General features: G+C 55.7%; 3 protein-coding genes across 15 annotated transcripts; 1 reads left to right on the top strand and 2 right to left on the bottom strand.

Moving 5' to 3' along the window:
• Positions 1-4,808: 4,808 nt before the first annotated feature.
• Positions 4,809-78,512, bottom strand: CLIP2 (CAP-Gly domain containing linker protein 2). 10 transcript variants are annotated; one of them, XM_035722308.1, is made up of 19 exons: positions 74,866-75,091; positions 64,860-64,960; positions 56,203-56,393; positions 41,450-42,009; positions 32,231-32,355; positions 30,483-30,696; positions 29,535-29,732; positions 28,560-28,663; positions 26,995-27,082; positions 20,753-20,857; positions 18,201-19,136; positions 16,049-16,106; positions 13,542-13,625; positions 12,278-12,434; positions 11,029-11,188; positions 9,170-9,355; positions 8,774-8,836; positions 8,443-8,547; positions 7,822-8,322 (listed from the first exon to the last, which is right to left on the bottom strand). In XM_035722308.1, the coding sequence occupies exons 3-18, from the start codon at positions 56,324-56,326 to the stop codon at positions 8,482-8,484; spliced, it is 3,228 nt and encodes a 1,075-aa protein (XP_035578201.1). In that variant the 5' UTR covers positions 56,327-56,393; positions 64,860-64,960; positions 74,866-75,091; the 3' UTR covers positions 7,822-8,322; positions 8,443-8,481. The 10 variants fall into 10 exon arrangements, with proteins under 10 accessions (XP_027467482.1, XP_027467479.2, XP_027467477.2 ...); XM_035722307.1 differs by having other exon boundaries at positions 8,439-8,547; XM_027611681.2 differs by lacking the exons at positions 7,822-8,322; positions 8,443-8,547 and adding an exon at positions 4,809-6,782 and having other exon boundaries at positions 74,866-75,090.
• A 24,579-nt stretch (positions 78,513-103,091) lies between these two features.
• On the top strand, positions 103,092-122,570 carry RFC2 (replication factor C subunit 2). Of its 2 annotated transcripts, none has more exons than XM_027613938.1 (11): positions 103,092-103,249; positions 105,948-106,017; positions 108,545-108,586; positions 108,905-109,011; positions 112,157-112,258; positions 113,072-113,172; positions 116,173-116,330; positions 116,555-116,620; positions 118,395-118,475; positions 120,032-120,145; positions 122,137-122,570. In XM_027613938.1, exons 1-11 carry the CDS (start codon positions 103,095-103,097, stop codon positions 122,245-122,247), a joined length of 1,107 nt encoding a protein of 368 aa, XP_027469739.1. In that variant the 5' UTR covers positions 103,092-103,094; the 3' UTR covers positions 122,248-122,570. The 2 variants fall into 2 exon arrangements, with proteins under 2 accessions (XP_027469739.1, XP_027469740.1); XM_027613939.2 differs by lacking the exon at positions 103,092-103,249 and adding an exon at positions 103,306-103,676.
• A 484-nt stretch (positions 122,571-123,054) lies between these two features.
• Positions 123,055-138,378, bottom strand: LAT2 (linker for activation of T cells family member 2). Of its 3 annotated transcripts, none has more exons than XM_027613078.2 (13): positions 137,938-138,378; positions 133,823-133,945; positions 133,373-133,412; positions 130,947-130,990; positions 130,737-130,797; positions 130,461-130,498; positions 130,155-130,190; positions 130,031-130,073; positions 129,472-129,527; positions 128,330-128,398; positions 128,036-128,107; positions 127,500-127,621; positions 123,055-123,847 (listed from the first exon to the last, which is right to left on the bottom strand). In XM_027613078.2, the coding sequence occupies exons 2-12, from the start codon at positions 133,914-133,916 to the stop codon at positions 127,518-127,520; spliced, it is 657 nt and encodes a 218-aa protein (XP_027468879.1). In that variant the 5' UTR covers positions 133,917-133,945; positions 137,938-138,378; the 3' UTR covers positions 123,055-123,847; positions 127,500-127,517. The 3 variants fall into 3 exon arrangements, with proteins under 3 accessions (XP_027468879.1, XP_027468880.1, XP_027468881.1); XM_027613080.2 differs by having other exon boundaries at positions 123,066-124,529; positions 137,938-137,950; XM_027613079.2 differs by lacking the exon at positions 130,155-130,190 and having other exon boundaries at positions 123,065-124,529.
• Between the last annotated feature and the right edge of the window lie 494 nt (positions 138,379-138,872).

Here is a 138,872-nt window from a genome sequence, read left to right on the forward strand (position 1 = left end):
GGTCTGATCAATGTCTCCCCAGGCAGGCAGAGCAAAGAGGGGGGTGGGACCAGAGAAGCCCCCGTTCTTGAGACCACCCCCTACCAGGTGACAGACCCTGTGTTGGGAGGAGGGGATGTGGCATTTGATTGCCGTAACAACCCCATGCAATGTATTTCATTGTCCCGATCCTACTGGAGATGGGCAAGCGGGGGCTCAGGGAGTTTGGGGGCTCTGGCGAAGGTCATAACCAGGTAAGTGGCTGCACTAGAATTCAAACCCAGAAGGTCTCACTCTTAAGTGCACTCAGGTTCCTTTCATGTCTCAGGGGGTCTGTGCCGTGCGCATTTATTTTTTTTTGACAGAGAGAGACACAGCGAGAGAGGGAACACAAGCAGGGGGAGCGGGAGAGGGAGAAGCAGGCTTCCCGCGGAGCAGGGAGCCCTATGGGGGGCTCGATCCCAGGACCCTGGGATCATGACCTGAGCTGAAGGCAGATGCTTAGCGACTGAGCCACCCAGGTGCCCTGCAATTCTATTTTCTTTTGGAACTCAATTAGGCATGTTATCAGCCTTTCTTTTTATTCTTTTTGTCTCTTATTTATTTAGCAGGTATTTACTGAGCCCTACGCCAGGCATGATTTGGGGCATTTGGCATATGTAAGCTCCCCTGTGGGTCTTTTTTTTTTTTTAACTACTGATTTAAGTTTTTTAAATTTGTATATTTCATTTATACAAATTTTTTAATTTGTGTATTTTATTTATTTATTTATTTCTGTATTTAGAGACAGAGAAAGAGCGGGATGGGGAGGGTCAGGGGGAGAGAGAGAATCTTAAGCAGGCTCCACACTGAGCCCAATGCGGGACTTGAACTCACGACCCTGAGATCATGACCTGAGCCGAAGCCAAGACAACTGAGCCACCCAGGCGCCTGAAGTCCTTATATCTCAGGAGGTCATAGGTCTTTTGTTCTTGACTTTGGGCAGGTATCTTGGTTCCAGTTTTCCACCTTGCAAAGCCTTGTCCGCCGAGCCCCTGGTGGTCACGACATCCCGCGCCTTTGGGTTTCCAACCTTGGCAAACACCCCAGGGCAGCTGCAGCTTACAAGCCGCTTACCGCTCTCATTTCCAGATCTTTGCTCTTGGCCCTTGAGGATTTCCCATACTTTCCTGCAGGCTCAGCGATATGCTTAAAAGCATGTGCGTTGTATTTCATCCAGCACATTGCATCAGGAGAAATTACATCAAGAGGACTTTTTTTTAGGGCGCCTGGGTGCCTCAGTTGGTTAAGCGACTGCCTTCGGCTCAGGTCATGATCCCAGAGTCCCGGGATCGAGTCCCACATCCGGCTCCCGGCTCAGCGGGGAGCCTGCTTCTCCCTCTGACCCTTTCCCCTCTCATGCTGTTTCTCTCTCTCTCTCTCAAATAAATAAATAAAAATCTTTAAAAAAAAAGACTTTTTTTTACAAATGACATTTAGTCTGCTATAGGGCCAGTAATGGATCTCCCCTCGTGTGCAATCCTTCTGGATTTCTGGGGCAGATTGTCTTCAGAGGTTTGCTCTTTTGCTCAGACTCTCCCAACAGCTGCTCGGCGGTAGGTTCTATGCTGGTGAGTCGTTCTCTTTCTCTTTCCTGGGTCTCTGGTCTGGGAAGTGCAGACAGACGGAAGGAGGGCTCTCTTTGCACCCTGGTGAGATCCCGTCTGAGATTCCCAGCTGGAGAGTGTGGGTGGGAGCCTTGTCCTCAGTGAGACCCTCGGCGTGGGCCTCCGAGCAGCCTCCTATGGGGCTGGTGTTGTGCCGCCCCCTGCCTCCCAGCCCCCGTGCAGCTTCCTGAGGCCTCAATTAATGGTGACAGACCTCCCGGACCCTGGCGTCAGGTTGTCTGTCCATCCCCTTTTATTAGTAATGCTATTACCAACATTCCTCTCTTCTCGTGTCTTCATGGGTAGAGTATACATTTCTCAACCCACTTGTGCACCCAAAGAAGAGGGGATAAAGACAAATGCTGTATGATTTCACTTATATGTGGAATAAAATTTTTTTAAAACCCTCATAGACACAGAGAATGGATGGGTGGTTGCCAGAGGCGGGGGACTGGGGGAGTGGTTGGGGAGGGTCGGTGAAATGCGTGAAGAGGGTCAAAAGGCACAAACTTCCAGTTACAAGATAAATAAGGGGCGCCTGGGTGGCTCAGTCGGTTAAGTGTCTGCCTTCGGTTCAGGTCATGATCTCAGGGTCCTGGGATCGAGCCCCGCGTCGGCCTCTACACTTTGTGGAGGGAGCCTGCTTCTCCCTCTCCCTCTGTTCCACCCCTTGCTCGTGCTCTCTCTCAAATAAATAAATAAAATCCTTGAAAAGAAAGATAAATAAGTCCTGGGGATGTCATGTACAGCATGGGGGTTACAGCTGGTATCACTGTACCCTATATTTGAAAGTTGCTAAGAGAGTATAGATCTTGAAAGTTCTCATCAGGAGAAAAAACATTGGTAACTGTGTGGTAACCCATGTTAACTAAATTTATCCTGGAGCTCCTTTCCCAATACATACAAATAAATCATGATGTCGGACTCCTGAAATGAATACAATGTTATATGTCCATTGTATCTCAATTGAAAAAATAATAATAATCAATAAGCATATATAAAAAAAAAAGAGCAGAGTGGGTGAGTACATTGTGATACTTTCATGCAACGGCATATTTACCTGGCAATAAGAACAGGATATTGTAAAAAAACAAAAACCCAAAAAACAGGATATTGCAACGCACAAAAAAAGGAATGAAACTCACAAGTGTTAATATGAGCCAAAAACACCCCTCCAGAGCGCAAAAAGTAAATAAGCAAAGTTCATCAGTGATGACAAAGGTAGAAACACGGGTTGTTTCTTGGGTGTGGTGGGTGAGTATGGGCTGGGAAGGGGTACCGGGGAGCCTGCTTGCATTTGGGAATGTCCTATATTTATTTATTTGAGAGAGAGAGAAAGAGACAGAGAGCACAAGAGGGAAGAGGGTCAGAGGGAGAAGCAGACTCCCCGCAGAGCGGGGAGCCCGACGCGGGACTCGATCCCGGGACTCGATCCCGGGACTCCAGGACCATGACCTGAGCCGAAGGCAGTCGCTTAACCAACTGAGCCACCCAGGCGCCCCGAGGGATTGTATTTTTAAAGAGCACTTTAAAAATAACACCGCCAATTCAATGACACCCTTTGAAGTCTTTGGTGTAGACCATGCCTCTCCCGTTCCATCCCACCCCAGGTGAGCTCCAACCTGCAATCGTGCTGAGCTCACAGGGCGGAGGCCTGGGCAGACAAGGACCTAGGACGCTCCTTCCGTGAGATTCAGGCCCTTCGCCTGGATCTGGCCTTGTGTCCCCCACACCCACAGCGCCTTGTGCTCCAGCCTGGCCCCCAGGCCTCTGCCTGAGACGCCAGGCCCCCCACTCTCCCCGTGACAGTGTCTGCCTGCTCCCCTCTTCCTTCCACCCTGCACCCAACACCCTCCTCTTCCCAGCGGCTAACGTGGGGCCACACCGACTGCTGGCTTGCTGGGGTGGGGTCGGGGGGGGGTTCGCTCTTTTCTGACCACAGTGTACAGTTCCCACTGAAGGCTACACGGGTCAAAGAAACGCTTTCCCCCGGGGTCAGGGTGATGCATTTTGCACCCTCGGTCTCCACCTTATAAGAAGGGGACTGGGCCTCGGGGACAATGAAAAGAAACCAGAAATCACAGTGCTGTTTGATAAGTCCGGAGAGGAAAGAATCTTGTTTGCAGAAGCTCTTTGAATTTCAAAATGCTGGGCTGGTAAGGTCGGTTCTGGAAAGGACAGAGGCCATGAACATTCAAGGCAGCTGAAGCCCGGAGACCAGGGTGCTGTTGAGCTCTATCTCAGAACCGTCTTGTGGTGGATACTGCTGATTGCTTGCCATTTGTCCCCACCCCCAGCCCCATTCTGCAGTCCGTCCATCTGGGCTGGGTGTGCCCAGGGGCTGGCCTCGAACCTGCAACAGCCTGGGCTCCAGGTTGGGTTCAGCCTCGGGGAGGGGCAGCCGGAGGAGGGCAGGAGAGAGCCGGGAGCATCATCTTCCAGCTCCTTCCCGCTTGGGGTGGGGTCCTCTGGACAGCTCCAGTTCCAGACACAGCTCCTTTGCTTTGCCCCTTTGGGGGGTCCCTGGTTCCCACAGAGTCCCCCGTGGCGTCTCTTAGCTCTGGCCACACCCGTGCACACGGCCCCTTCCTTAAACTCTTCACCCATGGACGGTCCCCACTGCCTCCTTCTCTGCTGACGCAGTGCCTGGGAGCCAGCACGAAGCTTCCAGACGCGTTCAGCTGTTAACCTCGAGAGCCTCGTTCGGTCTCCCAGGGCAGCAACGTCAAGTGCATAAGTCTGTAAAATGACCGCAGAGCTCGCAAACCCTTACTGTTCATTTGATCTCTAGAAAGCTGGCTGCAGGAGATAGAATTCTAAGTGTTCTCGCCGAACTCACTGAACTTGTTAGTTATCCTGCACATCAGGGAGATTTTTCATTTTCTTCTTGTGGGGCCCCTCCTCCTTCTAACAGAGTCAAGTCCAAACCCCCAGCCCTCTCTGGTGGTCTTACCCGGCCTGCCCCCTGCTGCCCTGTCTCTGGTCCTTGGCCGGTCCCTGCTGGGTTCCTGCTCCTCGGACAAGGCAAGGTCCCGGTCTCCTGGGTCTCTTAAGGCCAGGCCCTCTGAGGCCCTCATCAGCCATTCACAACTGAGTAGGAATTAGCTGGCAGCGAACAGGACTGAGCCCCACTCCCGGCACGCCCCGGGGGGCTCGCAGAGAAACGCAGACAACAAGGGTCCTGGACGTCAGTCACAAGCTTTATTGTCTCGAGCACGGACTCGCCACACTTCAACAATTCCACTTTGGGGAGGACAAGGGGGCGGGAGGGCTTGGGGACGGGGCACGGCTGAGCCCACACTGGGCAGGCGGAGCCGCTCACAGGCAGATGGCTTCTTACCACCTGCCAGCAACCCTGGGGGCTCAGCCCCTCCTGGTGTGGGCCTTTGGCTGTTAGTAGACTAATCAGTGCCTCCTGTAGGTGGGGCGAGCTGCCGGATTTTGCTGGAAAGAGTAGTATTTAACTCTGGGTTAGGCCACTAAAGCATTGCTTCTAGACTGTTGTTAATAAAACCGCATGCGAGAGCTACCAGAAGCCAATGGGGAAGTGGGGGGGGCCGATGGGACGAACTGGCTTCCCCCCACGGGCTGCCTTTGGGCAAGGATGGAGGCCCCCCGGGGTTGCTCCCAGGGTGCAGACTGCATACCCGTCCTGGTGTGCTTCGGGAATGCCTCGATGGGGCATCCGGTTTCTTCCTTGACCTCCTGCGAGGGGAGGGCCCCAGAGTGAAACTCTCCCTGACACAGGGGAGGTGGAGGCAGGCCCTCTGTGGGGACACTGAGGCACAAGGCAGTAACCTATGGGCCCTCCAGCCGTAGAGATTTATCTCCCGGCTTTTCCCACCACCCACAGGCCTGGAGTAACACCGCGGGGCTCTCGGAACAGAGGGGAGAGGTGGTTAGATCTTTTCTCCAACGTCCCTTGGGCTCTTTTCTTGGCTGCAGGGGACAGGGCTTCCAGGGCTCTGGGCAGGTGCCTGGTAAGCAAGGGGGCTGTTGGTACAAGTGCCTTCTGATGAATGTGCCTGGCACGCATGTCCTTGAACACTTAGCCACGCGTACCTGGGCGTATATGTGCACAGCTGGGCTGCAGGAACGCGTGCAGTGAGTGTGTGAGGGCACGGCACCGCCAGGCCGGGGGCTCGGTCCCAAGACCCGAGCTTGGGCGTCTTCTGGCTGCCAATGCCCCGCCCACATGGCCGCGCATGCGTGCAGGACCCCTCTGTGCGCACGCCAAAGCCGGAGCGTGTCTAGGACAGAGCCTGCCTGGGTGTGTCTGCAGGTGAGAGGCCCAGTTTGGGAACAGCTAGTCCGCCCCGGGCACACCACCTGACTGACCAGTCAGAACATGCCTAGAGCCCTGGGTCTGGGCTCCCCAGCAGCCCCCCTGCCCGAGCTCCAAGCCAGGTGTGGTGGGGAGGGCATGAGGGGAGGGGCTTCCAAACTTTCCTAATACTGGGGCTCCTGGCCTTGGTGGCAACCCTCTGGCCAGCAGCTTGGAGCTCCGTGTATGAGTTGGGTGTTGGGGGGTGGGAGAGAGAAGGACCTTGTCCCCCCCCAAAACACCCTGAACCTGGGCCTCGCTGGGCAGAGGGGCTGAGGGAGGCTTGTACTACTGTCTGTGTGAACAAGAAGCCTGGGGGCTGCAGAAAAGGGGGTCCCCACCTGGCTCCCGAGGACTGGGCTGGCCTCCTCTGACCCTTCCCCGGGACAATGGCTCTCTGGGGTCTCGGGGGGAACCCGGGAGAAGGAGGAGAAGAAAGGGAGGGCAGAGACATGCCCGGGGTGCCAAAATGGTCCTCAGGGCAGCTCCTTCTGGGGAGGGGGGGCCTGGCCAGATCACCTCGGCCTCCCCAAAACAAGCTCCAGAAACTGCCGGGGGGTCCAGGGTGTCCAGGCCGAAGGTCCCGGGGGCCAGGCCAGGACTGTACCGTTCTCTGTGGAAGGCCGTGCTTGAGGAAGCCTCCTGGTCCGGCGGGGGGGGTCGGGGGTAGGGGATTGTCCGAGGCAGTGGGCACGTTATTCTTTCAAACACTGTTCTTGTCTCCAAAGTGACAGTCCTGGCCCCTGCCTGGAGGGGGCGCCGCCGGGGCAGGCTGCAGGGGTTCCGGTGTGGACCGGGCCGCTCCGCGGTGTTCCTCGGGGTCAGTGCTTCTCCTGGAGAGAGCAAGGGCTTGATCAGCAGGTGTCTCCAGGAGGGGTGGGGGGGGGGTCAGATAGGAAAGGGAGTGGGGTGGGCTGTGCACCTGGGCCAGGTAGCAGGGACAGCATAGGCAAAGGTCCTGGGGCAGAAGAGCCTCTCTTCTGTGTTTGGGGCTTGAGGAGACAGGAGGCGGGATGGGCGCAGTTGAGGGGGAAGAGGCGAGAGTAGATGGGTTTTACAAAGAGCGGTGGGCGCTGTGTGGAGGCACTGAAAATGAGCTGAGACTCCGGGCCTCAGTTTTCATGTCTGTAAACTGGGACAGCCCCATGTGCCTTGCGGGACTGTTGGAGGGACAAGGCCACATGAAGGATGGACATGACCCATCTCCCCTGTTGGCAGGCCCGGTGCAGGGTCCCCCCCGCCCCACCCCTCCCGGCCCCATCGTTCTCTCTGCCCCTCCCCCACAGGCCTGACCCCTGGCAGATTCTGTGGCCAAGGTTCTCCCGTCTCTGGGTGAGCACAGTGGCTGGGGGGCGGGGCTCCATGGTCCAAGATGGAAGGAGGAAAGTTCCTTCCCCTGCTCTAGCCTCGCACCTGCAAGGTCCCACAGCCAGCCAGGGACAGAGCCGTGCTAGGCTTCTCCCTCCTCATCACCCGGCACCTGGGACTCAAGCGGGTGTCTGTCACACTTCGGGGAATGCCTGCAGTTAACTGTGCAGTGGGGCACGTTAAAACATAAGAGCCAAGGGGAGCCTGGGTGGTGCAGTCAGTTAAGCCTCTGACTTGATTTTGGCTCAGGTCATGATCTCAGGGTCGTGAGATCGAGTCCCACATCGTGCTCCATGCTGGGCATAGAGAGACACAGCGACAGAGGGAACACAAGCAGGGGGAGGGGGAGAGGGAGAAGCAGCCTTCCCGCGGAGCAGGGAGCCCGATGCGGGGCTCAATCCCAGGACCCTGGGATCACAACCCGAGCCGAAGGCAGACGCTCAACGACTGAGCCACCCAGGCGCCCCTGCAAACCCCCACGTCTAAACAAACAAACAAACAAAAAACAACCAAAACCTCCCACACACATAACAGTCAAGCAAAGACATGACAATCATGGGAGTCATGAGTGCCCCTCAGGCCTGTGAGGTTCTAGGAAACCAGTTCTACACTCTCAATTTTATAAATTATAGAATTTTCAGAGACCATTTAAGGACAAGAAAAGATGTTTATTTTTAAAAATATTCAGAGAAGGGGCGCCTGGGTGGCTCAGTCAGTTGAGCATCTGACTCTTCATCTCAGCTCAGGTCTTGATCTCAGGGTCCTGGGATCGAGTCCCTCCCCCATACCCAACCTGGGGCTCGAACTCACAACCGCGAGATCACGAGTTATGCGCTTTTCCGACTGAGCCAGCTGGGCGCCCCACGGGGTTGTTTTAAACACCGAGATCACCAAGAAAAAGCACGAAAATGGGACAAACACGGCACCAAAAAGACAGTGGAAAGGATGCTTATTGACTAAGAGCTGGAACCAGGTGGGTGACTCGAATTTTTCTCCACTCGGCACCTGTCCGTGAATGACATAAAAGGGCCGTGAGTATTGACTTTGGGGTCACAAGTTTTATCAAGCAGGTAGGTTTGCAAATAAGGAATCTGCGAATAATGAGAATTCTGTACACGTACTCACACACACAGGAAAGTTCAAGAAGGGTATCACTTAAAAGTGTCAACGCAGGTCATCTCTAAGAGTATCTTCTATTTTGGTTTTTTTTTTTTTTCTCCCAAAAGTTTCCTAGTAGGCATGTAGAGCTTTTATTATGAAAGTTTTTGGGAAAGAGAAACAAGGTGACAAGAGCCGATGAGGGCTGAATGGAGGGTGACCACCCCGACTGGAGGGCCTCTGGCACAAGGCACCTTTGTAATTTGGGTGGCTTTTCGGGGTTTCTTTTTCTCCTGAGAAGTGTGGGAGGGCCGTGGGTGTGGCAGGGAGGTCCCCCGGGGGCCAGAGCGTCCCTTACCTCTTGTTTGTGGCCCTTGTCTTGCTGATGGATGCCGTTTGCAGAACTGGAATTGCTGATGGCCTGTTAAAGAGTCCCGGGGAAGGGGCTGAGTGAGGGTCACCAGGAGGCAGTTCCTGGCGCGACCACTAGAGGCCGCCAGAGGCTCTTCAAAAGCGGGGTTGGCGGCGGGGAGCGTGGTCCCAGGACCGCAGGAGATGGAGGCTGTCAGGGCAAGGCTGCATCCCCAGCTTAGTCTGAGCTCCGGAGGATCAAGCCACGTGCCCCCTTGGGCTGGGACTCCCAGGCGCCAGGGCTGAATCTCTCACCCGTTCCGACCAAGGATCCCAGGACTGGGCCATGCTTCCCGAGGACAGCGAGTGTCCCCGGTCAGCCCAGCGCTGGTCCACAGCTCACCTGGGACTTGTCGGGGCAGCTCCTCATGGCCTCCATGAGCTTCTCCACCTGCTGAGCCTGGTCCAGCGCGTCCCGTAGCGCGTCTTCTGTGCTCATCAGCTGGTGCTGCAGCCGCTGGAGCTCGGGCGCCGAGGACGGGTCAATGAGGGAGTAGCGCCTCTGGTCCGACAGGGACTTCTCTTTGTCCTGGACGCAGCAGGGGAGAGGAAGAGCATACGCGTGAGCGTGTCTGCACGCGTATGTACGCGTGTGCGCGTGTGCGCTGGCGGAGGGCGGTCTCTGCTCCCGGCCCGCCTCGTCCCTGGGTCAGGCCGTCCTCCCCGACTCCGGGGTCCCCACGGAAGTATCTGGGAAGATCCCCTGCCCTGAATTCCGAGGCTGACAGACGCTCCGCATTCTCCCAAGTCCTGAGATCCAGAACCCCCTCCCTTCTTTCCTTCTTGTGGCCCTCACTCCCCCTCCAGTCTTTATGTGGGTCCCTTCTCTTCACCCCCAGACCCACAGCTCCATCACCTCTTACCCTGCAGCCCATCTGAATTCCTCCTCGGAACCCTCCTCCCCTCCCCAATAAGACATGTGTCACTTTCAGCTTCCAAGCCTTCCGCAGCTGTCCCCTGCCCCGACCGTGGCACCTGGAGATGCACCTGCCAGCCTCCTTGCTCCCGCACAAACCTACTCTGCACCACCCCTGGGCCGGGGGCTTCCAGATCCTTCTGCTCTGCTCTCATCCTCCACCCAAACCTCTCTCCCTGCCGGGACTTTCTAACCACCAAGCCCTTCCCTAGCTCTCCTGTGGCTCTGGGGACAGCGCAGGGGGCCACGGGAGAGGCTACCCTGGGCAAATTTCCCAAACAAACTCAACCAGCCTGTGCCCCGTGAAGATGAGCCAGAACAGGACTGCCCCCCCTCCACGAGGCTCCGGGAAAGCCTCAGAGAATCAAAACTTTGAAGTCCCCACAGGCCCCAAGGTCTTGTCTTCTCCCGAGTTATGCTCAGACCCAGAGCCATGAGGACAGCAAAGGGCCCTGGAATCCGGCCTGCTGGCTGGGCCTGCCAGGACTGGAAGGGTGTGCAGCAAGTGACCCCCCTGGCCCCTTGACCTCGCCGGCCCCCCAGCTGCGGGCGGGTCCTGTCCCCCTCCCTCCTGCCCATGAGGCCTCCCTTCCATCTCCTCCAGTGGCTGAACCCACACAGCCGAGTGGGAGGGCAGTGAGGGGCTTCGGAGCAGCTTCCCATGGCAACAGGCCTGTCTTCCCAGAACCTGTCTTGTCCAAACCCTGGGACTGAGTGGGCCCCATAGCTGGCCAACAGGCTTGTCCTGAATGCTGACCATAGGGGGACGGGTGGGGACAATTCTGTCTTGTGTTCCCAGCATGGCCTGGCTACTCCAACCCCCGTATCTGGGGTCTCAGCTCAGGCAGGCTCCTGTTCCTAATGGGGGAGTCTCAGCTCCCAGAAGCTCGGGGTTAGAAAGAACTCTGATAGGTCCCATCTCCTTCCTGAGACGGATATGTGAATCCCCGCTGCAAAACCCTAAGGAAGGAGCTGGTTTCTGGATGACTACCTCCCTGGATGGGGAGCTCACCACCCTGCAGGACCCCATCCCTCTGGACAGCTCAGGGTCTTTGGAAGTCTTTCTTTGCACTCTGTCACCCAGACTGCCACACGGCCAGCCAAGATGTCTACAAAGGGGTCGCCCATGGCCCCTCCACCAGCTATGTCACTGACCCTGCCCACGATTCTAGGGCCTCTTGAACCCTCCCTGTGACTTGGCTGTCTCTGGGGTGGCTCCAGGAGGTCGCCAGCCTCCGCCCACCCTGGCATTCCCCCCATCCCCAGGCTACCCCTTGCCCACGCACCAGCCCGGTCAGCTTTTCTCGAAGGCCCCGGATATCATCTTTGAGTTTCTGCTCCTTGATCCGCCACTCAGCCTTGTGGACCTCGCGGCTCAGGTCCCTCTCAGGCCCCGGTGAGTGGCGATTGGCCTCCAGCAGCAACACTCGAAGTTCGTTCAGGCTCCTGGCAGGGGGTTGGTGGGGGCAGAGAAAAGCTAGTCAGCCCTGGCCCTCTCCCACATTCCAGAGATTTGCCAGACGTGTACGGGCCTAAGGGGGGCACTGGCTATGAAGACAGCACCCGTGCCAGGAGGGGCCGCAGTGGAAACGTGGGGCATGAAACCATTCGGTGACAGCCCTAGAGGGGCCAGGATTTGGGGAATGATCAAGAGGACTGGGCCTTTTCTAGAATGTTCTTTAAGTTTTAAAAAAGAACAGAACATCTGTTTAATGAAAAATTAAATAAAACAAAACATTCATCCAAGAGAGCTCCTGTGGCAAGACATCCTATTTTTTAAAGACTTTTATTTTTAAGTAACCTCCACACCCAATGCGGGGCTTGAATCTACGACCCTGAGATCAAGAGTCGCAAGCTCTCCCGACTGAGCCAGCCAGGCGCCACTACAGGGCATATTAATAATAGTCTGGAAAGGATATTAAAATACTCCTCTCTTTTCCAACTACGTATCTACATAAGGCCAGATTTTCGTAATATACTTCAAAACAACACCTGCGAAGACTGAATGCAGAGAAGATGCGAGCATCCTGCTGTCTTCTATTAAGCCCGAGGTTCAAGAAATTTGCAAAAATGTAATACAATGCCACTCTTTTCATGCAACAGTTTTTGTTCTGGAAAATGGTTACTTTTTATCAAAAGCGTGTTATTTATGTGAGATGCAACTGGCTTGTTACAATTTTTAAGTGGATTAAGAAAGATTTTTACATTTCTGTTTTAATTGATAATACGGTAAATATGGAATAAATAAACAAAAGTTCTCTGGGAATCCTCCATCACTGTTGAGAGTTTAAAGGGATCCCTGAGACCAAGAAGTTTGAGAACCACTAGTCTTGCCTATAAGCTCTGCTTGGAGATCTGTGTTGAGAAGGGTTCTGAGGCTCCATCTGAGCGGAGTGTGGTGATCTTGGTGATGCCAGGCACTTGTCTCACCCGCCCCACCCCTGCCTTGCCTCCAGGGCGGACTGGCTAATGTCAGGTGGAGCAGGGTCAGGGTCAGGGCCAGGCGGGTCGGCCACACTGCCCGATCTGACTCACCGCTCCTTCCGGAGCAGCTCCTGGCTAATGAGGACCAGCTGGCCTGAGGCGTCATGGGTCTTTCGGGACACGGCTTCCAGCTCTGCCTCCAAGCGCCGCTTCTCCTTCTGGAGGGCGTCCACCTTCTTCTCTCCCGTCTTGCACTTTGTCTCCAGTGCTGAGGGTCAGCCGGCAGGGAAAGCAGAGAGAGAGGATCAGGCTCTCCGTGGGAATCTGTCCCCGCTAGGGGGTAGCCAAGGCCCGGGCAGGGAGCCGGTTTTCTCGGGGGACCATGGTGACACACCCCACTGACCGGGTCTCTCTCGTCCTGCAGAGCCAGGCAGCAAGGGGCCAAGGGAGCAGCTACACAGAGCAGGCCGCAACCCCAAGCACATCAACACAGGCCCTTTGGTGTGGGGGGGAAGCAGGCCACCCTTCCCAAGATGGGCCCCGGGCGTCGACACTGTGTCCTGGGCAAGGGAAAGCTAAATCTGCACCTTAGCTTTGGAGAGGTTTGAGGTCAACTGCCTTTTGCGGGGACCAATGAGGCCACGTGAACATGATGGGAACCAGACAGAAGTGGGGGCAGACAAGAGGCAGGACCAGTTCCCAGGATCACCAACTCCAGACCCGTGCCTCCCCCCAGGCTCCCCCTCTGTGCTGTGTCCCTTGTGTCTTGCTCCCTGCTGTGGCCAGTGTCCTCCCTGCCCCCCAAGTCTGAAAGCCTGGTATTTCATCTAGAAAGGAGCCGGGGGCACACGCACTCTATCTGTGTGACCTATGAAAAAGTTAAGGCGAGAGATGGGGCGCCTGGGTGGCTCAGCCGGTTAGGTGTCTGCCTTCGGCTCAGGTCGTGATCCCGGGGTCCTGGGATCGAGTCCTGCATTGGGCTCCCTGCTCCACGGGGAGCCTGCTTTTCCTTCTCCCTCTGCGGCTCCCCCCTGCTTGTGCTCTCTCTCTCTCAAATAAATAAATAAAAATATTTAAAAAGAAGTCAAGATGAGAGAGAAAGATGATGGAACTTCAGAACACAGAGAACATGTCATTGGCTCTGGGGGAAGAAGGCAGCTGGGGTCGTCGATCATCTTACGGAAGATGTGCGGGCCACACTCTCCCACTCTCCGATGCTGAGGTGGAAGTCCGTGCAGGTGGACTGGCCCACGTCACCTTCTCGAGGTAGAGTGGGAGAGAGCACCCGGACCCAGGAGCCAACCCAGTCCATGCCCCACTGGCTCGAGGCCCCCGTGAAAGCCCCCCGCATCTGCCCTGCGGGAGGGAGACTTACCACTTACTTGGGCCCTGAGCATCTCGGTCTGGGACATTAAGGCTGTCACTTCTTTGTCCCTCTTGTTCAGCTTGTCCTGCAGGCCTAGGGGAAAATGGAGAAACAAGGGGCCATAATGTTCCAGGAGCAGTGGGTGAGGGCATGGCCCTCCTGCAGGAACCCCAAAACGAGGCCACACTGGCCTCCAGGGTCCAAATCCTGCCCCACACCACTGGGTGACCCACTCTGAAGAAGAGACTCCAACACCACGTGGTCTCGGGCCATTTAACTCTTGGAGTCTCAGTTTCCCTAAGTGAAAAATGGGGATGGTAATGGTGCCCGTGTCACATAGCTGTGTGTGTTCGAGAGCCTCAGAACAGTCCTAAAAAGGATAATCTACGGAAAGTGCTAGAAGCACATTCAGTTTCCGTAAGTTACCTCGTAAACGTACACGATACCCATAAAAATACCAACAAGATTTTCGCTCTTACGGAACTACCTTAGCTGATTCTAAAATCACTTGGAAAATAAGCAAGACTAGCCAAGAGAGTCTGGCAAATTCTTCTTCAGTGAGTTAAACACAGAATATACGGGCACACCCCCGAGAACTGCAACAGGGACTCGAAATGTGCCTCCTCGTGCATGTTTATAGGAACACCACTCACAGTAGCCAAAAGGTGGAAACAGAGCAGATATCCATCAACAGGTGAAGAAAGAATAAAATGCGGGCATGTGATGGACTACTACTTGGCCGTAAACAGGAACAGAGGAGTGACACACGCTATGTGAGCAAACCTTGCATATAGTATGCTAAGTAAAAGAGGCCAGACGTGAAAGGCCACCTATGGTATGATGCCATTTGACTTGAGTGGCCCAAATGGGCAAATCCATAGACAGAATGCAGACCAGTGCTTGTCAGCGGCTGTGGGGGAGGGGAGCCGGCCGGGGGAGGGACTGACAATGGGCATGGGGTTTCCTTCTGGGGAGATGAACATGTTCTGGAACTACATAGAGGTCGTGGTGGCAGAACACGGTGAACATACTAAATGCCCCCCCCAATTATTCACTTTATAACAGTTGATTTTATGTTAATGTTGCATCAATTAAAAAAAAAAGAAGAGTCAAAAGAATTTTGAAAACGCAGAGCAGGAAGAACTAGTCCTGCAGTGATTAAAATATAAATAAAGCTTAGGGGCACCTGGTGGCTCAGTCGGTTAAGCGTCTGCCTTCGGCTCAGGTCATGATCCTGGGGTCCTGGGATCGAGCCCCGCATGGGGCTCCCTGCTCAGCCCCTCTGCCCTTCCCCCTCCTTGTGCTCTCTTTCTCTCTCTCAATGAGTAAAAAAAAATTTTTTTAAGATTTTATTTATTTATTTGACAGAGAGAAAGCGAGAGCACAAGCAAGGGGAGTGGTAGGCAGAGGGGGAAGCAGACGTCCCAGCGAGCAGGGAGAGCCTGATGGGGGACTCGATCCCAGGACCCTGGGATCATGACCTGAGCGGAAGGCAGACGCTCAACCTACTGAGCCACCCAGGAGCCCCTCAGTGAATAAAATCTTTTTTAAAAAATAAAAATCTACATGGCAGGGGTGCCTGGGTAGCTCAGTCGGTTAAGTGTCTGACTTGATTTTCAGCTCAGGTCATGATCTCCGGGTCGTGAGACTGAGCCCTGCGTCAGGCTCCCTGCTGAGCGCAGAGTCTGCTTGTCCCTTTCCCTTCCCCTCTGCCCTTCCACTCGCTCTCGTTCTCTCTAAAATAAATAAATAAAATCTTTAAAAGAAATCTGCATGGCACACACAACCATAAGAAAACTCAAAAGACAAACCACAAATGGGGAAGACAATGTCTGAAATGTCCTATATAAAGAGTTTCTAAAAATCAACAAAAAGATCAACAACCTACTAGGAAAAAAATGAGCAAAAGATGCAAGTAGAACACTGGACATGAAGAAAGAGAGAGGCAAGTTAAAGTTACACCACATAACACCTTTCACTGCTGAGATTGGCAAAGATCACAAAGTGTGATGAAATATTTTGCTGGTGAGGCTTGTGGGGAAACATACTTTCAACCACAGCTGGTGGGAGTTAAAGTTGTTTGAGCCCCAAAAAGGAGAAGGTAATTTACTGAGGCAGTGTTTGTAACAGACAAAGGCTGGAAACAACCCACAATCCATTGGTAGGAAACTGGCTAAACACACGACAGGAGCTCCACATAAAGGATTATTCTGCATGTGGAAGAGAATGTACTGATAAGGAACAGACTGGAACAGTCTCCAAGAGGCGTGGCTGTGCTACCCAGGTGTTTGTGCATAAACATCTCTGGAAAGGAACCCTAAGTCGGCCAACACGGTGCCTTTAGGGAGGGAATGCAGGCAACAGGGCACCCTTTGCCAGACGCTGCCCTTTGACCCACTGGAAGTTTATACCTACTTAAAAAATAAAGCCAAACAAGTGACAAGGGGCTTAGCCCAATGTCCAGCACCTCATAAACCCGAAAGCCCAGGGTCCCGCCCGGCCCCGCGGCCACTCACCCTCTATAGTCTCCTTCATCCTGACCTTCTCCCCTGAAATGTCGTTGGACTCAATCATCTGAAAGAAGAGCGGTAAGGGGGACGCTCGGCCCCTGCCCCTGCCCCCCGCCCCCCGCCCCAGCCTGCCAAGCCAGCACCCCTCACCCCCATATAGGCTGGCTCTCAGGGACTCGATACGGGGGCAAGGAGCACAGATGTTCTCCATCCTGCCCCCCTGACAACAGAGGACCCCCCCCTCCCCGCTTCCTGCTCCCAGTGTCTCTGAAGGCTGTTTGGGCAGCTACCCCAAGAACGCCTCCCACCACTTCCTTTGTTGAAAACGTCTATTATATTAAACAGATGTCTCTTGCCCTGGGACGCCCACAGAGATTAGTCCTGGAAATCTGTTTCCATCATCATCCAGAGGCAAAATCTCCACCTTGGTTTCTCATCCATAAAACAAGCAACGGCTGCCATAGGGCAGCTCCCGGAGCGACTTCAAGAAATGCTACTTCCTCTCCCTCCAAGACTTCTTTTTAATAATAAACCCAGAAGCCAAAGAAAAAAAGATCAATTAAGAAAAAAAAACTCTGGATGGCAAACATCAGTAGGCTCCCCACGGCTCCTTGGAAAGTGTCCAGCCTCCTGCCCAAGCTGGCTGTCCTCTGGGCCTGCAGTTCGCCAGTCTAACACTGTGGGGCAGCACAGAGCTGGACAGGTAGTCACCTCCATCAACCCACCCCTCATACTTCTGTTCATACATCCCAAGCCCCCTTTTTAAGTCTCAGCCAGTTGCCCCTGCACTTAAACCTCTGCATCCGGGAGTCATATGGGTCCAGACCGAGGCTCCATGTGTGTGGAAATTGAGAGACGGGCCTTCCTGAGGTCACTGCCCACTCCTTGGCCTAAGGTCTGTGATTGAGGGGAAGGGGGGCATCCTATGGAACCAGAGCAGTCCAAAGCCTCCTCTGCTAAGGGACTCCCCATGCTCTGAGCAGCCAAGCAGCCTGCGTGCACGCAAGCGACTCTGGGGGCTGTTCCTTTCCCCTCTGCCCAGGATCCCGGGAAAGCCCTTGCTAAAAACGGTCCCTCCCTCGGAGAAGGGGGCAGAAAAGCTGCCACAGTGGGATGGAAGGGGGGGACACCGGCAGAGCTCCTTCTACAAAAAAGGCACCTGTCCTTGAAACTCCTGAACACTGACTGCTAGAAGTTATTCTAGTATAAATGCTCAAGGGGAATTGGGACGCCCAGGAAGGCCCAGGGCCTGTATAAAGGCAATGATCATGCTGCTTGCTGTCCTTCTTCTAGAATTTGACTCATGTCATCCTGGGCGCCCTCAGTCGGCCCTCCAGCAGTGGAGCTGGGCTGGACCTCTCCCGCTGGTGGGCAGGAAACCCTGGGAGAGTTTCTGCCTCAGTCTTGCTTTGCTCATCTGTGAGACAGAGCCAACACTGACCTTGCAAGGGTTAAGGTAAGAAAAGGCAACGTAGGCCCCGGCACAAGGGTGTGGTGGTCAGAGCTACTCCAAAGGCCCTTCCTGGCTGGCGTGGACACAGCCCACACCACCCGGGGCCTGGGCCTCCCCAGTGTGCTGAGCTGAAGAAAGCCGAGCTAGATGTTTGGAGGACTTCTAGATTTGGACCAGAACTGATGCTGTAGCAGCAGACGCTCTAGAACTATGCCCCTCCAGCCTCCCAGCGCCCACTCGGGGGACCCCCCAACTCTGGCCGTTGGGCTGTTGCTCAGTCTCAGCAGGACTGGCAAAAGGGGGCTGCCCTCAGGTCACCTAGGTTGGTGCTTGTGTTGGAGATGTGGAACGCCCCCCTGCCCCCGGCCCCGGGGACAGGCAGGCCTTGCAGCTCCTGGTGCTGGCGCCCTGGGGAGGTCCAGGAGCCTGCACAGTGGGACACGTCTGGGAGAAGCAGGGGCCTGGGGATTGGGCGGAAGCCTGTGCCCTGTGCTGAGGGACGCATCTCTCCAGGCCTGGGCTGTGGGGGCCCAGCTAGGTCAGCTCTGACCACCTTGGGTCCCCACGGCCACCCTGCCCTACCGATGGAGGGATGAGGGGGGCCCTCTGTTCTTGCATGGGCCTGGCTGGAAAGAAGGGGTCAGCCGACACTGGGGAGCCCGTCCCCACCCCACCCCACCCCCGGCAGGAGAGGTGGCCGCCTACGTTGCCGTGCTGGGACAAACACAGGGACTCAACGGCCTGCAGTCTGTTTTCGGCCACCAGAAGCCTCTCCCGCAGCCTCTCGGCCTCCTGCTTGCTCTGGGCTTCCGACCGCTGCAGCAGCTCGTGGTCCAGCATCTTCTTCTCAGCCAGGGAGATCTGCTCCTTGAGGAACTCGATGGCCTGTGCTTGGCCCCGATACTCCACGTCCAGCTTCTCCAGCTCGTGCACCCGCAGCTCGGCGTCGCGGCGCTGGTCCTGGGCCTCCTGCAGCTGTAGCCGGAGCTGGCCAGCCTGCACCTCTAGCTGGGCTCGCCAGTGCTGCCGCAGCCCCGCCAGCTCCTCCTGGGCTTCCTGCAGCTTCTGCCGCAGCCCCTCCTTCTCCTTGACGTGCATGGCGGTCTCGATGTCGTGCTTGGCCCGCAGGTTGCCCAGCTCCAGCTGGTGCTCCATCTTGATGCCCTCCATCACGGCCTTCAGCTCCCCAATCTCCTTCTGCTGGGCACCCGGGCCCGAGTTCAGGGTGGCCTTGAGGTCCTCCAGGGACTTCTGGTGGTCCGAGGCCAGCGAGTCCAGCTTGGACTTCCAGTTGTCCATGAGCCCCATGTTCTCGCTGGTGGCCTGCTGGACCTTGGCCTTGAGGTCTACCACCTCCTGCGCGTACTTCTCGTTGGCCGCCCGGAGCTTCTCCACCTCCGCCTGGTAGGCCCGCAGCGCCTTCTCGTACTTGTCCCGCAGCGCGCCGCTCTCCCTCTGGCGCTCCTTGCTGGCCGTCAGCAGCCGCTCCCGCAGCCGCAGGGTCTCGGCGGCCTCGGGGTGCTCGGCGGGCGGGGGGCCCGAGTGCAGCAGGCACTGCTGCAACTCCTCGATCTCGCCCCGCCGAAGGTGCAGTTCCTCCTCCAGCTGCAGCACACGCGACTTCTCGGCCACCGTGGTCAGCTACCGGGGAGAGAGGGCGACGCGGGTCAGCGGGCCGGTGTGACGGCAGGGGGCCGCGGCTGGGGGTGCAGGGGGGGCGGTTCGCGGAAGGGAAGGGCGCCCACCCCACCCGGGTGCCTCCTGTCCTCGGCCGCCCCGCCCGCCACAGCCTCCCGAGACGCTCCCCTGGCTTGTAGCCCAGTGACGCAGGGACTCGACGGTCCCTGTGGCCCTGTGTGGCTTGGGACAAATCGGTGGTTAAAAGAAACCACCTGTTTGAGGGCCTGGCTTTCTTTAGGAGGGGAATTTTGCATTATCTGGCTCGGGGAGGGGCCCCAGCCGCAATGGGTCGATTCACTAGAAGGGCTGTCTGGAGAAAGGTCTGGTTTAATGCCGAAGGCAGAACAAAATTAATGCTCCCAGACCCGCCTCCTGATGGATAACTGAGATCAGAGGCTCCATCCTCTGAAAACCCACCTGGATCACGACAATCACGGCTGTATTTGGAAACAATACAAGTTTTAAATCTTTTCCTAACTTAAAAAAAAAAAAAAAATTTGTTTCTGAAGGTGACCTTAGTTCCCTAAGTCTGTTTTTGTCTTTATAATCAGGTTGAACCCCAGATCAAGGTGCCTCACAGCGGAGGGCTCCCGCCTGTCACCCCTGACCGGGTCGGTTTCTGCAAGCAGCATCCGTGCACACGCGTGCATCCCGCACGAGCACACACAGTTCACCCAACAACGGCCAGTGTGTGCAGAGGGACCCCTGTGGGTCTCCAGACACGCACACACATGCACACGCTCGCTCGTGTGCTGAGGCCGACCTGCAGAAACGGACCGTGGCTCGCCCCAGCCCCCACCTTGCTCAGATGGTATGAACCAAGCACCGCGAGCCCGCTGTTGAGCTCCATGGTCAGAACTGCAGCTGGGCTGGGCGGGCCAGGTGCGGGGATGTGTGCACCTGCACGGGGGGGCCGGCCCCGGGGCAGGCGTGGGGGGCACGGAGGGGCCAGCCGGGCCCAGAACCGGGCCCTGGGACTTGGTGGGACTTCATCCCCAGCAGAGCTTTCTCTGATCTATTGTAGCTCGACAGCCCCACCCCTGGGTCTGACACAGAGTCTCATGCCCTAGGGACACCCCCATAGCCCCCAAAGGCCCAGGTCCTCAGGCTAGCCCCTCCCGCCACCAGAATGAAGACCCCCTAGGCTAGAGAAGCCTGGATCTGCGGTACCCCCGACCTCCTGCCTTCCTCAGCCTCCCCAGCCTGGGGAGAAGGGAGGCGTGGATGGGTTGTCACCGCACCTGCCCATATATATAAGGGGCAGACCGTTCCCAAGAGGCCCCCCATTTCTGAACGTGACAAAGCCTTGTGTTGGCAGTGCATGGGGAGGGAGGGAGGGGAGGGCCTCGCAGGACCTTCCCAGCCAGTGGGACCATGAGCTGGGGTGCACAGTCCCGAAGACCCCCTCCTCGCCAACAAGCGTCACGTGGCAGTGGAGTGGAAGCGTCCCTAAACCTCGACTTCCCTCCTAGAAGGGGCGCAAAAAAGGCGAAACACAACGAGGATAGCAGCCAAAGACAGAGAAAATAATAAAACAGAGAAGCCGAAGGAGGCGCCGGCAGCCGAGGCGGCGTTACCCTGTTGTCCGCTAATTCTCGGAGCAGCCGCTCGGCCTGCGCCTTCTCCAGTAGCAGGCTCTGCTCCAGCTCCCCGATGCGTGCGTGCTCCAGCTGCGTCTGGGTCTGGTCCACCCGGGGCGGGTGGGGAGGCAGGCCAGGGGAGAGGAGTGCGGGGAAGAGGAAGCCAGAGGGAGAGACAGAGAGAGAGACAGAGAGAGAGAGACAGAGAGAGAGAGAGACGGCGTCAACTTCCGTAACAAGACAGGAGAGCAGGTCAAGGACAGGAGGTGGCTCGGGGACAGAGGAGGTCTGGGGAGGTGGGCTGGGCTGGGCCCTCCAGCGGCCCCCCCCACCGGGTCCCCATCTGGATTTGTTTAAAGGCAGAGGAGGGGGTGCAGCAATCCTGCCCCCCAAGCCACCCCACCCTGGAGAGGGTGGTAACAGGGCACCGGGCTCCCTCCTGTCACCCCTTGCGGCTCTGGGGAGGGGCCCCCGCCTACTCCTGCTTCCCATTGGGCTGTTGCTCATTTTCAGCACAGGATCCTGCATACTGCAGGCCCCGGGACGGACGGCTCAGTAAAGGAACCCGGGACTCCCAGGCCCCCAGGCCTGAGCTGAAGGTGCAGGAACCAACTGAATGGGAAGGTTTAAAAGATATCTCTACCCCATCGTGATTCTGCCGGGCTGGCCTCCCGGTGGAGGCCAGGCTCGGCCTCCCACTGCCCTGCCCTGAGCCCGGCGTGTCGGTGCCCATCGCTCAGGGCCCCCGCAGAGGATGCCTGGTCTCCCCAAAGCACAAGAACACTTTTGTTCTAGCTTCCCACGCTAACAAAGCCCGACGTTCTTGGGGCATCCAGCCTGGCATTTGGGTTTCTCGTAACAGATCTGCAAGGGTGGCAGGGGCCAAGGCTGCTGGCTCCAGGACACCCGGGGCAATCTGGACACCAAGTTCATCGTGGGGAGAAGCCAGGGGGTCCTCCTCAGCCTTCAGCCTCTAGGAGAAGCAAGTTCCTGAAGGAACAACTAAAAACGTTCTCTGTCTCGCTCTCTCAAGAGGGCAGCACGCCACAGTGCTAACAAGCAACCAGGCTCAGGCTCTTCCAGGAAATTACAGGCTGACAATGGTGTCTCGATGTCAGCCCCTGGTTGGCGGGGGCAGGGGGGGAGCTCGGCCCAGGACCCACGCTAGGTGGAGCATGATTATAAATGATTACTGGTGGCTCCACGGATAAGAAAAAGCCCCCAGCCTCACAATTCCAAGTTTCATTTGGTATTCCCAAAAGGACTCCCCCTGTCACCACCCCGTATCAGCCCCTTTCCAAACTTTTAGCCTCCTGGTCTGTAGGTTGCGGTCTCCGTGGGGGCATGGGGGAATCCAGCAGACTTGCTTCAAGTGCTTGCTTAATTAAGATAAATTCAACCACAGGAACGTGGGGGGATGGAAAACAGCCTCTAAGGCGACATTTTAGGTGGGGTGGATGATCAGACCTTCCATCCGCTCCAGGGACACTGGAGTGTGCAGGATCCTGTGCCGAAATGAGCAACAGCCCGATGGGGATGTGAGGAGTGGGGCCACCACGTTCCTGCTTCTCGCTCTCAAGATCCCCGGAGTTGACGTTCATCAACCCACGCCCACGGTCAAGGTGCTGTAGGCAGTGTAAGGGTGGATGCAACTTTTGTCTCGTGCGCTAACTTTACAACCCAACCCCCGCATAGAGTGTCTCGGCAGTCTCCCCATCTCCATGAGGGGGGCAGCCACAGACTTCCAGCAGCAACATGGATCATCGAAGGAGGCTCCCAAAGCGGGGGACCCCCACTTCCCTGCCGCAGCTCAAATCCGGGAGCTCGGCCAAGCCTTGCCTACGCCCCGCGCCTTGCTGCTCAGCCTCTCCCCGCAGACACTGTGTCCACATCCCGGGGAAGAGCAGAGCCACTGCCTTGGGATACCCCTTGGGTAACTGAGGGCTGGAATTGCTATGTGGGGGAGGAGATTCCCCACCTGCACTAGGGGCTCCTGGACGTCAGACGCGCGCGTCACTGCTCTTGGCCTCTCTTTAGTCCTCACAGCACACAGACCAACAGAGAGCTGATTCTGAGGTCACCCCCTGTGACCACGGGTGCTCCCATGCAAGTGATCAAGTGACCCAACGGGTGCTATTTAATTAACAAAATCGTAACACGTAAGCCCTGGATGATTGATTAATCAACAACAACCAAATCCCAATAAGGTCGAGCCCCCACTCGGATGGGAGAGGCACACACATTTTCACGGTGCAACGTGACAAACGTTCGTTCGAGAACCAGAAAACCTGTCTCCAGCCTGTGACCTGGGATTCCCACTCCGGGAGAAGTACCTTCCCCGTGCTCCTGCCCTGTTTCTGGCAGTGGGGACATAAAGGTGGATGAGGCAGACAGGGTCCCCGCCCCCCAGGGGTGTACATTGCGGGGAGGGATGCAAACAACAGAGGATTTCAGGTTGTGGTTGGAGCTGGGAACAGGGCTCAGGTGAAGGGCTCAGGAGATGGATGTAATATCAAAGAGGCAGAGGTGGCCTCTCTGAGAAAGACTGCGGAACGTGAGGCCCAAAGGAGAAGCAGGACTCAGCACACGGAGAAGTTCAGAGGCAGACAGAGCTTGGGGCGTCCAGGAACGTGGGTGCACAGGGCCGGGTCCCCAGGGGCTCCTCTGGAAGAGCGTACCTTTACCTGGGGCCATGGTGCCAGATGTGTGAGCAGGGAAGTGGCAGGGGCTGGTTTGCCTTTTTAAGAGATTTGGTCGGCGGTTTGCTTTACAGTAACACGGAGAGGGGGCTGTGGGGTGGGGGAGAGGTCGGAACAAGATCGGCTATGAGCTGATAATCCCTAAAGCCCGCTGATGGGCCAATGATGCGGGTTCATCATACCTTCTTCTCTACTTATGTGTAGGCTCAAAATTCCCCAGTGTTAAAAATCCCAAAGCTGTATTTTTAAGGGTTATCTGGCTTCAGTGTGGAGAATGGGTAGCGGAAGAATGCGGGAGGTGCCAAGTAGGGGCCGGCGTGGTTGTCCGAGGCAAGGTGCTGGGGCCTGGCCCAGGAAGGTGGCTATGGGGAGGAAAAGAATTTTGGAGGCAAGGTCAAGGTCAGGAGAATTTCTGATGGAGGGATGAGGGACAGATTCAAGATGAGTCAGCTAAGCAACCATCTGTGGGGTTGTGGGGCCAACTGCTGAGATGGGGGGGTCGGGAACAAATGGAGAGATCTGTTTTGCCCATGTTCCATTTAGGAGGCTGTACTGGGTAAACGGTGTCCCCCAAAACGTCACCTTCACCTGGAGCCTCCGAACGGGACTTTGTTTTGGAAGAGGGATCTCTGCACATGTGATTAGTTAAGATGAAGTCACACTGGATTAAGGTGGACCCCAACCCCAATGACTGGTGTCCTTATTCGAAGGCCAAGTCAGGGACACTGGAACATGCAGAGACAAAGGCCATGTGGCGACAGAGCCGGTGACTCAGTTACAAGCCGGGGGATGCCAAGGGTTGCCAGGAGCCTTACCGGAGCTGGGAGGGAGGCATGGAACAGGTTCTCCCTCAAGCCTCCAAAGGAAGCAAGCATGCCCATCCCTTGATTTCAGATGTCTGGCTTCCAGAACACCGAGAGAATAAGTTTGCATTGTTTTAAACCACCGAATCGTGGTGATTTGTTACGGTAGCCCCTGGAAACTGCTACAGACCCCCGTCACTCCCTCTCCCTGGGGGAGATGTCCAGTAGGCACGCCAGTGTGGCTCTCGGGGGGCGGGGGGGAGACCAAGGGAATCATGAGCTCACAGAGGACACTGAATGACACAGACTGGAAGCTCTCGACAGCGTAGATCGAGGGGCAAAGGGGCCCTGAGACAGGCCGACATTTAGAGATCAGGAAAGAGGCTACGAGGCTGGAACCGGGCAGTGAGTCCAGGAGGAAGACAAGCAGAGAGATGGGGTGACAGCTGGCGGGAGACCAGGAGCTCACAAGAATGCTGTGGGTTTTATTTTTGACTCTCGAGACAGGTGGGTGTGAGCGGAACTTTGGGACCATTTGTGTTCTGGTCGTCATGAATATGGTCACAGGAAAAACAGCAGCAAGAGAACCCCAGCGCCCCTTGACTGACTGTCACTGTCTGTCACAGTCTCTCGCAGCCTCTCCCAGCTGGGGCTGAAGGAGCCGGGATGGACACCTGATCCAAAACCAGCCAGCTCCTTGGCTCGCCTGGGACCAATCAGATTCTCTCCAGAGGACAGAGGCTCGGGCTGAGGGGAGGTGGGTGCCGGAGCCTAGGCCCCCGAGGCCAGGAGGCTGGTGGGTGGGCGGGGCCGGAGGTGGGCGGGCAGGGCCAGGAGAGGGGTGGGGGGCCGGTGGTGGTTGGGGGGCCAGGAGAAGGGAGCAAATGTGCCAAGAGCCCAGGAGACACAATGAGAGAGAGAAAGAGAAAGTCAGACAGACGTGCAGACTGACCATGAGTCAAGAGCAGAGGGAAGCCCCTGAGCAGAGAATGAATGGGGGTGGATTCTGTGGCTATTTCTTGCCTTGGGTCCTTCAACTGCCAGTGACAGTTCCCTATAGACTTTCAATAAACCCCGTTGAGTGAAGTGCGCAGGAGGGGTCTCTGTCCCTTGCAAGCACAGGTGCTTTTTCCAGAAGCCCACCCCAACTCCTGCAAGAGGGCAGCCGCCCAGCAGGAAAGCCAGCCACAGGCAACCACATGACCTGTCCCTTTGGCTAAGAGGGAAACGTACAAGAGAACGTCCTAATAATGCTGGGCTGGGGCTCCTGCACTGGGGTTGTACCCCGACATCCATCCTTAAAGCTCAGGTGAAAAAATCTCCCAGATGGCACACGTCCCTCCCCTAGCCGGGGTCATCCAGAGACAGAACAACCCCAGGCACACTTCTGCTGGGCAACGAAGACATGGGCTCTTGAGGCAGCTCCTTCACAAAATCAGAAACCAGAATATCAAATTTGAGCTCAGAAATGATCTAGTGCAGGGGCGCCTGGCTTGCTCACAGTCAGTGGAGCATGAGACTCTTGATCTCGGGGTTGTGAGTTTGAGCTCCGTGCTAGGCACAGAGATTCCTTAAAAATAAAATCTTAAAAAAAAAAAAAAAAAAATCTAGTGCAGTAATCCCCAAAGTATGGTCCCTAGACCGGCATCCACCTGGGAACGTGCTAGAAATGCAAATTCTCAGGTCCCACCCAGACCTACCGAACAGCCACTCTGAGACTGGCCCGAGCACCGTGTCTGAACACGCCCTCTAGGTGATGAATTCTCAAGTCTGAGAATACCGGCCTAGTTCAACCTCCTCGTTTTGCAGATTGAGCAAAGAGGCCTGCGGAAGGAAGGGACTGCCCAGGGCCAGTTGGGCCCAGGCCAGCGTGTAGAGGACTGAACGCACTGTTCCCTGCCCCATCTGATAGCTCCAGGAGTCCTCATCCCTTGTCACCTCCCAGGGAGCTCGGAGGACCACGGCAGCGAGGCATTCCTGCCCACCCAACGGTGGCCTCATGAGCCCTGAGGTCTCTGCATGATATGGTGAGGAAGGCTGGGGGTGGCAGGGGGCCTTCACTAACTGATGGGAGCACCCCCCGTCCGTCAGCTCAGGGAGGGTGGGGGTGGAGCGGAGAGTGGAAGGTTCACCTCTGCCCAGACCACCTGTCCAGGTGTTGTAACTCGGAGGCGCCCTAAGTAGTCCTCCTCATGGGCTGAGCTCAGGAGCCAGAAGTCCTGGGTCCTGGTCCCAGGGGCTGCTGCCTCGCTCCATGACTGGGTGAGTCCCTTTGACTTTCTGAGGCTGTTTTGCCATCTACAAGCTCTGAGACTCAATGGCAAGCTACTTCCAGCCAAAATGTTACCTGGAATCCAAGACAAATGAAGGACCCAGGGGACACCTTCAGTGCTATTGTCCACCAAAGAAGGGACAGGGGAGTCCAGCCACTATGTCCTAGGGCTACCCTTGGTCCACCCCACCTGGCTGCCAAACAAAAGGAAGCATGGCCCCCCTGGGGCTCCCGGAGCTGAGCCATCCCCCCTCCCACTTTGACGCCCTCTGAGTCTCTCATGACCTGCCCCTCCCCATTCTCCCAGAGGCCTCTTCCGGATTTCTCCCTTGAAATGTCCCCAACCCCCTCCCAGGGAGGCCAGAGATGCTGCCTGGTCCTCAGGACCATGTGCCCTGCAAGGTCTGGGTGCAGGGATAGGGGCCGGGCGGGGAGCGGGGGGAGGGGGGGTCCTCCGACCATTACCTCCAGGTCTCCCTTGGTGATGGACTCCTCCTCCACTCGGAACTGCAAGTCCTCCACCTTCCTGCAGGGGGAGAGGGGGCTGAGCCGCCTGGGCTCAGAGCCGTGGGCCTCACCCCAGGCTCAGACCTCGCAGAAGGCACCAATGGTCCCAGAGTCCTGGCTGATGCGGGCAGAGCCTCCTGGAAACCTCTAGCCCTCCCAACTGCCGGCCCCGTGCTCTACTCTGAGACCACCGGCTTCTCTAAAACGGGGGCGTGTCAGGCAACATCCTTCCTCCCTAGGGTGGCTGTGGGACGGGGCAGCAGGACGGACTGTCCTGCTTCTGCATGAACAGTCCGCAAGGAGGGAGGGAGGGAGGGAGCATGGGCTTCTTCCCCTGCTGACCTCACTCTTGTCCCCTCCCCGCAAAATCGGGGCACTAGAGTCCTGGGGCTGCTGCCCGATGAGGGTCCCCACTGCCCTGCTGTAGGCGTCGGAAGCTACCCTCGGGGAGACAGTCACCCACCCACATGCCAAGACAGCACAGGGGAGGCACGGGCACATAACTGCTCACGGAGCTGCCCTTCCCGGGGCCTCCTGCCAGCTCCCGGCATGCAGATGGGGAGACGGGGGCCCCGGGAAGGGCAACAGACCTGCCCAAGGCCACCCAGCAAGCCCAGGGGCCCGCACCCAGGCCCCTCATGAACACAACCCCCAAGACATCTTCAAGTTTTTTGTTGACTGTCACCATGGGAACCAGATGTGTGGGCCCCGAAAACTGTCTCAGGCAGATATAAATAAGCCCTTTCTCCTCAAGTCAGACGGTAACAACAGCCTGTGGTTCACAGGCCTCAGCTGAAAGCCCCGAAACAGCCCCGATGCAGGGGCTGAGGATTGGGGGGCTGCCTGAGGCATGGGGGAGGGGAGGGAGCCCCAGAAATCTGGGTGTCAGCCAGGGGACAGGGAGAGGCCCTGGGGCAAGAGAAGCCCTGTCCCCTGTCGGCTTGTCCCGCTAGGTGACCCCAGGACCAAGTCAGGCCAGAGGCCCCACACAGAGGGAACCACAGTCCCCACTGGCGCTGTGGCAGGACAGAAAGAACCGGTGTCATCACCAACAGCCTGGCGGCCTCAGGCAAATCCCCGCCCACTCTGAGCCTCCGTTTCTTCATCTGTGACATGGGGGCAATAACCGCCTCCCGAGCTCATGGTAAGATTGAGAGAGACAACGCAGGGAAGCCCTTAGCCTGGGGCTGACTCCTAGAAGCAAGGTTCTAGGAGCTGCTTCGGAGCTGCTTCTCTGAGCCTCGAGGTCCTGACCCAGCCAAGCTGGGAGCTCTGTGGAGGTAGCCGGCATGAGAGGGGGGGCCCCCACCCTGTGTGTTCCCCTCAGGATGCGCTGCACGGGCCGGTAGGGCAGGTGCAGCAAGCCCACCCCCCCCCCACCATTCAGGAAGGAGAACAGTGGACAGTTGTGGTGACGCCTCAAGCCTGCAGGGATGGGGATCATCACCCCACTTTGCAGGTGAGGGGCAGGCCCGCAGAGCTCAGATGTCCCCCAGGCCCAGGGCAGGGGTGGTGGCCCATACCTCCTCTCCTCCTCCAGCTGGTTGGACAGGTCTACCTTCTCCTTCCGCACGCTCTCCACCAGCAGCCGGGCCCGCTGCAGCTTCTCCTCAGCTTCTGTAACATACTGGGCCCCGAGCAAGGGCCAGCGCAGCGTCAGCCTCCTCCTGGGCCCAGGGTCCAGGTGGGGGAGGGCTGCGAGAGAGGCAGAGGGGTGCAAGGAGCTGGGCCTGCCACTCGGGCCACCCCCACTGGTGGGGCACAGACCATGGGCCTCGCGGTGAGGGAGGAGGGCCCGGCCGAGCGCCAGGAATGGCAGAGGCCAGCCTCACCCAGTGGGAACCCCAGGTCCACCTGTCCCCAGTACCCAGCACCCCGGTGCCTGCCATGTCCCTCAACCCCTAAGAACCTAAGACCCGCTGTCCTGGGAAGGCCTCTGTCCCAGCACACACGGGAGCCTGGCTTAATCATCCCAGCACTTGAGGGCAGGCTGAGCCAGGCTCCCAGTGGGGATGGGGACCCAGGAAGGATCTGTCACGTAGGAGACAGACATCTCCAGCAGAGAAGAGAAGGCAAGTGATAGGAGCAGACCCAAGTTGACGGGTGAGGGCTCCCTGCCCCGAAACCCAACACACAGATCTACTTGAAAGCACAATCTGAAACGTGGACGGGTGTAGACCAAAAAATGTGTACATGAGTATATTTAGACAACATGAGTAATTGGAAATAACTTGAACCACCACAGGGGACTGGCCACGTCGGTAAGGACACAGCCCATGATAGATGGCCACGCAGCCTCGGAAACAGGGAAGAATTTTCCATGACCTAGAAAATGCTCCCACTCTAGTTAAGTAGGAAAAAGCACAAGATAGCCAGGCTCCAGATCCACTAGGAGGAGGGCGGGGGTGGGGGGCGGTTAGGATTCTCTGTGTGAGGGTGGCCTACAAGGCTGACCCTCTGGGCACCCTCCCCGCCCCCTGCCCCGCCGGCCCAGCCACCTGCTCGTGCTGCGCCTTGAGCAGGGCGATTTCCTTCTCCACTTCACAGATGTGGCTTGTGGCCTTGGCCACCTCGGCCCGCTCCAGGTCCCGCTCAGCCAGTAGCTGCTCAATGTGCTGCTGCTTTTCCTTTAACGCCTCTTGCAAGGCAGTCGTCCCTGATATCTTGCGGGCGTAGCGCGAGGAGGTCTCCGTGAGCTGCAGGAAGGCGCGGGTGTGAGCGGGACTCAGGGATCTGGAGCACCATCCAGACAGCAGCTCGAGCGCCTCACCTCCCAGGGCCCTGCTCCTCCTGGCCAGTGCCCTAGACACTCTACGTAAGGGGGATGTTCGAGATCCATGGAACTCCCGGCCCCCGACAGTCACAGCACCCGGGCTCTGCCTCATGGTGGACTCCCCTCACCTGGGCCGCTTTCTCTGCACACATCCTACATTCTCAACCTAGCCTCAGCTTGCACAGAAGGCCCTGTGCCCAGAAGGGCAGCCTTGCCTTCTCCCTTCACCCAGGGTGCCTCTGGCAACCTTGAACCCCCTGCCCTGCACCTGCCCCCCACCCATATTACCTGTCCTGTATCTGCATGACCCTCCTTAACTCCCAGGAAAGCGGTTAGGGTTAGGGCTACTGACAAATCGGTAACATAAAAATAATAAATGTAAATGGATCAATCTTTCCTATTAAAAGATATCAACTTTCTCTTTTTTTTTTTCTTTTTTAAATAAGCTCTATGCTCAGTGTGGGGCTTGAACTCACGACCCTGAGATCAAGAGTCGCATACTCCACTGACTGAGCCAGCTAGGGGTCCCTAAGCTTTCACCTTTGTTCAAAAACCCCATGGAGAGATACCTGGAACCAGAGCAAGTCAGGGGAGACTGGGACACCTGGATCCTTCCGTCCCTAGCCCCCCCACACCCACACACCAGGGTACCCCTCCCCGGCTCCACCCTCACCAGTCCGCTGCGGCTGGGCCGGCCCCCCACGGAGGAGGCCACGGAGCTGACGGAGCTGATAGAGGAACTGCTGGGGCTGTGGGTCAGTGCCGAGACACCCATGGCCATGCGCTTGGTCTTCTTGGCCTTGGCCGGGCTGGTGGACGGGAAGCCGATGCGGATTACCTTGTGGATGGGCGCGAAGAGACCAAACTTGGGTGGGCACTGGAAGTACCTGGGGGAGGCAGGAGAGACCCACACTGCCGTCACGGTCCATGGCCCAGAGCCGCCTCTAGCCTCCCCTAGCCTCCCCCCAGCAGAGAGGCTTGTCCTTGGGGGTCCCAAAACCCTAACCCCACGACCAATAGTTGGGACTCCCAGAAAGAGAAGACAGGGGAATAGGGCCTGAGATTCTCTGCAGCCATAAGTAGCCATTGGACATATTTAGGAGGGGTCAGGGGTTATAACACTTACCCAGTACCCACTCTGCACCGGTCCCTTTATGTGAGTGCTCATTTCTATCCCCCAGCCACTCTACTCTTATCCACATTTCACAGATGAGATTTAGGCTCAGAGAGGTTAAGGAAGTTGCCTGAAGTCACACAGGAGGCTAAATGGCAATGCCAGGACTGGACCCCCCAGTCTGCTGGGCTTCGCTCCCACACACCATTCAGAGCCCCCCCCCCAGCACTATCTGCAGCCTCCACTCTCACGACTGCCCCTGGGCCACCCCAGACCCAAGGAACCCCACTGACCCCTGCCCATGGAGCTCCCAGCATGGAGCAACCAAAGCCTGAAGGAGACGCCTTGGAGGTGGGGGCTACTGCCCCACCTGCCCCCAAATTCTGAAGGCAAGAGTGAGTCGAGAGAAACACCCATCTTGCGAACAGGAAGGCACAGCGTTGTCACGGGAACTCGGGCCTATCTTCTCTCAAAACCTCTTGGGACACAGATTCCACATGGGACCGGGGAGCTGGTCCCGTCCAGTTCCCCCTCGCCTTAAAAGTGCCTCCCCAGCCCGCCTCTTCCTGCAGGCAGGTCTTTGCCAGGACCGTCCCCCCTGCGTAGGAGACCTTCCTTAAGCCTGCAGAAGCAAAAAGCCTAATTTCCTGCAAGAGCTGGGTGAAGTATGGCTCCTCCCCTGGTGGCTTGGCCTGAACCACAGTCACCAGTCCTTTCCAGATCCGTCACAGCCCAGCCTAGGGACAGCCAGCGTGGGCAGTGGGGCCCCACGGCCCTGGCAGACGCTGCTCACCCAGAACCTCACACCCCTGGCCCCAGCCTTCCACCCTCCCAACCCAGCCTTCCCGGCAGCCAGTTCCTTCTCATCAGAGAGGGCATGAGACCTGGAGCCCAGCTGTGACCCTACCTGGGGCTGTAGGGCACTGGACAGTGTTGGATTATTTCCTGTGTCACCCAGGGGGTCTCCCAGGAGGCCAGGACCACTCCCTCTCATTTCCACAGCTCCCACCCCACATAGCCTCGTGTGGCATGCAAGAGGGAACACAGAACCGACGACTCTCCTAGCACTTGCCCGTGACTCTGCCTGACCTTGACCAATAACCTCTCTGGCCTCTGTTCTCTCGTCTGTAAAATGGGGATGCTATTCCTCAGACAGAAGGAAGGTGGCAGCACCTCTACTGTGGTGCCTGACTCAGCTACCCAGAGCCTCAACACCGGCTTCCTCAGATGCCCCAGCCCCAGCCTCCACCCCCATCCCAGGTGAAGAGGAGCCCCCTCCCAGGCGCCCTGGGGGAAGTCCACCATACCTGGTGCCCGCCACCGCCCCATCATTCTTCCCAAGGGGCTCGTCCAGCTCCACGCCGCACCACTCGCCCTTGGCGAAGTCTGTCTCCCCCACATACCGCACCACGCCAGTCTTGGTCCCGCCAACCTGTTGGCACACAGACTCAGGTCCAGAGGATGCAGTGGGCCCAGACAGAGACAGCCCAGGTGCCCAGGCTCATCCCATCTCTTGCTTCCAGTGTATAGGGGACAGGGAAGGTGGGGTTGAGGAGGAGAGAGGCCCAAGGGCAGTGGGGAGGGGTACAGGTTAACACCAGGGCTTCCCAGGGCTGTCCCATGCAAGAGCTTTGGAGACAGACAGACAGACTTGCATGGAAACTCTGACACGTACAAGCTGTGTGAGCTTGGGCAAGTTACCTGACCTCTTTGAGCCTCCGTGTCTTCATCTATAAAAAGCATTTGATTTATTTTCCCCGCCGAGGATTAAGTACTTAGGTGCAGTGCCTGCCCCATACTAGAGTGTCAATAAACATTACCCTTAAAAATGGTTAAATGGTGGTCACCAGGGGCTGGGGGACGGGGAAATGGGGAGTTGTTTAATGGGAATCAAGTTTCGGTTTTGCAAGACGAAGACAACCTGTAGATCGGGTGCACAGCAATGTGAGTGCACTTAGCACTACTGAACGGTACATTTAAGGATGGTTAGGAAGGCTGATCTGAGGGACGCCTGGGTAGCTCAGTTGGTTAAGCGTCTGCCTTTGGCCCAGGTCATGATCCCGGGGTCCTGGGATCGAGCCCTATGTCGGGCTCCCTGCTCAGTGGGGAGTCTGCTTCTCCCTTTGTCCCTCCCCCCAGGCTTGTGTGCACTCTCTCTCGCAAAAATAAATTAAAAAAATCTAAAAATAAAAAGATAAAAAGCCCTAGAAGTTTCTCTGCCTCACTCCAGAAGCAAACATTGCAACTCTCTAAGTTGAATTTTTTTGGTACCTCCCAATTTCTAAATGACACACTTACAGTGTCATTTCTTGATTTCTCAATTTTGGGTTACCCCCCTCAACTTTCCAACCAGGAAGGGGAGACATCAGCTCCCCTTCATCACTGCCTCATACGCGTGTCCATACACACATCCTGACTCTACCCCCTTTCCAAGCAGCGAGGTCTCGATTTTGATCATATTCCAGGTTTACCGTTCCAGAGACTAAGTAAACGCTTAGGGAGGCTGCAGGTGCTTTTTCCTTGCCGGCACAAATTTTTCCCCTAATTGTCTTTTACGATCGTTTGTTTGCCTAGCCTTTACAGACTTAACACTAAATCCACCCCAGGGGCGCCTGGGTGGCTCAGTCTTTGGGCGTCTGCCTTCAGCTCATGTCATGATCCCAGGGTCCTGGGATCGAGTCCCACATCGGGCTCCCTGCTCGGCGGGAAGCCTGCTTCTCCCTCTCCCACTCCCCCTGCTTGTGTTCCCTCTCTCGCTGTGTCTCTCTCTGTCAAATAAATAAATAAATAAAATCTTAAAAAAAAAAAAACTAATTCCACCCCAAATTTTCTCATTTGGGAAAGGCCTGGGGAATTCCATCAAGTTCTTTCTGAAGAAGACCCTCCTGCAGCCACGTGACCCACCATGAGGCCACCAGCCTCGCGTCTTCCTGCACCATTGCCCTGAGGAGTCCCTTCGCCTCTCCTGGGCTGGACCCCGTTTCCTAGATCCTAGGTCTTCCATTTTTCTTGGTTTACTTCCTTATTTTTGGTCAAACACATCCCCCCCCCCCAGGGCTTTTTAAGAAAAGGTGCATGAGGAAATAAACTCTTCGAACCTTTGCAATTTGGGACACTTATTTTTTACTCTAGCCTCCCTTTTGCTTCATCAAGGTAAAAATTCAGGTTACATCAAATTCACCATTTTAACCAGTATAAAGCATACAATTCAGTGGCTTTTAGTTTGCAACCATCACTGCTATCTGATCCCGGGACATTTTCATCACCCCCAAAAGGAAACCCCGTGCCCAGGAGCAGACCCCCACCCCCAGCTCCTGGCAACCACTCATGTACTTTCTGTCTCCGTGGACTGCCTTATTCTGGGCATTTCCTCTCAATGGAATCACCAGTATGTGACCGTTTGTGTCTAGTCTTCTTTCATTTGGCTTAACGTTTGCCAGGTGCCCCCATGCTTAGCAGCAGCAGTATCATTTATCAGCATCATTCCTTTTTGTGGCTAAATAAAATTCCAGCGTATGGATTACATCACATTTTGTTTGTCGGCTCATCCTCTCTCAGACATTTGGGAGGTTTCCACTTTTTTGGTCAGTGTGAATAACATCCCTGTACAAGTCATTGTGTGAACATTCACATCCCTCACCTCTCGCGTGAGTTTGGCTGCGTCCCTTCCTTCAGGATTTCAAAGGCGCCCGTCTTCCAGGGCTGTTGATGAGATGTTCCAAGCCCATCTGAGTCCCGATCCTGCAGGTGAGCCTGTCTGCCCGCTCCGGAAAACTAGAGGACTCGCTATCTGTCCCAGGGTTGTGCAGAAACACAGTGTGGTGCGTTGGTGGGAGCCTCTTCCCAACCCCTTTCCTCCGCTCCCATGGACCCTTTCAACCAAGAAACCCTTGTCCATCTTGGGGAATTTCCCCGCATTCCTTACTTGACTTCCAGCCTTCTTTTCCTGTTTTCTCTTTCTAGAACTGCTGCATTTGGAAGTTGGATCCGCTGGACAGGTCCTCTGAGTCTTATTTTCTCTCCTGTTTCCATCTGTCTTCTGGTTCTACTTTCTGGGCGATTTCCTTAAATTCATCTTCTAAGACTTCTGTGTGGTTTCTTGTATGTGCAATCAGATTTTTTCATTTCCCAGGGCTTTTTTGTGCACTGTCTTATATCCAGTGGTGTTCTGTTCAGATTTAATGCCTGTGTGACCTTCTCTAATTTCCCAGAGGACCGGCCACCGTCCCCAGCAAAGCTTCTTGTGTTCACCACTGAGGAGGGCATGGGCTTGGCGACCAGAGTTCTAGAAGCAGCCAGCTGGGAAAGGGACTCAGGCGTCAGGAACCAAATGTTCACTGAATCCCCCTTCTTAAATCCAACCTGCCTGGGATTCCCCCATCCCAAGACTCTCTCCGACCCGCTCGGGAGATGAAGCATCCGTCTGAGGGAGGGACGGTCACCAGGCAGAGTAGGGCAGAGATGGGGCGTCCGAAGAGTTTTCAGCCAATTCTCCCGTTTCTGGCCCCGACATCAGCCCCATTTCCAGAGGCCACCATGCAGCCTACTCCCGAGCCTCGGCTTTCTGAGGGAGACATCGATTGCTTCTCTGCTTTTCTGACTGCTGACCGTGGACTTGGCCACCCTGGGTCTCTGGTGTCATTGTTGCTGTCCCCTCTCTTGTCCTCTTTGTCCTTGAGGCTTTAAAAAAAAAAAAAAAAAAAAAAAAACCCTTCCCTGCCGTTCTAGGGCAGGTTCAGGAAAAAGCGAACGTGCATGTTGATCCACGGCTTTTGTCTGAACTTCAAAGGTACCTCCTCTGACACCCCCACAGTAGGCCTCCCGTGGACCAGCTCGCCAATCAAAACTCCCTCTGCTCCCACACGGACTGTGTGCTGGGCATATTGAAGACATGAGTCCTAAACCTCCCAACTCTGTGGGGGGGGGCGGGGGGGCAGCTTTACCGCACTCCTAGATGAAGAGACTGAAGTTCAGAGTGGTCTGTGAGTGGTGGAGCCCGGTGGGCTTCCCTCTCCTGCTTCTTCAATCCTGGCTGGGCATAACGACCAGGCCCCACTGTCCCAGATCCCCACTACCCCAGGTGGCGGCTCTGTGGCTGAGAGTCCACTCCCAACCCCTGGTGGGCCCAAGGAGGCTTTGCTTCACCCTCGGTCCGCAGCGGCCTCCGGGCCCCGATCCTCCCCTCGTTCCTCCCTCCTATAGCACAACGGAGCCAGGCAGGTATCCGCACAGAGGTGAGAGCAAGGCAAGAAACAGTGGAAAGGCTTCCAGGAGGGATGGGTGTGGTGCTGACCCTCCAGCCAGGTCAGCACAACCTCGGGACCCTTGTCTCCCTGCGGGCCCCGAGATGCTGCAGTGATCACTCACCAGGACTCCACCTGGGTATGGCAGGCCTCACCCCTCCAGACTAAGAATCTGCCTCTTCTCGTTTATTTCTTATATTTTAATCTTTTCTTACTTTGTTTATTTAGCATTCAATTTACTAGAAAATTAATGGATTTTTGGGGACGATTTTAGGTTTATAGAAAATGTGACCAGAAAATACAGAGCGTTCCCATAATATCCACCCGCCTCCTTCCCCTCCGCCGTCCCCACTTATTAGCCCTTTGCGTTAGTGTGGTGCGTCTGTTACAGTGAGGAACCAGTATTGACATGTGATCAAGAACTAAAGTTCAGGGGCGCCTGGGTGGCTCAGTCGTTAAGCATCTGCCTTCGGCTCCGGTCATGATCCCAGGGTCCTGGGATCGAGCCCCGCATCGGGCTCCCTGCTCTGCAGGGAGCCTGCTTCTCCCTCTCCCACTCCCCCTGCTTGTGCTCCCTCTCTCGCTGTGTCTCTCTCGGTCAAATAAATAACTAAAATCTTTAAAAAAAGAAAAAAAGAACTAAAGTTCACAGTTGACATCAGGGTTGACTCATGGTGGTAGACGTTCTGGGGGTTTTGACAAATGTATAATGACAAGTATCCACCGATATAGGATCATACAGGGTAGTTTCACTGCCCTAAAACTCCTCTGTGCTGCACCTGTTCAACCTGTCCTTCCCCCAGCCCACAGCAACCGCTCATCTTTTTACCGTCCCAAAGTTGGGCTTTTCTAGAATGTCAATAGTTGGGATCAAAGCACCGTATGGAGCCTTTTCAGACGGGCTTCTGACCCCGAGCAATCTGCATTTAAGGTTCCCGCGTGTCTTTTCATGGCTTGATAGCGCTTTTTTTTTTTTTTTTGGAAGATTTTATTCATTTGAGAAAGAGCACGAGCAGGGTGGGGGGCAGAGAGAGAGACAGAAGCAGGCGCCCCGCTGAGCAGGGAGCCCGACGTGGGGCCTGATCCCAGGACCCTGGGATCATGACCTGAGCCAAAGGTAGACGCTTCACTGACTCAGCCACCCACGCATCCCCTAATAGCTCCTATCTTGATGGCCTCGAAGAACATTTCCTCGTCTGGATGGAGCAGTTTATTTATCCACTCACCTACCGCAGGAGAGCTCCTGATGCTCGCTAAGAGAACTCCTCCCTTGCATCCACCCGCAACGTGCCCCGAGCCCCAGCCTCCCGAGGGAGGAGTCCCAGGCCTCCCCTTCTCTACCTCCTGTGGGTTTTCAGGGCCCAGAGTCCTTGCCGGCCTGGGCCAAGCACCAGCTAGGGTCCGGGGTCTCACAGAGCAATGGTGGGGGGGGGGCAGACTGAGTTCATCCGTTTCTCGGGGACTTTCCTCTGAGGAAGTCAAACTGGTGACTCACTTAAAACGCTCGCCTCTGCAGCCAATCAGGGTGAGAGGACAGGGCCCCAGAGCTGTCCAGCTCTGCCATCAGAATGCGGGGGACAAGCCGGCCCCCCTTACAGGGCTGCTGATGGTACAGCGAGGGGCTCGTGGGAGCGGCTCCTGCCGGGGTGCTGGGGTGGAAGTGTGCAGAAGCAGGGATGGGGGTGTGCTGGCAGGAAGAAGGCTGGCTGGGGAGATGGGTCGCTCTTGGGGAGTGGAGGGGACAGAGGTGGGCAACCCTCGGGGGTCCTCTGCAGAACTCAACAGCAACCAGTGAGGGGAAGCTGGGGCTCAACTAGCCTGTGGAACCCCGACATGGCGCTCCTGGTGCCCCTCTGGCTCGGGACCACCCAGGGGGGCCCTGAGTCGTTCATGCAGCAGGTACGTTCCAGCGCCTTCCTGGCTCCAGTAGGCACTGGGGGCACAGCCATGTGGGGCTCCCGGCCGTGGCAGGAAACAGGCAGTGGAGGAGGAAGGGAATAGATGCTCTTAATCCAGGTGGTTGGCAGGGGCTAGGCAGAGTGACATCAGAGGCCTCTACCTCCAAGAGCCCATGAAGCAGAGCCTAGTGGAAGTGGGACAGCGAGCTGTGGGAAGCCCTGGGGGACAGTGTCCCCGGCGCAGGAACTGGCCTGGGACACTGGAGGAAAGGAGAGTGGGCCAGTGCAGCTGGGCCCGGCCAGGACGGAGGGAAGGCAAGCCGGGTCATCTGATGGTGGGCAGGTGGGTCACAAGGGCCCAGGGGCTGTGGGAAGGCAGGTGCGTTTTATCCCAGGTGAGATGGGGGCCTCTGGGGGTGCTGGGACCTGGGTGGGGAGTGCAGCGAGACCAAGGAGGTCTTAACTAGTACATGGACCTCAGGAGGTAGCATTGAGGCCCCAGTGAAACCAGGATCCATAGGTATCTTTGAAGAACAGTGCAACTTAATGAACATAAACACTGCTCAAGCCTTTGACCCCGTTCAGAAACTGGTGTTGTATAGTTGGTGAAGCTAAGAGCTTCTACACCAGCCGTTTCCAAGTCCCTGGGAAGGGCCCTGATTATGCATGTACAGGATCACAGGATTTTAGAAAATGCGCAAAGCAATATTTTTTGGGGGTATTGTTTTTCCTAGAGTCCCTGTCCTCAAACGAGTTCTGGCCTCTCCAGTCCTGCATCCAGCCTATATTTTTCTAAAGGGCAGGGTAGGGACAGGAAGGTGATGTGGCAGGTGTCTACAGCAGGCGTGGGGGGGGAGCAGCAAGTTGGGGGGTCGGTCAGGCCAGCTGGATCCTGGCAGTGAGCAGCGGACCGGGCTACAGGACTGACCCTAGAGAAGCTGCAGACTCGGGTGGGATGGGGGGCCGTGTGGGGCTCCATCCGCCCGGCAGAAACAAACCCCATGTTCAAGTTCTTCTCCCCCACCCAGAATCCAAGGATATCCTGCTTCTAGGGCAGCCACAGTTGATGAGTATAAATAGAGGAATGAACGGTCTATCGCCTCCCGGCTGCGTGACCCTGGGCAGGCTGTGTGATCCAGGGCTGAGCTCAGTTTTCTCATCTGTAAAATGGGAGGGTAATTCCCACCTTCTAAAGCAGCGGGCAGGACCCAAAAGGACTAGGTATAGAAAGTGCTGGGCACAGTGCCCGGGGTGAGCAACCCCCCCAAGAAAGCAGTGGGACGTCAGCAGGGCCTGTCTGCTCTGGCTGCTGCCAGCCCTGCTGATGGGGTAGGGCCTGGCAGACCTTTCTAGAGCAATGCCCACATCATGCAGGCTTGTATGCCCCCTGCCCTGCATGTCCAGTTCCCACCCCCTGAAGGGGGAGCAGGAGCAAGGGGAGTTCCAGACAGGATCAAACTGGGGTTCAACCTCCCTGCTCCCCCAGCCTGGGGACCAACCAGAGCTGGCCAATAACCACCCCCGCAGCCTCCACTTCCTCCCTCAAAGAGGTTGCAGACCACCCCCAGGGCACTTACGTGACACTAACCAGACCCTGAGAGTCCAGCCTCCCCTGTCCCACAGCAGCCCCCGGACATTCCCCTGCTCCACTCCTGGCCCCTCCCATCCTGTCCCCGCAAAGCAGCAAGCCAGATGAGCTTAAAGCATGGATCTGCTCATGCTGCTGCATAGAGCCTCCCATAGCTCCCTCTGCAAACAGAGCAAACCCCCTCCACCCCGGCCCCAGACCTGCAGGGTCAGTGCACGCCAGCCTCGTGGGCACTGTTCTGCCCCAGCTCGCTTGCTCCTGGCTCAGCCCCGCTACTCTTCTATTTCTCTAGTTCATTCCCTGCATCTCAGTCCTAACACCGGGCCTTGGAGATGCCTACCACCAGGTCAAGCCTCCGTGATGGGCTCTCAGAGCATTGTGTTTCTTCATGGCACTTATCCAGACTCACAAGGAAACGCTGATGTCTGCAATCACATGGATCACAGTCTCTATCACCTCATGGACTATAAGCCACTAGAGGAGGGGGACCAGGCCTGGCCACGTCCACCACCAGATCACCGCAGCGGGTGGTTCTGTCCACAGGGAAGCAGGCTGGCAAACCGGCCCAGGGCGGGGGGGTGGGAGGGTAGACCCCAGACAGATCACCAGGGTAGAGAGACTTAGGAAGGCAGGCTTCGGGGGCTGGTTTGCATCTTGGCAAGTTACTACACAAGTTCCTAAACTTCTCTGAGCCTCAGTGTCTCCGTCCACAACGTGGGGATAAAAATTATATCACAGTGTGGGCTTGAGGATCCAACAAGGCAACGGCCGTAAACATTTCCTCGAGTCCCCCTGCCCCAGCCCAAATGCTCTTCCCAGGAGCCTCCAGGGGGAACCTCGGCCTTAAGTGAGGTCCTCGGGGTAGGGAGGGAGAATCCCAGGCAGCGATAACCTCCTGCGGTCCCCACAATGGGCCCTTCCCCACTCAGCCTTGGCGCTCCCGGCATATGGTCGCCACTGTCCCCCAGGAAGATTCTCTGATAAACATAGGGACCTCTCCCCCCACCTGACTACCTCACAGTGGTTCCTCACACCCGAGCCCACCAGACCCCCTTCTGGGACTGTCCCATGTGTTATTCTCTCCTTCCCAACACTGTGGTTCTGGGGGGGGCCACCCCAGCTCTGGACTTGGCAAAGCAGGACAAGACCCCGTCCGATCATCACTTTGCCACCCCCAGCCCAGGCCTGGCCACAGCAGGTGACAGGGAAGCACCGCCTCGTTCCGACTCGGGAAGTATGGATCCAGACTCAGAAGGATTTGGGGACCACTGCCCCCTTGCAACCTGGCCCCAATACCAGGGACCACCAGAGAAGAGGGGTCCTTCGCAGGAAGACTCAGCTGGTGGTCCCCCTGGCTCCAGTGACCCAATTGTCTCCCCCACAGCAACAGCGATCCCTGCGTCACAGCAGATTAGGTGTGACAGGGCCGAGGATCTTGAGCGCTCCCGTCCTCAGCCTTTTCCAGTACAGGCCTGGTGCATCCACGCTGGTGGGCTGGATCATTGGGGGATATCAGCAAGCGTTAACAGGCACGTATTCTCGCATCTCAACCCATTTTATCGGTGGGACGACTGAGGCTCACAGAGGTTAAGACACTTGCCCAGGATCACACAGCAACAGTCTCCAGAGCTCACTTTACTTGCGTCCCTGGTCACTCCGTGCTTCTGATGAGGCCTGAGTGCCCCAGCCTGGACCCCGCCCGAGCCCCCCAACTCCCCATCCGGCCTCCCCTCCGGGGTCCAGCCTGCAGGGAAGGCGGGGGGGTGGTGGGGGGCGGGTGGAGGGGAAGGAACTCACCAGCACGCGGTCTCCCAGGCGCAGGTCCTTGTCACCGCGCTTCACGGAACCGCTGTCCGAGAGGTTGGAGCCGGACTCGTTCCCAGTCTTGACAGAGCTGTTGAGGACGCTCTCCCGCAGCGGAATGACCCGGCTGCTGAGCGGCGGTGTGGCCGTGCCCGAGTGCAGCGACAGGTTCTGGGCGGTGAGCGACTCCACCGAGTGCGCGTCGCTGCCCGAGCCCTCGGCCGTGGGCTGCCGGGTGAGCTTGGAGGGCCGCGTGAAGATGCCCTGCAGGGCCGGGCACTCGAAGTAGCGCACGCCGCCCACTGCGCCGTCGTTCTTGCCCACCGGCTCATCCAGCACCACGCCGGCCCACTGGCCCGGCGCGAACTGCGTCTCGCCCAGGTACTGCACCACGCCGGGCTTCACGCCGTTCACCCACACCCGCTCGCCCACCGCGAAGTCCCCCAGGAAGTCATCGCCCACCTCGGCCGCCTTGGGGCCCGGCTTCTCGGCGGGGGCGGGGGCGGCGGCGGTGGCAGTGACCGGGCCAGAGACCTGCTTGTGCAGGGGGGAGCCTGTCGGGGGTGGGGGTGGGGGAGAGAGAGGAAACGGTCAGGGCCTGAGTGGGCACAGGTGGGTGTCTGCGCTGGCTCATGGGTGGGGAAACTGAGGCAGGCGTGGCTGGCCGTGGCGCCTTGGGTGACCCGAGGTCTCTCCCTTTCTATCTCCCAACCCCTCCTGGCAGGTTCCAAGGATTCAAAAGCTCAGCAAAGTGCCTCCTCGGGAGCAACACCTTTCACTGCTCAGGGTCACTCAAAATCGAGGGCCGTGAATGAACTCCTTCTCGAGGGTTCCAAGTTGCCACTCCCCATCCCGGTGGGCCCCAGCCCCTGGCTGTTAACCTGACACCAGCCACGACCCCAGGTGGGCCTTAGATCTTATGAGTGGTCTCTGTGTCTCCCCCACCCCTCTGCCCCAGTCAGCTCGGGGCCCCACAAAAGGCTCTCAGACTGTTCCTGGACAGCTGGTGACAACCACAGACACCTCGGGCCAAGGAAGGGGCCAGAAAACCATCTTGCTCCACTCCAGAGTCTCCCCTCCCTGAGCTGCAGCTGCAGAGAGCAGGAAAAGTGGGGGGCAGAGGTGTGTGGGAGGCAAGCCCGTCTCTGCCAACACTCCCGGGGCTAAACTCTAGGCTTTCTGGGCTGAGGGGTGCGCTGGCCCAGGCCCTCATTAGAGGAAGCATGACCCTGAGGCTCCGAGAGGTAACAGCCTTGCTCAAGGCCACATAGCAGAATCGGGACTCAAACCCAGGGAAGGAGCCTGCCTCCCGGGCCTGGGCTCTGACAGGCTACAGATGAGGAAGTGGGAGGGAAGGGAAGCCACTAGCTCAAGGTCACTCATAAAAGACAAAGCAGGGCTTGAGCGCTCGCGCTTTGTACTTCATGTGTTATCTGGCTCTTGGGCCCCACGGGGGACCTCCTGCGCAATGGGGCTCAGGAAGCCCGCCCATTCACACCGGGAGGTCTGGAGGCTGCCCTGCCCCCGCTTCCCGCCAGAAGCAGCATCAGACAGAGAAGGCCCCATCCTTCTAGACTCCAGAGGCTGAAGCGTGTATGAAACAGAGATGGGGGACGGGAGACCAGCAGATACTACCACACCCCTAACAGAGTTGCCTGTTTCTAGTCCCTCCCAGGGCCACAGGTCCGTGGCCCCCACCAGCATCCTCCTCTCAGCCAAGGCCAAGAAGCCCAGGCCTGGCAGAATGGTGTATCAACACTGGAAGCCAGACCCTCTGGGGGCTGGGGAAGCCAAACAACTCCAGGGACAAGCTGGACATAGGAGACCAAGCACCGGGGTTCTCTCTCCGGGACCCTGGGACCCTGGCAGCGCTAACAGGCAAGCACGTGGCACCCAGGGCCTTGGCCACCGGGATGGGGGTCCTGACCTAGGGGATCGCTCAGCTGTGAGCTGGGAGATCAACAGGCTTTGCTGCCGAACTTGACTGACAACCACAGTGATCACAGCCATTCACTGATGCTCTGCGCTAAGAGGCAGACCTACAGGAGCTCATCCAACCCTCCCGGTTAAGCCTATGAAATAATTTTGTTATGTCTGATTGAGAGAGGAAGAAACAGGCTTGGAGAGATCGGGTACTTCACCGAGGCTCCCAGGCAAGAGGCACCAGAGCCCACCGGCCACAGGCCTCCAGCTCTTGGTGTAGGGCACAAAGTCAAACCAAACAACGGGCACTAAGCACCTGCCATGCGAAGCCTCAAGCTATAATCACCCCCAATCCCTTGGGCTCCCTTGAATGGACCCGCTTTCCAGAATCTGGCCAAACCCTGCAGTTCCTTACAAGTAGGGAACAATCTCATCTTTCACTCCATCCTATGTAGGGATGTCCCCCCTTCCATGTCCCATCTAGAGAAGACCCCTGGGTGGGGGGGCCCCCGAGGCTCTCTGCCACCCCCAAGATCCCACCAGGCAGAGGCCATGCTGGCTGAGGGAGCAGGCCCCAGAGCCCCAGAGGCCAGCAGCTCCTAGCCCCACCTGGGGCTCCTCCTCACCTGCACCCTGGTTCTGGGCTGTTCTCAGTGCCTGGCCCATACAAGCGCACAGTGAGCCCTGCCTGGTGTTCTTTCAATGAGAATGATTTACACAAAGACTCAACAATTAAAAAAAAAAATTAAAAACCACAAAGAGTCCTAGGAGGCAGAAGAAAGTCTTCCAGGCAGGTTCCGATGACCTCAGGAAAGGGGCTCTACCCCTAGGTAAAAGCGAGGCGGGTGGCTGAGCCCTCTGCAAGTGGCATAAACCACAGAAAATAATCACCAGCTCACAGACTTTGTCCTGCTGGTCCCCTGTGCCTGGGCTGAACTCCTGGGGGCCCTCAGTCCTGATCTAGGACAATCCTATACTATAAGGAGCCTCTGCAGGGATCTGGGAACCCTGTCCACCCCCCGCAGATGAGGCGGGTACCTTCTTTAGGAAGAGCTGCTCTGAAAAGCAGTCCTAGGTGGAGAAAACCACAAATGAAAAGATGGCGCAGCCCACCCGTAACGCCGCCCAAGGAGCCGCGGGGTCCATCAACAGGGGGCCAATGCTGTGGTTATTAAGATTGCAGCTACCATCTATGAGGTACCAGCGCCCCAGCCCTCGATGGACTGGACACTTTCTCTACATTATATTTTTATTGTCCAGATTAGGAAGCAGGGGTCATGACTCTTGTGCAAAGGTACCCAGGCAGGTGTCAGGCCCACCTGGTCTGGCTCAGAGCCCTCCCCCTTGTCAGCTCCCCCCATGCTCGCGTCATGCACGTGCCCTTCCCAACTTCGTTTCTAGAACACTTCCCTGTGCCCCAGGGCTCTGTGATGTCTGCGAACTGACCTGGGCAGCTCTGGCGCAGGTAAGCACCTGTGCCTACTTGGTCTCTCTGCTTGGAGCTCAGAGGAGGGTCCCAGGTCGAGGGGGACCCAGCGTGGCTATTCTTGGCGAGAAGCTGCCCGCCCAGCTGTCCCCCTCCCCAGCTGTCCCGGGCCAGGCAGACCCTCAGGTAATCTTTCTGCCCCGCCCCTTCCAGGGTCACAGGCCCAGAGACCAGTTGTTCCAACAGCTGCTCAAATCCAGGTCGCAAGCCCGCGGCGACTGCACTTGAGGGGCTTTGCTTCATTTTTCCTCTTCGGTGCCCTCAGCTGCCCCAGCCTCACAGGAACAAACCCTCGTCAAATGCCCGACTTGTGCTGGGAAGCCTCTGGAGGCCTGGGCTCGGGAAGGTAAGGAAAAGCGGGACAGAGCCCCGTGCCCTCCAGGGAGCCATTAGTAACAGTGGGGCTAGGCCTGGCCAAGCCCCTTCCCCTATCCGGGCCTGTTTCCCCGCAGGTCGACAAAGGGCTGAGACAGAAACAGCTGGGACCTGATGGTCTCCCGTCCTACCTGTTCTCTCAGAGCCACCAGACCTGGGCGGCTCCCCCGTCACACCCCCGGGGCCCCGAAGCCCCGAGGGCAGGGCCTGGGCCTCCCCCCCACGCCTGGCATGGAGCAGCCTGGCCCAGTGAGCCCCCAAGAAAGCAAAGAGCAAGAAACTTAACCCTCTCTTGAGCGCTTGGTCCATTCCCCAGACTTCAGGCACCGGAGAATTTACTGCCGGTTTCAAGTTCAAAGCAGGACTTTGAAGAATAAGGCCGAGGGGCCTAGCGTGGGGTGGCGGCAGCTGGTGGCCTGCTGCAGTGGGGGGGGGGGGGGTGCAGCAGGGGGCTGGGGGAGAATGCACCCACCCCTCCTCCCCCTGCAGGGGATTGGGTCCCACCCTGCCCGGGGAAGCGGGGACGGGCCGAATCTCAGCTGCCAGGGACGCTGTTCTCCGAGCATCCAGGGTCAGACACTGGGGACCACAGGCACGGCCAAACGGGGGCCCGGCAAGGAAGTGGGGTGCAGATAACAACTCAGAGGGCCACCTCCCTGATGGGGAGGAACCTAGATCCATGGGGGCCTGGGGCTGGGGAGAGAAGGCTCCCTGTGAACGGGGGTGCGAGTGCCTTCCAGAACCTCTGCCCTGACAATCACACAGCTCATTCCTCACCTCCTCAGAGAAGCCTTCCCTGATTGCTTCTCTTAAAAGCCACTCCACCTGCATCGCCCTCCACGCCCTCCACCATCCTTCCAGAGATTTATCCCGTATTTCACCATGTACGCCTGCCCCCACCCCCCGTACTTGAACAGACGCTCAGGAGGGCCCTGTTTCCACTCTAGCACCCAGGCTGGCAGGCCCTCAATGCAAGCTGCCTGCTCAGAGCTGGTCCCGCTCCCAGAAGGAGGGGCCACCATGGCTCTGCGCTGGTGCACGGATTTTTCACAACCCCGAGCAGCAGGGAATCGGGCCCATTCCTTCCGTCTAGGGCAGAGGCTCCCTCCATGCAGCTCCTGGTTCACCTCGTCCACCCCCACCTAACCTTTGTACCTCCCTGAGCCCACTGTTTGCCCCATGTTTCTACAGGAGAGCTAAGTTCTTCTCCTTTTGGAAGCAAACCTCTATCCCCCTTTGGTCTCCCCAGGGACCCGCCTCCCCACTACCTCTCGCCTGTCCCCCCTCTGGCTGTCCATGCGTGCCACAAACACCCCCAGCTCTCAAAATAACAGCTTCCCCCACTGACACCCCTCCTGCGGCCATCCACTGTCCTTCCCAGCCAACTAGCTCTTCTCCTATTCAAATGTTTAGACTACACAGATCATCCATGTCCACTGCAGAAAAATCAGAAAGCAGAGTTACTGATTTAAAAAAAAAAAAAAAAATGAAAGCACCTATAGCTCCACCATACAAACACAATTACAGTTAATATCTTGGAGTACGTTTCTCCAGACTTTATCCGGTGGGTAGACGTTGCATACACAGACTGCGTACTTAAAAAAAAAAAAAAAAACAAACTCAAGTGGGACTGTATTTAGACATTACTTGGTCCTTTGCTCTTCTGGCCCTGGGTATTTTTCCATCCAGCTGTGTCTAGAAGGAAGCGGCTTCCTCCACCAGCAACAAGACTCTGCTTCCCAGTTCCTCTGACCACTTACCAATGTGGACACTGCCCTGGGAGGTCCCCATGGCCTCCTTACTGCATTGCATTGGGCTCCTTCGGGCCTCGAGGGTCCCCCTGCCCCCCAGCTCTGCTGCCCACCCTCCTCTCAAGGCCCCCCGCGCCCCCGTGACAGGACTCCTCTCTGCCTCCTCCACCCCTGCCCACCCTGGTGGTCCTGTGTTCCAGCCGGTGGGCTGCTGGTAAAGGTTTACCAATTAGCTCTCCAGGAGAAAAATAATAACCCTGATTTGTAGCGTTTGCCCATTTCCAAAAATTGTCCCACCGTGGTCAATTTCAAGCTACCAGCGTGGTGTCACACTGAACACGGAGTTAGAAAGAGATTATATAGTGTTTCCACCATAGAGCAATAGCCTCAAAAACACAGATACTATAAAATCTGACTACTGGTAAAACAGCACTATTTTAGTGGTATAAATACTACTGTAAGTACGACTAGAAGTTATGAGTTTTGAGTATTTACTACCTATGTTTTTAATAGAATTTATTAAATTGCAAGTTGGTAAGATCTAGTTTTTTAAGTCAAGGCCGTGTTTAACATCTGGCTTGTAAAATTCCTGACAATTTCAGCGCTGGTTCTCGGGAGCAGGCAGCACACAGCTAGTCCCAGTCCAGCCCAAACCCTGCACAGGTGGCCAGTCTAAAACCCATCAGAATTCTCGACAGACCCCCTAAATGACAGAGAGGAGAGAAGACAGAGAAGCACCAAGTCTCTGACCCACCTCTAATGCGGGGGGCGCGGGGGGAGAGGCAGGAGGGATGTCCTCGTCCCGTGGTCAGTACCTGGGGTGCCCTGATCTACACTGTGCGCCCCCCACAATCCAACCCACTCTTGCACCTTGAGCTGTTGCTTATATGCTGCCACGTCCCTGCTGTTTTAAAGACACTAATGCATTCCCCTTGTAAAAGATCCAAGTGACAGAGAAAGATGGAGAAGTTGGGCCCCCATTGCTCACTCCAGTCCTGATCCCGTCCCTGGCCGCCAGACCCACCCTTCCCGCTGCTGCCTCCTCCTGGATGTCCCCTAAGACCTCACACTTGATGTTCTAGACCACAGTGATCCCCCCTCCAAGAGCTCCTCCTCTGTACTCCCCAGTTAGGGGTGCAGTCCCCCAACATCCATTTACTCAGACCACAAATCCTCATTGCTCCTTCTCCTCACCGTGGCCCCCAATCCAGTTATTCATCAGATCTAGCAATTGCACAGGAGAAATAACTGTGAAATGCACACCTCCCTCTAGGGTCCCCGAGGTCCCTCCGGATAGCAGGCCGGTGAGATTTCACACCACCTGCCACAGCAGCCTACAGAAGAGTCTCTCCCAGCCTCCAGCACCCCCTGCCCTGCTTCACCCCCCTCCAGAGACATCCAGGAGACCCCCTAAACACGACCCCACTCACATCCTCACTCCCCACCTGGGTCATTTCAACTCTAGACAGGGAAAACTTTCTAGGTTAACCTTAGACTCTTAGAAGAAGCCTGTGTTCCTTTGTTAAAAAAAGGTCATAAAAATGAAATACAATAGGGGCGCCTGGGTGGCTCAGTTGCTTGAGTGTCTGTCTGCAGCTCAGGTCATGATCCCGGGGTCCCCGCATCGCATGGGGCTCCCTGCTCAGCGGGGAGCCTGCTTTTCCCTCTCCCTCTGCCTGCCCCTACCTCTGTTTGTGCTCTCCCATGCTCTCCCTCTCCAATAAATGAATAAAATCTTAAAAAAAAAATACAATATTTTTAATAGGAGAAAATAGGGAATGGAATCTTTGGTCCATTTCCCAAAGAAATAATTTAGACAGAAAAAAACGGACTCACTGTCTTAATCATTCACAAAACAAACAACAAAAAAAACCCTGGGGGTGCCTGGCTGGCTCAGTCAGTAGAGAGTGCAACTCTTGATCTCAGGGCTGTGAGTTCAAGCCCCACATTGGGTGTAAAGATTACTTAAAATAAAAAAAAAACTAAAAAAAAAAACCTGAACCTAAGTGCCCCCAAAGAGGGAAGCATTATATAAATTATGGTCAAGCCTTTCAGATTCATAGGCAACTTTTTTTTTAAAGATTTTATTTATTTATTTGAGAGAGAATGAGAGATAGAGAGCACGAGGGGGAAGAGGGTCAGAGGGAGAAGCAGACTCCCCGCTGAGCAGGGAGCCTGATGCGGGACTCGATCCCGGGACTCCAGGATCATGACCTGAGCCGAAGGCAGTCGCTTAACCAACTGAGCCACCCAGGCGCCCTAGGCAACTTTTTTTTTAAGGTTTTATTTTTTTTAATAATTTCTACACCCAACATGGGGCTCGAACTCACAACCCTGAGATCAAGAGTCACACACACTACCAACTGAGCCAGCCAAGCACCCCTTAAGCAACTTTTAAAAAAATAATTCTTCCAGGTTACACGGAAAGGTGTTTCTGATGTGATACTTGGTCAGAAAGCAGAGCTGAAGAGTGTCCCGACTCGGACACATGGACACAGATGCCTGGATGCAGGGAACACGATAAAAAGGTATCAATTTTACAAAACACAAGAGGGGCCTTGCAGGGGCTCACAGTGACGATATGCTCTGAACTGAAGTGTGTAATGAAGTTGGCCCTCTGTCCTTGAAGGCCGGAGGGGGAAAAAAAGCGTGCGTATGCTAAGACCCAGCCCCTCAAGGAAGCAAGTCCTTCCTTAAATGTTCCACAAAACATTAATTCCACAGGGGATTAATAGGTATTATGAAAACAAATAATCTCCAAATTCCAACAAGCTTGAGAAATAGCAGCTTAAACAAAGTTAGGGTTATTTTTGCTGCAGGACTTGTCAGAGGCTTTAATGTGCTGATGAGCACCCCGACCTCGTAGGAGGGGCTATAAAGAAGGTGACCACATGATTCGTCATCCCAAACCAGACACCTTGAAGAGAAGGGAGGTGCTATTAATACGGTGTCATGCCAAAACCACAGACATAAACAAAGGCTGTCCCAGATAGAATGGTCACCCTGGCATCTCCCTCTCTGTGTCACCCAAGGAAACCCCGCCTGTCCTTCAGAATAGCTCCAACACCCCTCACTGGCACAGCCACTCCGCAGGACTCCGATTTCCCTTGGTTCGCACAGCCCGCCTCCCAGGCTGCTGGGGTACCCATCCGAGTCCCACTCAGAATGCAAGCCCTGGGAAGGGGAGCCCACACCGACTCCCCTCTCCATCCTTGGAGCCCACGACCAGGCTGAAATGCAGACTGGGCACGACCCTGACCTCCCCTCCTCGGGGGCCCCAGAGCAACATACATAAATGCACCACGAACCCCAAAGCAGCCTTCTGCTCTAAGCCCCCTCCTGTCCCTAGCAGGTGCTGAAGGCAGAGGTCATGAAGGAAGGGACCGGGTCCCCATAGCATTCCTCAAGGGAGCTGGCTTTCCTACAGTGCATCCCCCAGCCTGGTCCACTCTCCAGTCAGTCCTCCTGATCAGCAACTGAATCCACCCCGGGGCCCACCAGACCACGGCAGGGCCCACCCCCTGAGGCCACAACAGGCCCGGCGTCCCCCTGCTCTGCTGTCTCCAGCCCACCACCCCTGAAGAAGGAACCTTCTGTCAGTCCACTCCGGGGTGGGCCCCGTCCCAAGGACAGCTCGGCATCCTTCCAGAGCCAAATGGGACTCAGAAGTCCCCTTCCATTTCCCCCTACTCCCAAACCAGGAGGACAGAGCCCCCAGCCAGCACACTCAGGCTGGGACCGAGGAGGAGAAAGAGTGTGAGGCTTACCCTGGAAAGAGCAGAGCCAGCTCCCCATGGAGAAGCCCTGCTCCAGCCACACCACGGCTGGCAGGCAGGCACTGGCAGATGGGCCCCTGCCCCCCAGATCAATACCAGGCGACGTCAGGAACATTAGGAGGCTGCCCTGCCCCCCACCTGCTCTGCAGTCCAGCCACAGAAATGCTCAGCTTGGCTTTCCCCCTCCTGATGCCATTAAAAAGTTTAGGATGTGGTTAGGGGAGGAGGGCCGGAGAAGTTGACCTTGAAGGGGGTGGGGTGCTGCCTGGGGCTCGTGCAGGCTCTTCAGGGGCAATGGCTGGAAGTCTGTCCTGGTTCTGCCCACGTCTGCACGGCAGCTGGGCCAAGTCACTGGAAATGGGGGTGATGCCACCTGCCCTCCCAGGCAGCGGGGTACCAAGGTGAAAGACACCACCCTCCAGGGGGTGGGGTAGGATAGGGCCCGTGTCTAACGCTAGAGGCCAGCTCCAGCTGTATGGGTCCCAGGTGGGGCACATCGAGCTGGTTCCCGGGTCTGGAGCGCCCACCGGGCACGGGGGGCATCTGGGCCCCAGTTCCGTAAGCCAGAACGGCAAAGCACTGGGACCAGCCCTGTGTAGGCCCCTTGGGGGATCGTGACACAGGCGGTGGGCCCTGCCCCGAGTGGCCTACTCCCTGCCTGAAGGGGCATCTCCCGTGCACACTCATCCTTGACCTCCATGCCCTGGGTCCCCAGCATGAGGAAAGGCCATAGGCAATTTGGGGGACAGTTGTGCCCAGCCTAATGAGAACCAATCACTCTTCCCACCTGCCACCTGCCCAGGACAGGACTGAACCAGGGGTCCCAGCCTCCCCACCAACTGAGAGGGGTCCCAGCCACCCCACCCCTGCACAGGGCAGTAGGTGCCAGTGGCCTGAGCCAGCTTCACACCCAGGCCACCTGAGCCTCCACCCCAGGCCCGCCACTCTCTGGCCCTACTGTTCTGGGCAACTCAGCTGACAGCTTGAGCCTCAGATTTGTCAGCTTGAAAATGGAAAGAACCGTTCTCTCCCTGGGTGGTTCAAGAGAAGCAGCATGGTAAGACACCTTGGTGAAGCAGAGAGGGTCAAACACCGTCCCTCGTAAATGGGACACCTCTGGGGCCGGACCACAGCGCCGGGGGGAGGGGAGGGGCCCCTCGAGGACCTGCCTGCCCTGGGGGAGGGGCAGAGGGAGCACGGCAGTGGCCTGTGTCTGTCCCTTGGCCCGGCAGCCCTGAGTCCTCCCCATGTCACCCATTCTCGTTGGGGCCAGGAGGGACCCCCACTACCTGGCCTGGCCTGCCTCCACCTGAGGCCCCAGAAGCAGACCCCGGGGGAGGGCTGAGGGCTCCTGTTCACAGCCTGCTGCCGTCCCCTCTTGCCCACCATCGCGGGGCAGTGGTGGACCCTGCACTGGCCTGGAAGCCTGGACCCCCTTCTCCTCCCTCAGGCCCAGGATGGATTCCAAAGCCCTGGCGGCCCCCGGTGCCAGCTCCCAGCTCCCCACTGGGGCCCCGGCGCCTGCCCCAGGCCTGTTCCCGACACTCCCTGCTTGCCCACTCGAGCCATGCTCTGACCCGCAGACACCTCAAGACTCGGGGCCTTTGCAGCCACTAGTCCCTCTGCCTGGATGCTCTTCCCAGCTCGGCTGGGCTGCTTGCTGCTTGTCACTCAGATCTTTGTACCAGTGTCACCTCCTGAGCAAGAGCCTCCGTGACGGCCTGACCTGAAGCAGCCTCCAGGGGGGCTCCAACCTGCCCAGCGGGGCTGCCCCCGACCTCACAAGCCTCTGCGCACTGGTGGGTCCCAGACGGCCCTCCTGCGCACCTGCCACTCTGACCACCTCTGGGCCACCTTCCAGTACGACAGTTCCCCTCCAACAGCCCCTTGTTCCTGCCGCTTCCTGTATGTCCCAGCTCTGGGGACTGACGCAGCCCCCCTCCGTCCCCACAGGGTGGGGGGCAGGGGCACTGGGCCAGGCCCGGCCCTGGGCCAGACCCTCTGCCCGGAGGCTGAGCTCACACTTTGGGAGACAGCCACTGCCCCGATTCCCAGAGCAGAGTCTGCTTCTTGCTGCTGCCGCGCCGCCCCCCCCCCCATCACTCCCAGGCTCCAGTCTCCACCAGACCCACCTCTGGGGCCCCAGTGCCCCTCACGCAGGGTCCCGGCCTCCTACAGGGGTGGGCACGTCCTGCACCTCGGACAGCAGATGGCCAGAGCCATGGGGTGGGTGAGGGAGCCCGAGGAGCCGGCGGGGGGCGGGGGGGGGGGTGACCCTGTCCTCCTCTGGTCTTTCCACCTGCCCCTCCTCCTCTCCAGAGACTCTGGTTCTGAGACCCGGAGCAGAGCAGGGACAAAAGCCGCCGCTGTGGGCCTCAGAAATCTTCCTTCCTCCTCTCGCCAGGCCAATTGCTCTGGGCTCTCTGTTCCCTCCCCGCCGCCTGGAAGTCTTGCTGGGACCTGCCAGAGGCGGAGGGAGGGGGACCCAAAGCCCAGATGCCGCAGCGGGCACGGGGGTGTGGCTCTGTCATCAATCGGGCATTCACGGCGTGGCACCTCCTCTCTCTGGAACAGTCCTGCAGGGTGGGGGGGATGTGGGGGGCCCCAGGCAGAGTCAGACCCCACAGCCCCCACCCTGAGGGGAAGCAAGCATCAGGTCACACAGAGGACGGCGAAGACACTGCAGCAGTTCAGGTCAGGGGGACACTTCCCACGGAAGGCAGTAAGACGCGCCACGGTGAGACACAGACCTGGGCATGGCCCACGACTGAACCGCTGCCAACGGTCATGTGCCATAGGAGAAAAGACCGGAAGGAGCTCTAGCACAGTGGTGGCTGTGATTAGGTTAAGCAGAAGGGTGGTGGCTGCTGCTTTTATCACTCGCAAAACTTTCTGTAATGGCACTATGGAGGGACGGGGAAAGGAAAAGAAAGGAGTCCTCCGTGAGTTTTGGACCTGCAGGCACTTGGCGCTCATTAACTCTCCGGATCCCATTTGTGGCTCAGAGAGGTTAAGTCCCTCTTCCAGGGTCCCACAGCAGGGGCAGTGAGAAGGGGCATTAAGGGCGGGATCAGAGCCAGAATTCAGGCCCCTCTTGATCGGGGAGGGAGCAATGAGGACAAAACCCAGAAGGTGCGACGGAGCTCTCTCCAGGACACAGGAGGGTCGGGTCGGGCTGGTGACCTTCTCCCGGGGAGTGGCCACACGACCCCCACTGGACCCAGCTCAGCCTCCCTTTGTGCCCTTGCCCATGCACTTCCTCCACTGCCAGCAGGCCCTCCCCCTCTCCACACTCACATTCCTTCCATCCTGAGGCCGAGCTCATCCCCGCTTCCTCTGAGAAGGCTTCCCTGATGGCCCACTCTTGGTGGTCGGCCTTCTGACCTCCCCTAGCCCAGGCAGCGAGTGCAGGCCTCCCGACCTGGGGGGCCACATGCCTCCTCACTGGGCTCCTCACCCCACAACCCGTTCTCCACACAGTGAGCTGAGGGACGTGAGCATCCAACCATTCCTCTGCTAACACCCTCCAACAGCGCCGGTCACCCCGAAAACCAACCCGAACCCCTGCCCTTCATGATCTGCCTCCGCCACCCTCCCCAACCTCATTTCACACTCCTCTCCACCCAGACTTGTCTTCCTTCCTTCTCTCACAAACCAGGTCCATTCCTGCCTCAGGGCCTTTGCACCACTCATTCTGTCCACACAGAACATCCTTTCCCCTGTGTTTTCTCTCTCTGGCCTCTTCCCATTGCTCAGTAATGTCATGAGTAAAGGAGGATTTGCCACAACGGAAAGGAAGTCTGGGCCTCTAATGGGACTGTTCTGGACAAGCCTGCCTGCAAAAGTCTGCCCAGGGGCCACACCACACAGCTTCCTTACCCTCCCAGCCTTATTGTCTGACTCTGCCAAGGCCCTGGTTCTGCCAGCTGTCTATACCTTTGGCTCAGACTTTCCTTGACTCCACCCAGGGCCCCGATTGCCTCATCTGGCCCCTGGCTATTTTTCTGTCTCTCCAAACTTCTGTACCAATCAGATGAGATGGACGGTGTGTCTTACCCTGCTGCTGGCTGGAGGGTAATCAAAGCCAGGATTTGTGCCCAAAGACATTCATCACAGCGTCATTTATCAAAGTGGAAAAATAGGAAACAGTCATCCCCAACTGCAGAGAATGAGTTAAGAACACATTTCCAATTCTTTTTTATCATATTCTTTTTGATTTAAAACTCTCCGATGGCTTCCCAGTGTTATTACAACGGAAGCAAAATGCCCTGGACAGCCCCCAAGCTGTCCCCACCGTCGCCCACCCTCTCTCACCAGCACACTTGTCACTGGCCACATGCCAGCCACACTCTCTTTCTTGCCCTCCCCAATATATGCCATGTGCTCTTCTGCCACTGGGCCTTTGCACATGCTGTTTCCTCTGCCTGGAACACCCTCCCTTCTTCAACTAACAGACTATCACCCTCTGGACCTCGACTCACCTGTCCCCTCCTCGGGGCTGAACTCCCAGACCTGATCAGGCCCCAGTTCTAGGATCTCATGACACTCCACGTCCCCCGCCAGACCAGCAGCCCCAAGGGAGGGCTAGGCCCACTTCTGGTTTTGCTCAGAACGAGTGCTCTGGTGGTGAAGACTGTGTCAACAAAGCAGGCCTTTGATTTATAGTTGTTGGATGGACTGGATACCTTACAGCCATTAAAAATGATGAGGAAAAATCCACTTGATCGTATTAGAAGGAAAAAAAACAGATTTTCAAGTTGTATATGCAGCATGATTGCAAGCAGGTAGGAAAAAAAAAAGTAGAAGGATAGAAACCAAAATAACGGTTGCCTCTAAGGGTTAAGAGACAGGCAATGTTACCTCTGCAGCAAACTTCCTGAATATTCCACTGTGGGCTCCCTTACCCTCAACTTCAGAAGAGCATGTAGCTAAGAGCTGTCCCTCACGCCCAGCCCGGCACCCAGCCCCCACCTCTGCCCACCAGCAGGACGACGAGGGGTCAGGGGCGGAAAGGCCAAAGGACATGGTTCTGGGTGGCAGACAAGAAGGCTGGTGAGAAGATGGGGCTGGCTCGCTAGGACAATCCCAGACCCTGGAAGGGAACACGGCAGGGCGGGGAGGCCGGTGGAGGCTGGAGGTTGAATCCTGGCTGAGTGACCTTGGGCCCAGTGCCATGCCCACCGGATCCCCACTTTCTCACCCCTAAGCGGAGCCCGCAGTAGGACCTGCCTCCCAAGCAGGGGGAGCGGGAAAAGGAACGGCATGCATAAAGCGTGCATCGGTGCTCGGTGCTAGTTAATCCGGAAAGGGATTACAGCCAGACAGAAGGAAGAACTTCCGTGTGCTGCTAGCCCCCAGGCCGGTCTCTGAGGCGCTCTTCTGGAAGAACCGCTCCCCACACCCGGCCCCTCACCCACCGCCTTCAGCCCCGCGCACCTTCCTTGGAGCTGGTGGCCGCTGCCGCCACGGACACGGAAGCCGACCCAGTGGACGTCCGGCCCACGGGGCTCGAGTGCTTCCCCCCACGGCCGGGGGGCTTCAGGCCGCTGGGCTTCTGCATGGTGGTGCCACTCGGTGTGTGGAGAAGGGTCCGTGCGGGTCACGCCCTCTCTGCCATCACCCCTCACCTGTGGGCAGACGAGAGCAATCACCTCATCATGTCACCCCGGGCCAGGGCCCCCACCAGTGGTGACACAGCAGGATTCCCGCACCCCCCCGACCCAGTGGGGCGGGGGCCACCATCCCCCTCTTTCCTAGGGAGGGAAACTGAGGCACAGAGCAGTGGCAGCAAGCATGGGCCCGGTGTGGCAATGATGTGGCCTGGCCCGTGTCCTGGTCTGCCGGACTCCGAGGTCGGCCGTGCGGTCTCTGCCCGCATCCTGGACCCGGGAGGCGAGAATCAGGAGCAGGCAGGTTTGGGGGTCTGCAGGAAGAGCTGTCGTAGCCCCAGCAGCCCTCCATGGGGACCCCGCAGGTTCAGCTGAGTGGGACTCCCCCCCGAACACAGGCTGCTACGGATTGACACGCGTGGGTAGCCTGGGGCAGACAAGACAGGCCCGCCGTCCCCGGGCCCTCTCCTCCACTGCCCTATGCACACACCCTCTCTTGCAGCAGACGTTCACGGAGGGCTCGCCAGCGGCCAGACCCGGGCCTGCCCCGGAGCTGCAGGCCTTATCTGGCGAGCACACTGTCCAGTGGGGAAAGGGAATACAGAGCCCCACCGGATGAGCAGAGGATTCTGGGCAAAGGCATCACCCCCAGGGACCTCGGGAACAGGAAATTCCGTGCTCTCCGGGTGCTCGGCTCTGAGGCCGCTTCTGCCAGTCCAGCCCTACCCGTACCCATCCGTGGTCATGGAATGCTATTCTCTTTCAGAGAACCCTTTCCTCCACTCTTGATCCGTAAGACTTACATGGGCTGACCCCACCACACACAAGGGGAGTCGGCACATGACCCAGGCCTGGCCAGAGCCCCCAGGGTTAGTGAAGGAAAAATCGTATGACCCAAGGAGCACCAGGGCCTGGACTCTGGCTGGTACCTTTAGGAAGGGTGATTTTCTTTCTCTGGGGCTGCCTGGGTGTGGGTTGGATGCCAGGGACTACAGGGCCATCCCAGTTACCGCATGGAGGAGCCTGCCAGGGAGTGAGGCCAATGTGGAGAAAGCAGAGCTGAGCTGCTGGATTTGGATGGAGGGCCTGGATCCAGCTGAGCCTGAAGCTGGTCCCTTGAGCGCCTTACTTACACCAGTCAACAAATCCTCACACCTGTGCATCGTTTTCTCTTTTTGCCTAAACCTATTTGAGGGGCACCGTCTCTTGCAACCGAAAGAGTTCGGACTGATATAGAAGCCAATCCACAAGGCTCACGGCAGGAGTCTGCAAAGTGCCCTCCAAATGGCTGTCAGGTCAGCAAGTTGAGCCAGCGACACGATGACCTGTCTTAGCACAGCCATGGGATGAACTTCATGCAGGGCTGCCAGCCCTAAGAGCAGAGACAAATAATCCCCCCGGCGCACATTAGTGACACCTACAGGCCCAAGTTAGCCAACAGGAATACTGTCCATGGCTGTCAGCCTTAGCCTGGTCCTAGAGCCTTCCAAACCCAACATTCCAATCCTCCGATGGACAACTCCGACACCCCAGGAATCCTGGGGCCCGGGAGTCGCTCGATCAGCTGCTCCCTCATTCCCCAGAACCTGGCCCTCCAGCAAGCTCATTCCCCAGGGAAGGGACTGTGGGTTGCAGACATTGTTCTCTGGTTAGGTTAGGACTTGCTGGCATCCCTCCAAGCCCGAACGACTGAGCCAGCAGGGGCATGCTTTCTGGTGACAGCGAATATCCCTCCCTGTGGGTGGCTAACTGGCTTCCTGCTCCAGCGGCTTGGCGGGGGGGCCCTCTGACCTAGGAAATCCTGATGCGGGGCCCCATGTGTGAGGCAGAGGAAGGCCTCTAGTGAGACTGGAACAAGACGCAAGGTGCCCCCTCCCCATGCCTTTTGGGCCCCCTCTCTGCCTGAAACACCCCCCCCACAGAGGAAAATATTACAAATCATACATTAAAAGACTTCTATTCAGAACACTTAAAGAACTCTAATCACCAGGCGCCTGGGTGGCTCAGTCGGTTAAGTGTCTGCCTTTGGCACAGGTCACAATCTCAGGGTCCTGGCATTGAGTCCCGCATGGGGCGGGGGCGGGGGGAGTCCCTGCTCAGCGGGGAGTCTGCTTCTCCCTCTGCCCCTCCTCCCACTTGTTCTCTCAATCTCTCTCTCTCAAATAAATAAAATCTTTTAAAAAAACTAAGTTACATATATATCTACCATATGACCCAACCGCCCAAGAAAAATAAAAACACATTCATACAAAGGCCTGTAAAAAAATGTTCATAGCAACTTTCTTCATAATAGCCCAACAATGGAAAACAACCAAATACCCATCACCTGGTGAGTGATAAGCAGGGTATTTACACAATAGAACACTCCTTGGCAATAATGAGTGAGTGTGACATGTGCAACGATACTGACCACCCTCAACAACGTTACACTAACCGGCAAGACACCCAACACAAAAGACTACATACTGCACGATTCTTATTTATAGGGAATCTCAAAACTATAGACACGGAAAGCAAATCGGGGGTTGCCTGGGGGTGGAAGCTGGGACTGACCAGAAACAGGCATGAGAAAACTTTCCAGAAGCCAGAAGTGTAATGGATTGTGATTGGCCGCACAACTTGTATTTATACTAAATATCAAAGTAGTCACAAAGCCATATTTAAAATGGGTGAATTTTGGGACACCTGGGTGGCTCAGTCGTTAAGCACCTGCCTTCGGCTCAGGTCATGATCCCATCCAGCCCCACATCGGGCTCCCTGCTCCGCGGGAAGCCTGCTTCTCCCTCTCCCACTCCCCCTGCTTGTGTTCCCTCTCTGGGTGTGTCTCTCTCTGTCAAATAAATAAAATCTTTAAAAAAAAAAAAAAAGGATGAATCTTATGGTCTGCAAGCTAAATCTTACCTTCTAAAAACTATATATAAAAATAAAATCCTTGGGGCGCCTGGGTGGCTCAGTCGGTTGAGCGACTGCCTTTGGCTCAGGTCATGATCCTGGAGTCCCGGGATCGAGTCCCGCATCGGGCTCCCTGCTCGGCAGAGAGTCTGCTTCTCCCTCGGACCCTCCCCCCCTCTCGTGCTCTCTCTATCTCATTCTCTCTCTCAAATAAATAAATAAAATCTTAAAAAAAAAATAAAAATAAAATAAAATAAAATCCTTGACGGCTCTCCAGAGAAGTTAGTGCGGCGGCCTTCAAAGCCCTCCTCATCTCTTACCTCCAGCACTATGGCCCTCCCTTGCCCACTTCACTCCAGCCAAGCCGGCCTCCGGCCACACCTGGATCACAATAAGCACTCTCCAGCCTCAGGGCCTTTGCACATGCTATTCCCGAGGCCTCAAATATCCAGGTTCATTGCTCATCTCCTTCAAGTATCTGCTCCAACGTCTCCTTCTAAGATTACAACCCCTACCTAGTCCTCCCCATCTCCAACCTGCTTTGTTTTTCACTGCTGCTCAAGGAAAGGGACTAAGGTCTGTTTTGTTTACTGTGGTCTCCTTCATCCTGACAAGAGGCCTAAGAGCCCCAGACCCCCCAGCCCCGCCGGTGGTCCGATGCCATGGCTTTTCATGTAGGCAGTCTGACCTTCCCGCTAGCCAGCATGTCCTATGAGGCAGGGACCAGGCATTACAACAGCATTCCTGGCATCGGAGTCCCCAACCAGCACTGCCACAGATGACCCTGCATTCCCTCCTTACTCACCTGACAAGTCCCCACCTCCCAGACCCCACTTCTGCCTTGTCTCCCACCTGCTTCATTGTTCCAACCACCTATGCAATACCTAGCCCAACGCTTCCTCCTCCACGAAGTTTCCCCGAACCTCTGGCCCACGGAGACCTCAGAATGGCATGCTGAGCCAAGGAGAGATAATACTGTTCTCATTTATCTTCATCTTGCCTCCCGGGAGCCCGCGGGCAACCCCAGGCAGGGCCCTAGCTTCTCTGAGAACCCGGCCCCAACAAAGCACCTGGCCCAGAGCCCATGGTCCGGAAACCCCGTGTGAGGGCACACCTGCCACTGCCCAGAGGACAAAGGCCTCCAAAGCCACAAACCTCCAGGACACTCCTCCCAGGGGAGGTTTCCGGAGGCTCCCAGCTTTGCCCCCCTCCCTCCTGGACCCTGAAGATCCCAGCAGCCTCTAGTGTAAAGAAACGGGTATGCCAGGCCTTGCAGGAATGGGGCCTCGTTCGTCCTCCCGAGCCCTGATGAGCCAGAAGCCGACTCACAGGAAGAGCATGGGAAGCTCTGAGAAGTTCAGAGACTCAGAAAAGTTCAGAGACTCACCCAACGTCACACGCTGCTCAGAGGCTGTGCTGGACCCAGCCCCGGGGCTGGCCCTCCCCCTGCTTCCCTAGGCTGGCCAGCCTGGGCCTGGACTAACATTTGTGAGACCCCTCGCCTCTGGGAAGAGCGCCCGCATGCCTCGCCGACAAAGGAGACCAGAGGAGCCGGCTGCACGGCTGCACTCACTCATTCCCTCGGCCCACCGCCACTGCCGGGGCGTGGGGAGGGCTGGGCAGGAGAGGCCGGTGGCCGCCCCCCCCCCCCCAGGGTCTCCAAAGCTGGGGAAGCCGAGCGAAGGGGAGAGGGGAGGAGAGAAGAAATGGTGAACAGGAAGAGGGGGAGGAGACCTGGGGCCAATCACCCCTTTGTGACTCAGCCCTGCTCGTGGGATAGAGGAAGGAAGGGCTTTCTTGGGAAAAGCCAGGATGGTGATAGATTGGCCACTGGCCACGACCTGGGGGGCGGGGCAGGCCTGGGAGACAGGGAGGGAGCAGAGGGCAGGCAATGTGGGTCCAGACCCCGAGCCACCACGAGCAGCTGTGGGTCCGTGGCCGGTGGGTGCCTGTTGCATCACCACCCCAGCGGGGCTGGGGGGTCTGGGGCTCTTAGGCCTCTTGTCAGGACGAAGGAGACCACAGTGAATGAGAGGGAGCGGGAGCGGGACATGAGGAGGGTAAGATGGGGTGGAAGTATGGCTGCCCCGTGGGGAGCGTGGATGGGCGAGTCAGGACACACACCCCACAGGCGGCCCTCGGCGCCTGGCCCATGGAAGCCCCCGGGGAAGGGCAACTGCCACGCCGACGGGTCTCTATTATGATCTCGGAAGGCCCGGGGTGCACACGCCGCCTCCCCCAGGGACTCGGGGCCCGGGCGAGGCGGGCAGGGGAGGGGCGGGGGAGGGCAGGCAGCATTCAGACCAACAGGCCCCCTTTGTGCTGCCCTCAATTGCCATTTACCAAAGACAAACCCGGGCTGCATTTCAGGGTTTCCATTTCAGCTGCCCGGGGGTGGCGGGCCCCAGGCTCAGCGGGGAACGAGGCCCAGGAAGTCTCTGCCAATCGGAGGCCCAGGGTGTGGCCCTGATGGAATAGGGGGTAGGTGCCAAATAGGACAGTGGAAAGCCCATGTCCAGGGTGCTGCCATAGCCAGGGGTTGCGGGAGGCGGGCACCAGGAACCCCTCCGGCCGGAGGGAAGCACTTTGGCAAGACACTGTTGCTGGATGAAGCCCAGTCTTCAAGCCCAGGCTTGCCACCCCCAACCTCAGGGCTCCCCCGGGTTATTCTTCCTACCCCTGCCTCCAGGATCAGCAGCCAGGGTGTCCATGCTCCCTCCTCCTCTCCCAACCCTGTGGTCCGAGTGCTGGGCAGCAGGGCCCAGGGATGAACTCCATGCGGCCCCTGAGCCCTCACCACCAGCCCTAAGGCTCAGGCCACGTCAGCACCGTGGGGGCTGGGGGGCGGGGGAGTGCTCTGTAATAGGGAGCATGGGGCGCTGGGGGCCGGGCAGGGGAACTTCCAGGCAGAGGCCAGGTTCTGCCACGTCAACCAAAGAGTTGAGGATTTAGTTGCTAAAATGTGTGTGGTGGGGGGTTCACGCAGAGATGGGGAGGAAGAGCAGGGTGGGGGTGGGGGGTCTCCCAGTCCCACACACAGGCCATCAGCCTGAGTGGATGTGGGGCTGCAGAGGGTGTCAAGCAAGGGGTGTGCCTATTGGCAAAATCACTCAGGAGCTGATGAAGGCGCTGGGGCAAATGAGGGCAGGGAGGCCACAGTCCCAGGGGCCGCTGTGACAGACAAGGGTCACGACAATGCGGCCTGAACCACCACGGGGGGGGGGCTGGAGGGGACAGAGAGCGGAGACGTGCTGAGCGGCATTCGGTGGCCAACGGTGTGGGTATGGAGGGAGCACCCGGGGTCCCAGCAGGAGGGGGCATCTCTCCACATGGAGAGGGACCTCGGAGAAGGTGGGGGCTGGAGGGGGGAGCCCGGTTTGGGACATGCTGGGTGTGAGGTCCCCGAGAGACGCTTGGGGAGGGACAGGAGGCTGAGTGATGGGGTCCTTGGGAGAGTCACTGGGGACAGCAAAGGCCAGGGAGAATCACAGGCTGGGAGCACCCCCCGGTATGTGACATGAGGAAGGAAGATTTGAGGGCACCCCAGATAGACAGGTTAAGAACAAGACCGGTAAGAACGGGCAGCTTTCGGGCGCCTGGGTGGCTCAGCCGTTGGGCGTCTTGCCTTCGGCTCGGGTCGTGATCCCAGGGTCCTGGGATCGAGTCCCGCCTCGGGCTCCCTGCTCCGCGGGAAGCCCTGCTTCTCCCTCTCCCACTCCCCCTGCTTGTGTTCCTGCTCTCGCTGTGTCTCTCTCTGTCATATAAATAAATAAAATCTTAAAAAAAAAAAAAAAGAACAGGCAGCTTTCGAGGCGAGGGTGCCACCAGACAGCCGCCGGGCCTCCCAGTCAGCAGGGAAATGCAAATCCAAGCCACAAGGAAGGAGATCCCGTTTCCCACCCAATCAGATGGGCAAAAAGTCAGAAAGCCAGGTGACACCAGGAGCTGGCAAGGCCGGGCAGCAGGGGCTGGTGGCCGCGGAGCCCGAGCCTGGACCACATAGCCCGGGAGGCCCTCCACGGTGCTGAACGCAGAGTCCACGCAACATCCGGGGATGTGAGTTCGGGGTGGGAACAGGGCTGGGGTGCGGTAACTGGGGGCTCTGTTCCTATTTCTAAGATTTGTTTCTTAAGTCCTGCAGGATGTACATGGGTGTTGATCATATTCTGTCTAGTCCTTTTTCTGAGTGCCTAAAATATTCATAATCATTTAAAAAAATGTATAACTCTACCTCTGAAACTAATCTGTTAATTAAATTTAAATAAAATAATTTTTTTTTTAAGATTTTATTTCTCTATTTGACAGAGACACAGCGAGAGAGGGAACACAAGCAGGGGGAGAGCGAGAGGGAGAAGCAGGCTTCCCGTGGAGCAGGGAGCCCGATGCGGGGCTCGATCCCAGGACCCTGTGATTATGACCTGAGCTGAAGGCAGATGCTTAATGATTGAGCCACCCAGACACCCTAAACTAAAATTTCTAAAAGATGTAAAGGCAGACATAGGAGAGGGGGGAAGCAAAGGGTGGCTTCCCTCCCTGTACACACCCACCCAGAGGAATGGGGGGGCAGGCCCCAAACAGAGTAGACCCCCCCCACAGGTGCTAACTGCCAGGCCAAGGCTCCCCTTGATGTCTGTGTGGTGTGGGCTCCCCCAGCCCTGCCCCACCAGGCACCCCAACACTCCCTCCTGCACCAGAAACCCAGTACCCCCCCAACCCCTGAATCTAGCAGGCGGGTGTGACCACTGTCCAGAGGACAAAGGCCTACTCCCAGCTGCCACTCTCTGCTTATCCCACCCTGCTCGGAAGGGAGCCTCATTTGTCTGCATCTGACCGAGGTCGGGGACTTCCGCCTGGTGGTGAAGCTGGAGTCCCCACGTGGGGGCACAGAGCAGGGCGGGGCTGAGACAGGCTCCCTCCCTGCGAGTCCTGCCAGCTTGAGGGGAGGGCCAAAGCCGGGGGCCTCACGGGACGGCCGGGGAGACGGCGCCGGCCTGCCTGTGCCCCCGTCCCCACACCCAGTCTTCGCTCTCACCCGGCCAGCGAGGCCCCACAGAGCCAGCCCAGGCTGTGCAATCCTACCACTCACAGGGCTGTGGGCCTGCCATTGCAGGAGACGGTGGCCCCAAGAAGGACAGGGAGGTAGCGGGCCTTGCCTGGGAGTACCAAGGGGCCTGGCAGCCATCCAGAACCAGCCTGGGGAAGGGGCCGGCCCGAGCCTCACAGCAGAGCTGGGTTGGAACCCAAGCTGGAACCCAGGCTCCACCAGCCGATGTGGCTTCAAGAAGAGGCAGGCTGAGGCAGGGAAGATGGGGTGCTGGGCTGGCAACATGGACACAGAGGGTGGGGCACGCAGGGGCTGAGTTAGAGGACAACCCGAGGGCCCCAGTGGACCCCAGCTTCTCTGGCACCTGAGGCTGGGGGCAAGCGGGGCCAAGTCCAGAAGACTGGGGTCCAGTTCCACGTGCTCACCATTCTCACAGCCTCTAGGCTCAGGGCTGGAGACCCCAATTTGTAAAGTCAGCGTTTCCCCCCCCCTGCCCACAGCTGGGGGTGACGGAAGAGCCCTGGGGATGACTGGGCTGTCTATCTTACCTGAGCTGGACACCCTGGAGCGGGGCCATCTTTTCTCAGGCCGGGAGGTAGTTCAGATCCTGTCTCTCAACACAGCAAAGGGGATCGGGGCTGTGTCGGGTCTGGGAAGGGGAAGGAAAGTCAAGGTCAGTATACTTCCTTGCCTTACACACACACACACACACACACACACACAGAGTTGGCACACTCAGAACCAGGGGCAGCCATGGCTCCAGAGCCCGCTCCAGGCTGCGTGGCCACACCCCCAGAGACTGGACAGCTGGGGCCCTCCTGCCACGGGCCCAGGATGCAGGCAGGCACTGGCTGACTCAAGTTGTCCTCCGACCCACCTTTATTCCCATTTCACAGAATGTGAAACTGGGGCCCAGGCTGCCGGTCACAGAGCAAGGGACCAGGACAGTGAGATTCAAGCGACAGAAACGTGCTGGGCAAGGGGGTCCCTGTGACCAGATGAAGTCAGAGGGCGAGGGAAGGAAGGGGCCTGCTGAGGTCACCTGCTGATCCAGGCAGAAGAGGAAGGAAAGGGCTCCCGTGTCCTGTCTCCCAGGCCAGGACACTGAGCTACTCCCCTTTTACTAGTGTAGTGCTGTCCCACACATTCAGGCCAGGGAGCTGAGGGAAAGCACCCCATCACCTGGGGTCCCCTCCCCAACCCAGCCAGCCAGGCCTCCTCTCTAGGGCCAGGATTTGCAGAAGAAACTGAAAAATACTCCTGAGTGCCGGTTAAGCATCTGCCTTCGGCTCAAGGCATGATCCCTGAGGGGTCCTGGGATCGAGCCCCACATCAGGCTCCCTGCTCAGTGGGAAGTCTGCTTTTCCCTCTCCCTCTGCCCCTTTCCTCCACTTGTGCGCGCACTCGCACACTCTCCCCGCCTCTCTCAAAGAAATAAATAAAATCTTAAAAAAAAAAAATACCCCCGAGCAAAGGATGGTCTTTACAATAAGTGATGCTGGGTCAACTGGACAACCACATGGGGGAAAAAAAAATCATGATCCCGCCTATAGTGGGTAGAAATGATGACTTTCCTTCCCCTCCCCAGACCTGACACAGCCAGGATGTTCATGTCTCCATCCCCGGAAACTGTTAACATGTTAGCTTCCACATGGCAAAGGGGAATTAAGGTTGTAGATGGAATCAAGGATGCTAGTCAGCTGACCTTCAGATGGGAAGATTATTCTGGATTATCCAGACAGGCCCAAAGGGATCACAAGTGTCCTTCGAAGTGCAAGAGGGAGGCAGGAGGGACAGAATCAGGGAGATGACAGACAGCGTGCCAACAACTCGGTGCAACAGTGCTGGTTTTGAAGACAGAGGAGGGGGCCACCAGCCAAAGAATGTGGGCAGCCTCTAGAAGCTGGAAAAGGTCAAGAAACAGACCCTTCCCCGAGCTTCTAGAAGGAACACGGCCCTGCCAGCATCCTGATCTTAGCCTGGAGTGACCCATTGCAGACTCCCGGCCTCCAGGATTGTCAGATGACAATACATTTGTGTTGTTTGGGGGCCAGTACGTTTGGGGTCACTTGTCAGAGCAGCAAAAGGAAAGGAATACGTTGACTTCACCTCGTACACAAAAATCAATTCCAGATGGACAGCAGATCTAACTGTGGAAGGCAAACCAATACAGCTTTTAGCAGAAGACGTGAGAAAAAAATCTTCAGAACACTAGGGTAGGCCAAGATTTCTTAAGCAGGACACAGAAGTGCTGGAAAGCAGGGAAAGGATGGATAAATTGGGCAAGATTAAGATTAAGAGCTTCTGCGCATCAAATGACACCATGGAGAGACAGAGTGTGTGTCAAGAGTTAGCCACAGAGGGGCGCCTGGGTGGCTCAGTCGCTAAGCGTCTGCCTTCGGCTCAGGTCATGGTCCCGGGGTCCTGGGATCGAGCCCCGCATCGGGCTCCCTGCTCCGCGGGAAGCCTGCTTCTCCCTCTCCCACGCCCCCTGCTTGTGTTCCCGCTCTCGCTGTGTCTCTCTGTCAAATAAATAAAACCTTTAAAAAATAAATAAATAAAATGAAGTTCTAACAAACAGAGTCACGAATGCAGAGAATCAGACTGGTGGATACCAGCGGGGCAGGGGGTGGGAAGTAGGTGAAGGGAACGTACAGTGATATCGTCAGAAGTTCGCGTGGTGACAGACGGGACACAGTGAGGAGCACCGAACAATGTACAGACTTGTCCAGTCACTATGTCATATGCCCCAACCTAATAATATTGTGTGTCAACTACACAATTAAAAATAAAAATACAAGGGCACCGGGGTGGCTCAGTCGGTTAAGTCGGTTAAGTCGGTTAAGTCCGACTCCTGATCTCAGCTCAGATCTTGATCTCAGGGCCATGAGTTCAAAGCCCCACGCTGAGCATGGAGCCTGCTTAAATATAAACAAATAAATAAATAACATAAATATAAATAAGCAAACAAATAAATAAAAATGAAGTTGCCAGACCACCTTTATTGATGGCATCAGAAATAAGGGAAGGGTCCCCCTTGGGTCAGGGGTACTGACTGGAAGGACAAGCAAGAGGGGCACTGGGGACCCAGCAGGATCTCAGACCTGATCTGGGTTCTGTTACACAGTCATTTCGGTCGGAGAAAAGTCAACAAGCAAGTACACATGTGCCATGCACACTTTTCTGCATGGATGTTGTATTTCCATAAAAAGGTTTTAAAAAATATACATATATATACATATACATTTTTTTTAAATTACCTGGGCTGGGGGTGGGCAGCAGCACAAGTGGAAGAAGCAGGGGTGGTCCCTGCCTCTCTGGGGCCTTCCCACCCATCAGAGAGCCCCAGGCGGTGGTGCTGAACCACGGCGACCCACTGGAGCACCTGTCTCCCCCCGGGGGTCCCGCAAGCTCCCTGCGGGCAGGCCCAAACCCCATGGAGTTCAAGCACCAGGGCCTGACACGCAGCAGTGCTGTGCTAACTGGACAACCTTCCAGCACGCCAACCTTTTTCCCTAAACGAGGCATGCAAGTCAGCGCCCCAGCATCCTCTCCTGAGCCTTCCCCTGCAGGCGAGGGGCAGGGAGGAGGCTGAGCCCACTGAGACCTGTACTTGTCCCCTCACGGCAGGACAGAATGCAAACTTGGCCCATGTGGGAGCCTGGAGAAGGAATGAACCAGCCAGGGGGCCAATGGGCACCATCTATGCCTCTGAAGGGCAACCCAGGGCTGCTGGAGGGGGGGTTGGGGAGGGATGGGTGGAGGAGGGGCAGAACCTGGTGGCCGCAGGGGTGAGGTCAGTCCCTAGCAAGCCCTCATAATCAGTGTTTTCTTTTAGTGCTTCCAGAAAGGCAATCGCCACCCCCAGCCACCAAATGCTGCCTGAATGCCGCAGACGCCCACCCACACCCATACACATTCTGTCACATCCCCGGGCCCTCGCACACGCTGTTCCCTCTGCCTAGAATGCCCTTCCTCGCCTCAGCTGGCAAACTCCCTCACCTCTCACTGAAAGCAGCTTTAAGAGGGCAGGCTCTCTGCCTCTCTTGTTCATTGTGGGGCTCTCGGTACCTAGGACAGCGCCCAGCACACACGGTGGCTCAGAACGCTTCGCGAACTCAGGCAGGAAGGAAAGAATCGTTGAGTGAATGGAAATGCCCTGCTCCGCCATCCTTGTTCCGCCCATGTCTAGCTGGAGGCCCAAGACAGCTTGTCCACACGCCATCGCTGTGCTTGCTGGCCAACTTGGAGCATCTCTGGGAAGGGCTGAACGTTCCAAAACAACGAGCATCCGGCACAGAGTAGATGCTAACCCCATGTGGGTCCGGTGAACAAAGAGGCTGGCAGTGAGCCCCCCATCACTGGAGGGGATCAAGCAGAGTCAGGCCTGTTCTCAGAGCACGTTTCTGCTCCAGTTGGCACAGCTGCCCTGAGAGGCTCTCCCGAACTCACACAGCTACTGTTACCCTCAGTAAGAGCATTAACCATTAAGGGTGTTGAGCACCCCCGTGCCGCCAGGGCTGGCCCACCGCAGGGGGAAGGGTGACCCCATGGCCACACCACCCACCATCACAGAGACAGCTTGCTTCTTCACTGTGCTGGACTCAGAACCTGTGTGGGTGCACCGGGTGTGGGAGGCTCAGGTGGGATGAGCCCCCATCTTCCGCTGAGCTCCTCCAGCCTCTGGAGACACAGACCTGCAAGATCTGTTCTGCTCCAGACACCAGTCCAAGTGCGTTATAAATACCAACACATTTAACCTTTGCCCTGTTATGAGCTCCATCCATTTTCTTAGTGGGGAAACCGAGGCCTGGGGTGCTCAATCCTTTGCCCAGGGTGATATGACTGAACGACAGCAGGCGTGAAATTTGAACTCAGGCCCTCTGGCCACGGAGCCTGAACTCTTAACCACTTTCTTGACTTTCTCAGAACCAAGACCGACTCTCCTCAAGGCACCCGGGTTGGGGAGCCAAGGGCAGAGGTTTAGGCAAGAGGTCAGGAGGGCAGCCCACGGCCCTGGGAGCCAAGGCCACAGTCTGAAGCATCTCTGCCCACCAGCCCAGGTACTGCCTGTCTCTGGTCTCATTTCCTGGGGCCCCGACCCACCAGCAGCCTCTCTTCCACCTTCCTTGAACTTCTCGTTGCTCCAAAAGACACCTCACCCCATCACTCGTCCTGCACCCCTCTTCTATCCCTCAGCCAACTCCTGGGGCCAACCGGGAGCACAACCTGCGCGCCCCGTGTCCTGGCCCCCGTGCCTCGTGAGACAGGGATTCTTGGGCAGAGACCGGTGTGGCTCCTGGTTCACCAGCTCTCACCCATGCCTGGGACCAGTCAGACCCCAGGGGAGGGGGCACTGGCTGTGTGCATGAGCCCCAGGTGGGGGCAGGGACCCTCCAGGAGGAGCTCCGAAGAATCAGGAGGCAGGTGCTGCCCCCCTCTGCATTCTGGACCAGGGGCCGCACCCAGGAGCACACTGGCCCTCCCTTAGGCTTTAGCGGGACACACAGCAGGGCTCACCAAGGCAAGGCGACAGTGCAGCCACTCCAAACCCCTGCTCTTTCCTCGGATCTGGCTGCGAGAAAGCTCGGAGTCAAATTACCTCCAGGAGAAGGTACAGCAGGCCCCCTCCAGCTTCATTGGATTCTTTATTTTCTTCTTGCTCAACCTTTGCATGCCTTTTTCATCTGGTTATACCGCATTTACCTTTGCAAATCACCTCCAGTCCTTTCGGGAGTCAGACAAAGAGCACGTAAGACCCTCGTGAAGGTCTTCCCTCCTCTGCCCTGAGCATCTTGTGACCCAGCTCAACCCCTGGTCTGAAAGAAGCTGAAGTGTGAGCTGCGTCAATGAACCAACGAATTCATGCAAGGAACAGCCTACAGCAGAAAGGGAACAGCCTGAGCAGAATCACAATATGAGCGGCAAGACCTCCACAGACACCAAACCTCCAGAGACACCCTCCTTCCCTCGTGGCCCTGTCCAGCTTCACGCTGCACCTGGAAGAATGGTGGGCTGTAGGCTGAGCCCCCAGCTAGAAAAACAGGGACCCCGTGTGAGCCTGAAATTCCACCCTCTCACAGCAAAGAGGCCATGAGGGCCAAGAAGGACATAAACACGGAGCAGGTATTTTCCTGGGCAGACAGAGCCAAAGACAGATTGCAGGGATGCACCAACGAGAGCTGCCCAGGGAAGACAGAAGTGCTAACTGGACAAAGCCCCGAATGTAGGCCTTGTTAATAAAAACCACCTGACACGCTCTCCTTTCTATTCGGAAGGGAAACGTTTCATTATCATTTTGAATCATTTCTTCTGAACACGAGTTTTGTATTACTGTTTCTGTACATCCTCCCCACCGCGGGCAGCCCTACAAGAGAGTGGTGGGGGGACAGGGTGGGCAGTGGGGTGGCCCAGGTCCCAGGCTGGCAACCGGGCCTCCAGTCTCCAGGTCCTGAAGGGAGGAGCCTCACTGGCTTCTGAGCCGGGGCTGGGGGAGGCGCGGGGCGGGGCGGGGGGGGGGGGGGCGCTGTGGTTCGCACTCCCCTCCCTCCCTCCCTCCCTCCCTCCCTCCCTCCCTCCCTCCCTCCCTCCCCACCCAGGCCGGACAGGCCAGATTGGTGCACACCAGCTACTCCCAAGAAATCACACAGTTAACTGGCCCTGGGTCTGCCTCTCTCATCAGACCCTGAGTATCCAAGGGCAGCAATGCCCCGCTCACCAGCCCTCCCCCTGCACACACCGAACATCATTACAGCAGGCAACCCCATGGCGGGATCCCCAGCCCCCAGCCCCAGAGCCCATGTGGCCTGCCCCCCACCAGCTGAGTGACTGGGTGGGCCCCTTCACCCAAGCTGGGTCAGTCAGTCACTCTAGCACCCCGAGACCAAGGGGGGAGCCCACAGGAGGTCCTGTGGCCTCAAGCTAAAGCCACCACTCAGGGCAGCCACGCTGACAACCCAGACAGAGCCAGCCTACAGGGAGAGGAGAAGGGACAGATGCAGCGGGAGAGGCAGAGAAAAATGAAACCACGGTCCAGAAAGCCCAGAAAGCAGCAGGCTGGAGGAGGGGCTGCCCGCTAGCGCCCCAGGGCCTGGGGGAGCCAGGCCGCCTGCAACTGTGCCAGCTCCCTCTCTCTCCTAACCCCCTCTCGCTTAACCTAATTGGAGGAGCTTTCCTGTGCCCTGCAAGCAAAGAATCCCGAAGACATGGGTCAGGGCCCTCCCCGCCTTCCTGCTCACCGAGCCCCGCCAGGCCCACCACTCACAGCTTATCAAAGCTCAGGCTCGGGCGCCTGGGTGGCTCAGTTGGTTGAGCGACTGCCTTCGGCTCAGGTCATGATCCTGGAGTCCTGGGATGGAGTCCCACATGGGGCTCCCTGCTCAGCGGGGAGTCTGCTTCTCCCTCTGACCCTCCCCCCTCTCATGTGCTCTCTCTCTCATTCTCCCTCTCAAATAAATAAATAAATAAATCTTTAAGAAATATTGGGGGGGAAAAAAAAAAAAGCTCAGGCTCGTCGGGGTGAGGGCAGCATGGGTGGGTGGGGAGAGCCGAGCTGGGAAGGCGAGGCACAGCCTGGCTGGGCCCCGGGGAGCCAGACAGCGTGCGGACTTTGGCTTTGGGCAAACGGGGTGGTGTCCGAGGAAGGCATGGCCCAAACCAAGCCCTGGTGATAATGCACGTGGTAACCTGCCTCCCCGGCACACACAGTAGGTGCTTAAGGGATGCACGAAAGGCAAACAGAGAAACCTCGCTAGGCCCTGATTCCCTCATCTGTCAAATGTAGGCGTCGTGACGATAGCCACAAATGAATACATGCATTTAGAGAGCTCGAAACAGCTCCTGGCACAGAGCAAGGGCTTTGGGTACACAAAAGCTGCCGTTCTCTCTAAGACCCACTAGGCAGGTGCTATGGTCTAAATGTTCGTGTCCCGCCCGCCCCAGATTCATAGGTTGAAACCTAATCCCCAATGCGAAGGTATTGAGTGGGGGGAAGCTTTGGGAGGTGATAGGGTCACCAGGGAGGAGCCCTCCTGAACGGGATTAGTGCCCTCATAAAAGGGACCCCAGACAGCTCCCAAGTCCCTTCTGCCACGCGGGACTCTAAGAAGTCTGCAACCCGGAAGAGGCCCCCCCCTTCTGAGCTGGCACCCTGATCTTGGACTTCCAGCCTCTAGAACCGTGAGAAATCAATTTCTGTTGGGCGTAAGCCACCCAGTCTGTGCTACTTTGTTCCAGCAGCTCAGACGAGGACAGGAGGAGCCCAGTGGTGTCAGGAATGCCACCCCCCCCCGGGGCATGGAAGTAGAGGTGCGAGACATGGCATCAAGAGGACCAGGGTCAATCTTCAGGGTGGGAGGGCTGGGGAGGCGAGTGTCCCCCACATCACAGACGGGAGCAGCCCGGGGAGGAGACCGCAGTGAGCGGTGGGATAACAGGCAGGACTGCCCCACGGTGGACAGACAGCTGCGGGGGACGGGGATGAGCCACGCGGGTGTGGATGGAGGCTCGACCCAGGGCACCAGCAAAACCAACACTGGGCACTCTCCCTGTCACCGTGCACGCACTTCACACACATCCATCCATTCGACTCCCGCAGCGACCCTAGAAGGCAGATACCATAAGCACCCTCATTTTTAATAGAAAGGGAAACTAAGGCAGAGAGGTGCAGTGACTCGTCTGAGGTCATACAGCTAGTAAGTAACAAAGCTGGAACGCAGGCTGTCAGGGGCCAGCATCCAAACTGCCAAAGCAAGCAGCAGATACTGGAAAGGGACTGGTGCCTCTGTGGGTGGATCCCCTACTTGGGATTTCAAGCTCGGGGGCAGAATTCCAGACACCACCTTCGCAGCCTGCGGGTTGCACCTAGAAGCTCGCTGGTGCACACTCGTGTGAGCTGAGCACCGCCCCCCCCACCAGCCTCCCTCTGCCAGGTCCTCTGCCTTTGAAGTTCTGCTCCATCTCTCCCTCCTCCACCGGACCCGGAGCCCGTACCCCAACATCTCTCCCGGGCCAGGCACTGCAGATGCCAATGCAGCCTGGGCTCATGGCTCACGGAGGAGGGTGCCGGGGGGAGGGGGGACCCATTTGCAAAAGTACAAGGGACAGAACAATACCTTCCCTCAACAGAAGTTCCCCTGCCTTAAACCCCATACCCCAGTCACCTAAATCCTGTGCTGCTCCTCCAACCCAACAGCCACCAGGCCTCCTTTCTGGACTCCGAGCACTTGCCCATGCGACTTCGCCCAGTCAAAGCCCCCTTTGGCATCCTGGCAGCAAACTGATGCACGGGGTTCTATCAAGCTTCCCGCTCCTCCCCATCTTCCAGGGGTCCCTCCTCTGTTTTCCCAGCTCCCAAAGCACTCATCAAGCGAGCCATCAGGTGCTGCTGGGCTGTGCTCCTCCGGAGCAGCCAGGCCCCCCCGATCTGTGGACCTGCCCGCCCCTGGCAGTGCTGGGCCAGGTAACAGCAGCTGGATGAACGAAGGGCTCATTGTTTACATTACAACTAGTGGGGTGTCTTGCCCCACGTGGCAGTCCCTGAACTCTCCTCCTCCTCTGCCTGCAGCCCGAGGTCAGTGCTACCCCCACTAACTCCCTTGGGTGTCTTACACACCTAAGGACATCCCCCCCCCATTGGACTCCTACTTCTCCCCCACAAGGAAGCGGCGGGGTATCAAAGGTTGGGGATGCACTGCTGGGTGTGTGATTCTCCCCAAGATGCCCTGTCTGTCCATCCTTCCCAGGGTGGGGCTGGGGCCTGCGTGGCAGTGCCCAGTGGGCACCCCGCCCCGCCCAGGCCCCGCCTGAAGGGCCCAAACGGGCGCGCCCTGGAGGCCCGGCGAAGCATCTCGGCGGCGAAGGCCCCTCCCTATGGGGAGGGCAGAAAATCTGCTGCCTCACCAGCTACCAGCGCCAGCCTGGGGGGGCACCCCTGCGGAAGCCGCCCTGCCCCAGTCTCCCCCTCACCCCCTCCACCATGCACTTCAACCAAGTTTTGCAAAAGCAATCGGCCGGGCGACCGCAGCCGGCGGGGCGGAGGCTCCGTGTTCTCCCAGAGCCCGGGTCTGGAGCCAGGGGGCTGTGTGGCCGCGCCCACCAGGCTGGGCCCCCCTCCCCGCCCCCCACCGCCTGGGAGCCCAGAGAGCCCTGCGGCGCGTCCGGCCGCCCCGCGCTGCCCTTGAGAGCCGGGACGGGCGCCCCCCACCCCCCCCCCCCGACTCCCAGCAGATGTGCCGAACCCGGGTCTGCGGATGCGGAGGGCGAGGGTGCGGACGATGCCTTCACCGAGGGGACCCGCAGCCCAGGAAGCCCCCCAACGCCGGCAGCGCCCCCTCCTCGCCTGCGGGCGACGGGGAAGTTGGGGGTGCTGCGGGAGCAGCTCCCGCTCACGCCCACCCGCCGGCCCCCGACCCTCCGGCCACCCCCACGCCCCGACAATGCCTGCGGGCGGCCGCCCCGCTGCAGCCCAGGCCGGGCCGCCGCCGCCTCCCGCATCCCCCGCTCCTTTGTTGCCCGGCGAGCCCCCTCCTCCGGGGGCCCTCCAGCGGCTCCTACCTGCGCTCCTCCGGCGGCGGGCTGCGCGGCGGGCGGCTCGGAGCCCGGCCTCCTCCGCTCCCGACCCGGGCGCCGCGGGGGGAGAGGATGCTGCGGCCCCTCCCCGCGCTCCGCTGCCCACCGGCCGCAGCCCCTCCCGGCGCCGGGGCTCCGCGCTCGCTCTCCGGGCCCGAGCCTCGCGTCCGGGAGGAGGCGGCGGCGGCGGCGGCGGCGGCGGCGGCGGGAAGGCGGGAGGCGCGGACCGAGCAGCCCCGGCCGCCGCCTGCGCGCCCCGCGGCCGAGCCGAGCCGAGCCGAGCTGAGCGGGAGCGGAGCGAGCGGCCCGGCTCCGGGAGGGAACAAAAGGGGCCGGCGCTGGGGCGGGCGCCGGAGGGCGGGGCCTGGCGCGGCGGGGGTCAGGCGCGCGCTCACGTGGCCTCGCGTTTCTCGGGCCGCCGCGCCGCGCCGCAAGTGGGCGGGCGGGCGGAAAACGCTGCCTCACCTCCTCCCCCGCCCCGCAGGCGTCCGTCGTGGGGCGTCCGGGGTGCGCCCACGCCCGCCTCGGCGCTGGTCACGTACTGGCGCTGAAAGAGTCTCCTTCCGCCTTGCTCTGCGCACGAGGGTGTCCCAGACCCCCGGGAGAGGTGGAAGCTCGGGATGCTTGGGGCGGGGTGGGGGCTCCTGGAGTTTCCGGGAAGGCTCCTCAGAGGAGGTGACGTTTGGACCGGACAGGAAGGGATGAGGAGGAGATGGTGTAGCCGAGCTGAGAACTCCAGGTCTTACTGAGCTGTCCTGAGGCCAAAGTGGGTGGGGGAAAATGGCACGGGGGTATCTAGGTGGTTACGTTCCCAACACATCTTTGGAAAAAGTGGTACCCAAGATCCAGACGAATATCGCACCCTCCTCCCCTGAGCAAGATCTGTCTCCTGTGATAACAGGAGTGAACACAGCTGCCGGGCCTCCCCTCCCCAGTTCAAATTCTTCTCCATTTCCCTTGAATGTGGGAATGTGGGTGTCTTGGGGGAGGTTGGGGTCTGCACAGTGACAATGACACCAAAGAGAACAGGCACCAGGCAGTCTTGTTCACATCCACCAAGGCACCCAGTGCGGTTCCTGGCCAAGGGTGGACGCTCAGACTACGCTAGAATGAATGAATCAGCTTAGTTCCCACCATTATCCTTCCATTGCTCTGGTACCCATAATCTTTGGGAAATGAGTTAACCTCTTGAACTCAGTTTCCCCAGCTACAAATTGGGGGTAGTGTTTCAGTTCCCTTCAGCTAAGGGGTAAATGGTATGATGAGGGAGGCTGGGCACTGGCCAGCCCTGAGGAGGAGGCCCTGGCTGGTGGGTGGAGCCAGACCCGGAGACCAAGGGGAGAGGAGGGTGAAGAGCGGACCGAGAGAAAAGCAGTCTGGAGAGGGTGTCAACCTTGGGAGGGCTTCCAAGTGGAAAAGGCTATGTTCAGGAGCCTGGGAGCTAAACTGTGTCCATGTGGCCAGGAGGGACGTTCTGGAAATTAAGAGATAAGACACAAGGCACAGTGCAGCGGTAAGAATCGAGCTCCATCACCTACCAGTTGACGGGCAAGCCTCTCTGGGCCTCAGTTTCCCCATCTGTAAAGTGGAGCTAGTGATAGACTACCTCCTAGGGTTGTTGTCAAGATTGAGTACATTAATCTACATGAAGCACTAAGAACAATCAGTGCCTAGTAGGAGGTTAGCATTCCACGACTGTGAACTTCGGGGCGCCTGACTGGCGCAGTGTGTAGAGCATGCAACTCTTGATCTTGGGGTCGTGAGTTCAAACCCCACACTGGGCATAGAGTTTACTCTAAAAAAAAAAATTAAAGAAATGAGAACTTCTTTCTAAGAGTCAGGTGATCAGAGGACGTGTTAGGAGTTTGGATTTCCTCCTGTGAGCGGGGGATTTCGAACAGGGTCTTCTCTAACCATGGAGAGGAGGAAGCAAAAAGTGAAGGGCAGGGCTCTTTCAGGTTGCTGGCCTCCTGGATTCTGTCACAGTCCTCCCTGTGGGAAGGGAGCCCAGGGTGGCTGCAAAGGCCGTGGGGGTTCTGAAGATGGAAAGCAGATGAGAGCCAATCAGAAGCAACTCAGAGGGGCTCCTGGGTGGCTCAGTGGGTTGAGGGTGGGAATCTTGGTTTCAGCTCAAGTCATGGTCTCAGGGTCCTGGGATCGAGCCCCGCATGAGGCTCCCCGCTCAGTGTGGAGTCTGCTTAAGACTCTCTCTTCCGGGGCGCCTGGGTGGCTCAGTTGGTTAAGCAACTGCCTTCGGCTCAGGTCATGATCCTGGAGTCCCGGGATCGAGTCCCACATCAGGCTTCCTGCTCAGCGGGGAGTCTGCTTCTCCCTCTGACCCTCTTCCCTCTCGTGCTTTCTATATCTCATTGCCTCTCTCTCTCAAATAAATAAATAAAATCTCTAAAAAAAAAAAAGATTCTCTCCTCCTCTACCCCTCCACCCCCCAAATAAATAAATAAATCTTTTTTTTAAGATTTTATTTATATGAGAGAGAACACAAGTAGGGGGAGCAGCAGAGGGAGAGGGAGAAGCAGGCCTCCTGCCGAGCAGAGAGCCCGATGTGGGGCTTGATCCCAGGACCCTGGGATCATGACCTGAGCTGAAGGCAGCCGCTTAACCGACTGAGCCACCCAGGCGCCCCATAAATAAGTGTTAAAAAAAAAAAAAAGGAAGCAACTCAGAAAGTTCTCCTGGCACCTGGGGGGTGAGCAGCCTCAGAGGCAGGCTGAGACCCCGAGAGAGCACTGGAAGGCTGTGGGGGTCCAGGCTAGACCTCAGGGGCTGCCACACTGTGAGGGGAGGGGAGCAGCAGAGGAAAAAAGGGGAGGAACCCAGCCCAGGCTGGAGGTTCTTAAGCTTTTAGGGGTACACGTGTCTTTGAAACTTTGAAAGCTGTAGAGACTCTCCTGGAAACGCATGATATGCTGATGCACACGCACGTGCATGCACACACACGTATCCACGCACACATACATACAGAGTTTTGCAGACAGGTTTGGGGACTTTTCGGGCCCCTTGAAGCCCCACCTGATCTGTGCACCCAGGTTCTGGGGCAGAGAGCTCAGAAAAGATGGGGGTAGGCACACTGGGGGAGACAGGGTGTAGCAGAGGGTATGATTTGCCCAAATGTGTGGGTTTCTGACCCAGATCGAATGGCATCTGGGTCCTGGGGGCACTTCTCCCTTCTTTGACACCTAAGCCTTCTGGAACCAGGAAAACGGCCAAAGTTCCCAGAACTGATCAGCCCGTCGGAAATAGACTAAAAGTTTCCCCGTTGGAAGCTAAACCACAGTTTAGTCCTGACCCCTTCTTCCACAGGTGGGTAAACTGAGGTCTACAGAGAGGCAGGGCTAAAAAATAGAATAACAAAAATAAAGGGAGGTGGGGATTTATCCAGGGTGCAGGGTCTTGCCTGCTAGGGTGCACCTGAGTTCACTTGGGCCTGCCCAGGTTCAGCCACCCACCTCCTGCCTTCCACCCACCCCTGATCCCCCCCAAAGCCCCCTCCCTCACTGACAGCCCCCAGCGTTATTCAGACCAATGTTGCACACAGGTCCTGGCTTCCCCTTCCCTGGGCTCCATGGGCGGAGCTGCAAAGGGGCAAACTCACCTGCCAGGCTCCTTCTAGGTGAGAAAAGAGAGCTCTGTCTTGTGGAAGCTTGGATTGGGGTTTTCTGCTTCCTGCCGCTAAATGGTAGATATAGAGGGTGGAGCTGGGCATGATGCCCCAGGGCATCAGGCCTGGGGAGGGGCAGATGGGGGGGGTGAGGACCAGGGGAGGAGAGCCCTCCCAGCTGACCTCTCACCCAGGGCTTTGTCTCCACCGAAAGTGCGCTGATCTGGCCATTTTCTTGCTGACACTGGCCCTGACTGGCAGCCCCACAGAAAGCGGGGTGGGGGCGGTTCATGGGAATCACGGGGGGCCGGGCAGAGGAGGCCTGGGGAGGGGGCTACCACGGGAGAGGCCTGGCTGCCCTGCAGGTTGCTGCCTCCCTGGTATACTTTTTATTATTGTATTTTATTTTTTAGGACCAACCGGACATCGGCGTGATGGAATATTTTATAGCCTCTGAATGGCTTTTTACAAGAAATTTGTAATAACATGGGGAAACAGGGGCGCCTGGGTGGCTCAGTCAGTTAAGCACCTGCCTTTGGCTCAGGTCATGATCCCAGGGTCCCAGCATCTGGCTCCCTGCTCAGCAGGAAGTCTGCTTCTCCCTTTCCCTCTGTGCTCCACCCCCCACCCCCTGGCTTGTGCTCTCTCTCAAATAAATAAATAGAATTAAAAAAAAAAAAGAAAACATGGGGAAACAGCCCTGTATTTATGTCAATTGAAAAATGCCCATCACATACACCTGAAACTAACAGAACACGGTTATGTTAATTATGCTTCAATCAAAAAAAAAATGCACATCATAAAACTGTGGGTAGGGTAGACTCTCAACCTTGTAAACTAAAAAGGGGGGAAAAGCTGGTAACGGTGGTGGGCTTTGGGTGGAGGGAATCCTTGCGATTTTTCTCTGCTCTTTTACTGCATTTTTCTACCATCAATGTATGTGTTACTTAACCAACAAAAGAAATTTAAACCCAAACCCGTTTCTGTTAAGATGATTGTTCGGATGTTGTGTTTCTGTCCAAAACACAAAAAAATGATTGTTTGGATGTGGTCGCAGGCTGGGGCTGGGAGTGACATCACCATGGAGATATCAGCTGAGGCCATCACTCTGAAGGCCACACCCTTCCTTGCAAACACGTGGACTTTGCCTTCCCTCCCAGATCGGATCAGACCGGGAGGATGGAGGATGGGGAAGATCGTGGCACCTCCCTCCGGGGTGATACAGCCTACAGGGTAATGAGCCCCAGCAGTGAAGGAAGGGCTCTGTTACTGCTTCTCTCTGTCGGGGGTTTTCAAGGTCCTGGGGGCTTTGTCCAAGTGGCTCCCCGGTTTCCTCAAGGTCAGATGGTAAACTGAGGCTGACCAAGTGAACCGAAAGCTGGCGTTGCTGAGTACTTATTACAGGGTAGGTTTCAAGCTAAGAACTGTGTATGGGTTGCAGAAATAAATGAAGACCACTTAGATGAGAAGATGCAAAGGGAGTCTATCCAGACCTGGCTGTAGAACAAGGGAGTCAGACACATCGCTTGCGTTTTGCAGAGACTCCAGGCTGGCCAGGGATCGGGCGAGCCTCCAAGGGGGCCAAAGGGAAGGTGCTGGACTGGACAGCAGGCTGCAGACTGTGGGTCTGCTCTTTTTTATATGTGGTCTGGCCCTTGTGTTTCAGAGAGGAGAGAACCGAATCACGGAGAGGTTAAGGGACATGCCCAAGGTCACACAGCCCATGAGGGCAAGGTGCTGGGCATAGAGAGGGCAGAGAGATGCCCCCTTGAACTCCAATCTGAGCTCCGCCCCGTTCCAGCTTTGTGACTCAGAGCAGGTAACATTGGGAAACCCGCTCCCTCCGCAGGACGACCGCCAGAGCCACCGAGAGGAGCCTCTGCGTGCAGCGTGCCAGGTCCCACATGCACCTGTTGAGCGCCTACTGTATGCTGCATGTATTCTTTACTGTATGCCAGGCATGGTTCTAAGCAACAGAGAGTCTATAAACTCACACGATCCTCAGGATGCCCCGTTTACAGGTGAGGGTCGGACACACGTTCACAGGGCAGGTAGGGAGTGGGGAACCCAGCCTCCCCCTCCCCCGGGTAGTCCCTTGGTTTCCAACCTTCACAGCTGCTAGTTCTCATTCCTCTCTCCCTGTCCCCAAGTTTGCACATCTGTGCATTGCGTCACTCGGGCCGGAGTGGAGACACACCCTGGGGAGCGTGTTTATTCTGTGTGTCTGCGAGCCTCTTCCCCGGGGAGACCGCCAGCGTCTTTCTCCCCAGGACACTGCCTACTGGCCTTTCCTCCCCCAGGGCTGCCCACCCCCTTCCAGGTGGCCCGGGTGCACGGGAACATCTCTTTGGGGCCTTGGAGTCCTTCAGAGAAGTCACACCCATCACCCCCCACCAAAAACACACAAGTAGAGACCCGCAGAAAGGTTCCCAGTCTGTTATTTTACCAGGAAAAGTCACTGGAAAAACAACTCCGCCCGCACCATTTCCTACCAGAAGGGATCTTTTGGCACCAGGAATAGGTAAGGGCATCCTTCGGAACCAAGGACAGTCCTTTAAATTGAGCACGTCTAGCTTTCTGGAAAGCTCTTGTTTTGCTCACTTTGCCGTGGAGGGAGGAACACTTGGTCGAAGTTGGCAGCTGTTCCTGGAGCATTTGGGACCGGTGTCCTGCCAAGGCTCTCTCTGGCTTCGAGGCCCAGGGTGGTGACTTTCCTGGTCCCCGTCTCCCCCCCCATCCTGGTGTCCTAAGCCACCTTAGTTTCCTAACTGAATGATACTGCCCAGTCTGGCTTTTCTTGGACCAGCTCAAGCATCCTTCCATCCCCCACTGCCTGCTGGGGCCCTCAGAGCCTTGGATGTCATTACCCCCCAGGATCTGTGAGCCAGATGTTTGGGGAGAGGTGAGGAGGCCATTTGTCCAACCCCTGTTGCTTTTCAGCGGCAAAGATAAAGTGCCATGAGGCCAAGAACCATCAGGAAAGCTCCCAGCCCTCTTAAATATAATAGCAGCCTCTTCCTCTACAGCTAGAGCTCATATTCAAACTGCTGTTGTCCCAGCCGCAAAACCCCTTTTACTGCCTTAAAGCCTTCAACCCCTTTTCTGCCCGGTGTGTGGCTACAGAATTGCTTTGCAAAGGCATAAGCAGGTGTCCACAGTATAAAGCAAGAACGGCTCTGATGGAGGTATGGGCAGGGTGGTTTGGGGCCCGTCTAATGCTCAATGGCCGCTTCCTGGAGGAGGTGACAGCCCGGATGTGTCTTGAAGGATAAGTGTGTGGCAGGCAGAGGGGGCAGCCCGAAGGGCACTTTAGGAGGAATCTCGAGCTCAGGCGGCAGGAACACAGGGAACCAGGGCCTTACTTAGATTAGGGCTGAGGGGTGGCTGGCCTGGTCAGCAAGGGCCTCACATGGCAGGGCTGCAGAGTGGACTTTTTCTTTTCTTTTCTTTTCTTTTTTAAGATTTTATTTATTTATTTGATGGGGTGGGGGGAGAGCGCGAGCAGCAGGGAGGGGCAGGGGGAGAAGTAGACTCCCCGCCGAGCGGGGAGCCCAATGTGGGACTCGATCCCAAGACCCCAGGATCATGACCTGAGCTGAAGGCAGACGCTTCACCTACTGAGCCACCCAGGCGCCCTGAGGTGGGCTTTTTTCTAAGGACAACAGGGAGCCCTGCAGGGTTCTAAGCAGGGGAGGGACATGAATTTTAAACCTAAAGCCTGGCTCCCTAGGCCATGCGGGGCCAGCGCAGTGACAGGTGGACAGGCAGGAGGAACAGGGGCATCAGGACAAGGGGCTGGGGCAGTGGCTGGGTGGACAGAGAGGCATGGCCACTCAGCTGTTCGGGGCCTCAACCCCTGGCCGGGACTGGGCTGAGAAAGCACATCATTGAGGACGGGACCCCCCCCCAACTCTGGGCTCCCTGCTCCTCCCAGCCAGGGGAGACACCCTAGCCCCCCATGCCTCTGAGCAGGGGAGGGTTTTCTCCCTGCAGTTGGGGCGCAGGGTGGGCCCCCGCCGCCTGCCTAAGAAAGCTCCCAGGGGCCTGGGCAGTCATGAGCCCAGCCTGGCAGACAGGGACAAGGCCACACTTGTTTTTGCAGGCCTGCCGCCCCACTGTGACAATCTGCACCCTCCCCAGCTCTTGAAGGGATGCTGTGTTAGAATCCCACTCTCGACAGACTGAGCTCCCTGTGGCCCTCAGGACCGGAGGCTGGACCCAAAGAAAAGTGGTGCTCCAAACAGGGATGCTTCCGGGGGGTCCCGACCAGGGTGATCAGGGTGGGGAGCACCCGGCCAGGTATCCCCAATACAACCTTCACTTTGAGAGGCAGCCCTGGGGCGGGGTATGCGATGGAGGACAGAGGCACAGGCCTGGGAGTCTGAAGGACCCGAGGGACCTCGACCTGCTGGCAGCTCACCAGCTGCACGACCCTGGATGAGAGACGAATGGGCCAGCCTCAGTCTCCTGGTCTGCAAAATGGGAATGACTGGCTCTTCCTCCCCGCAGACAGACAGACTCAGTCCAAAGCCGTGAGCACTCTGCTGGAGACACGGCCCGGGTGCTCGGGGCTGACCCTCCACCGTGGGGCTAAGTAAGGGGGAACAGGCGCCAGGGAGGGCCTTGGGGCTGTCTCTCAGCAGAGCGTCTTCACTCCTGTTCTTTCATGTTGGTGGGGCGAGGAGGGGCAGGAGCAGAGATGGGGGCTGAAATGGTCAGCTCTGAGCAAGGATGCGGCAAAGGAGAGGGGAAGGGGCCAAAACAAGCCTCCTCCTCTTAGGCAGGAGGGAGGGTGTCTGTGAATGTCATCAGCAAGCTGCTTCCTCTCCTCCCCCAGCCTGGAGAGCTGGAAGCAGCCTCTGCATAAAACTTCCATGGGGCTCCGTGCAAGACACGAAACCGCCCCGACTCAGTTTCCCTGTCATGGCACTGCGTCTCCTTTTCCTCTTTCAGTCAAGCTCCACGGGGTCTCAGGGCTGGTGCCCTGTGTGGCTAAGGGGGGCGGGGGGCTTCCGCTTCCGTCCAGTGCGGGGGGGACGCTGACGTGGAGCCAAGGACCCACAGCTCCCCCGCACACCCCCTTCCCCTCTATACCTCAGACCTCCCCTCTGGCCAACCAACACCGAACTGAAATTTCCAGAGTCCCCGGAGCAAGTCGGAGGGGCTGCCACAAATTTGGAGGGTATTATCTACCAAAGGACCCCCACCTGTTGAACCATGGGGCGCCTGCCTGCCCACCCCCAGCCTGCAGCCAGGTTTCTTGTCCACCGGGATCTCTGTCTGAGGCCCAGAGAAGAAAGCCAGGTGGTCTCTCCCCACTGTTGTGCCTGACAACTCACCACAAGTAAGGGACGGTTCACCAGCGAGTCTGATTTGCTCTCTGGCCTTTTCACCCTGGGTTTGGGGTCAGCGTATTGACCCTGGTCTCCTCACTGGAGCCTCCTGGAAACATTTGAGACCAGAGTCACAGTGGATCTTCTAGATCAGGGTGGGACTGGGGTGGAGTCCTTCCATCAGGGTGGGGGTGGGGTGGGGGTCTTAGGTCAGCGTGGGGCTGGAGGTAGAATCCTGGGCTCTACCCCCACCTCCCTGTGTGATTTTGGTCAGGTTTCTCCCCCCACCATCGTGGTCCTTGGTTCCTGAGACGAAGGAAAGTGTATGGAGGGTAAATTGTCTTCAGTTTTGATGCTATATAAAGCACATTTATAGGCATGACTTAAAGGTAACAGAATGAATGCTTATGTTAAAAACGCCTGGCTTTTTTTTTTAAAGATTTTATTTATTTATTTGAGAGAGAGAGTATGAGCAGGGGGCAGAAGGCAGAGGGAGAGGGAGAGAAGCAGGCTCTCCGCTGAGCAGGGAGCCCGATGCGGGGCTCGATCCCAAGACCCTGAGCTCATGACCTGAGCTGAAGGCAGACGCTTAACGGACTGAGCCACTCAGGCCAAGAACGTCTGGCTTAAGAAATAAAATGTTCTCATTCCCTTTGAATCCTCTACAGGCACCTCTCTATCCCGGCCACTCCCAAAGGCAGGGCTTCCTAGAATTCTAGTCCCTCCCTTTGCTTTGCCTTGCTTTAGGGGTGCCTGGGTGGCTCAGTTGGTTAAGGGCTTTGCCTTGCTTTATATGTATGTATACCCCTCAACAACGCTGTTAGTTTGGCAGGCTTTCAACCTGAGTGTAAATACCGGAGGTATTCTTTTCATTTGATGGGTCTGGCCATTGTAAAAACCAAACCAAACCAAACCAAAACAAAGCCTGATCACGGATGGGGTTAGGCACCTTTTTAAAAGTCCATGGGCCATGGGAGTCTCCCCTTCCGTGAAATAGGTCTCCATGGATTTGTCCGTTTTCTATCGGGTGGCTTGCCTCCTTCCTTAAGGATCTGTAGGCTTGGGGCGCCTGGGTGGCTCATTTGGTTAAGCGATTGCCTTCGGCTCAGGTCATGATCCTGGAGTCCCAGGATCGAGCCCCACATCGGGCTCCCTGCTCAGCAGGGCGTCTGCTTCTCCCTCTGACCCTCCCCCCTCTCGTGTTCTCTCTCATTCTCTCTCTCAAATAAATAAATAAAATCTTAAAAAAAAATAAGGATCTGTAGGCTTATTTAAATATCCTAGACACTTCCTCTGTCGGTTGGAAGAATTACCAGGATCTCTCCTGGTTTGTGACTCATCATTTAACGTTGTTGATCGCGTCTGTGAACGGACAGAAGTTTTTAATATGAACACAGTCACGTTCATCATAATTTTCTTTTTTTTTAAAGATTTTATTTATTTGAGAGAGCGATAATGAGAGACAGAGAGCATGAGAGGGAAGAGGGTCAGAGGGAGAGGCAGACTCCCCGCCGAGCAGGGAGCCCGATGCGGGACTCGATCCCAGGACTCCAGGATCATGACTTGAGCCGAAGGCAGACGCTTAACCAACTGAGCCACCCAGGCACCCCCATCTTAATTTTCTTCACTCTTTAAATCAGAGATGTTTGATTGACTTTTTAGCAATGTGGCTCTTTGTTTAAAAGAAGCCACGATGTACTCCACTACAGAACATTCCTTAAAGAAAATTAATTGCCATGGAGATTAATGTTACCTATATATATTTTAATGTTACATATTTTTTAAATAGTGAACAAAATAAACACATAATGTTCAGTGTTTAAATAATCAAATCTTGGGGCACCTGGCTGGCTCAGTCTGATGAGCGTGCGACTCTGGATCTCGGGGTCGTGAGTTCGAGCCCCACGTCGGGTGTAGAGATTACCTAAATAAACAAAACTTCAAGTAAATGAATGAATGGATGAATGATGAACGAATGAATCTTTGTTGCAACAACAACCATCCCAGACAGGTAAAGCCGAAAGAAATCAATGAGGACCACAAACTCTGCCCACGGTCACCCAGTGTTCTTTCTGGCAAAGCCGGTGGCTACCCAATCCAGGCCAGGCTCTAGTCCCCCTTTCCTCTTGGGCCATTTTTATTGTTTTTTTTTTTAATAAAATTAAGTTAATTCACTTTACAAAATAATTTTTTTGTTTTGCAAAGTAATTTCAGAATATTGATAAATAAGCTCTGCTTACACATTTAAAATACACATTTTTTTAAAGTGATCTCTACGCCCAATGTGGAGCTCAAACTCACGACCCCAAGATCCAGAGTAGTGCGTTCTACCAACTGAGCCAACCAGGCTCCCCTAGATATATTTTTAATTCATGCTTTCAGGAAAAGTAACTTTGGAAAGCTTAGTACTTGCCTTTAAAGGACAAATGTATAAATAACACAAAATCACACTCTTTGGGAATGTTCTAGACCTTGGAATATTTTGACCTGATTTCCTTATTTTATGAAATAGGGGACTAAAGTTCATCTTCTGAGAATCTTGAGAGGCAAGAAATCAAGATGAAGAGTTGCCTGGGGGCGCCCGGCTGGCTCAGTCACGTCTCGATGTCTGGGTCGTGAGTTCAAGCCCCACAGTGGGTGTAGAGAGGACTAAAAAAATAAATAAACTTAAAAAAAAAAAAAGTTGCTTGGCAGCGACAGGGAGGTTGGTAAAAGTGAAGCCCCTCCATTTGGATGGGCTCCTCAGACATGGGCCGCATGAATTGACCCCAGCTTTGGTTGAGGGAAGCAACCAGCTCAGCCTAGACCATCCTTCCACCTGGGTCACACTCCAGCTGTCAAAATGTCGGTACGGCCGTTTGTCTTCCCGCGGGATGGCTCAGCCTCCCTGTGCTGCTTGCCAGGGGGTGGGGGCCGAGGGGGTGGAGGGGGCACCTGCCCACTGGGTCCCCCCGGCTTTTCAGCCTTGAAGCCCCAGCCCAGGGAACCAGGGCTGGGAAAGAATCCGTGAACCCTATTTCCCCAGGAAGCCCCCTCCCGTGGTTCTCCAGAGTACTCCTGCCTACAGTCCAACCAGATGGAGGCCCCAGACATTTGGGGACCCTCACCCCTGCTCCCCCACTTTGGCCTCAGGTAGGGGATGACAACCCAAACCCAAGTCCTGGGGTGTTTCCTGGAAAAGCAGACACATAAGAGGGTCCAGGGGGGTCTTTCTAAAGATGAAGGCCATAGGGTGGGGTGGTGCAGCCTCTGGGGATCAGCCTCCCTGGTGTAGAATCCTGGTGCTGCCATTTACTGCTATTCACAGCTCTGGGCCTCAGTTTCCCTCTCTGGGGGAGCAAAATGAGATAGCATTTTCTCCAGAGTTCACAGGGCGCCTGGCATGCTGTGAGTACTCTGCAGGAGCAGCAACTATGCTCTCTCCGAGTAGGGGATGACCAGGGATTTACACCAGGGGCTGGGAACCAAGTGGCAGGGCTCCCTGAGACAGAACATTCCAGTGCATGGCAAGCGCTTACCAGACCCGGCCAGGCAGGCTGTCCCGACGCCCCCAGGTTGATTCACCCACCCCCGGGGGCCTGATGTCAGCCCCCACCCCGAGCACTGGTGCCCATTAGCACCATGGCTGGGTCCTCAGCTCCTCCCTCCCTGGCTTCTCTCTCTCCTGTACCCTGAGCTCCGGTCCGAGTGTCACCTCCACCCCTCACCCCCGCCCCAGACCTCCAGCCTCTGGGGGGGCAGATGGGCCAGGGCTGTGTGGAGTCTTGAGCTCTCCACCTCCCTCCTGTGAGCCCAGGCTGAAGCCAACTGCCAGGCCCCCCGGCAGGATTGATTCTAGTAGATTCCCAGATGGTCCATTGAAGCCGGGAATGCTCGACTTCCTGTTTGGTTTTAGGTCAGCTGTTACTAAACCAGAACTTTCTTTCCCATAAAAAGTATTTCTTCAGGTTACTGACACTGTTACGCCACCGTGGAAACCAGGGAAATGTGGGACTTTTTTTTTTAATTAGGATCAAAATGAAAACGAAGGTCTGCCCAAGGAAGGGGTAGAGGCTTAGAGCCCTGGTCTGGCCTGGTGACCTGGGTTCAAATCCCTTTCCCCCAAGGCACCTCCTGGCTGCCTGGCTCCGGGCAAATCGTTCACGGCCTCGATGCGCTGCTCTTGTGTATTAAACATAGGAATAAGGATTTCCTCACTAAGGACTTGTAGAGATCAAATGAAATGTCACAGGAAATGGCTTCTAGCACACACTTGGCAGAGAAAAAACATTCAATGTCCAAAGAAACAGAATTTCTCCCTGACCCAGGGCCACTCAGCTAATCACCAGTGAGGACCTGTCAGGGTTCCCCGCCACCTGGTCCAACATTCTCTCCAATGGAGGTTGTACAGAGTGGTCAGAAGAGAGGATAAGACCAAGTGAGAGGCAGAGTCATGAGAAAAACGGTTGGCGAAGAAATGGTTTGAAGAGAAGGCATCAGAAGGACTAAGGAAAAAAAAAAAACCTCGGAATGTCCAAGAAACAACGCCAGGCATCAACCTGAATCCTTCTCTAATTATAATTAAGAAAGAAATCTAGGGGCGCCTGGGTGGCTCGGTTGTTAAGCGTCTGCCCTCGGCTCGGGTCATGGTCCCAGGGGCCTGGGATCGAGCCCCGCATCGGGCCCCCTGCTCAGTGGGAAGCCTGCTTCTCCCTCTCCCACTCCCCCTGCTTGTGTTCCCTCTCTCTCTGTGTCTCTCTCTGTCAAATAAATAAATAAAATCTTTAAAAATAATAATAATAATTAAGAAAGAAATTTGTGTCGTTTTCCAGGAATTTCCACACCTTTGGAAGGAGTGCGATTGGACAGAGGTGAAATATTCAACCAACCAACCTATAAGGTCCCCATTACTCATGATGGAAATTTCTATGAGTTCTCAAAAAAAATGTGTAATGCATTTTGCTAAATGAAAGAAGTCAGTCTGAAAAGGCCACATACTGTTTGATTCTAACCCTAGGACATTCTGGAAAAGGCAAAACCGTGGAGAACATACTAAGATTAGTGGTTGCTTGGGGCTGTGTAGGGAGGAGGAGGTAGGAGGGATGCATAGGTGGAGCGCAGGTGATTTTTAGGGAGGGGAAACTATTCTGTATGATACCAAAATGGGGGGATACACGACGTTATGCATTTGTCAAGACCCATACAAGTGAACATAAAGGGGGAACCTTAATGCAAACAACGGACTTTAGTTAATACTAATGTACTGATACTGGTTCATTAATTGTAATAAATGGGGGCACCTGGGTGGCTCAGTTGGTTAAGCGTCTGACTCTTATTTTTTTTTAAAGATTTTATTTATTTATTTGAGAGAGAGCACACAAGCAGAGGGGAGGGGCAGGGGGAGAGGGAGAAACAGACTCCCTGCTCTATCCCAGGACCCCAGGATCATGACCTGAGCCAAAGGCAGAGGCTTTAACTGACTGAGCCACCCAGAAGCCCAAGACGTCTGACTCTTGATCTCAACTCAGGTCTTGATCTCAGGGTCATGAGTTCAAGCCCCGCACTGGGCTCCACGTTGAGTGTGGAGCCTACTTTAAAAAAATAAATAAAATAAACCAAAGCACTTATTTAAAAAAAATTGTGATAAATGTTCCACATTCACCTAAGATGTTACGAACAGGGGAAACTGTGTGCCAGGGAAGGGGGTATATGGGAACTCTCGGTACTATCTGCTGAATTTTCTGAAAACCCAAAACCATTCTGTAATATACTGTCTATGAATTCCAAAATTTTGTACTTGCAGGAAGTGTGATGTGGTGGAGAGAATATTGGACCAGGTGACAGGGAACCCTGACAGATTATCACTGATTAGCCTAAGTGGTCCCGGGCAAGCCCCTTGCCCACTGAGCCTGAGTTTTCTCTTCCTTAAAGGGCAGCTCAGTCAGTTAAGTGTCTGCCTTCGAGGGGCTTGGGATCAAGCCACTCGTGGGTTGGGCTCCCTGCTGGGGAGGGGGGTGTCTGCTTTTCCCTCTCCCTCTGCCCCTTCTGCTCATGCTCTCTCTCTGTCTCTCTCTCAAATTAATAAATAAAATTAAAAAAAAATTTTTTTTAGAGGAGGGCATTGGGCTGGATTATCTATGAAATAATCGTATGAAAAGCCTGGACTTTAACAACATTTCAGGATAAAAGAGTGACAGGGTGTCTCAGGAAACAGCCCTATGAGTAAAGTTCAGGGGATGTGCACCGCCACTGGTTTAGTTCTAGAACCCCCAGAAGGTATAGAAAATGCCAAATCTCCCGCCCTGGGTCACCTTGATCGGCCAATTCAAATTTCCTCCAAATACCACGCGGGAGGCGACAGCAACCGAAACACTAAACTACCTCTGGTCCCTACCAGCTGGCGGGGGTTTCTTCCCTCCTTGGCTCGGCCTAGAAACTCATATTTTATTCATGAAAATTTGAGGCCCTGGGAGGCCTCGGCGTAAACAGGATGTAAATATTTGTGGGTGGTGGGGGAGAGGTGGTATTTGAGCAGGGGCTATCCTAAGCGGGGGACCTCTGGGGCGCTGCTTACTTGGGACCCGCCCACCTCTATCTCCTCTATAGGTTGGGTGTGGAGGGCATGTGCAGGCTGTACCCCTGATTGGAGACCGAGTTTGGGACTCCAGTACTCTCCAAGTGAGACGGGGTGTGCCTTAACCTTCTGGTGTCCCGCCCTCGACCATCCCCCTGATCATCAGCGTTCCTTCATGCCGGCTTTCTCAGTTTGAGGCTTAGGACTGGCTTTCTGGCACTTGCAGGGGTGCGTGGCCCCGTCTCCAGCCCCTCACCTGCCCTACCTGCACCTGGACACCCTTTGTCTCAGCTGTGTGGGGTTCCGGCCACCCCCCAGGCTGTACCTTTGCTATCACTGGTTGCAGTGAACTTACCTCTTTGAGCTTTGACTTGTCTCGGAGACACCCTCCCCGTGTTTGCACGGACTACACCCTTTTCTGGAACCTGGGGCCGCCCCACCACTCGGGCTCCTGCTCGGTTCTCAGGGCCTGGCCCTGGGCGTCACTTCCTCCAAGAAACTGTCCCTGATGCTTCTCCTCCAGGCCTGGGCTCAGAGTGGCTCTCCTCCACCCAAGGCATCTGCCCTGCTGAGCTGAAGCCCTTCCTCATCTGCATCCCACACTCGGATAGGGCCCTGACTTTGGTCCTGTTCGCTAAATAAATACCTGTTGAATAGATGAATGAGTGCACGGATGGGTGGATGGATAAAGGCATGGCCCCATTACCACCTGTGTCCCTGGCCATTTGCCTCTTGCTGGAGTCCCCCACCCCCACCCCACCCCACAGCCTGTGGACTACATCCCCGCACCTAGGACACTTCCTGGGGCATAATAAGCCGCAGTCTTGGTGGAATCTTGCAAGGGTATCGAGGATTGCCAAAGTTATACCCTGCACGCCACCACCTTTGGTATGAGGCAAACATTTCGATCTGGGAGACACACCTTCTTGGAATGGACGCCCTCGGGGCTTCCCTGGAAGAATGCAGTGTGTGCGCAAGCGCACATGAGCGGGCATGCTCGGGCTAGGCTTCCCTTCGAAAGTTCCTGATGCCTTCTTCAGATAGTGAGACCCATGCTTGGCGATCTCTTAAATTCGGGGAAAAAAGATACACCCCCAAATTGGACCCAAGAGGAGCAACCTGTTTGCAGTGGTGGTGGTATTGAAATGGTGGGCGTGACCAATGTCCTGGGGAGATTGGTACAGAAAGAAAGGTCAAACTGCCTAGGTGAGGTTTTTAAAAATGCAGCGAGTCAACCCCTAATTGATCCTGTGTGGACATGTAGTTTTTCTCAGTTATAGGGCTTCTTAGCTTAAAGTGGGCTCCCTGATCTAGCTGTCCAAATGTTCCATGCCACAGAGAAGCCAATAGGAAGCAAAAGAAAGAAAGAAAGAAAAAGTCCCACAGAGCCTCCTAAAGGGCCTGGCCTAGCACTCACGTTTCTGCCAGGAGAGTCCCCACACCCCCAGGCACACTGCGGTCCCTGAGTCTATCCTTTTATCCGGGTCTTAGGGCAGAGGTTCATTCCTGCCGCGTGCCCAGGCCCCCAGACCTACATCAGAACCTCTGTGGTGGCCCCCCAGCCTCAGCGTTTGTGTCAAACCCTCCAGGTGATTCTGTGCAGCCAGGCTTGAGAACACTTGACCACTGCTTCCTGAGACCACATTTGTGTCCTGCTCCCAGCTCATACTGATGTGGTTCTGCCACATCTGACATAGCAAGACTTCAGAATAGTTTTTACTTCAGGGGCAAGCCCGGCTGGCTCAGTCAGTGGAACGTGCGACTCTTGATTTCAGGGTTGTGAGTTCGAGCCCCATGTTGGGCATAGAGATGACCTAAAAATAAAATCTGAGGGGCGCCTGGGTGGCTCAGTCAGTTAAGCGTCTGCCTTCAACTCAGGTCATGATTTTGGGGTCCTGGGATCGAGCCCCGTGTTTGGCTCCCTGCTCAGCGGGGAATCTGCTTCTCCCTCTTCCTGTGCCCCTTCCCCCAGTCATGCTCCCTATCTCTTTCTCAAATCAATAAATAAAATCTTTTTTTTAAAGATTTTATTTATTTATCTGTTAGAGAGAGCGTGGGCAAGAGAGTGAGCCAGAGAGAGTGAGCAAGGGTACAAGCAGGGGGAACTGCAGGCAGAGGGAGAAGCAGGCTCCCTGCTGAGCAAGGAGCCTGAGGCAGGACTCGATCCCAGGGCACTGGGATCATGACCTGAGCCGAAGGCAGACGCTTAACTGACTGAGCCATCCAGGCGTCCCAATAAATAAAATCTTTAAATTAAATTAAAAACTTAAAACGAAAGTGAAAATTAAAGCAGTAATGATATACACATACATGTTATATGTTACATATACTATGTGTGTTACAGGTAAGGTGCATACGTGTATATAGATTTGTACACCACATTGATAATCAAGCAGAAATAGGCACTCCTGGGGAGTCTGGCTGGCTCCATCAGTGGAGCGTGCAATTCTTTTTTTTTTTTTAAGATTTTATTTATTTATTTGACAGAGAGAGAGACAGCGAGAGAGGGAACACAAGCAGGGGGAGTGGGAGAGGGAGAAGCAGGCTTCCCGCGGAGCAGGGAGCCTGATGCGGGGCTCGATCCCAGGACCCTGGGACCACGACCTGAGCCGAAGGCAGACACTCAACGACTGAGCCACCCAGGCACCCAAATAATATAAAATCTGAAAAAATAGGGGCGCCTGGGTGGCTTGGTTGGTCGGGTGACTGCCTTCGGCTCAGGTCATGATCCCGGAGTCCTGGGATCGAGTCCTGCATCGGGCTCCCTGCTCAGCGGGGAGTCTGCTTCTCCCTCTGACCCTCTTCCCTCTCATGCTCTCTGTCTCTCATTTTCTGTCTCAAATAAATAAATAAAATCTTAAAAAAAAATCTTAAAAAATAGAAATCGGCACTCCTATCTCGCACCAGCCACTGCCAGAGGGATAACTGGACAGAACTGGAATGAGCTGGCTGCTCTGGTCCCCCCCATCCCTCAGAGATGAAGAAACAGCCACAGGAAGGCCAGGGTGGACATGCTGACCGAGAACAGGAAGAAGGGCCAGCTTGGATGAATAAACAACCGGAACAAAATTAGAAGTAAGGAATCCAGACAGCCTAGTGGTCCAGGCTCCACAGTGTGGGGCAAACAGTCCATCAGTGCTGCTCGTAGCCTGGGGATCAAGCCCACATTGCAGCACACAGATCCCATGGCCCCAAAGCGCTAGGAAAAATTCTGTACCTTTTGTTTTTCCCCAAGAAGGCAAGGAAGTGTGTGGAAGCAGCTTTCAAAGTTTCCCAATTGTTAAAATTTAACAAAATAGTTAAAACGAAAAACTTTGCATACAGAAGGCACTTAACCGGAACGTGTGCTTCCATAGAACAACCTGTCCTCTGAGGGTGTTATTAGAGCATTGCTACTCCAAATTTGCTTACAGCAGGCAGGCTGTCCTTGAAATCACCAGCCTTACCCACTCTAAAATGCCACCTTGGGAGGAAAAGTCAAGGTCTTTTAAAAGATGCATCTCAGGGTCAGGTGTAGATATCTGCCCCCGCCCCTCAAAGTCCAGGGGACCAGACTGGAGCTTTCCTGCTGAGGGGTGTAAACATTTAAAAATCAAGAGTCCTGGGGCGCCTGGGTGACTCAGATGGTTAAGCGTCTGCCTTCGGCTCAGGTCATCCCAGGGTTGTGAGATCAAGCCCCATATCGGGCTCCTGGCTCAGCGGGGAACCTGCTTCTCCCTCCCCCTCTGCCTCTTTCCCTGCTCATGCTCTCTCTCTCTCTCTCTCTCTGTATCTCAAATGAATAAATAAAAATCTTTAAAAAAAAAAAATCAAGAGTCCTCTCTGGACACGTTTGCTCAGGTGTGGCGGATTTCCTTTGAAGACCTAGCTCACAGGGTATCTCCCTGGGGGGCCTGGGCCACCCCATCAGGTCTCCAGCTGTCGCCTGAGCTTGGGGGACACGTGTACACCTTCCAGGATGCCCGGACCATGAAGCTCCTGTCACACTCACTTTGCATGAGCCGCTGTGGTCAGAAGAGCGCTCACACCGGGCTGGTCCATCGTGGACTTTCCACACGAGAGTCGCGTCCTGGCTCCACAGTGAGGACTATCATTGTCAAAGGGGCTGCCTTCTCTGGGATGCCTGTAGAGAGAGGCCAGCCAGAGGTTACCCTGTGACCTTGTTAACCAGAATGACAGGAGCAAGTCACACACTGACACACACCAGACTTGGGGGTAGACCCCAGGAAAGGCAGAGACGGACACAGAGGGAGGACCTTTCAGGTAGTAGGTGGGCCTCCTCTGTGTCCTCCTTCATGGACAGAGTGACCTTAACCAGGGCCCCCAGGAAGCTTCTGGAGAGGCCAAGATGTCCTCAGAGGGGCAGAATGGGAGCAGGTGCTCAGACACAGTGAGGAGCGCTTTGGGTCAGACCACCGGGCTAGATCCAGGCTCCATCTCCCACTCACCAAAAGACCTGGGGTACCAGGTGCCTCAGTTTCCCCGTTTGTAACGGGAAGGACAATAGCCTCAGAGAGGGTTGTATGGAGGCAGCGTAATGCCCTTTGCTCAGGCCAATTGCTAGTTACTATAACTGAACCTCAGTGGGGCCTGAAGACTGTCACCGGCCCCACACACACTGCAAGGACTGCAGGGACAGCAGGCGGAGAGACGGCTGTCCAAGGTGGAAGGAGCAAGCCCGGGTGGGGAGCTGGGACGCTTGAGTGGCCATTTGTGGCCCAGCCTCACAGAATCTCAGCGGCCCGGGGTTTTCTCATCTGTAATAATAATAGTACTTGACCATGGAGTAGCACTTTACTTTTTATTCTTCTTTTAAAGATTTTTTATTTATTTGAGAGAGAGAAAGAGCATGAACGGGGAGAGGGGCAGAGGGAGAGGGACAAGCAGGCCCCCCATTGAGCAGGGAGCCTGACAGACACAGGGCTCGATCCCAGGACCCTGAAATCATGACCTGAGCCGAAGGCAGATGCTTAACCTACTGAGCCACCCAGGCGCCCCTACATGTATTTATTTATTTATTCATATTATTATTCTTAAATAATCTCGACACCCAACATGGGGCTTGAACTCACAACCCTGAGATCAAGAGTTGCATGCCTTCTGACGGAGCCAGCCAGGTGCCCTTTGATGATACTTTTAAAGGTCTTTCTAGATACAGTATAATTAAAATCTCTTAAACATTTTAAACTACATTTATAAATTTAATATGTTTGATTTCCTTTAAGTATCTCAGTTTTCTGGGGTGCCTGGGTGGCTCAGTTGGTTAAGCAACTGCCTTCGGCTCAGGTCATGATTCCCAGGGTCCTGGGATTGAGCCCCGCATCGGGCTCCCTGCTCGGCGGGAAGCCTGCTTCTCCCTCTCCCACTCCCCCTGCTTGTGTTCCCTCTCTCTCTCTCTGTCAATTAAATAAATAAAATCTTTAAAAAAAAAAGTATCTCAGTTTTCTGACAAACCTAAGTTCTTAAATGTATCTTACAAATCTATTACACTTATATGTTGAATCTCAAGTTCCCTTAAATATTCTAATATTATTTATAAGTTTAGTAAGATTTTAACCTAAAATCAAAAGTTTAACTTAATTCAATTTTACATTTTATTTTATTTTTAAAGATTTTATTTACTCGAGGGAGAGAGAGAGGGAGCACATGTGAGCACAGTGGGGGGTGGGGAGAAGCAGAGGCAGAGGGACAAGCAGACTCCATGATGAGCAGGGAGCATGATTCGAGGCTCCATCCCACGACCCTGAGACCTCGACCTAAGCTAAAACCAAGAGTCAGGCGCTTAACCTACTGAGCCACCCAGGTACCCCTCAATTTTCCATTTTAAATGATAACCATAAAGTTCTCTTGGTAGACACTAGGATGCCAAGTTCTCTTAAGCATTTCAAATCCTTAAAATACCAAATATGTAACAATTATACGTGAGTGCTGTAGAAAAAGACTAATGTAAAATTTGGACTTACCTCATCATGTCTGTATTTCTGAAACTCCCTGGGATTATTCATTTATTCAAAAAGTATTTATCAGGCACCTGGGTGGCTCAGTTGTTAAGCGTCTGCCTTCGGCTCAGGTCATGGTCCCAGGGTCCTGGGATCGAGCCCCGCATCGGGCTCCCTGCTCAGCGGGAAGCCTGCTTCTCCCTCTCCCGCTCCCCCTGCTTGTGTTCCCTCTCTAGCTGTGTCTCTCTGTCAAATAAATAAATAAAATCTTTAAAAAATATATTTATCAATGACACCTGAAACTAAAGGAACATTGTATCAACTATACTCAAAAAAAAAAAGAAAACTTATTGCCAAAAATTATCTATCTATCTATCTATCTATCTATCTCCAAGTCTGCTAAATGCCTGGCATTGTTCAAGACACTGACAATGGCAGTGGTTAATATGGAGAAAATCCTTGCCATCATGAAACACACTCTAATGGGGGATGCAATACACAATACATATTTGATACATATTTGTCAACTAGAGTTATATGTTATAGAAGAAAAAGGAGAGCAGGGTAGGGAAAGGGACTGGGAGGAAGGGCACAGGGAAGCCTCAATGAATAGGTAACACGGAGAAGAGACCAGAATGAGGCAAGGAGTAAGCCATGTGCACATGTGAGGGAAGAGCATTCTAGGCCAAGGGAATAGCAAGTGCAAAGGTCCTGAGGTAGGGATGTGCTAGGCCCTTCTCATTTATAGCAAGGAGGCCCTTGTGCCTGGAATAGTGTATGAGGGCAAGGGTGGTAGAAAGGGAGGTCAGGGAGATGGCCTTGTGGAGGTAAAACATATAAGGCCCTGTAGGGTTTGGGTTTTTCCCTCTATCTTGACCCTGATTATTCTGTGAGGATTTGTTTGGAGATCTACTTCGTAAGGTCATTCTACGGACCCTTATTAAACTGAAAATGCTCTTGCCTGGGACCCAGCAATTCCATTTCTATCTATGCTGCTAGAGAAATTATCTCAGAAACACAATGGAGGGACACCTGGGTGGCTCAGTCTGTTAAGTGTCTGAGTCTTGATTTCCGCTCAGGTCATGATCTCAGGGTTGTGAGCCTGCTTAAGATTCTCTCTCTCCCTCTGCCCCTCCCCACCCCTGCCTGCTTGCGTGTGTTCTAAAAAAAAAAAAAAAAAGTACAAACGCATATAAAACATACAGGCTCAGGGCTCAGGCCATCTAGTATAGATCCAGACTACCCGCTACTTGCCAAAAGACCTTGAGGACAAAGCTTGACCTCTCTGCCTTGGGTTCCTCTTCTGTAAAGTGGGGGTAGAAGAGAGAAAAGGAAAGAATGGCAGAACTTTAGCAGTATCCATAATGTTTTCTTTTTAAAAAAGAGGCAAAATTTTAACATCTGTCTTGGTGGAAGAGTACATGAATGTTGATATTATTTTCAGTATGTTTCATATGTCTTATAATTTTAGAGATTAAAAAATCACAAAACAAAACAAAGCCTTCAACACATACTTTTCTTTCTTTTTTTTATTAAGTTTTTTGTTTTAATTCCAATGTAGTGAACACAGTGTTATATTAGCTCGAGGTGCACAATATTGATTCAACAATTCTGTACATTACTCAGTGCTCATCATGATAAGCGACTCACACTTTTCTCTACAAGCACCCTTACCTCCCTCCACACCACTTACCACATGGCAACCAGAGACCTGAAACATAAACTAGGCCTTGTTGGGGCGCTTGCGTGGCTCAGTTGGTTGAGCACTCGACTCTTGGTTTCGGCTCAGGTCATGATCTCAGGGTCCTGGAATCGAGGTCCGAGGTCCGTGTTGGGCTCCGTGCTCAGCAGGGAGTCCGCTTGAGGCATCTCTCTCTCTCTCCCTCTGCCCTTCCCCCCTGCTCACGCACTCTCTTTCTCTCTCTAAAATAAATAAATTTTTAAACAAAACAAAAACTGGGCCTTGTTGCTTTTCCCTGTATCCTGCACAGTCTGGCCCCCACAGGCCTCCTTCCTCTCTAACCCTGATTCGCACTCACCCTGGATCCTCCAGCCACTGTGTGCTCGTCAGGCTCTGTCAGGCTTTGTCAGGCCACGGGGATGCAGGGGTGACCAGGATGGAGGGAGCTCCTGTTCTCAAAGGGCTGCTATTCTGGGGGGGAACAAACAATAAACAAGGCAATAAATCCAGATAATTGTGAGTAAGGACAATACAGAAATAAACAGGTTCTTGAGAGAGAGAGAGCAATGGAAGACAGGGAGGCCATTGGGGGGCACCTTCCAGGCAAAGTCAATGGGCACCCAGCTCTCAGATTCAGGTTCAGATCTCAGGTCAAATGCTCCCTCCCCAGCAAAGCCCTTCCTGACCTCTCAGGTGGGGTGGTACCTTATTGATGCTAACCTAACAAGCATTCATTCTAACACTTAACCATGGTTATAATTTTTTTTTAAAGATTTTATTTATTTATTTGAGAGAGAGAGAATGAGAGATAGAGAGCACGAGAAGGAAGAGGGTCAGAGGGAGAAGCAGACTTCCTGCTGAGCAGGGAGCCCGATGCGGGACTCGATCCTGGGACTCCAGGATCATGACCTGAGCCGAAGGCAGTCGCTTAACCAACTGAGCCACCCAGGCGCCCCTAACCATGGTTATAATTAAATAAACATATGATTGGCTACTTGGCGTCTGTTTCCCTCCCTACAATTTAAGCTCCTTGAGGGTGGAAGCTTGCCTTGTCCACTCATCCCGTGCCCATCACAGTGGTTGCAGGCACTCAGTCAATATTTGTTAAAGATGGAAACCCAGAGTCGGGCTCTATGATTTCTACCAGATTCCAAATTCCACAAATGTAATCAGAGCAATTCCCGAGGACAAATGTTACCCAAATAACAAATCCTTATACTGTAAGTATGTTTTAGGATATATGCTTTTTCACTACATAATAAGCCTTTTTTTTTTTAAAGATTTTATTTATTTATTTGACAGAGAGAGAGAGACACAGCGAGAGAGGGAACACAAGCAGGGGGAGTGGGCAGAGGGAGAAGCAGGCCTCCCGCGGAGCAGGGAGCCCGATGCGGGGCTCGATCCCAGGACCCTGGGATCATGACTTGAGCTGAAGGCGGACGCTTAACGACTGAGCCACCCAGGCGCCCCTACATAATAAGCCTTTTAATATTGAAAATGTTAATGAGAATGTTAGAAAAATTCTAAGGGTGATGGAACATGGCAGCGTCTGAGAGCAAACAATTATTTCAGTGGTAGTATCACCACTTTATTTATTTTTTATTTTTTTTTTTTAGGTTTGTTAATAACCATCACGAGGCTAACCCATTAGTATCACCACTTTAAAAAAAAAAAAAAACAGCTGGACGCCTGGGTGGCTCAGTCATTAAGTGTCTGCCTTCGGCTCAGGTCATGGTCCCAGGGTCCTGGGATCGAGCCCCGCATCGGGCTCCTTGCTCCGCGGGAAGCCTGCTTCTCCCTCTCCCACTCCCCCTGCTTGTGTTCCCTCTCTCGCTGTGCCTCTCTCTGTCAAATAAATAAATACAATTTTTTAAAAAAACAAAAACAAAAAACAGCTATAATTCATCAAGAAACCCACTGGAAAACAACACATGAATTTTTAAAACTTCAGTGTAAGCACAGCAAACAGCATCAAGTAGGTTTGATATTCCGGGCCAGTGGAGGCTACCAGTGGATGGAAAGCAGGTGTCTCTGGTAGTCCTGGTCTTCAGAGGCCACCCCATTTTCAACTCCACAACGGCACTGTGACTTGAGAAATGGGCTGCACTCTAGTGGTCAAAGTCAAGGTGTCATTCTAACCAAGATTTGCCTGTCCCATCTGATAATTTGATTGGAATGCTCTGGCTTTTGGTAAAAGCTTTTTTTTTTTTTTTTTTAAGAGAGAGAGAGAGCAGGGAGAGGGGCAGAGGGAGAGAATCTCAAGCAGATTCCATGGTCAACACAGAGCCCGACACAGAGATCAATCTCATGACCCTGAGATCATGACCTGAGCTGAAACCAAGAGTCAGAGCCTTAACTGAATTAGCCACCCAGGTGCCCCGAGGATTTTTTTTTAAGATTTATTTATTTAGTTAGTTAGTTAGTTAGTTATACGATAGTGAGAGAGAGAGAGAGAGAGAGCACAAGCAGGGGGAGCAGCAGACAGAGGGAGAAACAGGCTTCCAGCTGAGCAGGGAGCCCAACACGGCGCTCGATCCCATGACCCCGGGATCATGACCCGAGCCAAAAGCAGATGCTTAATGATTGAGCCACCCAGGCATCCCAAGGATTTTGTTTTGTTTTCTCTCCTTTCCATGTTCTTCCTCTTTTGTATAACTAATTGCCCTTGTGAGGTGAGAGTCAGGGGGCTTAGCCTAGGGGCAGATTTGTTAGGAGAGAAGAGGAGGAATTCACTTTGGGTTGTCCTTGACATTTCCTTTGGTTTGTTCCTTGACCTGTGGTTTCCCCAACATACCTGGGGGCCCCCCAATGTGGCTGTTGTGTGGCTCTATAGGAATGGCTGCAGTTTTTAAGCTCTGAGCTCTCTCTGGGACCAACTCAAATAAGGCACAGAAGGCTCAATATAAAAAAGCCCTGTTATAAAAAAAAAACAAGCCCTGTTACGAAGTTCTGCCCCAAAGGTCACCTCCTTCTCTGATCCTCCTGGCATTCCAAGTGCATCAGTGAACACAGAGTCCTGGATGCACCAACAGGCCTTCTGTAGAGTGGGATTTTGGGAAAAGAACCACAAAAGGGTTAAGAATTATATACTGTTTTCTGTATTTATTGAAAATACTTTGTTTTTAAGCTGTGTATGTGATGGAAAGGGGTGTGTGTATGTGATAGCTGACTATAAGGAAAATATTAATATTGCCACAAGAAAAACATCCCAAGGGAAAACCAAGAAAAAGACATTTCCAGAAGAGTTTATGTTTCAAGAAAATTTGTATCTTCTCCTCCAGAGAAATAAAGGATCTGTGAACAGTGATTTTCAAAACACGCAAGACGGCTCTCTTAGTTCAAAGGAAAATGGAAGAGGGAGAGTCAACTTCAAGCATCCCCCCCAACCCCAAATCATACAAAAGGGGAAAAGAAAACCACTGAGTAACTTCTGAACCTGGAGACTTTAGGAATTACCACCAGGAGAACAAACTGCTTCAGAATTTGAGTCATTTGTGGTTCCTGCTCAACTGGCAGTAAGTTAAACAGAATGAGAAATCACGTGTTCCCGTCCAGTTCACAGGAGACAACTGTAAATTGTGCCCACTGCTTTGAGCTCACTAGCCTGGCTGCAGAACTCGGATGAGCACTTAGCAGACACGATCTCTGCGTCTAAGTGTGCAAGGGAAGGAACCAGGAATTAGGCGGCAGGCACCTCGTTCTCAAGGAGCTGACCGCTCAGGTTGGAAGATGACGCACACACCTTACACAAGAAAAATGAATATAACAGCAATACCGTCTTCTGCAATAAATATCCGTAATTGGGGAAAGAAACCTGAAATGTAAGGATGAAAAAAACTGAACACAATCACTTGCGATATAGATTTTGGAGCTCATGTTTACTTGAATGACTAATCAATTACCTGGAAGACGAGGTCTTCAACCTAAAATATATAGAGAATTTAACCGGTGATGGAAGGAAAACAGCCAATGGGGTTCTGAACCGTCCTCTGGTGAAAGCAACCCAGTACCTCACAGCGGACCCAAACTGTTCTGGAAACATGGATCCCCACTGTTCATTAAAGACACTCAAATGGAGTATTTACAGCGCCCCAGGCCTTGTGCTAAGCAATAGGGATAGAGACTAACGGGTTCCAATTCTTACCTTCGATTTGGACATGGAAGCCAGTTTTTATCCCGAAATTATGATGCAATATGGTAAGTGCAATACAACAGAATTTTATACGAATTGCTTTGGCAGCCTGTTGGGGAATGAATCCTGGCTCCACCACTTACAGCCTAAATGACATTGGACGAATGATTCAATCATTCTCAAGGCTGTTTCTACGGATAATCATGAGTATCTGCCTCAGGTCTTGTGCACAGTAAATGACAGTCATGGTTTATTATTTTAATTTATTATTCACCATTATTATGACATTTGGGCTATGCGAGGAAAGATTAGTTCAATAGGGAGAAAACGAGCCCAAAACAATGCTCAAAGCACTTGTCAATATGGAGTACCTATCTTTCTGGAACGAAACCGAGTCACATCTTCCAGAGGGACAGTAGCCTCCTCTGCCAAATCGGAGTAATCCCCACTCTACAGCATCGTGAGAAGTTCCTGACCGCAAGCACCAAGTTCCAGGGCGTAGGAGGTGCCCACCCCACGGGGGCCGGCGTTTCCACCCGGACACCTGAGCGGTCCGGACAACGGGGCACGGTCGGGTCCTAGATGTCACCGCCCAGACGCCAGTCCCTGTCCGAGTCCGCCGTCGGCCCCGCACCTGGGCGGCGGCGGGATGCTCCAAACCGTCCCCCGAGCTGCCCGGGCGCCGCCGCCGCTCCAGACCCGCCGCGCCGAGAGGGCTTCCCACACAAATCACACAAAGACGAAAACCGTCCAACGTCCCTCCCTGGAGCGACCTGCCTTCTCGGAGGTCGATGCGGTCGGGTCTCGCTTTCCTCTCGCTGGCCCGGCTCCATGACAACCAGCGTTCCCCCAACCCCTGGCCAGGTCGGTGCCTTCTGCGCAGGCGCGAAAGGGGGCTGGCCCACCGCTTCCGCTTCCGCCCGGCGTCCCCCGGGTGCTAGGGGCGGGCTCTGCGTGATGGCGTCACGAGCCGGGGCCTCCCGTGCGGGAAGAGGCGGCGGGAGAATGGAGGTGCGGGAGAGCGGTGGTGGCGCGGGCGAGCGCGGGGCCCAGGACCCTGCCCCCGCCTCCAGCAAGGTCTCGGGCAGCGCCGGCCACTACGAGCTGCCGTGGTGAGGGCCCAGGCCATGAATGATGGGTGCTCTGGACGTGTGGGTGGGCGAGTTGGCGGGCCGTGTCCCGGGGGACCCTAGGGGCGGGAGCTTGTTCTAGGGAGTCCTTAGCGGAGCAGGAAGCCTCGGGGTGGCATCGAGTAGATTAGTATTTGGAGAGGGCGAGGGACGCGCGTCGTTGACAACCCCCCGGGCTCAAGAGTGGCGGGTCTGAACTCTGGAAGCGGGGTCATGGTCAGAACAGTGCTAATTCTGATCATAGCTGCCCCCTGTGACCACCCACTCGGCGCCTGGCGCTGTGCCTGAGGCTACTCTGATGGCGGGAAGCGTCGGATGCAGGTTCGGAACTCGGGGTTGTGTGCAGAAGGCGCATCCTGGGTATCTGAGAGGAGCTGGTGACATGGAAAGTCACCTGCCGCGGGCACAGGTGTGGTGTGGGCGATCCGCTCTGGTCCCACTCCCTCTGCGCGCGGTTATGGTTTATTCTCGGTCCTCCGTGCATGCCCATCCCTCCAGCCCACCCCTCTCCTGAGCTGATACCTAAATGGAGCGCAGTAGGGCTTACTGGAACATCCACAGCAGCATTGTTCAGTCCCCCAGCCACTAGCCCCTTGAGTCCATTGACAGCCCTGGAAATGAGGCTGGTTCCAATTGAGTAGGGCTGTAAGTTTACAAAATACACCGGATTTCCAGGACTTAGTATAAAAGAAAAAAATCTCATTTGTAATTGTTATATTGATTACGTGTTGAAAATGATAACACTAGGTTCAATAAATTCTTAGGAAAATTAACTTTCACCTATTTTCTTTTTACTTTTTTTAAAAACATTTTTACTCATTTACTTGAGAGAGAGAAAGCATGTGTGCACAAACAGGTGGGTGGTGCTCAATCCCAGGATCCTGAAATTATGACCTGAGCCAAAGGCAGACGCCTAACAGACTGACCCACCCAGGCGCCCCTCTTTTTACATTTTTTTTTAAAGATTTTATTTATTTAATTGACAGACAGCGAGAGAGGGAACACAAGCAGGGGGAGGGTCAGAGGGAGAGGCAGGCTTCCCACTGAGCAGGGAGCCCAATGCGGGGCTCGATCCCAGGACCTTGAGATCATGACCTGAGCTGAAGGCAGTCGCTTAACCAACTGAGCCACCCAGGCGCCCCCCCTCTTTTTACATTTTAATGTGGCCACCAGCAAGTGTAAAATTACATATGTGGCTTGAGTTACATTTTTTATGTATGACACTACTTTAAATGCTTAGGATATTTCATTATACAAGACACACTCTGGTGTCATGAGCTTCCATTTGATAGGGAAAGAATAAAGAACAAACCAGGAGATAAGTAGTATATTTGATGATGACTGGTGGCATCGGGTAAATGACTGGTGGTCAGGGAAGGCCTTTGATGAGATGATATTTCAACAAAGACGGCAACTCGGGGAGTGAGCCAAGTGGCAATGTGGAGAAAGCTTTCAGGCAGGGGGAGCCCCTATGGAGGCCCCGAGGAGGAGAATGTTTGCCATCTTCAAAGTCTAGCTCAAATTTCAGCACCTGATATTCCTAGGTGCTGATTCCACAGCCCTTGGTTTATATAAGCAGTTTAGCACTGTAGGAGGATTTGCTAAGCTCTCTGTGCTTGCTGATAGGGAAAGCCTTTAGAGCAAGAACCGTGTCTTGCTCCTTTCTGTACCTTCCACTTTCCTCCCCCTAAGATCTCCAAACTCCTTATACAGTGCTCGCACCTGGGAAGGACTGAGTATGAACAAGAAATGAGTAGCAACAAGCATGCTCCATCTGCTGGTCTTGGAGGAGAACTCTTTATTTACTGTAGTATGTGGCCAACAAGCTTCTTTGCATGTAGCTGCTTCTGGAGCAGAACCAGGCCCTGTAGGGAGTGCAGGCTGAGGGTAAATCAGAGTATAATAAAGGGCAGAGGAAGTGCTGATTGCAAATCTACTGCCACTTCTGTTTTCAGCTAGAGAAAGTCATTTGCTCACAGCATGGCTTGCTTTTATTCATTTAAAAAGAGAAGTATTGGGGCACCTGGGTGGCCCAGTCGATTGAGCATCCGACTCATGTTTTTGGCTCAGGTCGTGATCTCGGGGTCATGGCATCGGGCCCTGAGTTGGGCTGTGAGCTCAGCGGGGAGTCTGCTTGAAGGCTCTCTCCCTCTGAGAGAGAGTATTCATCTGAGTAAGCCACGAGCCTGTCCACACTTCCCATAGCCTCATAGGATCACAGGGCAGGCCTGTGGTTTCTGTCTAGCCAGCCCTGCAGTGCACCTGGCACCAGTCACAAAAACTGGCAGGTAAGGGATAAGAAGGGGGCTCGGCTGTACCCGTGTCTGTCAGATCAGATGATGTCAGTGCCTCATGTGCTGAGCTTCTGTTGTGACGGGCAGACCATGCGGCCACCCAGCGTCACAGCGCTCCAGATGGCCCGCTCTGGCCCCTCTCCAGCAACAACGGGTGCATCTCGGCTGTGGCAGGTTTAAAGCCTTCCGTGTACAGTTCTTAGGCACTTAACTTTTCAAATGGCACTTGGGTTACCTCTTCAAATTTAAAACCTGCAACATTTACTATATTTTAAATTGCCTGTCTATAATTTTCTGACAGAGCTCTCAGGATTGCCCTTTAGCACTTGTTCTTGGGAGCGTGAAAATAGTTACATCACCGTCTTTATGCGTTTTCTTAAAAACAGGGTTGAAAAATATAGGCCAGTAAAGTTGAATGAAATTGTCGGGAATGAAGACACGGTGAGCAGGCTAGAGGTGAGTGATTTTTTTTTTTATGTTTTATTTATTTATTTGACAGAGAGAGAGTACAAGCAGGGGGAGTAGCAGGCCGAGGGAGGGGGAGAAGCAGGCTCCCTGCTGAGCAGGGAGCCCGATGCGGGGCTCGATCCCAGGATCCTGGAATCACGGCCTGAGCTGAAGGCAGATGCTTTACCGACTGAGCCACCCAGGCGCCCCTGATTTTTTTTTTTAAGAGATTATCCTATGTCACATTATGTGGTTTTGACAAGCTCAAGGGAGGCATTTGGAGGAAGATGGCTGAGATAGTGAGGGGTGGAGTGAGCCATGAATTCAGAAGAATTGAGGGATTGAGAGCCAATCAGTTTGGAGAAGACTAGAAACCGTAGTGGCTAACTTCGCATGTTTGAGGCGCTGGCTTATTGGAGAGGGGTTCTCTGACCTATGATTCTAAAGCTGGGATGGCAAACCTTTTCTGTAAAGGCCGACTAGTAGATACCTTAGGCTTTACAAACTGTATAATGTCTTTGTCCAATATTCTTAATTTTTTATTTTTATTTTTTTAAAAGATTGTATTTATTTATTTGACAGAGACACAGCGAGAGAGGGAACACAAGCAGGGGGAGTGAGAGGGAGAAGCAGTCTTCCCGCTGAGCAGGGAGCCCGATGCGGGGCTCGATCCCAGGACCCTGGGACCATGACCTGAGCCAAAGGCAGATGCTTAACAACTGAGCCACCCAGGCGCCCCTATTCTTAATTTTTTAAACAATCCTTTAGAATCATAAAAATCATTCTTAGCTAGGGGGCTTATAAAAACAGGCCCCAAGGCGCCTGGGTGGCACAGTCCGTTGAACATCTGACTCTCGGTTTTGGCTCAGATCATGATCTTAGGGTCATGGGAAGTCTGCTTGGGATTTTCTCCCTCTCCCTCAGCCCCTCCCGCTGTGTTCTCTCTCTCTCTCTCTCTCTCTCTCTCAAATAAATAAACCTTAAAAACAAAAAAACAAAAAACAGGCCTCAGGCTGGATTACCCCCCCTTCTTCCTGCCATCACCCCTCCACCATGGTTTGCCAACCCCCGCCTAGGGGGACTGAGTGACAGGGCACAGCCGTCTTCAGGACGACAGGACCAGGAGTGAGCAGAAGTGTGCCCCATATGGCAAGGTTTGGAATCCTAACCCTAGAGGTCTATAGGTGGAATCTAGAAGCCCAGCTATTTGAGACATGACGGAGGCAGTCTCTGCAGTAATGGGGACTTAGACTCTTAACAGCTACCAAGATACTTGTTTGTTTTACAAATGAGTTCATTTTACAAATATTTGTGGGCCGGATATGGTGCGGTGTTAGGAGCTGTTGATATAACAGTGAACAAAATAGACATGACCCCTGCCTGTGTGGGCTTTAGTCTCATTGGGGTCAAAGTCAATAGGTCGTGTGATGAGCACTCTGACAGAGGCAAAATGGGGTGCTGTGGAAGCACATGGGCGGGGGGTGTTAACCTGCTCACAGTATCTTAGTTCTCAGATGGAAGAAGGGACAGCAAAGCTAAGTAAGTGGGAGTTAGTCAGACTTGGGGGGCCAGGAGCGGAGGGAGGGAAGGCAGCAGGAATAGCATGTGCAAAGGCCCAGAGGTGAGAGGGCTTAGCTCGTTGGCGGTGGCGGGGGGGGAAACGAGGGTTATGCCATCTGATTGGAATACAGAGTAGGGCTTTCCAGACATTAATATGTGTATGAATTGCCTGGGGATCTTGTTAAAAATGCAGATCCTGATCCAGGGAGTGGGGCCAGAGAGTCTGCATTTCTGCCTCGCTCCTGGGGGATGCCGATGCTGCGGGTCCATGGAGCCCACAGAGTAAAAAGGCTGTAGAGTGTGTATTGGGTTGTGAGAAATGAGCTGGTGAGGTGGGCAGGGCCTCCTGAGCCCTGTTTGAGTTGGGGCTCACAGGGCAGGAAGGAGTCATCCAAGGGCTTCATCTGGTGCAAATGTGTTTTTTTTTTTTTTTTAAAGATTTATTTATTTATTTTGAGAGAGTGAGAATGAGAGAGAGAGAGAGAGAGTACATGAGAGGGGGGAGGGTTAGAGGGAGAAGCAGGCTCTTCGCTGAGCAGGGAGCCCGATACGGGACTCGATCCCGGGACTCCAGGATCATGACCTGAGCTGAAGGCAGTCGCTTAACTGACTGAGCCACCCAGGCGCCCCGGTGCAAATGTTTTAATAGCTGGGGCGTTCTAGAAAATTGGTTGTGGTTACAGTAGGGAAAATACATGGGTGTGGGGCAGGATTAGAGGCCAGGAGACCAGTCAATGGCCATGGTACGGTTGATGGCATCGAGGGCCCAAGTGAGGGGAAGCATGGGTGGACCCTTCGGTGGGTATGAGGGGGAATGAGGAATTCGGTTCAGAATATGCGAAGGGGAGAGCTCCGTGGGACATCCACATGGAGAAATCTGTGGCCACGTCACCACATGGGCCTGTGTGGCTGGGGAGGAGGCTTGGCGCCTCGGGTCTGCAGATTAACCAGTTCTGATGCCCCTTTCTTCCTCCAGGTCTTTGCAAGAGAAGGGAACGTGCCCAATATTATCATTGCTGTAAGTCCCTGGTCCTGGCCCTGTTGGAGGTCTTGGAGTCTCACTTTCCCTGCCTCCCAAGAGCTTAAGTGCACAGAGCTTCCTCGTCAGAGAGGCCCATGGTCACCAGAGCCCTTGACACTCCCCTTGGCAGAGGGAAGCATTCTGCCCCAGTTGGTCGGGAGGCCTCTGGGTGGGTGGCTGTGTTGATTCGATGTGTGCTGTGGGTTGCGGAGGAGGTTCGAAGGGGAGATGAGCGCAAATAGTGGGGAGCAGGAACTCAGGAGCTAAAGGCAAGCTCATTCTGTTGGCCTCAAGCCCTTGCCGTCTCCTCCCTAGGGCCCCCCCGGAACCGGCAAGACTACAAGCATCCTGTGTTTGGCACGCACCCTGCTGGGCCCAGCATTCAAGGATGCTGTTTTGGAGCTCAATGCCTCCAATGACAGGTACACCTGGGAGTTTGGACTGCGTGAAGGGTGGCGAGTGTTTGAAGTTTGAGTTGTCACAGAAGCCGCCTTTTTGCAAATTCTGTGTTGTACTTGGGGTTTGTCTCCCCAGCTTTGTGTTTTCCTTTGATCCTTCCCCGTGAATGAGAATGGGCGTCACTTGCCTGTCAGAGTGGCATCGTAAGCACTGACTAGCTGGTTTCTTTTTTTTTTTTTAATGAAGGTGTTTTTTGTTTTTTTAAAGATTTATTTATTTTAAAGAGAGAGATAGAGTGCATATGCACATGGGTGTGCAGGAGAGGGGCAGAGGGAGAGAGAATCTTAAGCAGACTCCCCGCCGAGCATGGAGCCTGATGCGGGGCTCGATCCCACCACCCTGAGACCACAACCTAAGCCGAAACCAAGAGTCAGGACGCTCAACCGATGCTCATCTCCCCTTCGAACCTCCTCCGCAACCCACAGCACCCAGGCACCCCTTTAATGAAAATTTTAAAAATTATTTTTAATTGTGGTAAAATACACATACCATAAGATGTACCATCTTCAGCATTTTTAAGCGCACCATTCAGTGGTGTTACATACATTTCCACTTCATTTGCGGAACTGAAACTGCATATCCATGAAACAATAACTTTCTGTTTCCCCCTCTACCCAGCCCCGGCAACCACCATCCTACTTTCTGTTTCTATAAATTTGACTCCTCTAGGGACCTCACCTAAGTGGAATCGTCCAGTATTTGTCTTCTTGTAACTGGCCTACTTCACGCAGCATAATGCCCTCAAAGTTCCTCGTGTTGGGGCAGGTGTCAGAATGCCCTTCCTTTTCTAAGGCTGAATCGTGTCCACTGTGTGGAGAGACCACCACAGTTTGCTTATCTGTTCATCTGTTTTGGACCCTTGCATTGCTTTCATCTTTTGGCTCCTGTGAACTAGGAATCATGCTCATATGAACAGGGCTGTACAGATAGCTCTTTGAGACCCTGCTTCACGTATCTCGGACACATACTCAGGAATGGGATGGCTGGATTATTTTTGGTAATTCTGTTTGATTTTCTGAGGAAGCGCCCCACTGTCTTCCATGGCAGCCGTGCCACTTGATGGGCTCACCAACAGTGCGCGATTTCCCCACATCCTCACCAGCACTCGTTTTCTGTGTTTGCTGGCGGTGGTGGGCATCCTGATGGGTGGGAGGTACTGTTCCCTCTTCAGATAGAACCAGTAGAGGACTAGGAAATGAGGAACCGTTGAATAAAATGTCTGCAGAGTCTGCCTTCGGTGATTCCTTGAGGATGTGGGTCTCAGCGCCTTACTGTTTTCCTGGTTTGAAAGAGCCACACAGACGTGAAACAGACAACACCCTTCGTAGGCAACTACCTGCCCATCCGCTGTCATGAACGAGCCTGGGAGCGACCCATTTTGTAAATGCTGATTCCAGACGTCAAATACAAATAGGTTCTAGCTTATTGTCACTTCTTGTTATACTCACCCTTGACTCATCAAACTCACTATTTATTTATTTGAGATAGAGAGAGAGTGCACGTGAGCGTACACACGGGATGGCGGGTGGGGGGCAGCAGAGGGAGAGGGATAAACCAACTCCACACTGAGCATGGAGCCCGCTGAGTGGCCCGATCTCATGACCCTAAGATCATGAGTCAGATGCTCAACCAGCTGAGCCACCCAGGGGCCCCCAAAGCACCCAGGTGCTTTTTTTTTTTTTTTTTTAAGAGGGAGAGAGAACCCGCTCGAGGCAAGAGGAGGGGCAGAGGGAGGGAGAGAATCTTAAGCAGGCTCCATGCCCAGTGTGGAGCCTGACGCGGGGCTCGATCTCACTACCCTGAGATCATGACCTGAGCCAAAATCAAGAGTCAGAGTCTTAACTGACTGAGCCACCCAGGCGCCTCCAAATTCGCTACTTTTTTTTTTTAAGATTTTATTTATTTATTTGACAGAGACACAGCGAGAGAGGGAACACAGCAGGGGGAGTGGGAGAGGGAGACGCAGGCTTCCATCGAGCAGGGAGCTCGATGCGGGGCTTGATCCCATGACCCTGGGATCATGACCTGAGCCGAAGGCAGACACTTAATGACAGCCACCCAGGCGCCCCTGCCCTCAGCTTTTGATTACTGCCAACTACCCTGTAAATGTTGATGGGCAAGCAAGCATCTTAACAGGTGAGAGAATACTGTCACATGACCTTTTAGCAAAACGGGATGGTTCACGTTCTGGGCAGAAGATATTGGGGAATGAAGTCCTTCCTGTTGAGTGACCCACCGGATGGATATGTATTTATTTTTCGTCCTTAGATATATATTGTTCACTCCTTGATACTAAAGTTTGAGAAGATGCACCCACGATTTTGGCATTGGAGGACCCCATAGTCTGAGACAGTCTGACTGTGGTCGGTTTCACTGTCCTCATTAGCGTCCAAAGTGCTGCTCTTTTCTCTCTCTGGTCATTTTCTGATTTGTCTAATAGTATGGAATGTTCTCTGTCATTTGTTTCATCTTTTGTTAGTGGAAAATGAAAAAGTTTTGAATTTTCAGCTGCGATCGATGAATGCTTTAAAAAACAACAAAGGTGGTGTATCTGAACTTATATCTTCTAGAAAGAGAATGCAGTGCCCCTAGCGACACAAAACATTGTAGGATGGGGCAGTAGGGACAGTTTTCCCTCCTATCACACCATCAGAGGCAAGTGCGACAAGTCTTGCATTTTCTTAAGGCTTTAACGTTTTGTGTTTTTTTTTTTAGCATAGTTGGGAATAATTGATAAGGAACAGGGAAATAGTCACTAGGATTATGACATTGCCATTTCGTTTCAAGATACAGGAAGAATAAGGTCACTGAGACCTCATGACATATTTCAGATTATCCAGGGGTCCAGTGAACTCGCAGGGTAATTGCAAGATAAAATGACTCTCATGCTGTCAGAAGGAATAAGTACATTTTATCTTTGTTTTTTTGGAGGACCTCCACGAAGGAATAAAAGTAATGCAACGTTAATCCTTATACATAGTTAGAATTGCCCCGAAAACCTAAAAACTAAAATTGTGTGTGTGGTGGTGTTACGGGGGTTAGAAGCCCCCTGAAGTTACATGGATGTGTCTGGGAAGGCGACAGCACAGTGACACCTTGTCGTTTCAGGGGCATCGATGTGGTGAGGAACAAAATCAAAATGTTTGCCCAGCAGAAGGTCACCCTTCCCAAAGGGCGGCACAAGATCATCATCCTGGATGAAGCAGACAGGTAGAGCCCTTTGCCAAGTACACGCTGACCTCGATTTCTCAGTCTCTTGTCAGGCTTTATTAAAGCAGAAGCTCTCTCCCCTCTGCACTTTTGTGGCAGACCAGCTTATCACATCTTCCAAAAGCAATTTAACAGGCACCTGAGTCTTACACCTTATCTTTATTAGTAACTTACAAACATTTGTAGAAGACAATGTCAGTTAATGGGTTCCTTCCAGCTTCCCGTGGATGACTTAAATGATATCTCTCTCTTTTTTTTTTTTTTTTTTTTTTGGGAATGAGTGATAGGGGAAGATGGTTTTCTTTAAGATTTTATTTATTTGACAGAGAGAGAGAGAGAGAGAGAGTGCGCGACAGCAGGAACACAAGCAGGGGGAGTGGGAGAGGGAGAAGCAGGCTCCAGGCGGAGCAGGGAGCCCGACCAGGCGCTCGATCCCAGGACCCCGGGATCATGGCCTGAGCCGAAGGCAGACGCTTAACCGACTGAGCCACCCAGGCGCCCCAGTGATATCTCTTTTTATTGTGAAATACACACGACATAAAATTTACCATTTTAACCATTTCTTTAAAAAAAGATTTTATTTATTAGGGAGGGAGGGAAGGAAGGAAGGAGCACGAGGGGGGGAGGGGCAGAGGGCGAGGGAGAAGCAGACTCCCCGCTGAGCAGAGAACCCCACAGATGCAGGGCTCGGTCCCAGGGCCCCAGGACCATGACCTGGACTCGAGGGTGCCCAGGCTCTCTAGGGAGGGATTTGTGTCCAGTGGGCCCTGGGTTCCAGTTGCAAACTGCCCCCGTGTGTTTTTCTTTTCTCAGCATGACTGATGGAGCCCAGCAAGCCTTGAGGAGAACCATGGAAATCTACTCCAAAACAACTCGCTTTGCTCTTGCTTGTAATGCTTCAGATAAAATCATAGGTGAGAGTAAGCTCTACGTGGCTTGGGGTCCACCCATGGTGCTCACATTGGCTCTTTAGTCACAGAAGAGTAGGGGCTTTTTGATTGCCTACCATGGGCTGAGCACTACAGAATCAACTTTTTCTTTTAATTTTATATAATTCTACGTGAAGGTATTCTTAGCTCCACATTAGAGAGGAGAAAACTGGAGCTCAGAGAGGCTGAGTAGTTTGCCCAAAGTCACACAGCACATGGAAGAGCTGGTACTGGAACCCTGATTCTTTTGGACTCTTGCATCATCGTGGGCACAGGTGACATTTCAGTGTCCTGTGTACAGTGAGTGTCATGGTCACTGCCTTGCCCCAGACGTGCTCCTGCACTTTCTGTGTGCACTGGGCATTTGGCACACACTCCGCTGTACACGGGGCTTTGTCATCACCAGGGACCGCCTCCCCTGTTGCAAGCTCACCCATCAGTCCACTCTGACCCGGCACCTGTCTCTCCGTCCCCTGAAGTCTGTCTGCTTCCTCACTCCTTTGCCCCACTCCTGTCTCAGCTTCCTGCTGGTTTGCACTTTCCTCCCTTTGCGATACCCATGGCAGACGCAGTCCGGGTTTGTTTGTTTCTTTTTTTTTTTTTTTAATGAGATTGGAGAATGATTTCTTTTTTTTCCTTTTAAAGATTTTTTTTTTTTTTTTTTTTTTTTTTTTTTATTCATGTGAGGCAGAGAGAGAGAAAGGCAGAGGCAGAGGGAGAAGCAGGCTCCCCGTGGAGCAGGGAGCCCGATGCGGGACTCGATCCTGGGACCCCGGGATCATGACCTGAGCCGAAGGCAGACACCCAGGTGCCCTCCCGCTTTGTTTCCCTCTCACCGTTTCTCACCCCTCTCTTGCATCATGCCCACCCTGCTAACCCCCAGCCTGTGTGAGCTCAGCCCTGGGACTCGCCCTTCTGCACCCAGGCCCCAGTGGCAGCTGCAGACTGGCGTGTGGCCAGCCACGCTGTGCCGTGTGGTCCTGGTTCCCAGCCTCGGCGGACTGGCCGTGGCACCAGGAACCCTTCGTGTCCTCGCACCTGCACCAGATGCCCATTTCTTCATTAACCTGTTCAGCTATCACTCAGCAAACATTTACTCTTGTTCTATACAGTGCTGGTGGGGAATATAAGGCGTTGAATGAGAACATTCTCGACCTTCAAGATGCCACCAGTGTGGTAACACATCTTTGAGGGCAGGAGTGGCATCCTACTTAGAGACCCCCTCCCCAGATGCATTTTGCGTAGGGCTGTGCATCCACGAGTTCCTTTAGTGATTTGACACAGCAGCTGTGGGCAGAGAAAGGGCCAGCCCTCCCTTGTCAATTTTTCTGATCCATATAGTACCCTGACTTTTTTTTTTTAATTTCTAAAGAGCAACAACAGATATATAAACGAAATCACTAAAGAAATTTATTTCTGAGGTGCCTGGGTGGCTCAGTCGTTAAGCGTCTGCCTTCGGCTCAGGTCACGATCCCAGGGTCCTGGGATCGAGCCCCGCATCGGGCTCCCTGATCAGCGGGAAGCCTGCTTCTCCCTCTCCCACTCCCCCTGCTTGTGTTCCCTCTCTCACTGTGTCTCTCTCTGTCAAATAAATAAATAAAATCTTTAAAAAAAAAAAAGAAAATGTATTTCTTAGTGTTAGAGGAAATAGCTCAAGATCAAATTGCTATAGTTGATTTTTATTTTCTTTTTTTTTAAAGATTTTATTTTTGATTAATCTCCACACCCAGTGCGGCTCAAACTTACAACCGGGAGATCAAAAGTCATAGGCTCAACTGACCGAGCCAGCCAGGTGTCCTGCTACAGAGTTGATTTTTAAACTCTTTGTCACTGAACCTCAATTTGGGTTCTGGACTCATTCCAGTGTAGAGAGAGACACACTCGCTCTGAGGATGGCCATGCCACCTTATTCTGACATATGCTTAAATTCTGTGAACTCTGAAGCGTCTGGCTGGCTCAGTCAGAAGAGCATGCGATTCTTGATCTCAGCGTTGTGAGTTTGAACCCCACATTGGGTGTAGAGACTACTTTAAATAAATAAATAAATAAATTCATTCATTCATTCATTCATTCATTCATTCATTCATTCATTCATTCTGGGGCTCCTGGGATCGAGCCCCACATTGGGCTCCCTGCTCTGCGGGAAGCCTGCTTCTCCCTCTCCCACTCCCCCTGCTTGTGTTCCCTCTCTCACTCGCTCTCTGTCAAATAGAGAAATCTTTAAAAAATAATAATAATAAATTCTGCGAACTCAGCTTTCGGTGTAAGAAAAAAATCTGCTAAAGGAAACTTCTAGTGTAGCTGGAACATTAATTGCTTTTATCTTATCTTGTGCTGATAAGCCAAATACGTAATTAGGGTCTTGGTGGAGATTCCTGATTTCAGATAAGTTGAAGTGGACTAACTCTTAGGACTCCCAGGTTTCTTTAAAAGCACAGAAACTTAGAGGAGTGCATTCCTTGAAAGTGTGTGTGAGCACAGAGGATGGAACACAGAGCAGATGGGGGCTTGGAGATCATGGAGAAGCTGTTGTCACAGTCTAAAAGGAGGGTCAGGGGCAGCTTCCAGAATTCTGTATCCGTCTCTCTAGTGGCTCTCTGCCCAGGCTGTGGTCAGAATCTTCTGTGGAACCTCAGAGAAACCCCGCACATGGCCCTGCTCACCCAGGACCGGCCGGGTGGGGACACCCAGCACACACGGTGACCAGGAGCCCAGCACCGACTCACCTGCGGGCTGTGGCCCCTGGGTGTCTCGATCCTGGAGGGTCTTTTCCCCTTCTGGAAGCCGAGGCTAGCTAAGGCCATCGGGGCAGTGCTGGGGAGGCTTACTGGCTGATGCTTTGAGCTAGCGGAGAGCACCGGCTGGGGAGGGAGCTGTTGGTGCCGTCGTGGCTGGTGCGTGTCCCGCGCCGCGGCTTCCTAACACGAGGGGCTGTTGGGGATGCGCCGGCCTCTGCGGGGTGCCTCACCCTTCTGTCCCGGTCAGAGCCCATTCAGTCCCGCTGCGCAGTCCTCCGCTACACGAAGCTGAGCGACGCCCAGGTCCTCGCCCGGCTGCTGACTGTGCTGGAGCAGGAGAAGGTGCCCTACACCGACGACGGCCTGGAAGCTGTCATCTTCACGGCGCAGGGGGACATGAGGCAGGTGCGTGCCGTCGGGGCCCCTCTGCGCCCACCTCCTGGGCTGCGTGTGCCTTGTTCTCGGCGGGGTGGGGGGGTAGCTGCGCAGAGACCATGGACCCTGCCCACTGGGGCTTTGGACTGGCCCAGGACAGGCCCGGGAGAAGGGGGCTCCGCTTGGACTCGGGGGGTGGGGGTGGGGTGCTCAGGACTGAAAATCGCCCCCAACGCGCACTTGATTCTCCACAGGCGCTGAACAACGTGCAGTCGACTTTCTCGGGGTTCGGCTTTATTAACAGCGAGAACGTGTTCAAGGTACAGGAGCCGCTGGGGCCCCTGCGCTCCGCGCAGAATCGGGAGGGTCTCGGGAGCGCCCCCGCACGTGGGGAAGTGGAAGTGCTTGCGCGCCCCAAAGGGCCTCAGGCCGCGCCGCACCTAGGGCTCTCAGATCGGGTGGCAGAGGATACAGGCTCCCCGCTGCTCCCTCCCCGGGATGGTCCCACTGCTGGGAGGCAGGAGGGGGACGCTGAGCCCCTGCTCCCTGCCTCCCACACCCACCAAGCTGAAGGAGGAAGTTTCCCACTCTCCCACATTGGCCAAGGGTTTTTCTCCTGGGAACGCTTTTGAAAACGGGCTGCCCCATTCTAAAACACTTGGCTCTTTTGGAGGCCAGTTAGTCTCCCCCTTATTTGGGGGTAAAAACTGGGTAGGGCTGTCCATGCGTTCAGACCATAGCTGTTTCTTATTAAGTTTGTGGGTAAAGAAAGCCGTGTGGAAAGCCTGTTTCACCCCTGGTGGTCACTGTGTCTTCAGGGACACTCCAGGAACTTGCTTAAAATGTCTCCTCTAGACAGTTCAGCCTCTGAGCCACCCTGGAGCAGACCTTCCAGGGCTCTGGAAAGCAGGATTTCTGGGGGAAGTTAACTGAGGTTGGAAGAGAAGTTCTAGGACACTTGGGGCTGTGGGAGAGAGCAGAAGCCTCCTTTAGAAGTTGTAAATGTGGGGGCGCTTGGGTGGCTCAGATGGTTAAAGCGACTGCCTTCGGCTCAGGTCATGATCCTGGAGTCCCGGGATCGAGTCCCACATCGGGCTCCCTGCTAAGCGGGGAGTCTGCTTCTCCCTCTGACCCTCTTCCCTTCGTGCTTTCTATCTCTCATTCTCTCTCTCTCAAATAAATAAATAAAATCTTTAAAAAAAAAAGAAGTTGTAAATGTGGTTGGGGGTTGCCTGGGTGGCTCAGTCAGTAGAGTGCCGACTCTTGATCTCAGGTCTTGATAGGGTTGTGAGTTCGAGCCCAGTGTCGGGCATGGACACTACTTAAAAAAAAGAAGAAGTCGAAGTTTTAAATATGGGTCCCGGGGTGGAGGGTGGAGCGCAGACTCCAGGCCAGTGGAGGGAGGGGCCGGGGGGGGCAGCCCCAGGCTCGGGGATACCTGTTCCTCTTCACGCTGACATGCTGGGGTCGGGGGGAGTCTGTCGCTGGAAAGCCAGTTTCTCTTCCAGGTGGGAGGTTGGTCCAGTTTGTAAGTGGATTATGAGTGGTTCTGGGCAAGCAGTCCTCCGAGTGACCTAAGGTGTGTGGCTAACAGCTTTTCAGAAGACAAGAGATTCCTGTCAGCCCTTGTTCACTCCGCTTATGGTTGGGCAATCTGTAACCACGGTGTTCGAACTTCCTCCCCAGTAAGGAAGGTTGACGCCACACTCTGGTCACTCGTTTGGTAGTGAGAGCGGTGTTCCCAAACCTGGTTCTGTTTTTTTTTTTTTTTTTTAAAGATTTTATTTATTTATTTGAGAGGGAGAGAATGAGAGACAGAGAGCACAAGAGGGAAGAGGGTCAGAGGGAGAAGCAGACTCCCTGCTGAGCAGGGAGCCCGATGTGGGACTCGATCCCGGGACTCCAGGATCATGACCTGAGCCGAAGGCAGTCGCTTAACCAACTGAGCCACCCAGGCGCCCCAAACCTGGTTCTGTTTGCCAGGGAATTTGATGAGAAAAGCCCGCTGAGTGGTTGGTTACGCTGGTGTGTCGGGGCTCCTCCTCAGGTGGGCCCCCTCAGCCGCTGACAGGCCTTTTTTCCCGGTTTGCTCAGGTCTGCGACGAGCCCCACCCCTTGCTGGTGAAGGAGATGATCCAGCACTGCGTGAACGCCAACATCGATGAGGCGTACAAGGTTTGCGTCCCTCCTCCCTGACTCGGGGGGGAGACTTTGCTTCTTCGGCAGTGCAGAGGGGGCCTCTCTGTGTGCTGGGGACTTCGCTCACATGCATTGCTCCCCTCGATTCTTAGAATGAGGCCAGGAGTTGGGTACACACCAGAGGAAGAAACGGATTCCAGGACACTGGATTCCTTGGTCTAAATCACACTGCTGACAAGCACTCAACCTGCAATTCAGAGTCATGTCTTTGTCCTATAATTATATCCTCCACAAGGGGACTTTGTCCACCCAAGACCTGAGGAAAGACCAGCCCATCTCCTTACGTTTCCATGATGCCATCTGTGTCTGCCAAGGGAGACTTCGCCTCCCGTCCCCCTGAGGAACATGGGAATGGCGTTCAGGGACCCAGTGGTTCCTGGTCATCTGGGAGAAGCAGGACCCAGGGCTTCCAGCCTCGTTATGGAGCCTGGTCCCATGGGCACGTTCCAGGGGGCATCATCACAGTTCAGGTGACCCTCAGGTCCACAAGGGTGGCAATGGTATGATTTAAGGCCACTGGCCTGGTCCCAGCCAATTTCCCGCCCCCTGCTCTCACCAAACTAGGCCAGAAGTGGACTGGGTTTAGGGCAGGGCCAGATGTAACTCGAAACCAACTCGAGACCAAGCCAGAGACCCAGACACAGGGCCCAAAGGTAGCCTTCAGATTTAGGGACACAGAGCTTCCGTGCCCCCTGCATCTGCCTTGAGATGCTGTAGCAGAGGCAAAACAACTGACCCCAGGCCCCACCATCTGAGTGGGCTGGGTGGGATTGGAACTGGGGCCTGTGGTTGAGACCGGGCAGAAGGCTGGGAGGACTCTGCTTGGTGGAGAGCTGGTGGAGGCTAGGCCTGCAGGGGGGCCTCTTCCCCCTGGGTGCTCACTGGGATGATTAATACAGTTTTTTAGGAGCCTTGGATAAAGACACTACATGGGTGTCGTAGGAGACCATGCAAAACATTTTTTAAAAGATTTTGTTTTTATATATGAGAGCGAGAGAGAGAAAGAGGGCGCGAGCAGGCAGGGGGAAGAGCAGAGGAAGAGGGACAAGCAGACTCCGCACTGAGCTCCGAGCCGGACACGGGGCTTGATCTCAGAATCCTGAGATCATGATCTGAGCCGAAACCCAGAGTCTGGCGCTTAACCGACTGAGCCCCCCAGGTGCCCTTACCATGCAGTACATTTTAAAACATTTGAGATATTGGGGCAGTTGACTGGCTCAGCCGGTAGCGCATGTGACTCTTAATCTCAGGATCCTGAGTTCAAGCACCACATTGGGCATGGAGCCAGCTGGAGTTAACTAATAAATAAATAAATAAATAAATAATAAATAAACAAACATTTGTTATGTAATTTCTCCCTGTTGGGAAACTCCAGTGACCACCCCCCCCCCCCAGGGCAGGCTGGATGGCTGGGTTGCCGAGGATGATCTGTCTGCTCCCTGCTGTGGGACAGGCCCAAGACTGGTGTGGCTTCAACCCCTCTCCCCGCCCCCCCAGTACCCTTGTCACCCAGTGTATCTTCCTCTGTCTAGATTCTCGCTCACCTGTGGCATCTTGGCTATTCGCCGGAAGACATCATTGGCAACATTTTTCGAGTGTGCAAAACCTTCCAAATGGCGGAGTACTTGAAACTGGAGTTTATCAAGGTCAGTGAGAGTACAGCAGTGGCTCTCCTGGGGAGCGTGGGCCACGCTGTGGTCTCTTCGTTTGGCTCCCAGGCCTGGCCCCTGGAAGATGCTCAGTGAGTGTCCCAACGCCAGATCGTCCTGGGGCCGGGAGTTGGTTTCAGCCTGTTCTGCCAGTCAGCGACCTAGAGTTCCTTAGGGTGGCTCTCTTCACTCAAGATTTGTTTATTTGTTTACCCTTACGGTCAGGTGAATTGAGGTATAATCTACATAGAGTAAAATGCAGCCTCTCAGGTGCCTTCTGTTGACTAGTGTTCAGTCTTGTAAAGGCCACAATCAAGGTCGGAACAGCTCTATAAATCCCCCGCCCCCTAAATACATGTGCCCCTTGGTAGTCAGCTTCTCCCCCAGCAGCCAGAAACCACCGCTTTGTTTTCTCTTTGGGGGGACAGAATTTTCCAGAAGGTTGTCCTGTGGAGATGACAACGGAATCAAGTAGTCCGCCTAGCTTAATGCACTTCGGGTTTGTTCATGCTGTTGAATCTGTTGGTGGGTCGTTCCTTTTCCTTGCCGAGCAGCGAACCACGGTTTGTGTGTTCACCACTTGAAGGACGCCGGGGGGTCTGGGTTTTGGGGACCATCAGTAAGGTCACTATAAACATTTGCGCATGCGAATCGGTGTGAATGTGAGCGTAAGTTTTTATTTTTCTCGGGCAACTTCCCAGGAGGTAGGATTGCTTGTTCTAATGGTCAAGGTATGTTTAACTTGATAAGAAACTGCCAAACCGATTTCTGAAGCGGCTGTAGATTGTGCATTTCTCCCAGCAGTGTGTGAGCGTTCCAGATGCCCCCCCCGCAGCCTAGCCAGCACTTGCAGTGTTGGGTTGATTCTTTTTTTCCTTTTTAAGATTTTATTAGAGAGAGAGTCGGGGGGCGGGGCAGGGCAGAGGGAGAGGGAATCTCCAGCAGGCTCCATGCCCAGTGCAGAGTCTGATGAGGGGCTCGATCTCACAATCCTGGGAACACGACCTGAGTGGAAACCAAGAGTTCGACGCTCAACGCCCAGGGCCACTCCGGGCGCCCCTCGGTTGATGCTGTTAAAGCCATTCTGATAGGTGTCCCATAGCATCTTACCCCGGCTTTAACGTGCATTTCCCAACAGCTAACGGCGTCGAGCACTTTCACATGTGCCGATTTGCCATCCGTTATCTTTAATGAAGCATCTGTTCAAACCTACCGATTTCTTAATTGAGTCATTTACTTCTTACTGAGTTTTGAGACTTACTTATATACCCTGGCTTCAAGTCCCTTTATCAGACATGTGTTTTATAAGTATTTTAATATTTTCTCCAAGCCTGGCTTTTATTTGTTTTGTTTTTTGGGGTTTTTTTTGTTGTTGTTGTTATTTTCTTAACAGTACCTTACAGGGAAATAGCCAAATAAACTGAACTCTAAACACAACTCATGACAACTTAAGAGTTCCTTTTCCAGCTGAAGTTTGAGTTCATTGCGTCCATTTTAAGTAAAAAAAAAAAAAAAAAAAAAAAAAAGGTCGCCTGCGTGGCTCAGTTGGTTAAGCGACTGCCTTCGGCTCAGGTCATGATCCTGGAGTCCCGGGATCGAGTCCCGCATCGGACTCCCTGCTCGGCAGGGAGTCTGCGTCTCCCTCTGACCCTCTTCCCTCTCATGCTCTCTATCTCTCATTCTCTCTCTCTCTCAAATAAATACATAAAATCTTTAAAAAAAAAAACAAAGTCCTCCCTCACTTATTCTTTTTTTAAAGATTTTATTCATTTATTTGACAGAGACACACAGCGAGAGAGGGAACACAAGCAGGGGGAGTGGCAGAGGGAGAAGCAGGCCTCCCGCGGAGCAGGGAGCCCAATGCGGGGCTCGATCCCAGGACCCTGGGACCATGACCTGAGCCGAAGGCAGACGCTTAACCGACTGAGCCACCCCGGCGCCCCCCTCCCTCATTTATTAACCAGATTGACATGTGCTTTGCTTTTCAGGAAATCGGATACACGCATATGAAGATAGCAGAAGGTGTGAACTCCCTCCTGCAGATGGCAGGGCTCCTGGCCAGGCTGTGTCAGAAGACAATGGCCCCGGTGGCCAGTTAGGGGGGAGAACTCGTTGCTCGGGGTGACAGGGGTCCTGAGAGTCCTCGTCCAGGAGAGACAGGAGTCAGCGCCTTCTGATTTGGAAAAAAGGCTGCCCTCGATCGGCACGGGGATGCGCCTGCCCCTGACACAACCGTGGTCTCCACGCCGCTCTCACACGTGTCTGCAGTCAGCCTCAGCCTCATGGACATGGTGACAGGGTGACAGGGCCCCAGAGAACCTCAGGGCTTGGCACCCGACCTGGGCACGTGTGGCATCTTAGTTAATAAAAACGCTGTACGGTTTTGTCGGCGCTAAGGTGGCGTCGCCAGGCAGCAAGGAAAGCCAGCGTCCCATCTCTGAGTGTCCCCAGCGTCCGACAAGTAGCACAGGTGATGGGGATAGTAGACTGATGAGGCTGATCTCAGTGCTTCTAGAAGCCTGGAGGACAGTTCCGTGGGGTAAGGGACAGAGATAGACGTCTCAGGACAGCCTGGGACAGTAAGGACGTCAGAGAGGACCGGCAGGAGTCACCTGCCGGGGACAGTGGTGTGACGCCTGCCCACTGACTCGCCTTTTCTGTACAACCGCGTATGCTTGTTGCTTTAGAATTCCCCAGTGAATTTTCCGTTACTTTGTACGATCGTTCCTCCCCCACAAGGTACTATTTTTTCCCCATTTTCTTAAATTATAAAAAAAAAAATCAGTGTACATAAAAGAAATAGGGCGCACCTGGGTGGCTCAGTCAGGTGAGCATCCGACTCTTGGTTTCGGCTCAGGTCATGATCCCAGGGTCCTGGGATCGAGCCCCGCATCAGTCTCCCTGCTCAGTGGGGAGCCTGCTTCTCCCTCTGCCCCTCCCCCTGCTCATGCTCACTCGCTCTCTCGCACTCTCTCAAATGAAATCTCTTCAAAAAGGGGTGGGGGGAGAATTAAGGTCCTCAAAAACGGCAATGTGAAGTTTTAAAAGACATTTTAACATATTTCCTCAATCTTATTCGTCATCTGGAGCCTCATGATCGCTGTGAGGTTTGCAGGGGAGGCCCAGGGCGCAGGGGCGTGTGTCTGTGCCTCACACCCCAGAACCGTGTTGGCAGGACTCCTCCCACCTGGAGCCCCCACCACAGCCTCACTGCACCCCGCTCCGTCTCTGAGCCCGAGATCGGGACTCCCGGGTGTGAAGGAACAAGTGGGCAGCAGCTGTGTTCTGGTTTTCCTTCTCATTTCCTAACTGATGGCATTAACCTGGAAAGTTAGTGTGGCATCCCGGAAAGGGTGGACTGCAGGACCGGGTTCCTGTCCCCAGCTCGCTCTCTCCTCTCTCTCTCTCTCTCTCTCTCTCCCCCCCCCCTCCCCCCCCCTCTCTTGGGGCCTCAGGGTCCTTTTCCATTAAGCAAGAGGCTTGACTTCCACTCCCTTGGAAGGTTTGGATGAAACAGGAAAAACAAACATGAGAATTGCTAGTCTTAGAAAATGCTTTATTGAGATGTTTCAGTTGGAGGAAACATCTTGCTTCTCCGGCTGTGGCTTTTCTGGCTCAGAAGTTCCCTTTGGGCCCCTGGACTTCCCATGAGACAGCTGTGTTCCTGCTCAATCAGCTCAGCCGAGTCCAGTCCTGGGGCTGGGGAGGATTTGGGGACAACAGAGGGGTGCCACTCAGCCACTCCTTGCTGCTGCTCCAGGAACGGTGTGCTTTGCCCACAGCAGACGTTCCCACTGAAGGGCACCCAGGTGTCCTGTAGCCTCATCTCTTCCAAGTGAACTGAGGCCCAAAGAATGGAGCGCGGGGGCTCCCCCTCTCTGCTGAAATGATGTGTAATGCTCACAGGAGACGAGATAGACGAGACTCTGTACCCGGAGATGTAGATTATTAAATATGGTTCCACCGATATAAATTAACTGTACAAGTTTATGGATCAGGCAAAAGATCCCAGCAATTGACGTTAGTAAGCAATTTGGAACCTGAGTCCAAAGCAAAAAGGCACAGGAATACCAGCGACACACAGTGTTTTCAGACATGGGGACGGGGATGCAGCTTGCCCTGACCCTCGGGCATCGGATCAGGTCAGAAGCCACGCTGCCCTCAGCCTCGGGCTCCCGCAGAAGCCGGGCCAGGGCCTGATGCGCCGCGTAACTGTCCTTTCCCCAGCTGGTCCCCCATGGCCTGATGGACGGGCCTCCGGACGCCTCAGTGCATCTCCCAGGGGTAACCGTGGGGGGTGTCGAGGTTGGGCAGCTCCGGAGAGAGAAGTGAGCCCGGGGGAGGCAGGAAATAGCCCTCAGCCTGGTGGTTCCCTCGGCTCCTTGATGAAGACCAAAAAGGTTTGTTAAAAGGGAAAGGGTTGCCTGGACTAGCACTTTCTTCCCCCTGCGCTGGGTCAGGGTCATGGTGATGGTCAGTGTCTGGCCGCCTTCCTGTAGCAGCTGAGAAGAACCCGCCCATCAAGCAGCCTTCTTTCCCTTTGAAATCCCTGTGCTCATTGATCCTGGCCAAGGCTGCAGTTAATCGGTCCTGGCCGAGGCTGTGGTTAATTGGTACAGGGCTGGTGACTGGCGCTCGCCTCCAACGCCCGTCCGCTCCCCTCCCACCCAGAAGGGACCTGCCAGGAGCGTCAGCTCTAACTCAGCCCCGCTTCTGCCTCACTCGGCAGCCCGCCCACATCTTTGAACCCAGGGATCGGGTCACTCCCGCCCCCAGCGAGCCACCGTGGACGCTGGCCTGTGGAGTCCAGACCCCGGGGCAGGACAGCATCCAGCATGCGAAGTTTCCATCCAGCCTCGGCCGGACCCCAAGCTTGAACCAACGACATCCTTCCTGCCACCCCACCTTCCAGCTCAAAACCCTGCACAACCCCTCCGGCTCCTGCCCCATGTCTCTGCTCCCCTCTGAAGTGGAACTTCTGGAATGTTCTCTACTCCCTGTCTTGGGACTCCTGTGCTCTGAATACAAGCAGGCCTTCTCCCCACCACCATCGAGTCTCACCAGTGCCCACCAGTGCCCACCGCCTGCCTGGCGCCTGCTCACACCCACCCAAAGTGCCTTCCTCGGGCCCAGGACACTGCCCTTCGCCGCTTTGCCTCCCAGCCTTTGGCCTCAGTGCCGGCCCCTCTTCTCGGCCTCACTTCCCGGGGGCTGACTGTTGTCACTCTCAATGATGACACCCCGCGTCTGTCTCCAGCCTGGCCTCGCCCTCAGTCCAGGCTCAGCTGTCTAGCTGCGCACTTCCTATTTCTCCCCACGCGGGCAGCTCGAGCCGAATACGTCCAGAAATAAGCTGGCCTGCCCACAGGGCCTGCTCTGCCCACAGCCTCTCACACCTCGGCTGGGGACAGTGACATCCTCTTGTTGCTCGGCCAAAAACCCTGCAGCCCCTCAGCTCCTGGCCCCCCAGCACCCACTGCCTCAATGAGTCCTGTGCGCTCCGCCTTCAAAACCAACTCCCGATTCGGACATAACGGGTAAATACAGAACATTCCATCCCAAACAACAGAGTACACATTCTTTTCAAGTACACATGGAACATCCTTCAGAACAGGAAACATGTCAGGCCACCAAACAAGCCTCAATAAACGTAAGAAGACTGAAATCATACCATACATCCTCTCCGACCACAGGGGTACGAAACTAGAAATCACAAGAAAAATGGAAAAATGCAGACACGTGGAGGTTAACCAATGTGATACTAAACAACCAATGGGTCAACAAAGAAATCAAAGAAAAAATTTTAAAAAATACACGGAGACGGGGCGCCTGGCAGGCTCAGTTGGGAGAGCGTGCGACTCTTGATCTTGGGGTCGTGAGTTCAAGCCCCACGTTGGGTGTAGGGAGTACTTAGAAATAAATAAACTTAAAAAAAAAAAAAAAAATCTAAGACCAAACGAAACCCTATTCATGTTTGCCTCCACCCTGAGCCAAGAAGTCACCTTTTACCTGGATTCTCACTGGTCTCTGTGCATCCCTTGCTGCCCCCTGAATTCATTTCCCTCCTCAGCAGCCAGGGATTCCGTTCCCAGGCTCCCAGGCTCCCAGGCTGCGCCCCCTCCCATCTCAGAAAACCCAGGGGCCGCTGTGTGGCTGCCCCCTCCCCTGTGGTCAGACCCTCTGGGCGCGCTTCGGCCCCCGTCGCGGGCCGGGGAGGGAGCACCCCCAGCTGCCCTGGGCAGCCCAGCCCTGTGGTCCGCGGCCTCCTCCCCGTGGGTTTGTCCCCACAGGGCTTATCACCCGCTCACATGCTGCCTGTCCTTCCTGCCCTCTCTCTCAGCCCACAGCCATCCGTGTCATCACTCTCACCAGAGTGACGTCCTGAACGGTCAGGGATTTATTTGGGTGGGATTTCTTTCTTGTCTAAGATTTTATTTTTAAGTCATCTCTATACCCAACGTGGGGCTCGAACTCGAAACCCTGAGATGAAGAGTCACACACTCCGGGCGCCCATGGGTGGATTTCGTTTATTGCTGGGTCCCCAGCACCTAAGGCTGACTTGCCGCCAGCAGGGGCCCAGTAGATGTTGGGGAGTGTGTGAGCGGTGGGCTCAGGCTTCTACGGCCTCTCCTGCTCTGGGGCCCTCACAGCCCGGGGGCCGCCCGCCCGCCTGCCCCGACTGGGACTTCAGAGGGCCTTCAAGACCCCACTGGGGTCAGGCCTGCCTCCCACGCGGTGGCACAGCCTGGGCCCTAGCAGCTGACTCTCAGTGGGGCCTGGGACGGGAGGCTGAGCGCTCTGTGCGTTGGGGGGGGGGGGGGGTGCTGCGCCGGTGCGCGGGAGCACTCAGCCGCACGCTGGCTGGTGCAGTGGGTGCCGCAGACTCGGTCCAGTGCGCCCGTCATGGGTGCCAACCTCTACCTCCCAGGCCCAGCCCTGTGCCTGAGTCCTTCAAGTGCTGTGTCCCATTTGCTCCATTTTGCGGGTGAGGAAATGGTCCCGGGGGAGCTGAGCCACTTGCTCGAGGTTGCAGAGAGCTGCCCGGAGCCCACCCCTGCACCCCACAACTCACCAGCCTCCCCAGCCTGACAGCCCCAACAGCCGCCTGAGACCCTGGTGTCTGCCGTGGAGCTGTGACCTCCCTGGGTCTGCCGTGGGCGTTGGGGGCAGGACGGCTCAGGAGCTCAGTCCCAACACCCTACAGAGCCACCCATTTCAGCACCCATGGGTGCTACTCCTTGACCCCCCCCCACCGGGGCCCCCGTGTGGCTCCTCCAGCCCTGTTTTTCCCTTCGATGGGGCCCCTCCCTCAGGTTGTGAGCACCAGCACCCTGGGCCGAGGCAGCTGTACCTTCCTTCTAGATCCTTCCTAGACTTCTGTGGCTGCCACATTCTGATTCACGTAATCGGGGTCCTCGCTGTCCTCGTCTGGGCTGCCTGCCAGGGACAGGGGCTCTTCCCTCGGGACTCGCTCTGCGGACCAGCGGGCAGATGGGCAGACGGTGGGCAGACGGCTCATGCGGACACACCCACACCTGTTCCCTCAGCCAGACGCCTGGGCCCAGGGCCCCGGGCGCCACAAAACAGCCTGCAGGAAACGCTCCACGGAACACTGTGCCGGTCCCCATCTCTGTGGTTTGCCAGAGATTTCCACCCCGGGGGCGGCTGGGCGGGCGTCCTGGTTCTGGCACGGTTCCAGGCTGCTGTGGCCACTGATGGGCCAGAGGCATCACTGTGAAGTCAGCTGCAAGGGCCGCAGGGGAGCCTGCCCCCCCCACCCCCGACTGTCCCTCCCTCGCCCCCCCCACTGCCCGATCCTCCCAGGCCAGGCCCTCCCCAGCCTGCTGAAGCTGACCACCCGGGAACCCCTGCTCTCCGGCCACGCACCCGCGGCCCTCCTGGACTCCCGCCACTGCCGGATGGATGCTGAGTTCTGGTAATCCTCGGATCCCTCGTCGCCTGCAGGGAGACACCGGGAGAGGGGCTGGTACAGGTGGCAGCCGCCGCGGCTAGTCCTCAGGCCCCCTGCATGCTCCCTAAGGCCGGGACCCCCGGGGCCGTGCAGGTACTCGAGCAAACGGTGAACCTTCGGGCTTCGAGGCAGGGGGTGCCTTTGAGCGGTGTGGGCGGGCCTGGCCGAGGAGGCCTCCCCGCCCAGTTCCCCGGGGCTGGCGGCCTCACCCGACTCGGGGTCCTTCGGCTTGCAGATGAGCACGTTCTCGTAGGAATTGGCATCGTCATCATCGTCATCTGCCAGGGAGGGGGTGAGGGTCAGGTTGGTGGGGGGCCCTGCCCAGCAGGCCTGGCTTTTCTCCCCTCCCTCCCTCCACCCTGCCTTCCCTCGGCCGGTGACCTGTCCCGCCAAGCCCCCAGCCCTCTGGGTCCCCCGTGGAGTCTCCGAACATTCTCCTGGACAAGATTCTTAGCGGACGCTGGCCTGGCTCCAGCTCCTTCATGGGCCCTCCGAGGTCACCCCAAATGCACTGGGGAGGGGAGATGTGGGGACGGGCTTGCAATCAGGCAATTGGATAGTTGGAGGGAGGGAGGCCCGTTGCTATCGGGCAACGAGGGGCAGGGAGAGCCGCTGGGGGCTGAGGAGAGACGGGAAGCAGGCCTAGGCCGATCCTAAAGCCGTGCCTTTGGGCAGGGCACGGTGGGCCTAGGCTGGATGTGGCCCTAGTGGAGCCTGGCACCCCCTCATCGCCCCTGCGAGCTGAGCTCTAACCGCTGCCCTACCCAGCAGCCTTCTGTGTCAAAGGGGCTCCAAGACATGAGGGTCCCTCCCATATTCAGCAGTGGCAGGGGGGGAGGAAGAGGCCCCCTCCCTCTGCCCGCCATGCGCCCCAACCCCCAGCCCAGTGTGGCCTCCCCAGACCTCTCAGCAGGCCCGGCCCACCCTCGGTCCTCAGTTTCTTTTTCTGTAAAGCCAAGGTGTTAAGGGCCCAAGATCTCAGCCTCCTCAGAGCCTGCAGGGCTCAGCGTCTGTCAGCAAGGCTGCCCGGCCCAGGCCCTTCCTCCGAGGTCCCACGTGTACTCATCAGTGGCTGCCCAGCCCTGAGGGGGGCCCGCGTGACCAGAGGCTCAGCCTCCCCCGCTGCCCCTGGCCCCAGCTCCCCTTCTGGTTCCCTCACCTCTGTGGCCCACACCCCTCTCCCCTCCCTGCCCCCCCACATCCCTTCCCTACTCTGTTCCCCCACCACCAGCCTCCCCCGGCGCCCCAACTCCGCCACCCATCCAAACCTAGGCCCAGCCTCCCCGCCCTCCTCTACGGCCTTGACCTTCTGCAGCTTGCCACTTCCTCCCCTCCTCCTCCAGCACCTCACCTTCCCTGGGCTTCTGGATCTGCCCCCAGTTGTAATAGTCCGTGGTGATGGGTTCTCTGGCAAGAAAACACAGACCCAGAGCGGTTGCTGGGCAGGCCGGGGCTCGGGGTGGGGGCATTGTGGGGGACACGGATGACAGGGCTGTTCCAGCCATCACCCCCCCGGCCCCCCCCTCCGTCCTTCCCTGGTCCCTCCGTCCCTCTTCCCTGGGCCCCTAAGTCACCCAGCCTGGCTCCGGCTATCCTGACTTGTGACTCTAGGCGAGTCCCCATCTTCCCTGGGCCTAAGTGTACCCATCCGTGACACATCCCTGAGGGCCCTTCCTCCCTTATCTCTGGGTGATGCAGGATGAGTCCCCCAGACAAGCCCTCCCTAGAGCAGGGCCACGCCCCTGTCCCCACAAAGCCATGGCCGACTGAGGGGACGTGATGCTACTGAGCACCTGCCTGGGCCAGTGTGTTCTAGGGCCGGAAGCTTTCATAAAGGGGGAAGCCCGGCGGGGGAGGGGGGGCGGGGGGGGGGCGGGGAGGAGGTGCCGGCCCTGCTTAAGGCCACTCACACGTAGGCTGCATCGGGTCTGGATCTGGATCCATGTCTGCTCTCTGCGGGAGGAGGTGACTATTAGGCCCGAGCACTGGGCCCTGGGCCCCACCGCAGCCCCCACCTCCCAGGATCCCACCCACCTTTGCTGAAGTTCTGGTACCTGGAGGACTCAGAATCTGGAAGAAAGGCCGGGCTCATGGCTTCCTCCCACCCCTGCCCCGCCCCCCTCCCCAAGGGAAGGGCCTCCAAGAACCCGGGTGTCTCCTACCTTCCCACCTTGACCCCCGCTCTCCACCCTCTCCCCCGCTAGGCCAACCCGGGGGCCTCCCGGCCCAGCTCCCCTCGTCCTCCAGGCCTCCGCTGCACAGGGACTGCCCCGCCAGGTAGTCGCCTGTCTCAGTCCCACCTCACCCCTGCCCCCAGCCCCGTGTCTGAGGACCACTCACCCTCGAGGCTGGGGGAGAACCTCAGCAGCTTGTCCTTCCTGCAGGAAAGGGGGGGAGGGAGGGGCTGAGAGGGGCCGGATGGGGAAAGGCCTTGGGGTTTTCTGAACCACAGCCCCACAGCCGTACAGCCCCCTCGTGGGGCCCTCACAATCCGGCTCTGGGGCTCTGACGTCCAAGGTCTTGGCCTGAGCTCAGCCAGGTGGGGCCCTCCGGGGCTCTCTTTCCCGTGGCCTCCTATGGGGCTGTGACCCCCTCCAGGCCTCGGACTGTCCCTACCTTGTTGGCGCTACGTCAGAGTCCGCGTCCGCCAGGGGCCCGGGCCAGGCCTGCCTGATCACTGCAAAGGACAAGGGGCTGTTGGCCGGGCGTCCGGGCCCGCCTGCCAGGGCCGTTCCCCCACTCTACCAGATAGGGCCTGGCCACAGTCCCCATATGGACACCCCAACCCCGAGCCCAGTCCCCGGACCCTTCGGTTCAAGAACTCACAAGAATAGGTCCGGGCCAGCGCCAAGTTCTGTTGATTCTCCTCCCTGGGAAAACATGGAGCTCCGCTGAGCCAGGGCCCAGCCTCCCACAGCCGGAGGGACAGAGAGACAGGAGAGACGGACAGACAGGGCCAAGGAACAGAGAGGGGAGGGACGGACCAGGGCGAGAGTGAGGAGCCGCCACCCCTCTGGGCCTCCGATCCAGGGCTCCCCCCTTTCTCTGAGCTGCCCGCCAGGCGCCCACCCTTCTCACGTGGCCCCGAGCCGGAGCCTCCGCGGCCTCCCCAGGAACCCCGGAGATGGTCTGGAGGGTCTGTGGGCGGGGCTGGGGAGGTGGCCCTCCGATTCTGAGGTGAGGGTCGGGCGGCTCTTCAGGGACTTCAACGAGAGGGTAACTTCAACCCCTCTTGGGATGTCCAAACACACCCTTTACTCCCAAGTAACTGGCGAGGCAACTTCCCAAGGCTTAGCAAGACACAGCAAGGTACTGGCCATGCGTGGTGTTCCCTTCTTCCACTGAAATGGGATTTTTATTTATTTAGGCCCATCTAAAAGACTGTATTTTCCAGCCTCCCTTGTGCCTGAGTATGGCCATGTGATTAAGCTCTAGTCAGTGAAATGCCAGCCAAGATTGTTGGGACTTCAGAGGAGGCGCTGCCAACAGGGGTGCACCCTTTCTGTCCTTGCCCTTCATTCTTACTACTGCCTGGAACACAGAGATGAAGGCTGGAGCTCTAGCCGCCATTATGGATCATGAAGTTCCCTTGAGGATGGAAGCCACTGCTAAAGATGGTAGAGCAGATTAGCTAAACATTTAAAGTCCATTTGGGTCCCTCCTCTGGACCAGAAGGGGTACCTGGCCAAGCCTTCCAGGAGCTTCCGGGGAGGGACAGCTGGAGCAGTCAGGGTGACCTGATTTAGGAAGGATGCCCTAAATGCACGGGCAGGACTGAACCCAAGTGAAGTGGGGAGAACCCGAGTCTCCCCTCCCGCCTCCTCCTGCCCAGGCCCAGCCTTCCCACTTCCCACTATGACACAGTTTCACTTCTGGCTCAAACGGCCTGTTTCTAACATCAATCAAAGGCCCAGAGTGGGCAGGCACTGAGAGAGGAGGGGAGATACTGGGGTGGCCTGCCTCGGGGCCGAGGCATGGGGGGGGCAACAGGGGATCCCAGCCCCCTTCACCCCTGGTGGAGGCTGTGGGTGGGTCATCCAGAGGACCAAGTGGCCAGAAAAGCCCAGCCTCAGGGGTGGGCATGGATGCGGACATTGTATTTTCATATTTCATTGTGGTTTTTCAGTTGCAAAAGGAAATGAGAAAGGGTGTGTGTGCGTTTGTACGTGAGTTCCTTCCCCAGGCAGGCACACACAGGGGTGAGGAGAGGAGTGCACGCCTGAGCAGGAGTGTGGGGGGGGGGCACTCGTGGGTGTGAGCCGGCGTGCTGGCCCATGTGTGCTCATGTGTGCACGCAGGTCTCAGAGGCCCCCGGGTGCTCCGTCAGTCACTTTCCTGCTCAGCACAAGGACACCAGTGGCCGCCCCCCTCCCTCCCCGGGTTGTCCTTGGGCCACGACGTGGTCTGCAGCGTCCCGCACGGCTGACCCTCCCAGGGCTCATACATAGAGCAGCTCGCCTGCCCCCGAGGTGCCTGGAGCTCCATCCTGCCGGATCCAGCTGCTTGGCCTGGGGTCAGTGACCCCCCCAACCCCATTTCCTCTCTACCCCTACTTCCCTGGGCCCTTAGGACAAAGGTCATGGGCTCTCCCCACAGTCAAGACTCTCCTTCCTCCTCACCCAGCTCATGCCTCTCAAGATACACCCACGCGTACCACCTCCTCTCCAGAAGAAAGTGTCCGCCCCAGTCCTGCGGGGGGGGGCGGGGGGGGCGGGGCGCCCACCCTGTTCTCTCTCTGGAATGTCCCCTTTTGCCTTCTTTCTCTCTTAACATCCTCCCCATCTCCTCCATCAGGCCTTCCCTACCCCCCAAGGACATGCCCACATCCTCCCGGAGGAGCTCTGTTAGCATTTTCCAGGGGAGACTTGAGCATGGCTCACGTTTTGCTTTGTGCCCGGTCTCTGTTCCCCCCATTGCCCGGGAGGGCAGAACTCTCTGTCAACCCCCAGCACCAGCACGGTGGGCTCCCCTGGGCTGGGGGCAGAGGGAGGATCTCTGGAGATGCAGGGGGGCACGCTGGAGAGTGGCACCCCCTCCCCCCAAAGCCCTCCCGGACCAGATGGGGGAAGCGCATGGAGAGCCCCAAGGGTCCCTCCCTCCCTGGACTGCTCGGGACCCACTAGAGCCCGGTGTGGGGGAGGTGGGAGTGAGGGGTGAGGGAAGGGGTGCGTGGACACGCGGGAGCACGCCCATGTGGATGCCCACAGTCAGGGCACACGAAGTCACGGGGCTGGGGACAGTGAGGCACTCACAGGCTCCTCTGCTCATAGATCTTCTCAGACTTCTTCACGGCTGCAAGAACAAGACCAGATTAGCAAGCGACCCCAAGCCCGGGTGGGAACTCAGATCCGAGGTCCCTCCTCTTGTCTCCCCTGTGCCCTGGGCAGGCCTCAGATGGGACGCGGGGGCCGGGCCGCCGATCCCTGTGGGCCACCTCTCATGGACAGGGTGCTTGCTCACCACCTATTAGGAGAGCAGAGTGTGGAGAAGGTGGGTGCTGCAGGCAGCACGGCAGCCCCCCCACCCCCGATTTTCCAGAACATTCCCCTGCCCCAGCAAAACCAAAGCCCCACGGTGAGCCAGACCCACCGACTTCAGGGGTGGTTTAGGGGCTTCCTCCCTGCCTTGTGAAACTTCTCCGACTGCCCTTGGACCGCAACCAGGGCTGGGGACCCCGCCCTTGTCCCCAAGCGCCCCCTTACCTGGGCGGGAGCAGCGCACACACAGGCCGGCCACAGTCCCCAGCAGCAGCAGCAGGGCCACCCAGGGCCACAGCAGCTCGCTCTCCACATTCATGTCCGCTCCTGGCCACGCGCCCTGCAGCGCTACAACGTAGGACCCTCTGTGACCAGCCCTCCGGAGTCCCCCCTGAGCCCCACACTGTCGGGTGTCCATTGCCCCCTTCTCCTGACAGCCCCGCAGTGGAGCCCAGACCACAGGAGCACCATCTCCCGTCCCTGTCCGAGGACTGGGTCAGGCTGCAGCAAGCCCTGCTCCCCCGTCTGACCCAAGACCCACACCCCGGGCCCCCAGGGCCATCCCCCACATTTGCTAAGTGCTAGAAGGTTCTGGGAACCCACCAGACAGCACCATGTGTACGTGTCCCAAACGTGCCTTTGCTTAATCCACACAACCCCCCACGGGGGGCGGGGGGAGGCAGGGAGAGGCTCCCAACATTTCACAAATACAGAAACTGAGGCTGGGGATCCCAGCTGCGAAGGAGAAAGGCAGGATTCAAACTCCGGCCTCTGGATCCTAACTCCGGCTCACCTGTTGCCTCCTGTAAACCCAGCTTTGTTCCCTGAGCTCAGTCCTCGGCCCCTTCCAGAGGAGCCCTGGCAGCCCCCACGCACCCCAGGGTGCCTCTCTGCCCCTTATCCATGGGCCCCCTGGGGGAGTTGGGAGTGGGATTTCCGTTCTTTCTTTCTTTAAAAATATTTTATTTATTTGTCAGAGAGAGAGAGAGCACAAGCAGGGGGAATGGCAGGCAGAGGGAGAAGCAGGCTTCCCACCGAGCAAGGAGCCCGATGTGGGACCTGATCCCAGGACCCTGGGATCACGACCTGAGCTGAAGGCAGACGATTAACCAACTGAGCCACCCAGGTGCCCCGGGGTTTCCATTCTTTAAACACTGAGGGGTTCCTGAGGTATAAGGGGGAGAAGGGTACTCTGGGCGGAGACCTGGTGGGCTGCCCAGGGCTGGTGGAGGTGGGATGTACTGGGAGGGGGTCTCTGCGGGGTGAGGAGGCTCTGAACCCCGCCTGGCACTGGGCCACTGCTGGGTCAGTGACTGGTCCCTGGGGTGGAGCCATGCTGTGATGGCCAGTCCTTGGCGAAGCCACAGGCAGCCACATACCAGGGCCTGGACGGGGGGCAAGTACAACCCTCTTAAGGGGGCTTCTGAGGAGAATCACTGGAACTGGAGAGACTCAGTCTCCTGGCAGTGGCCAGGGACACAGTTGAGGGCCACAGTGGGGTCTCCGAGGGGGCCCTGCCCACACCCCTGAGCGTCCCCTCTGGGCATGTTGTTTTTCCCGGCTTGGCCACCCGGGAGGAGGGCTTCTCCCCACTTTACAGCTGGGGAAGTCGAAGCTCAGGGAGAAGCTGAGCTCTGTACTGCCCAGCTCCTGTTTCGGGCTCCCCCAAGGCCTCGGCTGCACCCGGCTGTCCCCCTCACCTCTCCGAGCTTCCCGAACCCTCACGCAACAAATGACAAGGAGCCTCTGAGCAACCCTGAGCCTCCATCGAGGCCGTCCCAGAGAAGCCGCCTCTCCTTCCCCAAACAGCAAGTGAGTCAGTGGAAACCTTGTGATGGGATGGCCCTGTCACCCCAGGAGGGCGTCCGTGGCGAGGCCCCCGCTCTCAGGGCCTGGGCCCCAGCCTCCCAGCCTGCACCCCGGCCTCCCAGCCTGCACAGCCTCCTCCTGCCCCCTCTGCTGTGCCTCTAGCCCAGCCCAAGGGCGCTTCAGGCTGTGTGGGGTTGGAAGCACCGGGTCCTGGAGGGAGGACTCCTGCCCGTGCCTCGGGGTCTGTTGGCCTCAGTCTTCTCATCTGTAAAATGGGGCTCAACCTGGTGCTTTCCTCAGGGAACTACTGGCCGATGAGAAGCAGCCTGGCTCAGTATCCAGGCTTCCCAGAGAGAAACCTGCTAGGGCTCGTATTTCTGGCCGGCTGGTTTGGAGAACTCGCTTGTGCTCCAGGGGCCTGGCACTTGAGGCCCCAGGACCCGGCCTGCCGACCTTTGCAGCCGTCCCGGGGAAGGGCGGCCCTCCATCCCAGGGAATCCTGGCCACCAGAGAGCCCTCTTGCTTCCTGGCCCCCCCTGCTCTCCTGGGTCAAGCAACACAGTCGGGGGGTGCCCCCAGCCCTGGTCCACCATATCTGCCTGGCACTGGGGGAGGGTGGGGGATGAGAACGCCGAGTGGGCTCCGCTGTTGAAGCCCGGTATTGCTGGCCTTCCGTAGCCCCTCGGAAATGGGGAAATAAGGACACTCATCCCTCGGGTTTGTCATGAGGCCCAGCATCGAGATGATGCACGAAGGTGGGGGAGACACAGTTGCATGACTACCGTGACTTGCCATCTCAGGGTCCCTGTGGAAGGGGACAGGGTAACACACACCCAGGAAGGGAGAGGGCCAGAGACAGACACACACAGACAGACAGGGAGAGGCTGAGTCACAGACACACACACACACACACACACACACACACACACTCACGGACACCCGTGCGCGCTCCCACAGAACATGGGGCAGAGGGATGCGGGCAGGTATGCGCCGGGGCAGGCCGAACAGCCTTTGGGGGTGAGGGGACCAGCAGCAGACAGTGTGGAGCAACCTTACCAGGGCCTCCCTGCCTGGTGCCCAGGGTACGCGGGGCCTGAGCCTCCCTCCACCGCCCTACCGCCCCGCGCACAGGCCCTCGTGCCGGGACCCCCAGGGCGGGCTGGGATCGGCCCCAGCCCCTCAGTTGTCACAGACACGCCAAGTGTCATGTGGGAAACGCCAGGGAGGAGAGCGAGGCCCCGAGAGGCGGGAATTTGTCCAAGTTCATCCAGCTAGCCACAGAGCCAGGATCCCCAAGCTCAGGCCGGGCTGATCCCCAAGGCCCTCCCTGCTCTTTGACTCCTGTTTTATATTACCTTTTTTAAGAACCATGAAATATTTTTTTAAAAGAGAGACCAATTTGAGGGACAGGCCCACGGCTGCCCCTAGACTGACTACATCTGCCCTCTGGCCGGGCTTTCCCCGCCAGGATCTGAGGGCAGGCGGATAAGGGTTGGGGGAGGAGGCTGAGCCCCTAGGAGAGGCAGGCCCAGAGGCCCCGGGAGGGCCCCAAGGGGCAGGCAGGGCTGGGTGGGGTGGGGAGGCGAGGAGGCCACAGGCCGAGGAGCTGCAGGCCAAAATAGCACAAAGGGAAGTGCGCAGTTTTCAGATGAACAAAGTTTGCAACAGCCGGGCGGGGGGGAAAGCCCTTGGGGCTGGGCTGGGCAAGCCGGAAAGGCCCTGGGAGACCCTCATGCCCAATCTCTCAGCCGGCCTCCGGCCCTACACGAGGAAACGGAGGACTCCCAGGGCCACAGGGCAGGCTATGGGGTAGGAACGAGAGGTTGGGTCCGAGCCCTGGGGAGGCTTTATCCCGTGCCCATTCCATTTTCCCATGTCATCCTGGCCTTCAGATAAGGCCGACCCAGGGGCCTCTATGGAGGCTCCTAATGCTCAGGTGGCCAGTGAGAGGGCCTGGGCAGCCCTGGTCCTGGGGCAGCGGTGGGGAATGGTGACGGCCAGGGTCAAGGAGCTCCCCAGCAGAGAGCTGGTGGGCCAGGCTGGGGGCTGGGTGGGGGGTGGCGGGAGGGCTGCTCGGCCTGGCCTGGCCTGGGGGTTAGGCCCTGGGCACCCTTGTCCGGAGAGTCTCATCCATCCTCCCGTAGCCTAGTGGCAGGGACGTTACAGTCCCATTCCACAGATGAAGAAACCAAGGCCCGTGGGTCTGGCCCCTCACCGCTCTCTGGAAGCGATGAGCCCATTCTGGAGGCTTCCCCAGGCCTGGGAAGGCTGGGCAGGGGAAGGTGAAGGTGGGAAAGCGCCGGAGCCCCAGAAACAGTCTGCCCTCGGAGTGCTGCAGGGTCCGGGGAGAGGGCTCCCTAGCCAGGGGCGTCAGGGCAGGACTGGGGCCCAGCGAGGGAGAGCCAGGTGGCCTGGCATCTTCCCAGCCCCCGAGCCAGGCAACCCCCCCCAACCTCAGCCCTCCTGCGGGGCCAGCAGGGCCATTCCCACCCCCGGTGGGAGGCAGCCTCAGGACCCCCTGCCGGGCTTACCTGAGAGTCGGGGGGCTCCTCACTGCGGCCACCTCATCCTGAGCCCACACACCTGCCCGAGCCACCGCCGCTGCCACCGAGACTGGCAGGCAGCAGGCGAGGTGGCGGGCTTCCTGTCGGCCCCCGAATCAGCCCTCGCACATCCGCTGCTCTGCCGGACCGGCCCTGCCGCGAACAGCCGGGGACCCAGAGACGCTCGCAGAGACAGGGAGAGACACTGAGAGACAGAGGGGGAGAGAGAGACAGACATGAACACAGGCTCAGAGAGGCCAGAGACAAGGACAGACACACACACACTGCATACACGCACGTGACCTCAAGTCACACAAAGAGGAAGAGACAACAGAGGGACAGGGAGCAAGAGAACGAAGTCGGGTGCTCAAACGGACACACACACACACACACACACACACACGGGCAGCCCGCGGGGAGGAGGGACAGGAAGACATGGAGAGACACACACGCACACTAACCGCCCCCCAACACACACCCAGGGAGGGAGAGGGCCAGAGACAGACACACACAGACAGACAGGGAGAGGCTGTCTCTCTCTCTCTCTCTCTCTCTCTCACACACACACACACACACACAACACACAACACACACACACACACACACACACACACACACACACACACACACACACACACACACACACACACACACACACACACACCCGTGCGCGCTCCCACAGAACACGGGGCAGAGGGATGCGGGCAGGTGTGCGCTGGGGCAGGCCGAACAAGGAAGCAGGATGGGGACACACACACACACACACACACACACACACACACACACACACACACACACACACACACACACACACACACACACACACACACAGACACCCGTGCGCGCTCCCACAGAACACGGGGCAGAGGGATGCGGGCAGGTGTGCGCTGGGGCAGGCCGAACAAGGAAGCAGGATGGGGAGG

Source organism: Zalophus californianus, chromosome 10 (genome assembly GCF_009762305.2).
Source record: "Zalophus californianus isolate mZalCal1 chromosome 10, mZalCal1.pri.v2, whole genome shotgun sequence".
Classification (NCBI taxonomy): Eukaryota; Metazoa; Chordata; class Mammalia; order Carnivora; family Otariidae; genus Zalophus; species Zalophus californianus.

What these genes read in the sequence shown, in the direction of transcription:
- LAT2 (XM_027613078.2), bottom strand. Translation starts at nt 133,916, where the DNA reads ATGAATGTGGAGAGCGAGCTGCTGTGGCCCTGGGTGGCCCTGCTGCTG. An exon ending in GCTGGCCCGGACCTATTCTT is followed by an intron (nt 130,798 to 130,946) that starts GTGAGTTCTTGA and finishes TGTCCTTTGCAG; the next exon opens with TGATCAGGCAGGCCTGGCCC. An exon ending in GCCGAAGGACCCCGAGTCGG is followed by an intron (nt 128,108 to 128,329) that starts GTGAGGCCGCCA and finishes GTCTCCCTGCAG; the next exon opens with GCGACGAGGGATCCGAGGAT.
- RFC2 (XM_027613938.1), top strand. Translation starts at nt 103,095, where the DNA reads ATGGCGTCACGAGCCGGGGCCTCCCGTGCGGGAAGAGGCGGCGGGAGA. An exon ending in GGCCACTACGAGCTGCCGTG is followed by an intron (nt 103,250 to 105,947) that starts GTGAGGGCCCAG and finishes TCTTAAAAACAG; the next exon opens with GGTTGAAAAATATAGGCCAG. An exon ending in ATCCTGGATGAAGCAGACAG is followed by an intron (nt 112,259 to 113,071) that starts GTAGAGCCCTTT and finishes TTCTTTTCTCAG; the next exon opens with CATGACTGATGGAGCCCAGC.
- CLIP2 (XM_027611678.2), bottom strand. Translation starts at nt 56,326, where the DNA reads ATGCAGAAGCCCAGCGGCCTGAAGCCCCCCGGCCGTGGGGGGAAGCAC. An exon ending in GGCCACCAGCTCCAAGGAAG is followed by an intron (nt 42,010 to 56,202) that starts GTGCGCGGGGCT and finishes CACCCCCGACAG; the next exon opens with GCTCCCCCCTGCACAAGCAG. An exon ending in GCTGCCCCGACAAGTCCCAG is followed by an intron (nt 8,837 to 9,169) that starts GTGAGCTGTGGA and finishes ACTCTTTAACAG; the next exon opens with GCCATCAGCAATTCCAGTTC.